The sequence below is a fragment of the Astyanax mexicanus genome, chromosome 17 (assembly GCF_023375975.1).
Source record: "Astyanax mexicanus isolate ESR-SI-001 chromosome 17, AstMex3_surface, whole genome shotgun sequence".
Lineage (NCBI taxonomy): Eukaryota > Metazoa > Chordata > Actinopteri > Characiformes > Acestrorhamphidae > Astyanax > Astyanax mexicanus.
Window position 1 is genome coordinate 23,894,567 of NC_064424.1, and position 133,944 is coordinate 24,028,510.

Genomic DNA, 133,944 nt, shown 5'->3' on the forward strand with positions numbered 1-133,944 from the left:
GGAAAATCCTGGGTTCATACTGTCTGCAATGTAATAAAAGTTAATATGTATATATATATATATATATAAATATATATATTTATATATATATATATATATATATATATATATATATATATATATATATATATAGAGAGAGAGAGAGAGAGAGAGAGAGAGAGAGAGAGAGAGAGAGAGAGAGAGAGATGCTTTAACTACAGTATTAGATGCTGACTGCATCTGTCCTCTATAAACATCATCCTGGAAGGCTGAACGTCCTCACGCAGGACCGGCTCTTCTGCTCTAAAGAACCCACTCGATTTAGCTGGTGACAACGACGTCCTAATTGTTTATGAAAGAAGCCTTAATGTAAAAAGCCAAACCAGCCGAGAGGCACAGATGGGAGTCCTCCGCTGAACGAGTGCTTTCACTTCCGAAGGAGGGAGGAGGGCTGAAGAGCTGAAATGAAGAGGGTGAGAGAGTGAGGGGGGTTCAGGCCAGCCTTTGAGACGGAGGTAGACGTGCAGGGGGGCTTTGTTCGGCTGGGCCTGAAGAGTTTGCTCTGTTTAATGTGGGCTTTTGTGCGGAGCGCACCGGCCACATTAGAGCTGAATAGACCAGTCAAGCCCATTACACACAAAACCACTCTTCACATTCAGCCCATTCACTTTATTAATCCACATTAACTCACTGATTCACTTCTTCAACCTGGACATGTTTCAACCTCCATAACACACACACATAGTTATGGACGAGCACACAGAGACATACAGTATAGAACTGTGGAAAAAAAGACAGAGAACACCATTTATTTATTGAAAATCCAGTCAGAACATCCAGCCTATAATCCGAAGTTCTCCATTCTTTAGGAAATGTTTCTGAGAAGACCATAGCTTGTACTTTTTAAAACAGGAGCTTAAAATGGATTTAAAGCTACAGAGAATCCAGATCAGACCACCAACAGGTTCCTTATGAGATAAACCATCCATCATTTAATGGTGAGAACTTAATGATGTGGTTCTAAAAAAAATGTGGAGAATGTTTAAGAAGATCTTAATAAAAAAAGAGACCTGGGACATTAAAGAAACTGAAGAGGTGAGAAATTTAAGATCTTTGGATGCAGGAAGTTTGTTGGTTGCTGAAGCAAAGAAATACTCCTAAATTATCTCTATAATCATCTATCAAGCATGGTGGAGGATGTATATGTAATTGCTAAGGAATGTTATACATGGTGAATGATGTATATGTGCAGATTTAGGGATGTTAAACATGGTGGAGGATGTATATGTGCAGATTTAGGGATGTTTAACATGGTGGAGGATGTATATGTGGAGATTTAGGGATGTTAAACATGGTGGAGGATGTATATGTGGAGATTTAGGGATGTTAAACATGGTGGAGGATGTATATGTGGAGATTTAGGGATGTTAAACATGGTGGAGGATGTATATGTGGAGATTTAGGGATGTTAAACATGGTTGAGGATGTATATGTGGAGGTTAAGGGATGTTAAACATAAACACTCAAATATTTGATAATACAGCTCTGCAAAAAATAAGGGACCACACCAGTTTCTGAATCAGTTTCTCTGATTTTGCTATTTATATGTGTATATTAAATATTGTTTTATTCTATAAACTACGGACAACATTTCTCCCAATTTCCAAATAAAAATATTGTCATTTCGAGCATTTATTTACAGAAAATGAGAAATGGCTGGAAAAAAAAAAAAAAACGATGCAGAGATTTTGGACCTCAAATAATGCAAAGAAAACAAGTTCATATTCATAAAGTTTTAAGAGTTTAGAAATCAATATTGTGTATCATAGTTTTTATGCATCATGGCATGTTCTCCTCCACCAGTCTTACACACTGCTTTTGGATAACTTTATGCCACTCCTGGTGCAAAAATTCAAGCAGTTCAGCTTGGCTTGATGGCTTGTAATCATCCATCTTCCTGTTGATTATATTCCAGGGGGTTTTAATTGGGTAAAATCAAAGAAACTCATAATTTTAGGTGGTCTCTTATTTTTTTCCAGAGCCGTAGATGCAGCAATTAAAACTGAGTCCGGTAATGTGAATTCTTCATAATTACAGCTGTGTTTTTAAGGAAATTACTCACATTGATTAGTACTGAACATGCCTACAAACATACACCTTAAAATATTACCCGCTTAACTTGAATTAAGCAGCAAATGCCTTTTTCTTCCAGCCACAGCTCTGATAATTCTGGTAATTAACACACTGTGAGCTGCTGCTTTACGCTGCTAACGCTAATTCAGCCACTTCAGGCCTTTCACAATGCAATCAGCACTAATGAAGACACCATAGAGTTTACACCAGCACCTACCATTACTGCACTTTCTGCTTTTACACACCTTGTGTCTTTATGTGTGTGTGTGTGTGTGTGTGTGTGTGTGTGTGTGTGTATGAACAGAAAAGCACCTGCCGAGAGGGCACTTAAACCCTCGCTCAGAGCCACTATGGCAAGGCCTGTCAACCTTAAATGGAGCTTTAATCTGAAAGGAAAACACCCTTAATTATGACAACATGTTCTATCAAACCCATTATCATGCAATTACACAGCAATCTCCAGTAACCGAGCGGAATGGTGTCGTGCTTTTAGGCGATGACCATCCATCTTTTTAATGGACGCATTAAAAAATAATTCATACCTCATGGAGGAGGAGCGGTGTGAATGCATTCTTTACTTTATTGCGAAATAATATGAAAAGCATTTGAGTGAGATTAATGTTTTTATACCCAATCAGCATTAAAAATCTCTGCTACAAATATTAATGGAAACTTTGTTTGCAGCACCAAATATGTACGAACAATTCAGCCTGGGATGCAAACATTAATCATTCATTTACAAATTAATGTAAATCCAATCCTGTGTGTGTTTTAACCAAACAAGCTTTTTCACCTGAAATAAATAAAATAATAAAAACAGAAAACAATTAAAACATCTAAAGTGTATTACCAGTAGTAGTGGTAGTAGTACGTTTAGAGCAGTAATAGTAGTAGTAACAATATTTAGTTGGTGTGGTGCAGTGGGTAACACCACTATCTGCCGTATAAATGCCGTAACTCTAATTATACCACAGTTAGATCCGACCCTGCAATTTGATTAGCTGAGAGTCATTTTATGAGTGACATTATCAGCCGGTAATGCACTGTAACCGAAGCTCTCCATGTATTACTCCACCACATACAAGTAACCTAGCAACAATGAAGCGCTTACAATCCAATTACAAACCAAATGTTATTTTACACCACTGGGGGGGTGCTAGATCCCATAGGCACAGTGCAGAAACACCATGTCTTTAACAGGCAGCGCAGGCAAAGTCACGGTCCCACAAATAAATAAGCCAGTTAATATAGGGTATTTTAAGCTAAATGTAAGGTGGACTTTTGTAATTCCTCAGGTCTGGCCGCTGGGGGGCGCCAAAGTAAACAAAAATGTAATTCTTAAAAAAAACTTTGCTTTCAGTAAAAGGAGCGCTGGACTTTAATTTACACACATTTCTCTTCTGAAAAACGTTTATTTGGGTAAGTAAAGCTCTTCTGTTTATTTACAGTACGCATAAATTTCCACAATTGTGACTGAAATGGTCGATAATGCAGAGTTAACAGTGCAGCTACAAACAGAGCAGCAATGGAACTATTTTAACTCCCAGAGTTTTTATAACCAAAGAGATCGTATTTTCTCATCCTTTTTAACTTTAAATCTTTCAATAAACAGCGATAAAGGAACTGTGGTATAATCGCAATAACACAGTGCCAATATTACACAAGCTAATCTAAGTAAATAAACTGTGATTATTAAAAAAAAATGTAAAAATAAAACAAGCACTGAATGCTAATCACAGATTTCTCTCTTGAAAACTATTCATTTGGGTGAGTAAAGTGCGTTTATTTATGGCTTAGATTTCCAGATGTCTCCAGCACTAAGGCTGGAACATTAGCATTAGCTGCTTGTGCTAGTGGTTAGCAGCTAATGCTGACTGACAGCATTACTCTGAGGAAGCCTGAGTGTTCCAGTAAGCCAGGGCGATATTAGCTAGTGTGTTGTCCACCATAGCTTGTTTTAACACAGTAAACACAGAGGCTACAGTCCAATATACTCACCTATGAATGGCGAAAGAGCTGATGCTTAGCACAGTTAGCAGATAAAGCTGCTCCAGCAGTGCTATCCAGGTTTAGCAGCAGGCTATAGGCTGATAAAACTTACCTCTGAGCGTCAAAAGAGCTAGTGCTTAGCAGCTAATGCTGCTCTAGCAGTGCTGGAGCCAGGGATGCAAACATAAATCATTAATTTAAAAATTAATGTAACTTAAATACAATCCTGTGTGGTTTTAAACAAACAGGATTTCACTTAAAACATCTAAAATTATGTATATTAACAGTAGTGTTGTTTCTAGTCATATTAGCAACAGTAATATTAGTAGAAACAGTAGTAGTAGCAGTAGTAGTAATGGTGTTTGTAGCAGTAGTAATAATGGCAGCAGCACTACTACTAGTAGTAGCAGTATTAAAAGTAGCATTAACAGTAGTAGTAGCAGTAATATTAATAACAGTAACAGTAGTAGTTATAGTATTAGCAGTAGAAATATATGCAGTAGCAGTTGTTTCAGTAGTAGTAGTAGTAGTAGCATTAATAGCACAATTATAGTAGTAATATTAGTAGTAATAATATTACTAATCATAGTAAATGTTATTTCTGAGTAAATATCCAGATGAGTATTGGTGAGTTGTGTGTTTGAGAGGAAGATGAGGAGTGATAAAGGTGTCTGATGAGTGAAGGGGACGTGTTAGTGCATGAGGTCAGCAGGTTACCTTTTATTGATAGATATAGAACAGCCTCTGACCTCTAGCATGAGGACAATGTATCATCTCCGGGAGACTCATCTCACACACAGGTCCACTGAGGACAGCTATGACACCACTCTGAAATCCTGCATCTCTTACACACACACACACACACACACACACACACACACACACACACACACACACACACACACATTAAAGCACACATAAGGACATATCAGTTGTGATGGATCTCCTTAAAGACCAATTGCACCAATACATGTCTGCATAGTTAACTGTTTACGATATAAATAGAGTCATTCACAGTGGGTTTGGTGTTAAATTAAGGATTATAGAAAATCATACCCTATCAGAATTATTCACCATGATGATGAAAGGAGCTGACTTCTGACCCTCTACAGCAGCACTGTCAAATGAAACCAGAACCAGTGATACTATAAGATATATAGTAACGTGCCAGCCATTGCCTTTGCTTTGGACTTCCAGGAACTGTGAGTAAATGCAGCCTGTGTGTGTGAGTGTGCAAGCAGGAGAGGCAGCAGGGCTTCCTATCCCATGGTGCACTGCTTTATTTATTTACATTTACAGCATTTAACTGATGCTCTGATTCAGAGCAACTTACAAGGTTGTTCCTATTACAGAGTTGGGCCAATGTAGTTGTAGTGTTAGGAGTCTTGCCCAAGGACTCTTACTGATGTATCACAGTATAGTCACCCAGAATGGGAATTGAATCTCAGCTCATTAACAGGCGGTGGTGTTATCCACTGTGCCAAACCACCAACTCTAGACTCTGACTGCTATGCCTTGTAGTTGCTGTTATGCCAGATTTGGGTGGTGTGTGAATTGTTTGTCTAACCTAGCAGGAACTGAGTTGGTATTGATTTCAGTTACCTCCCAGGGATTTATACAACATAACTGATGTTAGCTTAATTCACCAAGTTTATCTATATATATTTTATTTTAATATTTGTATATACTTAACCCTGATACTTACATCTATACTACATACTTCATAAACAAATCAATATTAGCCATGTATGCAGTTGATATACATCCCACAGTTCTCAGGAGCAAATATGTAATTAAATTGAGCTACTTATTTTATTAAATCTGTTGTCCGTAACCGCATAAACAGACATAACCAAACCAATCAGATTATCCATTTCAGATGGATATGGAAGTACAGAGTCAAATTTAGAGGCAGAATCAAAAATACTCATTCTTTAGCAGGACAGGTGGAAAAACATGGAGTCAAATAAAGCTAAAACTGGATGTTTCCTCACTGTGATAAATCCTATCATATTTCTCACAATGTAAGGTGCCCTTAAAATCCTTTAATTTATTATTATAACGCCTTATAATGTGATGCGCCTTATGTATGAATTTTACCAGTCAGGTTGTAAGGAGCAGTAAAGCCACTCTACTGAACTGCAGCGTTATAAAGGAGTTTCAGTGAGTTCCAGCATTAAGGCTGAAGCCATATTAGCATTAGCCGCTTACCCCAGTGCTAGCTTATTCGCCATTTAGAGGTCAGTATATCTGCAGACTGTAGCCGGACTATTTGTTAAAACCATAGACTGTATATAAAGATGGACGCCGTGTCGCCGTTCCCATTCATTCAATGAAAATGAAGCCAAAATCTTCTGCCATTTTGGCGATTCAGAGACCAGAGTCTGCGCAGTAGAGACCAGAGTAGGGAGAAAGGCTGTGGAGAGACGGCCTACTCATTTAAATAACCCTGCCCCTGAGGGCTGCCTCTCGGTCACAGACTGCAGAGCGGGGCGGAGCGGAGCTGACGCTCTGTTATTGGTCCCGCCCATAAGCAGCCCTTTTACCATAACCACACCTTTTTTGAATAGAGCCGAATAAAGTTTTAAAAACCGAATTCTGTGGGGATATAAAAATTTGACAATATAAGCAGAGGTTATACTAGCTGCTGCATTTAAATAATGGAGGTAGAATTAGAGTATATTAGAAAAAAATGTGATTGAAAGTTGTCTGCTTTGCCATTGAAACCTATGGGGATGGGTGGGGTTACACAGCTTTCTGCAGCCGAACAGCAGGGGGCGCCCAACCTGTGGTGGCTTCACTTTTAAGAGATGATGCTCTGTCCAGCTATATACAGTCTATGGTTAAAACAAGCTACCTGGGACTCTATATGGGACACTAGCTAACAGCACCCTAAGTCAGTGACCCAACAATCCCCCCCCCCCCCCCCCCCCCCCCCAAATGTAAAAGATGTAAGTGTATAATTGGGTTGGGGGGGGGGGGGGGGGTTTAGAAATGACAAATAAAAACTGACATTTACTATAGATGAATAAAATAAACACGTAAAAAAGGAAAAATTGATACATAAAACATAAGGAATTTTTATCTTATGAAGAAAAAAAATTAGATCAATAAAATAATACAACTATTTAAAATTAATAAAAAATAATTTATATAAAAAAAAAAAAAAAGAATAATATCAGTTTCAGTTTCAAATCAGTAAAACAGCTCACCAAAACCTCAACCTGTCCAAATATTGGACAATAATTGATTAACTTTACAGGCCCTCACTCATTTTCATTTATTTAACTAAACTGAGTTTTATATTCTTATATTATTATATTATTATATTCAGCCTCGCGCTGAATTCAGCTCTGCACTGCCGGAGAGAGCGCCCGCGCGCGCGCCAGAGAGAGAGAGAGAGCGCAGCGCAGCGCAGCGCGGCGAATTTTGCTTACCCTAGACTATATATAGTATTAAAATTAAACCCCTTAAAATCAAGAGGGCTTCGCGACCCATCGTGGATCTTTGGCGACCCATAGGTTGGGTCGCGACCCATAGGTTGGGAACCACTGCCCTAAGTCAGTGGTTCCCAACCTTTTTCTTCAGGGACCCATATTTTTACCATTGTAAGCTTTGGTGACCCAACATACCCCCCCAAATGTAAAAGATGTAAGTGTATAATTGGGTTGGGGTGGGGGGGGGGGGGGGGGGGGGGTTAGAAACGACAAATAAAAACTGACATTTACTATAGATGAATAAAATAAACACGTAAAAAAGGAAAAATTGATACATAAAACATAAGGAATTTTTATCTTATGAAGAAAAAAATAATTAGATCAATAAAATAATACAACTATTTAAAATTAATAAAAAATAATTTATATAAAAAAAAATAAAAAAAAAAGAATAATATCAGTTTCAGTTTCAAATCAGTAAAACAGCTCACCAAAACCTCAACCTGTCCAAATATTGGACAATAATTGATTAACTTTACAGGCCCTCACTCATTTTCATTTATTTAACTAAACTGAGTTTTATATTCTTATATTATTATATTATTATATTCAGCCTCGCGCTGAATTCAGCTCCGCACTGCCGGAGAGAGCGCCCGCGCGCGCGCCAGAGAGAGAGAGAGAGCGCAGCGCAGCGCGGCGAATTTTGCTTACCCTAGACTATATATAGTATTAAAATTAAACCCCTTAAAATCAAGAGGGCTTCGCGACCCATCGTGGATCTTTGGCGACCCATAGGTTGGGTCGCGACCCATAGGTTGGGAACCACTGCCCTAAGTTACCAAACATTCAGGATTCCTCAGTGTAGTGCTGTCGGACGGCATTTACTAGCACTGCTAACCATGGCTAGCCCTGTTTCTAACCACGCTGTAGAAAATACTGGAAATCTAAATGGAAGTGCTTTACTCACCCAAATATACAGGTCTCAGGAGAGAAATTTGTGTAGATTAAAAACACAGCGACACCATTGTTCCTTACTATTGTCGCTTAAAATGTGCCTTATAATCTGGTGTGCCTTATGTATGGAAATAGACCAGAAAATAGACATTCATTGATGGTGCACCTTATAATCCGTAAAATACAGTAATGTACTTCATCTAGCTAGCACATTTAGCACACTGTATGAGTCCTGCACAGCTAATCTATACACTGATCAAATATACTTTATGAACTGTGTTTTATAGAATATTATACTATAAATTATATTCTAGCTTAAAGTCTGAATGTAAAACATTGACTTTTCCACTAATAGTGTACAAAGGGCTTAACTTCACACTAATGAAATTAAATGACTAGTTTTTCACTTAGGAGCTATATAAGCTCTCTTCAGAGATTTTACCACTGTTTTTGGAAAATTTGGGTCTAAAATATGCTTTTTTTAAAATCTCATTGGAAAAAATGGAGAGATGCATCCACTTTTATTGTTCATGTTGGTCAATATTTTACTGTTCCACCATTCTGTATAAAACAGAAATCATGTGTTGGTATGCTGGTGGGTTTATGATAGTAAAGAATGGCAATATTTGTGTTTTAGACACAGAAGCACCTGATATCATTCAACACCACTGTAAGGAAATGAGAGTGCCATCAACGCCAAGTACGTTTTTCGAAAACGAAAATTAATCACAATTTGTTGCTTGTTTACCAAAGAAAGACTGAATTGTGCAAACAAGTATCACTGCCCCTGTTAGAGAAAATGAATAATATAACAGTGCTGTGTGTTTTTATATAATCATCAACAATATCTGTAACTCAGGTTTGTATCCAGGACCCAAATACCGCCCAGAATTAAATAAATCAGGTGCATTTAAACAATGAGAACAAAAAAAAATCTCTTGCTGGACTAGCCCATAATAACCTCATGACTGTGATTAACCCTCAGAGAGGAGTGACTTGCCTGCCGAGTACAATCATTACAGTGCTAATGCAACACTATTAAAAACTTAGCACATCATTTCCACCTATTTACAGCCTTCTTTATCTAAAGCAGCGCATATTAAAGAGTTTATTAAATAACGCTCAGTTATTATCTAAAGTACAGGTAAGAGCTATCTTGCATGCAACATTAATTAACAGACGTTGTTCTATTAATCTGACGTTCCATAAGAAATTACTGCGCAACAAAGTCTCAAATATCATTTTTCTCAACAGAAAAAGAACCCTCAGACAGCTATTATCATATTTACATATTTACATATGCAAGTTAATCTCTACATATTCAACATAATTTAAAATGACAAATGTTGCGTTACATTTAATTGACTAAATTTTGAACATTTACAGCTGCATGTTGTGTCAACTGGAGGAGAAGATTTACATCAGCACACATGCACACTGAGCATTAGCGTGGCATTACTAACATTAGCTTTGATACTGGAGACTAAAGCAGAACATTTTGTATATGAATGAATCAATAAAATGTGTCGATCTTACATTTATTCTTTTTATTTTCCATCTAAGAAAAATATTTATAAACTCTTAGTGTGATTAATGTGAAAAGTGTGATTAATTAGATAGATTTTTAAAAGAATTTACAGTCTTGTTTGTTCAGTTATGTAAGCTCCTACTCTCAATACTGTTTATTTTGTTTAATTTATCTTTAGCACTATTTTTAGCACTATAAATTGTATCTGGTTTTAAGGTGCACTATCAATAATTTCTATTTTCTGGTCTTTTTTCATACATAAGGTGCTCTGGATTATAATGCACATTATGAGACACTAGGAAGAAACAGGGTTGTTGGTATATTTTCCTTCTTATTAAACCTGTAAAGCTAAGTTAAGTTAAGTAAACAAAATTCCTAAAAAAAAAAAAAAAAAATTCTTTTAAAGACTAACGAGCACTGAATGTTAATCTACACAGATTAATCTCCTGAAAACTGTTTATTTGGGTAGACTGCTTCCATTTATTTACAGTAAGCTTAGAATTGCAGATTTCCACTAAGGCTAGCCGCGGTTAGCAGCTAATGCCACTCTACAGTGCTACACTGAGGAACCCTGGGTGTTCCTGTAAGCCAGGGCGATATTAGCTAGCGCTTTGTCCCACGTAGCTTGTTTTAACATGGCAAACGCGTAGGCTACAGTCCGATATATTCACATCTGACTGGCGAAAGAGTTAGCGCTGTGGTTAGCGGCTAATGCTAATGCTGCTCTAGCAGTACTAGCCAGGATTAGCAGCATTATGGTGCATAAATACGGTAGGCTCAAATGACCATATACAGTAGCAGTCGAAAATGTAGACATACCTTTTCATTTAATGTTTTTATTTGTTTAATTGTTTTCCTACATTGTAAATAAATACTAAAGTCATCCAGACTATGAAGAAACACACAGAATCCTGTAGTAACTTAAAATTGTTAAACAAACCAAAATTCTCTGTGAAGCATTTATGTGCTCTTATCTGGGGTTGTTGACTTGTGGTTTCTGAAGCTGGTATATTATATAGATGTGTTACACACAGAGTGATCTATTTTAAGCGTTTATTTCTTTTATTGTTGATGATTATGGCTTATAGCTTACAAGTACTTTTGGCAGTGTGCCAAGTCCTGTTGGAAAAGGAAATCTGCATCTCTATAAAAGTTCTCAGCAGAGGGAAGCATGAAGTGCTGTAAGATTTTGTGGGAAAACACTGCACTACCTTTGGACTTGATAAAACACAGTCTATCAACACCAGCAGATGACATGACTCTCCAAACCATCACTGACCATCAGTAAATTTTACATTTCATTTGTAAATCAAGGGATCAGGGTCTGGAGGAAGAGTGGAGAGACACACAATCCAAGCTGCTTGAAGTCTAGTGTGAAGTTTCCACCAATCAGTAAAAATCTTACAGCACTTCATGCTTCCCTCCACTGACAACTTTTATGGAGATGCAGATTTCATTTTTCAGCAGGACTTGGCTCACTGCCCACACTGCCAAAAGAAATAACTGGTTTTAAAAAATATTCAATTTTTTTGAGACACTGATTTTAGTTTTTTCTTTGGCTGTGGGCCGTAATCAACAACAATAAAATAAAGTTTAAATTAAAAATATGAGTTTCACATTTTGAACTGAATTACTGAAATAAAGTAACTTTTTAATTATATAAATTTTTTTGAGGTGACCTGTAAATAATACTCATGAGAAGGTGGCATTGCTGGGCAAGACTACACATTGCTGGTGAGTAAGGTTTATGCAAATAAGTGTTGCCAGGAGTCAATATGAAGTATGTAAATTGTGTGTAAAATACTAAGAAATTTTGAAATGTTAATAAAATAATTTTTCTGAAAAATTGCATCGGTTTGTTACAGTGTACTACTGTTCCTCAATTACTGTAGGTCTTTGTGGAGCTACCTGAACCGCTCTGGTTAAAGGCAGAGTCTGCAGGTATCATGAGAGGGAGACTGTAACAGCAAACAGATGTGGCAGAAAACAGAATAAACAACTAATGGAGGTCAAATTACACACTCCGGGCAAATCTGCCATTTTTCCATCAGCCTTTGATGGTGGAAAAATCACTTTTCTCCTCAGTGTAATGGAGTCGGGCTACAGAGGCCGGAGATGCGTGTCCATGTGCAACTGTGACTCATTCTCCAGTGGAGAACATGGACAAATGAGAGAGAGAGAGAGAGAGACAGAGAGAGAGAGAGAAAGAGAGGAAATTCTGAAAGAATGAATTTGTCTTTGGTCTGTAATGAGAGGCTGATTGAACACTTCAGAAGGAGAACATGCCATCATTAGAGCGTCGAGAAAAAAAATCTAATTACAATAAAAGAGACGTAAAATAGCTGTGAAGCCTCCATTTGTGCCTAATCATATCAATTACTGTAGCAACTAGCCCTCCTCAGAGAGAGAGAGAGAGAGAGAGAGAGAGAGAGAGAGAGAGATTGTTTTGCTGAATGGATGACACTCCCCAACAATACAGCCTCTCTCAGAAACACATTATTATATGAAGGGTTGTCTCGATTACCTGATTAAAACCTGGTTACTTCCTTTAAAAACTATTGATTAAAACGTATGTTCCTAATGAATCGGCTTAGTGATCAGTTTGCAGTTTGAATAATAAACAGTTTATAAAGCTGCAGCCAGAATTCTGAACATTCTCTACGACAGGGGGCGCTCTCATATTTACAAAACGTACAAACTGCTTATACACTGACATGTGATAGGTAACATGACATGGGATAGTTATCGTATTCCTGAATGGAGATGTGATTTCTTTTAGAGATGTTTGTTTGATCGCATGGACAATTTGAGCCAGATACCGCCGGTCACAATCATTGCATCCCACTTTTTAATGGAGCACCTTTGGAAGTTACTGACTCCTGCATACCAGAAACCCAACAAGACCTGCTTGATGTTTTGAAGTTTCTTTGACCTAGCTCTCTAACCATCACAATTCAGTTCATGTTAAAGTGCACTCAGATGCAGGCCAAAACATCCACATCAAGATCCTTGACATGAAGTGGTCTCGATCTAAAATCCCTGCTGGTGGGGTTACTTTGTAATAGAATTGTTATCCAACTTCAATCGGAGGTAATCTCTACAAGTTTGAGCTACACTGCATTCTGCAGATGCAGTATAAACTGATTAACTGCCCAGATAATTAATACAACTATGAACAAATGCAATCTTTGCCGTTGCTCAATGTTAAAATAAACAAAATATGCAGAAGTCCAGAACATAGGACCTTTTTCTTGTATTTACTTTCTTGCTCCTATTTCAGTCGGATCTGACCAGTACTTGATGAGATGCCACAAAGCATTGTAGTGGGCACATGAATTGTTTCCTGTCCTTAAATGAACCAAACCAAGTCATCCCACTACTCCTGTGACTCACGGGATTCGCCCACACATTGGTAGCTGCTCCCTGAAGCCTGCAAATCATTGGTCTGTGGAGCAATTCATTTGTTATAGGAATGTGTACCAACTGCAGGTAAACTACAGGTAAACTCTGCAAGTTTTAGATCCAACTGGTAAATTGTTCAGATAATTACTACAGCTAGGAACAAATGCTATCTCTGCTATTCTATACACAGACATATGCCAGAACTTCTTTTTGTATTTATTTTCTTGCTCCTGTGCCAAACAGATCTGACCAATAAGAGGCAGGAATATTTGCATAATCGGTTGTGATGCATTTTGCTGTGCGCTTAGATTGTTTCTTGTCCTTAAATGAACCAAACCATGGGAAAACAAACCCAACATCCCACCACTCCTGTGACTCACAGGATTCTCCTACATATTGATATTGATATTACTGCTCCCTGAAGCCTGTAAATCATTGGTCTCTGGAGGGGTTAATTTGTAATACCAACGTGATCCGAACTCAATCTGACCCAACTATCAGGTAATCTCTGTAAGTTTACACTACACAGCAATCGGTAGATACAGTATAACATGGTATATTGTCTAGATAATTAAATAGTTATAAATAAATGCAATCTCTGTTGTTGTTCCATGTTGAAATTCACAGAAATAGGCACTAGTCCAGAACACAGGACCTTTTTCTTGTATTTACTTTACAGACAGATCTAATGAGTTTTGAGAATATTCATATGGTTTGTTGTGATGCATTTTGGTGTGTAATTGGATTGTTTCTTATCCTTCAATGAACCAAACCAAAGGAGAAAAAATAGACATCCCACCACTCCTGTGACTCACGGGACTCTCGCACATATTGATAGCTGCTCCCTGATGCCCACAAATAATTGGTCTCTGGACTATTTCATTTGTGATTGGAATGTGATCCAAACTCAATCTAACCTCAAAACTATCAGGTAAACTCTGTAAGTTTGTGCTACGCAGCATTCCGTAGATACAGTATACCATGATAAATTATTCAGAGAATTACTACAGCAATTCCAGCAATGTTCCAATTTGAAATATGCAGAAATATGCAATAATCCAGAACACAGGACCCTTTTCTTGCATTTTTTTATGCTCTAGGGCAAGATACCATGATGCAGTTTGGTGTGCGCTTGGATTTTTTTCCTGTCCTTAAATGAACCAAACCAAGTGGGAAAAAAAAGAAAACAGACATCCCACTACTCCTGTGACTTTCGGGATTCTCCCACATATTGGTAGCTGCTCCACGAAGCCCACAAATCATTGGTGCTACCTGTGAGTAAACCAACTGTAGATGTAAACCAGAACACATGCTAAACACTAAGGTGAAAATTCCTGCTTATCTGATTCATGTCCTGTAATCTGACCATTTCTCTGGCTGTTTGACAGGGTATAATCTCACCCCTCCAGGCTAAATCCGGTTGGGTCACCTTTGGAAAACCTTCGGTGATGGGATTAGCCTATTTCACACCACCAAAGCGTGTAGTTGACAACAAAACCCTCACAGCTTTTGTGTTTACTTGTCTTTTGACTGCCTTTTGTGAGCTCCCAGCAGAACGTGTGTTTTCCCCTGCAGGCAGAACACATCTATCATTTATCCCAGCGACGCCTTTTTATGGCTTTTCAGCCACCGCGCAGTACTTAGTGTATTTCATGAGCGAAGGAGGGACAAAAAAAAAAAGCCTCGGCAGAATGGCCTGGAGGAAACAGCGGCGGCAACATTATTAGAGGAGTTAGATATAATTCAGCCCATCGCAACTGCACTTAAGGAAGAGTGCTGCTGTTGCCCTGAAGACTGTGTGAAAGCCACTGGGACAGATTTATGGAGCGTTAGTGCAGTCTGGTTAAGGGGGTTGTCTGGGGAAGGCCTTTAAAAGCCAGCGGGTGGCTATATATAAGCATTATAAGCAGTGTAAGCACTGAATACTGGCTAATGTTAAAACAAATATATTATATTGAAACAAACTGAAGCACAGCGACCACAAGAAAGCATCCATTACTCCGAAAATGATCTAATGAAGTGAGATATGAATGACTAATTCATTTACTGACATTGATTACACCTAAGAGCATCAGCTTCATTATTTGTAGAACTTCATTAGCTTATTGGGATGTTCAAAGTGGTGAAAAGGGGATAAACTGGATGATAGAACTTTCAATATCTTTTTTCTGGAACTGTAAGGTAAGGTATAATCAGTTACTATAGACAGTAAAAAAAAAAAAGGGCCACTTCAGTTTCTGAATCAGTTTCTCTGATTTTGCTATTAATAGGTATATGTTTAAAAAAAAAAAAAAAAAAAACATTGTTGTTTAAATCTTTAAAAACCACGGACAACATTTCTCCCAAATTCCAAATTAAAATATGGTCATTTAGGGCATTTATTTGCAGAAAATGAGAAATGGCTGAAATAACAAAAAAGATGCAGAGCTTTCAGACCTCAAATATATTCACAAATGAACTAGTTTTAAGTAGTTCAGAAATCAATATTTGGTGGAATAACCCTCTTTTTTGATCACAATTTTCATGCATCCTGGCATGTTCTTCTCCACCAGTCTTGCACACTGCTTTTGGATAACTATACCACTCCTGGTGCAAAAGTCAAAGCAGTTCAGCTTGGTTTGATGGCTTGTGATCATCCATCTTCCTCTTGATTATATTCCAGAGGTTTTCAATTTGGTGAAATCAAAGAAGTGCATCATTTTTTAGTGGTCTCTTATTTTTTTTTCCAGAACTGTACATCACAATAGACATTAGTGAGCCCATGCTGAAGCAATTACCTTTTACAATGTTATATATGAGAATTTTGAATCAACAGGTTTTCTGATCTTTTCTAAGTAACATAAAAAAAACATGCTGAAATGACTGTACGTGTTAATCATATACATACGAGAATATAACATAGAGCAATAGATCTGATATGAGTAACATAATGCAGTGTATGAGTTATATATATATATATATATTGCACTATACTGTATATAGTAACATCAGATTGGATGTATTATACATACATTAAAAAAAAAAAAACGTACGTTTTATTTTCATGGTACGTGTGTTCAATGGCCGTGTTGACGGTATATTTCCAAGAATTTACTCATGTACAGTCCTACAAATTGTAAATGAATATTGAAGTCATTCAGAGTATGAAGGAACACATAAGGAATCATGTAGTACATTTAAATGTGCTAAACAAACCAAAATACTCATTAAGTTGGTTCTTATCTGGGGTGCTGTTAACTTGTGGTTTCTGATGCTGGTAACTGATGAACTTATTCTGTGCAACAGAGGAAACTCTTGCTCTTCCTTTTCTGAGGCGGTCCTGATGAGAGCCAGTTTCATCATAATGTTTTTAATGGTCTTTGCGACTGCACTTGAGAATACTTTCAAACTTCTTGATTTATTATTTTTTCAGATGGACTGATCTGCATTACTTAAACTACTTTTTTCTTTACTTAGTTGAGTAGTTCTTGGCATAATATGGATTAGAACATTACTCAAATAGGGCTTTTCACTGTACACCAACTCTACCTCTTCACAATGAATTTATTGAATTAACTCTTGACAGGTTCAGCACAGCTGTTAACTGAAAGCCATTCCAGGTGAATGACAAGTACTTTTCTTGTCTTGATGTTCCGAAAAAACACCTAATTGCAGGATCCTCAGTTATAATAAAATCATAATCTGTGAACAGAACTCATGAAAAATCACAAATTGTCTTTAGATGATTTTGATGATTGTCTTGAGACTGTCAGACTAAGTGATTACAGTATCAGAGATAAAGGAATTGGGTTATTGGGAGAAAATAGTACAGTTAAAAGGAGGCTCTAGTACCCTGTAAGGACATGACTGACCTGGATACAAGATGAGATATGATTGGACATGGAGGAATGCAAGTTTGGTATGGAATCCTGCAGTAAATTTGTCCACAGTTGTTGTAGCTGGGCCTGTAGATCCTGCAAATCGTACGTTGCTGAAGCTGGTCCCATAAATGTTTGATCGATAGCTGATAAAGCTGGCTACTGGGCAAGCCAAGAATGTTTTGCAAACTGGTGGAGATATTTATAGAAGCCCTTGCTGTGTGGACAAGCACTTGTAAGCTATTAGTGTCCCTTGTATCACTACTAGGGGTGACCGACTGTCGAATGCGATGGCTCACAACAAGGTCCTCATATATTGGGTTTAAAATTATAGAAACATTTTTCTTGGCAACCATATTTTCTAAACTGTCTATGAAATCATTTAGCATGTGTAAAAGTGTGACAGGCTCGAAACCTCACATTGCCACCAAGAGCTGATTGCTCTTCATTGCAACGTTACATCCCAAACAACCGGAAAGCCGTCTGGAAGATTCTGTCACCAAACAAGACTCGGAGAACTTCAGAACGCAGATTAATTTTCTGAGCACTTTTCACAGCACGGCTAACACACCTACTGCCAGCAGCTCATTAGCGACCGCTGGTGTGTGTGGCAGTTGCCAGGGCAACATCGTCACAACAGTGTTGTGGGCCTAACCAGCAGCTCTATGTTTACACTGGGTTTGAGCAGAACAACATATTTTAAAAATAAATCTGTTGATGTCCTCATCTACGCCTCCCCTGCTTTACGTTGGGCTTCAAATCAAGTCAAGCTGCTGTCACAACACTTCGACAGCCTCACCATAACACAGCTTCCAATCGAGAACCACACTATAGGCTGTTTATCTAGTACATCCATTAAAGTGAGTGTGGGCGTTTTCTGAAAAAAAACAGGGGTTTTCTTTGAACTAAGCAGACCTAATGGTTATGAGTTCTCTAAGTTTCATAAAGTTATAGACTTCTTCTGCTGCTCCAAGTGCTTTTTAATCCTAGTCCTTTGAGGACCCCACTCCCAACACGCAACAGATGCACTGATGCCACCACTGATGCTGAAAAATGCCAGTTGAAAATCCTGTCAGGAAAGGCAACAGATGTGTGAATGTCGCTGAGCTCTTAGTGCCCCTCAGGGCACTTTCTAATGCTTCTTGATCCTAGCCCTTTGAGGTCCCCCACTCCCAACACCAAACATATGCACTGATGCAACCAATAAACCAACAACCAAGACCTTCACACTAATAAGACAAGGGCACACTAGCAGGGCTAACAGGAACTTCAAGCTACACCAGACTGCTCTTTTACTTTACTTTCACTTCAGCTACGCTGTAGCAGCAACAGCAAACGCGCTTTTTAGCGCGCTTTTCGGACAAGGTTGGGCGAGTTGCGTTAGAGCGGGGCGTGGCAAACCCCCTCATTCACACTTTCTCTGTCTGCGGACCTCGGGGGCGTTACTCACGGCTTTAAAAGACAGTCTGGTGGCGCTGATTTCCTATATCGCCCGCAGCTGTACGCAATCTAGAGTCCTATTACATCACTCGCCGAGGCGTCAGCCGAAGGCGTCAGCTGTTGTGTGAAGACCCTCTCGTGTGAAGACCAACGCGGGTAAAGACCTGCGAGTCTACCTGCGCGAGGCAACCGAGCAAGGCAAACCCACGGCTACTCCTACGATGGTCTCGTTCCGCCGAAATTTACGAGATATCTCAGCAGACCAGTTCTCCTCGCTGGTGACTGACAACATGCCCCCACCAGGCTCATTTTCATCACTCAATGTAAATGATGCCACCGATACACTCTGCTCCACACTAAGCTCCTGTTTGGACAACCTCTGTCCTCTTACATCTCGAGCCATTAGCTCTAGCAAACCGCAGCCATGGCTAAAAAATAACTCACTGAGGGAACTACGTTCCAAACTCCAAGCTGCCGAAAGAAAATGGCATTAAAACCAAAAACAAGCAGACCTAAAAAACTACCAACTGCTCCTGGCTTCCTTCTCAGCCAGCATCACGACTGCTAAAGCTGAATTTTATCACAATAAATTCAGCTCCCTCACAGACTCCCGGAAACTATTTGCTACTTTTAAATCACTAATGAACCCTCCTCCTCCTCCTCCGGCTACATGCCTTACTGCTGAAACACTTGCATCATTCTTTACTGGAAAAGTGGCAGCTATCAGCAACCAGTTTACTGATGTAACATGTAGCAGTCCTACTACATGCTCTGCAGCCCGATGTCCCTCCACCGAAGGCGTTGCGCTCTCCTCGTTCACTTCTCTCACTGAGAACGAGACACTGGCTCTCCTAACACGTAGCCGTCCTACTACGTGTCCGCTTGACCCAATTCTCTCAAACTTACTACAAACCATCGCACCTGCAATCATTCCGGCTATCACTCACACCATCAATGCCTCTTTAACTTCTGGTGTTTTCCCAACTGCTTTCAAACAAGCACATGTGACACCACTGCTTAAAAAGCCTTCTCTCAACCCCGCCCAGGTTGATAACTACAGACCGGTCTCACTACTACCTTTTCTCTCTAAAACACTCGAGAGAGCAGTTTTAAATCAGGTCTCTGGCTTCCTCTCCCAGAATGACCTCCTGGACCAGAACCAATCTGGATTCAAAAAAGGACACTCTACCTAGACGGCTCTGTTGTCTGTGACTGAAGCGTTGAAAACTGCTAGAGCTGCAGGCCAGTCCTCAGTGCTCATTCTGCTGGACCTCTCGGCCGCCTTCGACACGGTCAACCACGACTTCCTCCTAACTATACTTTCAAACATGGGGATCTCAGACAATGTGCTGTCATGGTTTAGATCATACCTCACTGGGCGCTCGTTCAAGGTGTCGTGGCAAGGACAGCTGTCCTCAGCCCACTCCCTATCCACTGGGGTTCCCCAGGGTTCGGTACTGGGGCCCCTTCTCTTCTCAATATACACTGCCTCTCTTGGTCAGGTTATCCACTCACATGGCTTTTCCTACCATTGCTTTGCTGATGACACCCAGCTATACCTGTCATTCTCACCTGAAGATAACTCAATCTCTGCACGGATATCGTCGTGTCTCTCTGACATATCCTCTTGGATGAAGGAGCATCACCTTCAATTAAATCTCTCAAAGACTGAACTTCTGGTTATACCAGCAAAACCATCTTTTCAACACAACCTCTCTATAAGCATCGACTCTCTCTCTCTCTCACCGACAAAGGTTGCTAGGAACCTGGGTGTTATGGTTGATGACCAGCTCTCTTTCACGCACCATGTGGCCTCGGTTGCTCGATCCTGCCGCTTCGCGCTTTATAACATCAGGAAAATTAGACAGTTTCTGACGCAACAGGCCACCCAACTCCTGGTACAAGCAGTCGTCATCTCACGTCTCGACTACTGCAATGCCCTGCTAACTGGCCTCCCGGCCTGCGTAGTAAAACCACTCCAAATGATCCAGAACGCAGCAGCACGTCTGGTCTTCAACCAACCAAAACGGGCACATGTCACCCCGCTGCTCATTGAGCTCCACTGGCTACCAGTTGATGCTCGCATCAAATTCAAAACTCTTACAATCGCCTACAAGGTGATGAGGGAACAGGCTCCTTCCTACCTGCACTCACTCCTGAAGGCTTACGCTACCTCCCGGCCGCTGCGCTCCTCCAATGAACGTCGCCTCGCTTTGCCAAACACTCACACAAAGCAATCCAGACTGTTCTCATACAGAGTTCCCCAATGGTGGAACAAACTACCTTCCACTACCAGATCAGGAGAATCTCTCGCTATCTTTAAGAGACTCCTGAAGACAGAGCTCTTCAAAGAGCACTTACTCTCCTAACACCTCTAACACACTAACTACTTCTAACCCCATTCCCTTCTTCCCCTCCTTCACTTCTCTATCCCTTTATTTCCCTTCGACCTCCTTTAAGCCCTATCTAAAAATGGGTTATCTAAATTCCTATTACTTTTGTACTTCGTTATTGTAAGTCGCTTTGGACAAAAGTGTCTGCCAAATGAACTGTAATGTAATGTAAGTTGGATGAATTAGACCACATATTCCCAACCCAAACCCTGAGGGACCCCCTGCCTAAAAGCCTGTAGATCCTGCACACTCATAGGTTGCTGAAGGCCAAGGAAGTGTTACAATCTCGCAGAGACATTCCTGGAAAACCCTTGCTGTTTGTGGGCGAGCATTATCCCAATGAAGAAATGCCATTCGGAAGTCAATCATGCCATTAGAGGCAACACATTTGGAGGCAGGATGTCCTTGCGAATATCGCCGAGCTGTTAGTTCCTTTGTGCAAGCAACCTGGGTAAGTTAGACCACAAGTTTCTAACCCTAAATCCTGAATAACTCCATGCCTATAGGTCTCAGTATACCTTATATCTTGCAGAGAGGAAGTTCGCTTGGCTTTGGCGAACAACGTTCGCGTAACTGCGGAGTAAACAAACAGCAACAATAAAACAAGTATAGTTTCCCAAACATGGATTAAGCCTAGTCTAGGACTACAAAGCATTTTGAATGAAAATGTCCTTTGATCTTTTATTTCAGTTTAATCCCTGTCTGGGAAACTGTTCTTGTAATCTGCAGGGCAGAAAGACTTCCAGGACCAGGGTTGGGAACTACCAAGTCAAACCACAGAAACCTGTACAACATGGACTTTCAAATTTAATCCTGGAAGGTCGGTGTGTATTAGGGTGTAGTCACAATAGGCAAGGTTACCTCTCAAACACACAGCTCAATAGTGTGATCGCTTCAAACGGATAGCGCTCACACTGCATGCATACCGTGCTCAAGTCTAAGTGAACCGTGCTCTGGCCCACCTCCTCAAGCGCAAGTGTGAGCACGATCTGTGTCCAAGCACAGAACAAGATGATGTCACTTATGCAAATTCAGCACTCCACAAGGAAAAGCACCCACTCTCGAGAATGCACACTATGTTGATATGTATGTAAGCGTGACTGAGATAATTGTGACTTTTGGTCCGTATTTCTAAGTCAGTATGCTGTACATTGCAGGTAGGGTTTGTGTTACAAGTAAGCTGTTAATAGTCTGTAACGAGGGCCATGAAGGATACCTCTGTTGAGTCCTTACAATTGCTACTGAAGTACTACAAAAGCTGACTACAATTCTTGGCTATATATGAAGGATCCCTCAGTTTGGAATGTGGTTAAAATCACTGTGCATGTGAATGGATAGCTTAAGTTGTGGGGCCACATTGTATCTGTATCCATCACAAATATAGTAAATACTATGATTGTCCATTCTTGTAAACCCTGGTCCTGCAGTAAGTGTGTAGTTTTAAAGATCTAGATCTAATAGATCCAACACAGATCTAACAAACGTTATATACACAAGACCCTAAAGGTCTACACTACTTGCACCTTCTTTGTTAAAGGCGCTGGGATCCTGTAGAGCTTCTTAGACTGGTTAAATCGTTAAACACCTCCCTGTTTAAAGTAAATCAGCGATCTTGACCAGAACCAATCCTGCAGATGGCGAAAAGTAAATGTGTGTGTGTGTGTGTGTGTGTGTTTTCTGCTGTAATGGCTGTGCAAACGTCTATGTCCTAATGGCGTGGTGGCGTCCTTACAGCCTGCAGTTAGAATGATTGAGAGAGATGCCTCCTCTAGCATCCTCTCTCGCTCTCTCGCTCATAAAACAGTCAGCAGAGAAGCTGTTTGATGATGGCACGAGTGTGAGTGTTGGTGTGTGTTGAGTTATGGCTGTAGTGTAAGAGAACGTGTATGTGCTTATGTGTCATAATGTTCAATAAAGAGCAGGGCGCCATAAAGGAGCACTCCACCACAGCATGGGGCTCCACAGTCCACTGTGATTAACTGATCACCTTCATTCAACAGCTTCCAAGATGAGGAACTGCTGGTGTTACAACTTTGTAAACTTAGTTGATAGTGTAGTGGTACAGCTATTAAAACACTCTCTTGGTTATTGGGAGCTCACAGGTTTGGTTTCAAGGTGATGCCCCAGCCATCTGTCAGTGTCAGCCAGGAATCCCAAATAGTTCACATTACAAGCCACATTGCTCAAATCCGATTTTTTGCTCATATCAGATTTGGGTATCTTGCCGGTTCACATTCACAAATGTAAGTGACCTGTATCTGTGTGTAATATGAACGAATCTGTCCCTGAAACACCTCAAATGCACAAATTGATACGTGTATAAACATCGCCTTCTTCACAAACAACAAAAAAACTCATATTTGAGAGCTGACTAGAAGCTTTATAAAGGGAAATGGATGTTAGCAGCTCATATGTGGAGCATCTTTTGCTGGAGTGGAGAGTAAACAGCTCATTTAAAGTACATGCTCAGGTCGAGGACAATAAAAAAGGCCAGAGGGTTTGCTTTTGCTGTTTTTGCAGCTATAGCTGCACAGCTGCACCAAGAGAAGTGTGGATACGAGGGAGAAGCACGTATGAATTGCAATTTGACCGTTCACATTTTTGTCGCAGGTCCATAGGTCGGATAAGTATCCGATTTAGGACCACATATGAAAGTGACTCAAATCTGATTTGGGAAAAAAAAAATGGTTTGGGACGTTCACACAGCCATGAAAAATCAGGAGGAAAAAAATCAGACATGAGTCACTTCAGACTGGTAATGTGAACGCAGCCTTAGTGTTCTCTTCCAAGCATGTCAACCTTCACCAGTGGGGTGGAGAGTGTTTGCACCATCATGATAGGGTGGGGCAGAGAGTTTTTGCACATCTTGGAGGAGGCTATGCTAGGCTTTACCCTCCATAATAAGTACTGGTAACATTAAGAAATATCGCGAGTTCTAAGCCCCTTTCACACATGGGTCTGTTACGGAAAATCTCCAGAGGAACCCTACATGTGTGAAAGGTCAGCGCCAGATAATGTCCACACCTTGGGCCTTCTTTGGACACCACTTTCCAGAGATCATATGTAAAAACTGCAAAAGTTAACTGCTCAGTGTTTTCCTTTAAGCATGTTGAGCTTCCGTTAATTTACAGTAAGCTTAGATTTCCAGATTTCCACTGAAGCTGGAGCATTAGCGGCTAACCGCTCCTCCATCCGTGTTAGCTGGGGTTAGCAGCTGGCTACAGGCCGATAATACTCACCTCTTAATCGCCAAGGAGCTAACGCTTAGTGCGGCTAGATGGTAACGCTACTGCTGCTCCAGCAGTGCTAGCCAGGGTTAACAGCAGGCTACAGACTGATAATATTCACCTCTGGACAGCCAAAGCGCTTAGCGCAGTTAGACAGATCTGACCAATAAAAAAGAAGACCATGTGCTCGCAAGGTTTGTTGGGGTGCATTTTGGTGCATTTAGGTTTGTGCCTGCGTGAAAACAAACCAAACAGAGGGGGAAAAAAACTCTCCAAGTAAACAAACTCAACTCAAGAAAACAACTGATTTGGACCAGAAAAATTTATTACAGGTGTGAAAACACCTAAGTAAGCCCATTTGTGAATAGAACAGGTACTTTTTCACAGAACTGAATTCATTTCTGGAGTCATGTGCTACGCAAATGTCACCCCTTATGTAGACCACATGCACCAGTTCCTATAGTAAGAATGTGTCTAAATTAGAAAATGTGTATAAAGGCAGCTTTCAACAATGTCAGAACCCGATTCTTCTGATATTTTCTTATCTTTAAATGTGAAATGAAGTGACTAAACAGGGACAAATCAAACATTTGAACTATTTTATCTAGGTACTGCACAATAAATGACCCCAAGAAAACAACATTGCTTTTTAAACCTTTTCCGACAGGTTTTGTTTATTGTATTCAGAAGAACACACATCTCAGAAGACATTTGGGCACTTGTGTTTTAACCGTACTTCTCAAAAGGCACTTTACACAAACAGGCCTTAAAGAAATTTACGAGAAACAATACAAGTGAAATCAGATCTGGAAAGGAATAAACACTGATTGATAAAGCACCGTGGCTTTTAAGGCCTTGACCTCTCTATCAACATTAGTAACAAAACTGCAGCATTGGCCTCTGCCTCCTCCTCCTCTAGTGGCAGTGTAGGAGTACTGAGCTCTATGCTAAATGAAAGAAATTTGTCGATTGGCGTAAAGGTGAGTTCTCACACTGATTGATCCACAGTGTGATGTTGGGGGGTGGCACTGTGAGGGTCTGTCATTAAAAGAACACCGGGTTGCATAGGGAGATCTTTGTCTAGGAGGCGCTGAGGGCTGTCTGGAGCTCGCGGAGCAGATTGGAGCCCACGATGGTTCGCTCTGTGTTGACGGTGATTTGAGCGCTGGATTCTTTCTGTACCACACACACCAACACCAGCGCACCAGAACTCACCAACTTGCCTGCGAACCTGCATAACAAAAAAAAAAAAGAAGAAAAAAAAGCATCTTAGTATGGTAACCAAACATAAAAAAAAAAATGCCACTACCATTTTAAAGAGAAATGGAATATTCTGGATTGCTGTAAGAATAATATACAGGAATGAGTGCTGTGGTATATACAGCTCTGAAAAAAAAGTTAAAAGAAAACTTCAGTTTTTGAATCAGTTTCTCTGATTTAGCTATTTATAGGTATATGTTTGAATAAAATGAACATTACTGTTTTATTCTATAAACTACAGACAACATTCCTTTTTTTTGCAAAAAATGAGAAAAGGCTGAAAAAAAATAAATAAAAAGATGCAGAGCTTTTAGACCTCAAATAATGCAAAGAAAACAAATTCATATTTATAAAGTTTTAAGAGTTCAGAAATCAATGTTTAAGGGAATAACCTAGTTAATCACATTTTCATGCATCTTGGCATGTTCTCGTCCACCAGTCTTACACACTGCTTTTAGATAACTTGATGCCTGCACTCCTGGTGCAAAAATTCAAGCAGTTCAGCTTGGTTTGATGGCTTGTGATCATCCATCCTACTCTTGATTCTATGAGGCATCAACAATGGACCATCCAAGTAAATTGTTGCTAAAAATTTCACCAGAAAAAAAAAGAACCAACATTTTATTATATTAATAATTCAATCTGTATATTTATTTATATTTGAGTACTTTGGACTTTGGAGTAAAAAATAATAAAATGATAAATATAACCTAGGAGGTAGGAGGTATATATGCCTCTAGAAAATGAGAACAGTGCAAATCTTACAACATTTTTGCAGGAAAAAAGTTGCAGCATGATTTCCCATTGCACATTTCCTGATTTAAAGTTTTTTAAAATATTTATTTTTTTAATGATTGTTTACGACTATTAGTAAAGATATTGTTATAGGTGAGTTTAGGTAAGTCGTTAAAAATAACAACAGCATACAACAAATATTTAGTGCTAAAAATTATAGCACTAAAATATTTGGAAATATTTAATCTCCCTACTAAATTTACATTACTATAATTACTATAACTCTTATTTCTCTGTAATGCTAATTCATTTCTGAAAATTAATTGTAATATCAATGTTTATACCAGAAAATATACATATTTTCTTTACGTTTTTTTTACGTTAATCCATTCATCCTAAAATTGTGACAGAACAGAACAGAACTACCAGACTCACATTATGTCAGAAATAAAAGTAATAAATGAGGGTCTATGCAAATTGTTTTTAAAACATTAACCTGGACAATAAATGTGGATATGCTTGTAAAGACAGAATTACAGCATTTTATCATTAGAATAAATGAAGTAAATGGGCAGCGGAACCCATCTGTAGGTGGAACATCTAGACGTTCTGGGAGATGATTGGAATATGCATGAAAAAGACCCACCTCAGTAGAAAATAGCAGACACAGCTGCCCATATGGTAGCGTAGGAGTGCAGTCAGAGTGAGCATGTGGTGTGTGTGTGTGTGGGGAGAGGAGACATGGCTAGTCTATTATGCCAGTTGATTAAAAAGCTATTAGGGACCGAGAGTCTCCCGCCTGTCAATCTCTCTCTCTCTCTCTTACACACACACCACACACACAGGTCAGAGGGAGCACTGCACCGGAGTGTGTGTGTGTGTGTGTGTGTATAAATGTCTGCACTATTGAAAAAGAGAAAAACTAGCCACATTGGACCTGTTATCGAATTTGAGACCGAACGAAAGAGATAGAGAGAAAGAGAGAGAGAGTGAGAGAGAGAAAGAGAGAGACTGGGCGAGAGACACTGAGCGTGTACGGGTGGTGATGGGTATCTGAGGACAGTTGTGGTGTTTGCAGGGCAGTGGGAGAATTCTCAGTGTCTCGTAACTTGGCAACGTCACGGCACAATGAGACACACACACACCAAATTAAACCGGAGCCAGGCTGTGCCATGACCCCGCACGTCCCCTTCGGCCCCGCCCCCTTTCTGTGTGTGTGTCACACACACTTGCACACACAGTAGGAGGCCCACGTGCCTCAAACGTTGCCATCTGCCTCCATTTACACACTCTATACTGCAACAATGGACCGTTTAGCACACACACACACACACACACACACACACACACCCACCCACACAGGTCCCCCTATTTAGCAGTGACAACCATACACACCTCCCAGCCACCTTCCCCACCCTGATTGCCCCTCTTGCTCTCTCTCGCTCGCTCTCTCTCTCTCACACACACACACACTGATGGGACAATGTTTAGCGGCTGACAACGAGACACAATGCTGTGCACCACCAGGGCCATCAGCACAGACCCTGCTAACCAACTGGACGGGGACCTCACATCAATTAGTATACACACACACACACACACACCCAGAGACACACACACACACAATGGTTTGGACATGTCCTGCTCTGCCCTCTGGTGGCCCTGTTAATAGGATTTACTCCTTCATAAACCCTTTAGTTACATACCTACTACTCATAATGCACCCCTCAGGCCGTGTGTGTGTGTGTGTGTATAAGTGTGTGTATATATATGTGTGTGTGTGTGTTCGAGTATCAGCGTATTTAATACCCCCAGCACTTGTTCTGCACCGCCTGCGACCTCCACGACGGCCCGCTTCACTGACAGCGATACACATGCCCTTCTAACACAAATGTGCATGCATACACATGCCAGGCTGCCGCGGCGTGCTGCGGCAGGGCGGGCACTAACCGGGTCATTGGTATTCTCCGCTGCGCTCCTTCTGAAACCATTAATGACAGGCTGTGGAAGGCAGTGAGCACACCAACACCACATACAAGCTCACACAATCATATACATGCATACACACAATATGGACTGTAGGACTAGTGATTTTTTTTTACTAAAAATGAGGAAAAACAAGGCATTGCATAATACTGTGTATGAAAAGGGTGGGGTTGGTAAAGCTAAAACACACCTACGCAACATTGCTGTCTGGTTAAAAAAATAATAATAATAAATAAAAAAACCTCGATTTTTGATATAATGTGAATCTGACAGGTATACTTTAAAATGCATCAATGTATCAGAAATCTATGATCAATGGACCAATAGAAATGCTCTAAAATTACTGAAACAAAAAGGAAATTACACTTCACAGCGAATTGAATAATATTTGATTGACATTTCTGAATTTCCATGAAATCACCAGGAGTGCGATAGTTACATAGTCCGTTATCCTAAATAATACTTAATCATTAAAAAAAAAAATCACACACATACAGCTCTGGAAAAAAAATAAGAGACCACTTCAGTTTCTGAATCAGTTTCTCTGATTTTGCTATTTATAGGTATATGAGTAAAATGAACATGTCATTTAGAGCCTTTATTTGTAGAAAATGAGAAATGGTCAAATTATGAATAGCAAGAATAATGCAAAGAAAACAACTTTACATGGAATAACCCCGGTTTTTAATCTCAGTTTTCATGCATCTTGGCATCATGTTCTCCTCCAGCAGGCTTACACACTGCTTTTGGGTAACTTTATGCCACTCCTGGTGCAAGAAATCAAGCAGTTCAGTTTGCTTTGATGGCTTGTGATCATCCATCTTCCTCTTGCTTATATTACAGGTTTTTCATTTGGTAAATTTCATCACTGTGAAGTGGTCTCTTATCATTCTGCGTTTTTCTTGACTTGACTTATTTTTTTCTTTCTTTCTCTGATTTCTGTTTTGGATCTAGGTGTGTGCCAGCGAGTCTCTCATTTATAGACACATTCCAACTGGCACCCATTGTCAAAAATAGTAATAGTAATAATAGAGTTTTTGTCAATTCAGATATCATTACTTCTCAGCTTAGTTTAAATAGCTTGTTGGAATAAGTAAATGTATGTATATAGGCTGATGTCTGTGGTTATGTACAACCATATATTAACTGTGTCTCACAGTAATAGAAAAAGTGGAAAGCATTTTGTCTGTAATTTGCGGCTACGGGCAAATTATGTATTTTGGGATGGAAGTATTTATCTGCATTTTAGTGAGTTTTAGCCTTACTCACTTCACTTCATTACCATTTTTACACACTTTATTGTGCAGTTTGTTTCAGTTGCAATTAACCTTATGTTCAGCACTATAAGGCAAACTTAAAATCCTTTAGTTTTCCCAAAAATCGTCAGCGCGCCTTATAATCGGGTACGTCTTAGGTATGAATTCTACCAGTCAGGTTGTAAGGAGCAGAAAATACACTTTGCTGAAGTCTAAAGTCAAAGTCAAAGTCAAAGTGGTTTTTATTGTCATTTCAGCTATATACAGAGTACACAGTGAAACGAAACAATGTTCTTCCAGGGACCATGGTGCACATAAACACAGTGTAGACAGAACAATAGTGCAACAGTACAAAAGTGCAGACAGACAATACAACACAATACAGACAAAGAATAATAAATAACAAGACAGTGTGCAAATTATGCAGTGTGCAAAAAGTGTGCAAAAAAGACCAGTGAGGTAGTAATTACCTCTATTACACAGTGTGCAATAGAGTCCAGTGAGGTAGTAGGGTTTTTAGTGCTTTCCATTTTCTGGGGTAAGTGGGGTAAGAGTGTGTGTGTGCATGTACAGAAAAACCATCAGTTCAGTCTCTGCAGTTGAGGAGTCTGATGGCTTGGGGGTAGAAACTGTTGCAGAATCTGGTCGTGCTGGACCGGATGCTGCGGTACCTTCTTCCCGAAGGCAGGAGGGAGAACAGTTTGTGTGAGGGATGGGTGGGGTCATTCACATTCTAGTGTTAAACAGGAGTTTTTAGCACCAATGCTGGAGCAGTATTAGCATTAGCCACTAACAGCGCTAAGTGCTAGCTAGAAATTTGTGTAGATTTATATCCAGCACTCGTTTGACTTTAATACATTATTTTTTTTTTTTTTAAGAATTACAGTTTTGTTTACTTATCTTTACTTAATTTAGTTACCCCCGCACCACTACCCAGCGTCAAGACCTGCTGGCGACACCCTTGTTCCTTACTAGTGCTACATAACTCGCCTTATATTCTGGCGCATTGTGTTTGAAAATAGACCTGAAAATAGATGCTAATTGATAGTGCGCCTTCTAATCCTGTGCACCTTATGGTGTGACAAATATGATATATAAAATATCTGTTGTATCTGTTGCATCATGTCAAATGTGCACCACACAAGTGCACATTCTGCAGTGTATGAGTGTGTAAGAGTGTGTGTCTGTGCTGCACGCTGTAAAGTATACTGTGATCTTCTTTACAATTAGAAATCTTCAACAGTAGTGGTGTAATTTCACTACATATTATGTGAGACCATATGTGCGTATGAAGAGTGAGGCAGTGTGTGAGAGTCCTCTGTCGTAATGGAGGTTAATTTGCCCAGATGACCAGCTGTCCTTCTGTCCCTCTAAAAATCAACTTAACACACTCGCACATACGACGTGCCGGGAATGTAGGACGGGACACGCGAATGCCAGGAAATGTCAGGAGCACAAATGAGGAATTATGATTCTGCTCTCGAGCAGCGAGCGATACGGAGAAATCAGCATTTCTTCAACACATAATCTGATCATTTCCATTAAAATCTGAACATACATTCACACTGTTTGAAACAGAGCTGCTGCTGTGATACTATTAACCCAGATAAAATGTGATAGATAACCTTCTGTATTATAGTACGTCACACTGTACAGTCATGCATATAACGCACCCACCCTCACGTTGAACACTTAAACGTTAAGTGTTAAATGAAAACCTGTATGTCCAAAACTGTAACCTTTATAAATGCTGTATACACAACAAATTATCACAAAATACACAAAATGTATCAAACACAAAAATACGGCCACTTTATGATCCAGGAGACAAAATTACACACAATCACATGCAATACTTCTGAGCATAATTCAGTGTAATTACAAGTCACTGCATGATGGTAGTGATGGATTAAAAACAAAAGAAACTAAAAATAAGAACAGATTTTTAAAGAGACAGTCTGTAACATTTGGAGATTTGGAGATTTAAATACTTCTCTGGTGAGAATGTATAATTGCACCAAGCGTATGGAAAAGTACTTACAAAACATGCATTGTGGTGCATTGTTCTTCGGAATGCATAAATCTGGTGATTTAAGCAGACTCTTTTACACTTTCCTTCATCTTGCCAGCTCTCTCGTTAGTTCAAATTCTGTGTTTGACAATGTATTAATAAGCAGATGCAGACTGACTTTGCTGGTTTTCATATCTCAATGTTTGCAGCTGCTCTTGTATCAGTGTCTACCAGACCACTCTGTTTTTAAAATGAATATATTGGGCTTTGCAGGGAAAAATTTTAGATTTCTCCCCTTTTCCCAGCCCACTACTGCTTTCAATGTAAAGGGAAACTAAGCGCATTCTCCTTCCTTTAGAAAGCTATGAAAACTTCTTTTCATACATGGGAGTGCACAGTCTGTAAATATGGCTAACATGGTACCTTTAAATAAATAAAAAAATAACGTTAGCCATTAAATGCTCATGCTGCTGCACCCAGCCTTAATAGAAATCTGGAAAACTAAGCTTACTATATATAAACTGAAGCACTTTACTCACTCAAATAAAAGTTTTTTTTTTCAGCAGAGATATCTGTGTAGAATAACACCCAGCGCTCATTTTTACTTTAAAAGAAAATGTGTTTTTTTTTTTTACACACAAATAACTGTTTTGTTTACTTAACTTAGCTTTACTTAACTTAAGTCACCCCCCTCACCACCACCCAGTGGCGAGACCTGCTGAATTAGGAGGAAAACATGGCGACAACCCTGTTCATTACTAGTGTCGCATAATGCGCCTTATAATCCAGTGCGCCTTATGTATTAATTTAGACCAGAAAATAGACGTTCAGTGATAGTGCGCCTTATAATCCTAATAATATAGTGAAAAATATTATTGAATACTACTGAGTCCAAGACAAGTCACAGTCCAAGTTAAAGTACTAACAAGTCCAAGAAGTCAGAGTACCTGCAATAATAAGACCATGAGGTTCAGTTATCAGTCTGAGTTATCAGAAAAACAAAATATCAAGTATGGACTTGAGAATTACAGCATGAGTTTCTAGCAGAACAACAAACCAGTCTTAACTTAAGTATCTGTAAACTGAAGGATGTTTCATTTTGATTTATTTGCATCTGTTCATTCGCCATTAATTATCATAATAGAAAAATTGCTGAAAATGGTGGAAATAGTGAAAAAAGAACAATACATAAAAGTGATGAGTTTGACAGAGAGAGACAGTCTGAAACACAAATCAACATGAAAACACAGGACTGAGATGAAGACACATGTGGGTAAAATGGACAGAGGATACAATGCTGTGAAAAAGCACATTCACAACAGCAGTAATTACAGCGGTGTCGGTGTGTTAGAGGGACTGTCAGTTTTGCTGTGTTTGGATTGTGTGTGTGTGTGTGGAAGAGAGTTGAGCTGCATTCTGTGTTGATTTATTACACACTCCCATTTCCACCATCAATCCCAGCTTTTTTAGCCAGACGCTGCTGACAGTTTTACCAGACGCAGCACTGCCCCCTGCTGCTGCACTCAGGCGCTGACACACCTGCATACACTGCTTAAGAGTGTGTGTTTTCCTGCTGATTTGAGAGAGATGGTAGCCCATTCACACTCTGCACACACACAGCCCACTCTACACAGACCTCTCACCCCCTTTTATCCTCACACTACAGAGACACTTACGGCTGAAAGGGGTGTGTGAAAGGTCTGTGTAGAGTGTGTGTGTTTAGCCCTCCATAATGATCTAAAAACGGTAAATCACAACAACTGATCTTCACCTGAGTGCTGTGTGGAATAGGGTCGGACTGATGTATCATTTAGTAAATTGCTAAGGACACACAGAGTACTGTAATTACTATCTGTACAGTACTATTACAAATACAAGTGAGTCCAAGTACAATTACTAATGAAGTTGAACTAAGTGAAGTTGAATTTTTCGCACTATGAGGCGCACTTAAATCCTTCAATTTTTCATGTAATTCATGTATGAATTTTACCAGTCAGCTAATAAGAAGCAGTAAAGCCACTCTGCTGAACTACAGCCTTATACAGGAGTTTCAGTTCAGTTTTCCAGCAAAGAGGCTGGAGCAGTGCTAGCATTAGCTGCTAACCACGCTAAGTGAATATATTAGACCGTAGCCTACAAGTTTACCGTGTTAAAACAAGCTACGTGGGACAAACTGCTAGCTAATATTGCCCTGTCTTACCAGAACACTCAGAGGTCCTCTGTGTAGCTATATTGGGTGGCATTTACTAGCACTAACCACAGCTAGCGGTTAGCTGCTAATGCTGCCTTAGTGAAAATCTGAAATTCTAAGGTTTCTGTAAATAAACAAAAGCACTTTACTCACCCAAATAAACAGTTTTCAGGTGAGAAATCTGTTTAGATTAACATCCAGCGCTCCTTTGACTTTAAAAGAAAATGTTTTTTTTTTTAGTTTTATTTTAGTTTCGTTTACTTAGCTTAGCTTTACTTAACTTATTTAACGCCACCACTTATCAGCCAGATCTGCTGAATTAGAAGGAAAACATGGTGACACTTTTTCCTTACTAGTGTTGCATAATGCACCTTATTGTGCTAAAACTTATTACAAATGAGCCCATTAAAAATGAAGGAAAAATACTAATTAAGCAATTAATTAGGTCAGAGTACTATAACAAGTACAAATACTACAGAGCACAATTCTTAATAAAAATACTTTTGTCCAAATCCAGTTGAAGTACAAATAATTTATAAATTTATAAAAGTCCAAGACAAGTCTGAGCAAAAAAATACTAAAAAGTTTGACTCTGAAAATACTGTAATACCACAGGTGAATCGATTCCTTAATTACCTCGATTACAAAAAATGATAGAGGAACTTTCTCTGCATCGAAAATTGTTTATTTAATTGTAGCTTAAAGCAATTTCATGTAGAATACTTTTAATTTGGCGTAAAAAACAACAAAAAACCTGCCTATAAGCGAATAACATAACCAGCTCTCATCCTGAATAAAGAAAATAAGTATCTGATTTGATTAGAAATTTGGAATTGGGCCACTTTTACCTGCAGTATAAACGTAGCCCTAAATTCCATCAGATGTCTTATAGAGGGAGCTGTTTTAGCACCACAAGGATTATCATCATCATCATCATCATTTGAGGCTGATGGTCATGTTTTGGCTCACTGGTTTGAATCATTTAATGATAGTGACAGTTACATTTAGTTAAAGATGGCTGAGGCAAAGACTAATCTAACACATTCTGGCTTCTTTAGAGCTAAATATCTGACCCAAATGACCCAAGATCATTTTAATTAATGGTAAGGGTGGGCTACAGAATTATGAAGCCCCTAGCATTGAACAGTGGAACAGTGTTCTCTGGCATGAAGGAGATCGGTCCAATGACTTTGGAATGAGCTGGAGCTGAAGAACTAGAATAAATCTAAGCAATCAATCCAGTATCTGTGCTAAATCCAACTAAACCTTCCTCAAAGCAAACTAAAAGAAAATATCTAAAAGGAAGTCTTTCCTAAAATTAGAGACAGTTACTGTCAAAAAGACAATACTGTGATATACATTTTAGGTCATACCGCCCAGCACTAGTGTGAAAACGGTGATGAAGATTAACATTATCATCATCACCTCCTTGTTTTAACACCCATTATCCTTTAATTTTTCAGCTCCACTGATCATACAGCTGCACGTTGTAGTTCTATAATTACAGACTGTAGTCCTGTATCTGTTGTTTTGCATACTTTATTATTTTTATTATCCTCCTTTCACTCTGTTATTCAATATTAAGGACTCATGATGACACGGTGGTGGTGTGTTAATGTGTATTTTGTTGGTATGAGTAGATCAGACACACCAGCAGAATTTGAAGGCCAAACAAGGAAGTGGTCATAATGTTATGCTCAGTCTGTGTATAATTGTATTATTCATAACATGCTAACTGATAAGTAAAACACAAGAATTTCTATTAAAACCATCTCAAACAGCTAGATGTGTCCAGACGTTTGACGGACACGTCGGCGTCCATCTCCACATTCCGACAGTCATCCCGGCGCTCTGGCTCGGTGGGACGCAGTCAGGGAATGTGAGCGGTGATTGATGGGACTTCTCATTTGTCCTATTGCTTATTCCAAATGAAATATGGGCGTTTTGCGGAGGGACTTTTCATGGGCGCGATTCGATTGATTTCCACTCTCCTGGCGAGCGCGAGAGAGAGAGAGTGAGAGCGCGCTACTCGCGCCCTTGTGACGGAGACGCTCGCTCGCTCAAGGTTGCCTCATATTTTAACTCATATTTTATAATCAAATTAGAGCATCGCTCACATCCCGCCCTGTCCCGTCCAACACATCCAGATACACATATCCAGAGAGAAAAACGAGAGTAAAACAAGAAAAAAACAGAAAAAGAAGAGGAAAAAAAGTGAGATTGAGAGCCAGATGGAACTAGAAAAAAAAGAGAAAAATTATAAAGAGAGGAAAAAGAGGTAGAAGACAGAGAGAGCCAGAAAGAAAGGAAAAGAGCAAGAGAGAAATGGAGAAAGAAATAAGAAAAAGAATGAAAAAAGAAGACAAAAAAGCAAAAACAGAAGAAAAAGATTAAGAAAGATTAAATAAGAGGAATACAAAAAAGAGAATGAATAAGGGCAAAAGAGAGAAAAATGCATATGGTACTAAAAAGAAAAACAAAAAGAACAATGAAGAAAGATTGAAGAAAAATAACAGAGAACAGGAAAGAGAGATAACAGAAAGAGGAACGTAAAAGAATAAGAAAATGTGAGAAAAAGAAAAAATGAGAAAAATAAGACAGAAAGAGTGAACAAAACAGAAAAGAACAAAAGAAAGTAAAGTAGAAGAGAGAGGACGGCAGAAGTAAAAGAGAAGGAAAAGGAAAGAAAAGTGTAAAAGAAGGCATAGGCGACAGAGAAGAGATAAAAAATGATATACAGATACAAAAAAAGAATATATGGAGAAAACAAGAGAAGAGAAGAGTCAAATGTGTAAGGATGAAATGGAGAGTAAAAGAGAAAGTGAAAAGACCTAAGAGTAAGAAAGAGGGAAGAGATAAAGAGAAAAAAATGAGTAAGAGCAAAAAAGTGAGAGGTGAAAAAAGAAGAAGCGAGAAAAGAAAAAAATAAAAGTAGGAAGACAAAATAATGACAAAGAAATATATACAGACGTAAATGAAGAAAAGGGAAAGTAAATGAGGGGAAAAAAGAAAGAAAAAACAAAAACGAGAAAAAGAAGAGTGAGAAAGAAAAATAGAAGAATAAGAAAAGGAGAGAACGGATAGAGAGTCTGAGAATCTGTTCTGAAGAGTGATTAAAGATTATAAAAAGAGATAAAAAGATGGTTGAGAAGATTAATATTGGAGGTAATTGTAGGGGGTCTACCTGTGTACACTGTCCTGTCCTGATGGAACCACACCCACATTGGCCACAGACACCACCTTCTTGCTGATTGGCTGGCTGGAGACGGTCTCGGGGGGCATGGTGATGGATGTGGAGGATTCATTCATGCCCTGCAGCTTTCCTGAGGATGAAAAAAACAAAACATAAATATAATCACAGGTATAGAAAACAAAGCACCTAGACATGCAGACTGCTTCTACAAACATTTGTACAACAATGGATCTTTACGTTCGCCTCCCAGCACCAGGGTCTTGGGTTCAAGTCCCTTTCTGGGTGGAGTTTCCATGTTCTCCCTGTGTCTGTGTGGGTTTTCCAGGGTTTTCCTCCCACAGTCCAATATATGGAGATCGGGTAAATTGGATATTTTCTTAATTGTCCAGAAAAATTGATACTCTAAACTGATCTGGTGTGTAAGTGTGTGGTACGTATGTAAGTTTGTGTGTGTGTGTGTGTGTGTGTAAATGTATGTATAACTGTGTGCCCAGATATGGATTGGCACTCTGTCGTGAGTAAATGCTGTAGTGCCCGATGCTTTCCGATACACAACAGCAAAACCATTGCATGCATGCACACACACACACAGACACACACACACCAACTTAATGCATTTGATGCATTTGAAAACCAAGTATTTCTCCTGCACAGGGATGGGGTGGGGGGGCTCCAGGGGGCTTTCTAGGCCTTAAAAAAAAAAAACCTCAGCAGCCACTTCAAGCTTTTACTCAACAATACTGAAGAGCACAAAGGATGCACTGCATAAAGCACTAAACATGCTACACACACACTTTAGTACACTACAAAGAAACACACACACACACACACACACTTCCACAGCACTGCACACAGAGGGTCTCGCAAGTGCTCATTTGGAGGTCCGAGCCCAGCACATTAGGCTCTATTGAGAAGCAAATAGAGACTAAATGAATGGAGCGGCCCTCGTGCTAAAAGCCTTCGCCACGGCGGCCAATTAACAGGAAATGATTGGACTATAAAAAGGGTCTCACTTCCTCTTCTACAAACAGAGGGCCCAGGCAGAACTCACTCTATCCCGCTCATTAGACAAAGAGTGTGTGTGTGCTGTGTGTGTGTGTGTGGGGTGTGTGTGTGATGGTATCGCTACGTTTCAAGCAAACAGGGCAGGAATCCATTGAGTTTAAATGAAAAATCAAACCTGTTTCTCTCGAAGAATGCTTGCTTTATTAGGAGCACACAAAGCAAAGAGCCACACTAACAAAGCAAAAAAAAAAAAAAGAGTGTGTGTGTATGTATGTGTGTAAGTGTGTAGCAGTCTAAGTGTGTGTGTGTGTATGCTTTAGCATCCTAACAAGTTAAACCAGCCCTTTCTTTTCTTTCTCCTCCGTGCTGGTTGTGTTTCGCCGCGCTCTGAAAGCTGTTGTTCGGTTAAAAGGGCGGCGGTGTAAACTCAATCAGCGCTCATTTAGGAACGCTCGCGGAGCTTCACATTAGCGCAGCGCTAAGTGCTCGCATAGTCTCGGTGTCCTCCACTTCAGCATGCTCTCAGGGAGCGTGCGCACACAACACTTTGCAGACTGCCTGCGTTTTAAAAGCACACTTGTCCATTAAACATTTGTTTGTGTTTGCAGAGCCGCTACTCGCTACTGGCGCTAGCGCTAATTTTAGCCGGTGTGAAAGGCGCCAAGTGTGGGCGAGGACGTTCAATTAGACAAACTCTTTTCACTCAGGATCTCAAAGAATTCTTGATTAATCTGGAGCGACGAGCAGCTGATGGCGTTGACAATCTTAATTGAATTTATTTTACACGCATGAAAATAAACGCGTACTATTGTGTGGCTACCGTATGAGCTATCGTTCTGTAGGTTAAATAGAAGTTCAGGGAATAAATGCGAGAGAACACTGGAGCGGCCTTATTGAATCAAACAATTAGGCACATTTAGTTGACAATTGGGAATGAAAAAAACTAGACATACCCAGGCCTGATTCTGCAAGTCCTGTTGAATCCAAACACTGGTTAAGCCAGGGATATACCCAGTAGTTTGGCTCTACTTTTAGCCCTGAATTTTAGTCTGTGCCAGTTGAACCGAAGTCTGAAGATCTGTCTTCAATCAAAGTGGACAGTTGGAGTACTAATGTGAAGGGTGCTCAATGGACAAGTCTGATTTTGACAGTTAACAGGAACAGTGTGACTGAATTGTTAAATTAGTAAAGTTTGGTAGAGGGGGGGATAATCTTGTGGAGTCGATTTTTCAGGAGTTGGGCTCACCCCCTTTGTTCAAGAGAAAGAAAATCTTAATGCTTCAACATGCCATACAGACTAGAGTTGACCCTAGTCTTCCAATTTGTCATCAATCGGAGTGGAAAGCTATAGTAGTGGTGTGAGGGGTTTAAACTCAAATTTGTTGCGTCTTGATTGCATTTCAACCACTTCTTAATCACGACTCTAAGTGTAATCAATAGTGACCACTGCATGATGACTCAATCTGAATGTGTACCGCTAACAGATAAGAAAAAGTGAGCACTAAAGTAGTTCTTATTACATAGTTTCAGGGGATTTTTTTGCAACCGAATCAACAATATGTTAATCATGTTGACAAATAGCGGCAAATTCTCTGTATTTCTGACTTTTTTTCTCAAGAAATAGATGCCCTGTGCTGCAAACCACAGTTGTCAAAGAGCATCCAGGCTGTTATCAGTCACAAGTCTAAAAGCTAGGATCTGTCTTGGTATGGGGTTGCGTCAGTACACTTCTAAGATGCTCTAAGAGCAACAAATACCGCCTTTAAAGACCTCATATTCAGTGACGTCCATGCAGTTTTCAACAAGACAACGCAAAATCACATGCTGCACACATTACAACGGCATCAAGTTAAAAAGGACAGGAAGGTAAGGCCTGCAGTAACTTTTGTGACTTTTGACTGAGTCATTGCTTTAAAAAAAGAACTTTTGTAGACCGTCCATTTCTAAGAGGATTCAGCACTTACGGACCAAAGGACCAATCAAAAGGGGCGTTCTCGGTCTGGATCAACTGAACCATATGAGTATTCTGTTATGCTTGATCTGCTGTGTTATGCATGTGTACACAAAAGGGACAGAATTTGCCAGAATTTGCCAACTGACAACATTCTATAAACCAAACAGTTTCAACTATAGAAGGAACCCATATACAGTGAGTCCAAGAAGTATTTGATCCCTTGCTGATTTTCTTCATTGGCCCACTAATAAAGACATGATCATTCTATACTTTTAATGGTAGATGTATTCTTACATGGAGAGACAGAATATTAAAAAGAAAATCCAGAAAATAAATCTAAGGAATATATATTAATTGATTTGTATTTCATGGAGTGAAATAAGTATTTGATCCCTTAGTATTCATTAGCAGTTCTGGCTTTTACAGACCAGTTAGACACTCCCAATCAACTTGTTACCTGACCTGAAGCCACCTGTTCTCACTAATCACTTGTGTGAAAAACACCTGTCCACAGAATCAGACAGATCACACAGATTTCAAGTCTCCAACATGGGTAAAACCAAAGAGCTGTCACAGGACCTCAGAGTCAGAATTGTTGACCTTCACAAAGCTGGAATGGGCTACAAAAAGATTAGTAAGGTGTTGGATGTGAAAGTAACAACTATTGGTGCAATTATCAGAAAGTTTAAAGAGTATAACATGACAATCAACAGACCTCGGCCCGGTGCTCCAAAGAAGATTTCGCCTCGTGGGGTGGCAATGATGCTGAGAACGGTCAGAAATCGTCCTGCAACCACTCGGCAGGAGTTAGCAAATGACCTGAAGGCAGCTGGGACCACAGTTTGCAAGGAAACAATTGGCAACACTTTGCGCAACAATGGATTCACATCCTGCAGTGCCCGAAAGGTACCCCTGCTGAAGAGAGCACATGTGGAGGCGCGCCTCAAGTATGCCAATGATCATTTGAAAGATGAACCAAGTTATTGGGAGAAGGTTTTGTGGTCAGACGAGACCAAAATTGAACTTTTTGGCCTCAACTCCACCCGCCATGTGTGGAGGAAGAAAAATGCTGCCTATGACCCCAAGAACACTGTGCCCACCGTCAAGCATGGAGGTGGAAGCATAATGTTTTGGGGGTGTTTCTCTGCCAAGGGTACAGGGCTACTTCACCGCATCACTGGGAAGATGGATGGAGCCATGTACCGCACAATCCTGAGGGACAACCTCCTCCCCTCTGCCAGGGATCTGAAAATGGGCTGTGGTTGGGTCTTCCAACATGATAACGACCCTAAACATACAGCAAAGGCAACAAAGGATTGGCTCAAGAAAAATCACATTAAGGTCATGGAGTGGCCCAGCCAGTCGCCAGACCTCAATCCGATCGAAAATCTATGGAGGGAGCTGAAGGTCAGAGTTGCCAAGCGACAGCCCACCAACCTTCATGATTTAGAGAGGATCTGCAAAGAAGAGTGGGCCAAAATTCCCCCTGGTGTGTGTGCTAAACTTGTGGTTAACTACAACAAACGTCTCACCGCTGTGCTTGCAAACAAAGGCTTTGCCACTAAGTATTGAGTGTGTTTGGCAAGAGGGATCAAATACTTATTTTCCTCATTGAAATACAAATTAATTAAATTATATTCTTTAAAATTATATTCTGGATTTTTGTCTTGATATTCTGTCTCTCCATGTTAGAATATATCTACCATTAAAAGTGCAGAAGGATAGTGTCTTTATAGTGGGCAAACAAAGAAAATCAGCAAGGGATCAAATACTTCTTGGACTCACTGTAGATAAGATAAGACATGCTAAGACTTAGGAGTAGTTCATTAGTGTGCACACTAAACTGCAGTATTAAACCAAAACTAACTGGACTAAAACAGATTTAATGTAACAAACCCTTGAACCTTCGTTTGAACTGTGGTCCAGACTTTCAAACGTAAAAACATTGTTAGAAATAACTTTGCAAACCTTACCAGACTACTTGTTGATACCTAATTTCTTTCCAATTTTATTCAAACAAATCGCTATTGTATGGGTGAAAAAAGACCTTTTAAGGTCATTTTAGTCAAAATATTAAAACTATGACTACTCTGCTGTTCAAGTGTTAATTTAGTTGAGAACTTATTTCCACAGTGTAAATGAGACAAAAACTAAAAATATATTATTTTTCAAGGATTCAAGGAGATTTTATTGTCATTCGCATCACATGTGGTACATGAGGTGGACCGAAATTGTTTTATTGTCATTTCGCACTATAAAGCGCACTTAAAACCATCTAATTTACCCAAATCGACAGTGCGCCTTATGTATGAATTCTACCAGTCAGGTTGTAAGGAGCAGTAAAGCCACTGAAGTCCAGCGTAATAAAATCAGTAAAGGTTGTCAGCACTAACGCTGGAGCAGCATTAGCATTAGCCGCTAACTGCAACTCTAGCTCTTTTGCCATTCAGAGGTGAGCATATCGGGCTGTAGTCTGCTTGTTTAGTGTGTTAAAACAAGCTACGGTTGGTTAACCACTAACTGATAGCACCCTGACTTACTGGTACTCTCAGGGTTCCTCAGTGTAGCGCTATCGGGCAGCATTAACTAGCGCTAAGTTTACTGTAAGTAAACGGAAGTGCTTTACTCACCCAAATAACCAGGTTTCAGGAGAGAAATCTGTTACTATTGCCGCTTAAAATGCACCTTGACCAGAAAATAGACGTTCATAGATAGTGCACCTTATAATGCGGTGCGCCTTATAGTCTGTAAAATATGGTAAGTAATATTTAACAACTGGAATCATGACAAAACACATGACAATACAAATGAACAAATAAAAGCTCAAAAATAATGTAAATGACTAAGAAATAGCTATTTTGCTCTTGTCGAAAAACAATTACTGCAATAAGAAGCCTTTGGGGATTTAAACCCCAACAATGTCAACAATGTTCTCTTTGACTTTAGCTCCTTTTGTTTCATAAACATTGTGCTGTACTCTTTAGTCATCGCTGTCTGATGGCCATCAGGCATAGGGAAGAAAGTTGTACATAACATCAGCAGACTCATCATGAGAAGAGACACGCTCCTCAAGCCGCCATCAGAACTCGTCCAAACTAAAAGGACGGTCATCATCGGACTCAACGGACATCTGTAAGCATGTTTGGGTTTGCGTCCGTATGTGTAAGAGGGAGATTCGCCTGTCTCTTTCCATCAGCAGGGCAGGGAGGGGTTGGATGGGGTGAAGGAGGCGGTGTGCCTCCATGTGATGCACATAAACAGAACAGATTTAAATATAAAACGGTTTATTTGACTGAGTCTGAACGCTCCACTTCACTCAGGCTCAGACCTGCCACTACTGCTAAACCCACTCATCAACCACACATACACACACACACACGCCAGGCACACCACATCCCCAAACACTCCTCTCCTGGCACAGAGTGTATGCATGCAAGTGTGCGTGTGTGTGTGTGCTCCAAGTTCTGTATGAATGGTTTAGAGTGTTGTATAGCGAAGCAAACAGACTGATCAGGACATGCAGAGTTTAGGGACCCACCACAGTTCCCTGAGGAAGTTTGTATGTGCATGTAAGGATGTGTTCCAAAATGTGTGTAAGATTTGTAGTGTAAAGTCATGTGAAAAAATTAGGACACTCCATGAAAACCTGATTTAAAACCATTCCCAGACTCATCTGCATCTACAATCGTCTTTCTAAAGGCTTCAAAGATGAGACCACTTCAGATCTGGTCATGCTGATCAACTTACCTCAACAATCGAGGTCAAGCCAAACTAATTCCACAGGTTTAAATAAGACAGGCTCCTCCAAAAACCTTTCTCACCCTGTTCCAATCATGTGCTGCAGCTAGTGTTGCTCAGTATACTATTACTAGAAAAGCATCTTAATACTTTATAATTAAAAATGGTACAATACCCCTTTTATTAGTACCTAATTGGCCCCAGGCACCGAAAATGGCAAAAAAAAAAAAAAAAAAAAAATGTCGTCTTCTTAGCTTAATAACTCAAAAATGCCTCAACACATCAGCATAAACCATATACAGCTCCGGAAAAAAATAAGAGACCACTTAAAATAATTAGTTTCTTTGATTTTACCATATTGAAAACCTCTGGAATATTATCAAGAGGAAGATGGTTGATCACAAGCCATCAAACCAAGCTTAAGAACTGCTTAAATTTTTGTACCAGGAGTGGCATAGAGTTATCCCAAAGCAGTGTGTAAGACTGGTGGAGGAGAACATGCCAAGATGCACAGAAACTGTGATAAAAAACAGAATTCTTCCACCAAATACTGATTTTTGAACTCTTAGAACTTTATGAATATGAACTTGTTTACTTTGCATTATTTCAGGTCTGAAAGCTCTGCATCTTTTTTGTTATTTCAGCCATTTCTCATTTTCTGCAAATATATGCTCTAAATTACAGTATTTTTATTTGGAATTTGGGATCAACGTTGTCTGTAGTTTATAGAATAAAACAATGATGTTCATTTTACGGATTCAGAAACTAAAGTGGTCTCTTAATGTTTTCCAGAGCTGTATATGGCTAGAAAGAGCTAGAAACAAATCCTACTGTTTCTAAAAACAGCAACGTCATCGCTCTACAGTGAGGGATCGGAGAATAATAAGCGCCCCTTTAAAGTTTCTTTCAAAGTAAGTTCCTGTGACTAATTTACTGCTTTATTTCTCAGACCAATATATGTTCTGAAGTATAATCCAGTGTCTGAGGTGAGCTCTGTGTCATCTTTGAGTTTCCCTGTGGCCACTTTTTTTTGGCTTCTACCAAATTTAAACTTATGTAAATTTATATGCATAACTGTATGTTGAACACAGAGCTACTTCTAGACAAACACTTTTCACCCTTCTTAGCAAATTCAACAACTACTGCACACCACAGTATTCTACCTATACTATGTACATCTAAGGGAAGTTAAGCATAAAACGGTCAGTCATTGATCCCAAAAGAATACACTTCTGGCAACAAGATGCCATGTTGCCAGAAGTGACTTTTGTTATGTTAGAAGCTGGATATATTATTTAATAGAGGAACAGATATGATGTCTGAAAAAAATTCAGTGAAAGTGCAGGTAGAATATTCCTGGGCTGTAGGATGGGTGTGGAAAGCAGCTGCTGGACACAGAAATAATCTAAAACATTTCACAGTGCTGAAAATTCCTTACCTTGCTCTTTGTTGAAATCTTGTTCGGTCATAGTGACGGGTAGCAGGAGCTCTCCCACAGTGGGCTGAAGAGACACGCTGAACTTCTCGGCTTTAGTACTGCAGAAAGAAAACACACACTTCATTAACACACACATGTAAACATGCATACATATCAAAATATTTACCTAAGCACTCATTTAACTGTGCAATATTTAAATCATAGCCCATTTTATGATCTAGAAATGAAATTCATAAAAGTGATTGGAATCTGCACCTGCTTACTGCTGTACCTGATCAATTTTGGAATGTATAACTAGATGGATGGATAGAAGTACAACCGAACAGATAAATGGAGGTACAATTGGATGAATGGATGGATGGACGAACAACTGGATGGATGGAGTTACAACTGGATAAATGGATGGATGGATGGATGGATGCATGGATGGAGGTGGTACAACTGTATGGACTGAGGTACAATAGGATGGATGGATGGATGAACGAACAACTGTATAGTTGGATGTACAACTGGATGGATGGATGGTTGGATGGAGGATTGGATGGACAAATGGATGATGGATAAATTGAAGTACAACTGCATGGATGGATGGATGGATGAAGGTACAATTGGATGGATGGATCAAGGTACAATTGGATAGATGGCTGGATGGATGGATGAACACCTGGATGAATGTATGTGTGACAGGATGGACAGATAAAGGTACAATCGGATAAAAGGATGGATGCATTGGTATAAAACTGGATGGATGGATGAAGGTACAACTGGATGGATGGATAGATGAATGAAGGATGGAAAGATGTACAAATGGATGAATGGACGTACAACAGGATGGATGGATGAATGGATGGAGGAAGGTACAATTGGATAGATGGATGGGTGTACAACTAGATAAATGGATGGACGGATGGATGATGGATAGAGCTACAACTGGATGGACAGATGGATGGATGGATGGATGAAGGTACAGTTGGATAGATGGATAAAGGTACAACTGGATGAATAAATGGAGCTACAAACTGGATGGACAGATGGATGGATGGAGGTACAACTAGATGGATAGATGGGACTACAACTTGATGGACGGACGTACAACTGGATGAAAGGATGGATGGAGGTACAACTGGATGGATAAATGGAGCTACAATTGGATGGACAAATGGATGGATGAAGGTACAACTAGAGAGATAGATGGGACTGCAACTGAATGGATGGATGGATGGATGGATGGAAGTACAACTGGAAGGATGGATGGATAGATCCCAAAGTACTTTTTTCAGCCAGTAGCAATTACACAATACAGTACAGTAATACAAAAAGTACAGTAATATATACAAGAAATTCTACAAGTATACACTATATTATACATTATAATTATACACATTTGAAAGCTCCCCTAATCATCATTGTTAGAGGTGGAGTTACAGACACTGCAGAATGAGTTTTCAACCATTGAAGGGTGCACTAGCCAGGTCTTATATCACAAAAATATAATTAGCCAGCCACACAGACACACCAGGAATCAATGACTGTGGCATTAGTGGGAATTGAACCGCTGAACTCCTGATAATAATGCCAACAATTACGACATTTGTGCCACCCAGGAGGCCATTCATTCTTACTGCCAATAATATCTTTTTATTACTGGTTATCACATCACATCATCTCTCAAACACAGTTTGAGCATTGGGGTTATCCTCTACGCTTTATCAGAATCAGAAACACATGTAAAAGAAAACAGTACAGATATTTAGTTTGTTCTGAAACTCACACTGATTTAGTGATGATTTGAAGAAACTAATCAGGAAAGTTCAAACTAAACCTAAACAACTCTTCAGTTTACTGTGCAAACACATACACACACACCTGGCTAGGTATGTTTGTGTGTATATGTGTGTGTATATGTGAGATTGGCACTTTTGGAGTGGATTGATCCCCTCCTCTCTCATTAGATCCATTTCTCCAACCCCAGATCAGCTTTCTGATAGGGTTATTGATCGCAACAATGCTGATCGCCTTCCCGCTCCGCTGTGGAACAAGCCAATTAACACTCAGACTAAGTGTTATTGCACAGTCAAAGGATCAATCACATCTCACACAGTACAGAGAGAGAGAGAGAGAGAGAAAGAAACAGTTCTCATTCATTCATACGGAATAGACATAATGCATTGATTACTGGTGAGAGAAGAGCGAAAGACATTAAGCCTCATTTATTAGGTCTTATTTATCTTTATGAATTAAATTCCACCGACACTGATATTAACCAGCTAAACATCCTGATATCTAATAATTAGACATTGTCTGATAACATTAGTAAATCAGTGCGGATGATAATAATTACATTACATGTGAAGTACCACTGGTTCTCATAGTCAGTGAGTTTTGGAATGAAGGAAAGGAATGACAATTATTTAAATTAAATTTAAATGTATTTCTACAGTGGTTTTTACAATAGATGTTATGAAATGTTATGAAGCAGCTGTCCAAATATCCAGGTTAAAGTCTCCTTTAAACAAAACAGTGTGTGGTGAAACTACCTCCACCATGTTTGGAAGCTGTACATTGGTCTGGCTAGCTCTCACTGTGAGCTGATGATCTGACTCGAGTAGTTAGAATAGTTACAATCTACACTAAGAATAGTGTGTGAGCGAGAGAGAGATCGAGAGAAAGAGAAAGAACACAAGAGGCAAACAGAGAGTGCGTGAGAGCTAGTGAGAGCTAGTGAGTGAGAAAAAAAGAAGCATAGAGAAAGAAAAAAGAGAACAAGAGAGAAAAAGAGAGCAAGAGAGAGACAACACAAGAGGAATAGTGAGAGGATGAGAGAGAGCAACAGAAAAAGAGAACCAGACAGTAGGGGAAAAAGAGGAGAGAGAAATAAAAGCGAAAAAAGAGCTAAAGAGTGAGGGAGAAAGAGACAAAGAGGAAGAGGAAGAAGAAAGAGGCAGAGAGAAAGAGATGCAGAGAGAAAGAGAGAGAACAAGAGATAGACAACACATGGAAAACTGTGTGAGAGCTATTGAGTGAGAAAGAGCAATAGCGAGAGTAGGCGAGAGCAAGAAAAAAAGATAACTACACAGTGAAGGAGAAAGAGGAGAGAAATAAAAGAGAGAGAGTTTGAGAGTGAGGGAGAGAGAGAGAGAGAAAGGAGGGAGGGGCAGAGAGAGAAAGAGAGAGAGAGAGAGAGATAGAGGGCAACAGAGAGAAAAAACACAAGGAAAACAGAGTGTGTGAGAGCTAGTGCATGAGAAAGAGGAATAGTGAGAGGATGAGAGAGAGCAAGAGAAAGAGAAAAACAGAGCTATAGATTGAGGGAGAGAGAGAAAAAAGGAAGACGAGAGAGGCCGAGAGAAAAAAGAAACAAAGACGAGATAAAGTGAGAATGAGATAAAGAACATTTGAGACAAAAGGAGAGAATGTGGGAGACAAACAATTAAAGGGGGTGAGAGATTAACAGAGAGAGAAATAAAGAGAGACAGAGCAAGAGACAAAGAAAGAGAGGTGAGAGAGAAACAAAAGAGAAAAATAACTAAATATAAAGAGAAAGAAAAGAAGCAGAGAGAAAAAAAAGACTAAGAGAATGAATGAGAGATATAGAAAGCGGGAGATTCAAATAGAGAGCGTGGAAGATAAACAGGTGAGAGCGACAGACAGATAAAGAGACATATAGAGAGAGAAAGAGAGAAAGAGCGAAAAGAGAGAGAAAAGAGAGAGAGAAAGGAAGGCTAAGAGTCACAGGATAAGGATCAGGGTGTAGGTAGCTGTAGGTCTCTGTGCACAATACAGCATAAGCTCTTTAAATCCTCAACCAAACAGCCCCCTAACTGAACACACACACACACACACACACTCACTCTCTCGCAGCAGTGTCATTGAACTCTCATTGGCGCGATCATTAGCAATAATCCACCTTAGCGCTGCAGTCTGACCTATTTATGGTGATGTTATTCACACCCCGCCATTGGCCGGTATCGATCACAGCCACCTCGCTCTAATCGAAAAAAGAAAACAATTACAAGCCTCCGCAAAAAACGAGGGAGAGAGAGAAAAGAGGGAGAAGAAAGCAATCATTCCAAATTAGATTATTAAAAAAATTAAATGCGGATTAGCCGCAGGAGCGCCGCAGAGGTAATAATTTATATATATATTAAAAAAAAAAAAAATTAAAAAAAAAAATCACACAAGGAGAGCGCTTCATTCTGGCCTGCGAGAGTGAGAGCATAATCACTCGCAGTAATTCAATCTGTTAATGACACGCTTTCATTATCATAACCAACTGAGTGTGGGAGAGAACCAGGCGGAGTGTGTGTGCGCGCGCGTGTGTGTGTGTGTGCGGAGATTTGCCATTGCTGAATATTGCTGAGGCTGCTGGAGACAAACTACAAACTACAGCAAAACCATCTCAACCATACTTCCACACTTTAATACACACTATACAAAAGTTGGACACAAGTCTTCTTGTTTTGCATAAAAATTCCTGCTATCCAGGAGACAAAATTCTCATGAGAGCAGCCAACAACTCAACTTCTGAACCACATCCAAGACTTTTCTTCTCTTCTCTTTTTCTTTCCTTCTTCTATATTTGCACATGGTTGGAACACTACATTGGCAAAGGTATTTGGACACATGCTCATTCTTTGTCTCTTTTTAAATCTAGAGTATTAAAAGTCATCTAAAAAATACTAAAATCAATGCTGAGAGATTTATACCCCTCCAGTAGCCTACACATCTGGCATTTGGCATGGTGAAAATAGACTCATATCTTCTCCAGAGAGTTCTATTCTATTGGTGATGCTTCTCTACAGGGACTAAACCAGCTGTATGTGTGTGTATTGCCATCGTCAGCCAGAAATGAACTGAAAGTAGCTAAATACATTTATTAGAAGACGTGTTAGTGAACATTTGTATATATAGGGCCATGTATTTTATGCCTTGCCACTGCATTGAGCAAAGACTCTTAAAACTTAACTTACACTGATTGGCGTGGTGGTTTGGAAGTGAGGTGTGTTCAGGTTAGTGCTGGACGATATGGCCAAAATTTATATCACGATATATTCCATAATTTCGGTATATAATTTCGATATCGACATAAATATTTTGAAGGCCTAAGAAAAACTTAAGTCTTTAAAGCCTCCTTTCACAAAAACTATATAATACTTTAGAAATAAAAAATGGTCAAAATAAACCAATGATCACTTTTAATCACTTATAGCAAAATAAAAACATGACATCTCTGTCAAACACAAGCCTATAACCTATATACAGTACAAGCCAAAGGTTTGGACACACCTTCTTATTCAATGCGTCATGAAATGAAAGAGTCATTAAAATAAAGAAAACGCATTGAATAAGAAGGTATGTCCAAACTTTTGGCCTGTACTGTACATATTACCAATATAAATAACTTTACATTTACAACAGAGGCAAAGCTTCTTATTGTTCCGTAAACAAATTTAACAGATCAAAACAAAAGTGCTTCAACCAGGATAAGGAAAAAAAGCCTTTATATACATAAAAGGAGTTTCAGCGCTAGAGATTTTCAGCGCGAGAGATTTTAGATGCTGACCGGAGCGCGGCCGAGTTTCAGCGTGAGAGATTTCAGTTCGAGTTTCAGCGCGAGAGGTTTTAGATGCTGACCTGAGCGCGGCCGAGTTTCAGCGCGAGAGATTTTAGATGCTGACCGGACCGCGGCCGAGCTTCAGCGCGAGTTTCAGCGCGAGAGGTTTTAGATGCTGACCGGACCGCGGCCGAGCTTCAGCGCGAGTTTCAGCGCGAGAGGTTTTAGATGCTGACCGGACCGCGGCCGAGCTTCAGCGCGAGAGATTTCAGCGCGAGAGGTTTTAGATGCTGACCGGAGCGCTGACCGGAGCGCGGCCGAGTTTCAGCGCGAGAGATTTTAGATGCTGACCGGAGCGCGGCCGAGCTTCAGCGCGAGAGATTTTCAGCGCGAGAGATTTTAGGGGCCGAACGGAGCGCAGCTGAGCCGTGTTTCTGTAAATAATACATATCGATATGACACAAAAATTATATCACCGTTATTGAAACATTTCTTATCGCGATAAATACCGTTATCGAATTATTGTCCAGGCCTAGTTCAGGTACATTTCTGGTGTATGGCTATCTTGGCAATGGAAAACATAGGTGCACCATTGACTGATCAGAACCTAGACAACAGTCAGTCAATCATCAGACGTTCACTGCTACCTTGGCAACACAGGAGCACATTTTAGCAAAATAAAAAGGGGACACTCTTACCACAGCTGGAAACTGGCTCCCTGGGTGGAGTCATTAAAGTCCACGCCCATAGACACTGTCGCCGATGCCTCAGGCTCCAAACGCTCTGAGAGTGAGAGAGAAATAAAGGGTGAGAGAGGGGGAGATGGGCAGAAAAAGGACATGTTTTTGTGAGTGAGAGGACAAGGACACCCTGAACGAACAATCCATCAATCACTCTTACTATCACTCCGGGAGAAAAAGGGAACACATCATAGTCTGCAAAACGAACAGGAACATCAGAGAGAAAGAGAGCGAGGGAGAAAGAGAGCGAGAGGAAGAGAGAGAAAGAGGGAGAGAGAGAGTGAGAGCGAGAGAGATCAAGACAAATTAAAAAGCACATGAAAAAGAAAAGTAAGACAAGCTAGAATAAACATGAAACTGAGAGAAAGAGAACAAGAACGAGTTCCAATATGTCAAACTCATGGATGAAACCACAGTAATATTAAGCTTGCTTTTGGGATCGCAGCCCTTTAGGATCTGGTATAATAGTAAACTCACCGGTATAATCGTATCCTTTTGGATTCTGAGGTAATATTAGGCTTGCTGTTAAGATCGCAGCCCTTGGAGATAGGCTTGCTTTTGGGATCATAGCCCCTTGGGTTCTGATATAATTTTAGGCTTAATCAGAAAAAACTGCCAGTTTGGGTTCTAATATCATGTAAGCCTCACTGTTGGGATCACAGCTTTTTGGGCGTTTATATTATGTCAAACTTGCTGATAGGATCACAGCCCCTTGTCTTCTGAAATGGTAAACTCATTAACGGCATTGCAGCCTTTCGGTTATAATGTGTTTGATTTGCTGATTGGATTGTATCCCATCGGATTTTCATTAAATGTATTAAACTTACCAATGGGATTGTAACCTTTGGGGTCTGATATGTTAAACTCACAGATGAGATCATAGCTCTTTCTATTCTAATATATCAATAATGGTATATCAGGCCTTTGGTTTCTAATATGTTGAACTCACTGATGGGATTGCAACACTTTGGGTTCTAATATCATGTTAAACTTACTGATGGGATCGCAGCCCTTCGGGCTCTGATATCGTGTTAGATTCACTGATGGGATTGCAGCATTTTGGGATCTGAAATTATGTAGACTAACAAATTAACAACAAGCCTTTGGGGTTTTAGATCATATCAGATTCACTGCTGGGATTGCAGCCCTTTATGCTGTAATATCACGTTAAGACTCACTGATGGGTATTGCAGCCCTTTGGGATCTGATATCATGCTAAACTCACTGATGGGATTTCAGCCCTTTAGGCTCTAATATCATGCTAAACCTATTGATGGATTGCAGCCCTTTGGGCTCAGAAATTATGTTAGACTCACTGATGGGATCGCAGCCCTTTGGGCTCTGAAATCATGCTAAACACACTGATGGAATTGCAACATTTTGGGCTAAAAAAATATGTTAGACTCACTGATGGGATCGTAACAGTTTGGGCTCTAAAATCATGTTAGATTCACTGCTGGGATCTCAGCCCATTTTGGCTCTAATATGATGTTAGACTCACTGATGGGTTTGCAGCCCATATGGGCTCTGAAATCATGTTAGTCTCACTGAAGGGATCGCAGCACTTGGGGTCTGATATCATGCTAAGCTCAGTGATGGGATTGTTACACTTTGGGCCCTGAAATCATGTTAAGACTCACTGATGGGATCGTAGCCCTTTGGGCTCTGAAATCATGTTAGATTCACTAATGGGATCGTAGCCCTTTGGGCTCTGAAATCATGTTAGATTCACTGATGGGACCGTAACACTTTGAGCTCTGATATAATGCTAAACTCACTAATGGATTTGCAGCCCTTTGGGCTTTGATATCATGCGAAACTTAATAATGGGATCGCAGCCATTTGGGCTCTGAAATCATGCAAACTCACTGATGGGATCGCAGACCTTTGGGCTCTAATATCCTGCTAAACTTACTGATAGGATCGCAACACTTTGGGCTCTGATATCATGCTAAAATTACTGATGTGATCACAGCCCCATTGGGCTCTGAAATCATCTTTGGCTCATATATGGGATCGTAGCATTTTTGGCTCCAAAATCATTTTAGATTTACTAAAAATCTAATCGCATCCCTTTGGCCTCTGAAATCATGTTACTCACTAATGGGATCGTAACTCTTTGGACCTTAAAATCATGTTAGACTCACCGCTGGGATTGCAGCCCATTTGGCTCTGAAATCATTTTAGATTTACTAATTGGATCGCATCCCTTTGGCCTCCGAAATCATGTTACTCACTAATGGGATCGTAACTCTTTGGACCTTAAAATCATGTTAGACTCACCGCTTGGATTGCAGCCCATTTGGCTCTGATATCATGTTAGATTCACTGATGGGATCGCAGCCATTTCGGCTCTGATCTCTCAGTGATGGTATCACAGACCTTCGGCTTCTGATATCATGCTTAACTTACGAATTGGATCGCAGATCTTTGAGTTCTGAGGATATGCTTAACTCACTGATGGGATTACAGCCCTTTTAGTTTTGCCATCATGTTAAACTTACTGATAGGATTAAGATTGCAGACTTTAGGACCTTTGGGATCTTCATGTAAAACCCAAAGATGATCTCTCAACAGCTTTATTTCTCATATCATAAACTCACCGATGGGCCTGAAGCAGTGGATGTTCTGTCCTGTTGAAGTCTTCTCTGAGATGTGGAGGTCCTCAAGGGCGTGGTCACCATGGTTGTTGAACGTCAGCTGAACGGACACCATGCTGTTGCCGTAGATGCATGGTTGCCGGGGGAAATGGTACTGTGCTGCCAGGCCTTTCCCAGTCATGTGGTGAAGCAGCGCATGGGTGCGTACAGGAACGAATACGGGACTGCTGACCTGCAGGGACATGCAAAAAACGGGGAATATGAACCAATGACCATTCATGAACATCATGGCCACAATGTAAGCAAACATAAATATTTGAAACATTATTTGGGAACTGGTTGGTCCAGCGGACTAAGGCGCTGCCACTATTATCGGGAGATCGCCGGTTCGAATCCCGGTCATGCAGCTTACCATCAGCTTTGTATGGCCCACCTTTCTTTACAGTTACAATCAAAAACATTCAACCCCCCCTTATCTTTGAAAATAAATGACAAAAAAGATTAAAAAAGAGCACTCTTTTGCTTTTATAACTTCTAAAATGGAAAATGGAATCTGGAAGCTTTGTCCATTTTTCATGTGTAAATGCCTCTTGCCCAGTGATGTTTCATGGCTTCAGTGCTGCAACTGCTTTCTTTAAATCTCACCCAAGATTTAATTTAATGAGAGTTACATCTGGTAAATGAGAAGGCCACTCCACAATGTTTCAGGACCTTTTTTCAACCAGGCTTTTGTTGACTTGGGGTTTTTTTGGACCAATGTCTTGCTGGAAAGTCCAGTGATCACCAAGGTTTGTCAACAGAAGGCATCACATCCCTCTTTAAACGGGGTCTTAATTTCAGTAATTCAACTTAAAATGTGAAACTCATATATTATATAGATTTATTACACACAGAGTGATCTATCTATATATCTAAGTGTTTATTTATTTTATTGTTGATGATTTGGGCTTACAGCCAATGAAAACCCAAAAATCAGTGTCTCAGAAAATGTAAATATTATAATAAAAGACTAATTGGTTCTTTTGGCAGTGTGGGCAGTGTGCCAAGTCCTGCTGGAAATGAAATCTGCATCTCCTTAAATGTTAGACTTGATAATAAAACACAGTGGATCAACACCAGCAGATGACATGTCTCTCCAAACCATCACTGATTGTGGAAACTTCACACTAGAACTCAAGCAGCTTGGACTGTGTGTCTCTCCACTCTTCCTCCAGACTCTGCTCCCTTGATTTACAAATGAAATGTAAACTTTTCTGATGGTCAGTGATGGTTTGGAGAGACATGTCATCTGCTGGTGTTGATCCACTGTGTTATATCAAGTCCAAAGTCCAGAAGATTTTTGCTTATCTCAGCTGATAACTTTTATGAAGATGCAGATTTCATTTTTCAGCAGGACTGCCCACACTGCCAAAAGTACCAATTGGTCTTATATAATATTCTAATTTTCTGAGAAACTGATTTTTTATAGGTTGTAAGCCATAATCATCAACAATAAAATAAATATAAATGCTTAGAAATTTACGATTTGAACGGCATTACTGAAATAAAGTAACTTTTCAATGTTATTGTATTTTTTTAAAGATTTTTTAACACTGTATCAGCACAAGATAAAGCAACAGAAACCCAGAGAACCTCTTAAGAGACGACGTCAATCTCTGACAAAAGCCTAATCTATCCCACCTCTTTGTCCATCAGTCAAATGAAAGAGCAAAAACATGCAAGACTTCTTTCCCTTCAAACATATTAGGAACCCTTAAAAAAAAAAAAAAAGACTATGAATATGGCCTTAAAAACACATATAGACAAATCCTCCATTCACCTATTCAACAGTTCATTAAGTCACCTTTCCCCTTCTCCTGGTCCCTAATTTTCAGAAGCTGCCGGAAGAAGAAGCCCACGCGCCTCAGAGCGCCAGCAGAGTGGACTCCCATTATCTGAACATTAGCGTCCAGTAGAGGACAGCACACAATCCCACACAGCCACAAAAGACTTGATGATGAATGATGTCTGTACCACACACACACACACACACACACACACACCGTCATCCAGAATACATTAATCCATTCATTTGACTGCAGATGTGTTCATTTGGACTGAGTGTGAGTGAGTTAGAACAGCTTAATATCAGGCTCTGTAGATCTTTATTGCTACTCCAAAGTCCCATCCGAATAGCATTAGCTTTACTTGGTGAAGTGGGGTAATGTATTTTTCCTACAAGACATCAGAAAAATAGATAATATTTGAATATTTGCTCAGAATATGATTTTTTTTCATGGTAAATGACTGAGATGGGAACCACTACTCCATTTTCGCCCTTCCTTTACCTCCAAAAACATTGTCACTATAATCACAATTATAACCCACTTCTTATATAAATAATAAAAGCTCATGTGAAAAATTAGCAGCTTCATGTTCATACCATATACATTATGCATGCTATGTAGGCTATATACTATATATGAATTAACAAAGTTACTATATAAAGCCTTTCTAGAAATGCTATATCACATTCACATTTTACACACAAGCATTTACACTTATCCATACACATATTCAGCAGGGAGAAATGGCAACATGGGAAAATGAGGACTTGAACCCAAGACTGGGAATCCAGCGCTGGGAGGCAAACATGCTAACCACTAAGCAACTGTGTCATCCAATCATACACCTCTGAACCAAAGATATGAATAGTTTAGGCTTTCATTACTCAGGTAGAAGTACGATACTATGATTTTAAAATACTTCTGTAGAAGTTGAAGCATCAACTCAAGCGTTTTACTCAAGTAAATGCGTAAAAGTACTGTTTTAAAACTACTTAAAGTATAAACGTAAAATTAATTTAAAGGCAACAAAATGCCATTAGGGACAAAAGCTTAGACTGCGTCCTAATGGGTCTATAGTGTTATTAAGGATGTTTGGTAATAATCTCTTCTCTTCATCATCTCCCCAGATAACTCGAATGCCATCTATCAATCAACCTTTACTTTGACTCGGATGTACATTGAGGGCAACCCTCACTTTTAATGTAGCCGAGCATTTACAAAAACAGGGATTGACATGACAGAGAAAATAATAGCTAAATTTAATTATTGTAAAATAGCAGTAAATAAAATATAAAAATAGATAAAAAATAAAAATAGAATTAGATTAAAATAGAAAATAATAAAATTAATGATTATAATAAAGTACGGTTTAATTGATAAAAATTAAGATCAAAAGAAAATTAGACTAATACAACAAAAATTAGTTTAAATTAGCTAAAACTAACTTTTACATAATACAATAAAAATCCAAATAAATAAATGACCTAAAAAAAATAAAAGCAATAATAATAATAAAAATAATAGTAATAATAATAAAAGAAAATCAAAAGTTAAAAAGCAATAGTATAAAACTATTAAAAATATAATAATAATAATAATAATAATAATAATAATAATAATAAGGAAACAAATAAAAAAGGAAATAAAAAACTAAAAGAATAACTAAAATAAAAAAAATAAAAGTTAGGAATAAATAAGATTAAGTAAAACAGGTACAGGCTGTCCGAAGGTGGTTAGATAAGAAATGTTTTAAATGATTTTGATGATCTAAATAGCCCTTTAGAGTGGTAGATCAAGTGTCACTGTGTGCACATATGCGGTAGTATAGTTTTAAGGAAACAGTATGTGCAGTCATGTGGACACGTGATGGGTCACGTGTGTAGTCACTTCTGTGACATCAAAGCAACATGGAGGAGAACATCACTTTGGCCAACAGACGCAACAACTCAAACAGCGTATATAAAAAAAAATCATTCATTAGAAATAATGGTTCATTAATATTGAGTTAATCTGTTCAAATAATCGGCCCTTTGCTAGCTTGATTAGTAGTCTTTAAATTATATAGTCTTTAAATTATTGGCTATCGGTTTTTATTATTAATTATTATTTTATTATATTTTTTTTGCACAAAAATGTAGAAAAAAAAAAGTCTTTGTTTGCCAGCTAAGACGTCCATTCATTCATCCATCTATTCATATGTGCATTTAATTGTTTGTCTCTCTGTCCATTTGTTCAATCATCTGTTCATCTGTTATCTGTTCAATCATCTGTTCATCTGTTCATTCCTCCATCCATCATTTGTCCACACAGCCATGCCAGCGCATTCCCAAGCTGGAAAAGTGGTCTCCAGCACCACCTGCCATAGTATAGAACAAAAAGCCCAATTCCCACATTTCTCACAGCTTCACTGCTTCTGTTGTACTTATTCCTCACAGAGATGCCAATCAAGCATGCTCATTAGCATATTAGGGCCATACCCACTCATCTCCCAGACAGGCCTAATCAGTGTTTTTTTTTTTTTTAAGGTGGGCTATATCCATTATGTCAATACACTTGGTCTTTCTAGGAATGCACCAAATTTATTTATTTATTTTTTTGTTTTTTTAAAGGTGGGTTATATCCATTATGTCAATACACTTGGACTTTCTAGGAATGCACCAAATTTACTTTTTTAAGGTGGGCTATATCCATTATGTCAATACACTTGGTCTTTCTAGGAATGCACCAATTTTATTTTTATATTTTTTTTATATATTTTTTTTTTCGACTGGAACAAAAACACAACAAACAAAACGCAACATTAAGCCGAAGAATAACAAACACTTTTTTATACCACAGCTTAATTTACAAAGAGCACCTCACTCCCCTGCTGGTTGCAATTTGATCACGCCATGAAAAAATTACTTTGGTTGCCGATTATTTGTTGCATCCAATGGTTCTTCAAAGCCCTGCAGCATTATTTGCAATAGATTATTCAGCCTTTTCATTTTTTTGTTCTATTGTAGGACAAAATTTCGTTTACTAAATATTCGTTGCATCCACACTGCATTCTCTGGCCTTTTACAACTGCTTCTACAAAACCCTCACGCTGAGCACGCTCATTTGAATATTAAGACCACGCCCACTCAGTTCTAAGATAAGGTAAAAAAAAGCTGTGCTACTTCACTGGGTGTTCAGTATAATACTGCATTCTAGGAATTTACTCAATCTAATTGTTTTGCCTGGAACTGAAAACAAAAAACAAAAAAAAAAGTTAATCAAATGCTTCTTTGGTGAGCTTTTGTTTACACCCCTCCCCTGTCTCTCTGTTGCGTTCAACGTGACTTTAGTTTCCGCCTGTTCTCATTTTTTTTTGCCCGTTCTTGGGCTCCCTATCTTCTTATGAGGGTTTTTTTTCCCCAGACGTGTCTTAATTCACTAACCGGGGCAGCGGTAGTGTTTTGGACCACAACCCTGATGAACTGGGTTCGATCCAGCGTGAGGAGAAATGTGTTTATTTATTTGTTAATTTTTTCCCTTTCTTCTTAAGTTTACCTGCTTTGAGATCAGCTGTTCTGTAATTGGGTTCAACAACCATCTGGGCTGGAGAGCTACTAGTCTGTAGCACTTCATCCCATTACACATTCTTTTTCCAAAACAGTTTTTTTTTCGTGGCCCGCCACATAACGGCTTGGAAAATATCTGGCCTGGGGCCAAACTTAATTGCATACCCCTGCCATACTGGTTGGCATTTGATCAACATAATCAAAAATGGCATTTTTTTAGTATTTCTGGGTTGTTGTTTTTTTTTTTTTTGATGATTTTTAGACTATTTCTGTTGCCGAATATTAAGCGCATCCCTACTGCATTCCGTAGACCTCTACACTTGGTTCTCTAAAGCCCTGCAACTCAGAATGCACGCGCGCACACACACACACATACACACACTCTGCAGTAGCAGCGCTAAGCGTGAATTTATGGCAGGACATTTGGAAGTGTCAGGGCAGTCTTTGTTGATAAAGTCAGCCGTAATGTTAACACCACCTCCACTGCGCTGATTTACCTCAGTCTGTTACACACACACACACACTCATACTCACACACACACTCATACACACACACACAAACGCGCCGGGCCAGTTTATCTCAGCATGACGACCACACCTGTCACTCTCCTCAAGGACCAAACATCCCAATGAACAACAATGCACTTATCACCACCGATACAACACACACACACACACACTCACACACCCACGCCCACCCGCCCTCACGTCCTACAAAGTGATCGCCTCCTCTGGCCTGTAAGAGTAAATAACAGGAGAGCGCGAGAGTAACCTTGACCATCCTGTCAAACATGCACACGCGCACATGCTCGGACATGAGCGAGAGTGTACGTGCGCGAGTGTGTGTGTGTGTGTGTGTGTGTGTGGGGTGGGGGAGTGTGATTGAGCGCCTCCATTATGGATGAGCCTGAAGGAAGTGGCGTGATGGATGGCCAGTCGCTGTAGTCACCTTCACATTCCAGCATCCTCTCCGCTCTCCACTGGAAACCTGCTGACGAACACAAAAGCTCACGCCAGAGAGAGACAGAGCACGCACGCGAGAGCGCACAAAAGAGAGAGAGTGAGAGAGAGGAGATACTGGGGTTTATGAAGAGAGGTGTATTAAAAATCTATTTCTATATCTGCTTAAAATGTAATTCATTTGTATATGTGACACTTTTGTTCCGTCCGTGAGCGGAATTGAGAAGGCGTTGAGAGTGGCTTTCGCAGACTTAGCAGGCGCGAGAGCATCGATTTCAACATGCGAAAAAAAGTCAATGTGACCCGCAGCTGAAGACAAAACAAGGAATGCCAATCACTTTAGGCTATTCGTTTAGCAAACAACTCCTAAAAGTACACATTTCACAAGCACTTCGTTCGTTTTTTTTTAAGGGACAGAAAACAGAATTCGGAAAATAACAGATTTTCGTTCAGAACCAAAAACACTACATTAATAATCTGACCCTTCATATTTCTTAGAGGGATGACATCTGATAATCCGATTATCTGGACTTGATTGTCCCTCTATGTTACACAAAAACAAGATGCGGAATGAACTGTAAATAGTTGACATTATATTATAATGTTGGTAACATTGTAGCTTCAAAGCTTATGAGTGGCGCAAAAGTCTAAGTTTACATTCACACAGCAGGGGAACGTGGCTCAAGTCTCAAAACTTAACCCTTGTCTGACATTCCTCAGCACAGCAACGCTTCACGCTTCCCCACAAGTTTCAGTTTCATCCTCGTCAAAATCACTGAAGCTATGAATGAATTTAGGCTGACATACAGACTTACCACAGAAAATTAGCACGAGCTTGCTTAAAAAGGTTGTTATTTGGCCAGCATATTCTATAAACTTTATTTACTCTTTTGTGGACATATTGGACTATTTTATTGGATGGATATTTTATGGATATGTATCGGATTTTAATATCTCACATTGAACTTGCACAACTTCAAGGTGTTTCTTGATGTTCACACTGCAAAACAATTTACTAGGTTGTAACAAGATCTCATGGCTAACTAAATTAAGTAACGCTAAGCTAAGTAAACAAAACTGTAATAAAAAGGCTTTCTTTTAAAGTCAAATGAATGCTGGATGTAAATTTTTTACAAATTTCTCTCCTGAAAACTGTTTATTTGGGTGAGTAAAGCTTAGATGAGTAAAGCAGTAAGGCAGTAAGATTAAATTACCGAATTTCTCCAGCAGTAGACTGGAGCATTAACATTAGCGGCTAACCACTTCAGCAGTGCTAAACAGGGATAGGAGCAAGCTACAGGTACAGATAGAGATCATGGTTAGCGGGCAATGCTACTCCAGCCCTGGTGCCAAACTAAAACTCTTTTATAACACAGCAGATTGGTTCATACATAAATCATACATAAGACACACTAAATTAAAAAGCTGCCGATTTTGAGAAAATTAAAGTGCGCCTTAGAGTGCAAAAAACAGTGCAGTGAATACCAGGAAAACATTACAGAAGGCATTACCACCCAAAGTGGACAGAGCAGTGTGTGGTAATGATTCTGATTCGACAGAGTCTGGTTAAAACTGTCCAGCGATTGTGGCAGAAATCACGTCCACATCAAACGCAGTCCCACAGCTCTACAGCTCAATGCTGCGGGGGCTTTATACGCCTCTAGCACATGCTTGGCATTAGGCATGGTGCCAATAGCTTCACCAGGTTTATCTGTTCCAGAAAGTTCTATTCTATTGACAATACTTTTCTACTACAGCGACTAGAAATGCTGTGTGTGTGTGAGAATTTCCACATTTGCGTCAGCAATGTTTACAAATATTTTAACATACAGTATAGTGTAAGTTTTGGACTATGAACAAAAGTTATTAAGTCTAATTTTACTTATAATAGCTAAATAATCCAGATAAATTTGGATAAATTAGAGAAAATGTGAAAAAATACATTAATAAAGACTTGGACATGCTCATTTCAACGCTATCTATCTCCATTTTTGTCAATTCTTAGATTACTACATTATTTCAACAAACCTCTCTTTTACTGTGTTAAAATCTTTTAATGTATCGACCAATAGAATTTCTCCAAAAATGCCTGAATAAAACATCGATATTGTTATGACATTGACTGTCATTGAAAGTTAAGGGTTTTTTTTCTCTCCTGTAAAGTTGCTCTTTTGGATATACTTTTTTTCATGGATCATTATTATTGGACGATATTCTCTTGGTTAGAAAAAAAAAAAAAAGGTAAAAAAGGTGCTCAGTGCCTGTTGGGTGTGAGTTTTGGGTGTGTGTAAGGTATGCATGTGTGTCTCTGACAGGTTTTCGAATGAGGGTGAGTGTGTGTGTGTGTGTGAGTGTGTGTGTGTGCTTGGTTTATATTTCTTCCATGCTGCTGAGTCATAATGAGGCCTGCACCGAGCGCGCTCCAAGCGGAGTGGGGTCACCGTGGCAACGCTGGCTGGCTGATGGGCACCAAATGAACAAATTATGACGCGCCCCCCTCAGCGTGATGGGGTCAAACGCCCCGCGGACCCCGCCGAACCCGCTCCCGGCCCGCTCTGACAGTTCAATTTCCCCCAGCCAACCCCGATCGCCCCCCGCTAATTATGAATGAAAAGTTATCAGGCGGCGCCCGGCCGGACCACCGCACTGTATTTCTGAACAGATCCTAATGTCAAAATGTTATTAGAGAGAAAAGAGCCGGACCATACAGCTGACCCAACCACCCCCCCCACACACACCCATCACCACCACCATCACCACCACCTCAATCCGCTCAGAGAGCAATTAAACACTGCTGATAACCACTCTCACACACACACACAGTCTAAAACACACACAAAATAATTAAACACCTATCTCTGATTAAAAATGTGTGAGAAAAATGTGTAAGCTCTGCCACTATAATCAGGAGTTCGCCAGTTCGAATCCTGTTCATGTAGCTTGCTATCGGCTACCGGAGCCCTGAGAGAGCACAATTTGCCTTGCTCTCTCTGGGTGGGTGAATTGTAGATGGCACTCTCTCCCCACATCACTCACACTACAAAGGGTGATGTCGATCAGCACAAGGCATCTGTGAGCTGATGTATCAAAACAGCGCTGTGATACAACTCAGCAATGCTACACATCAGCAGCAGTTCTAAAAGAGGCGGAGGCTGACTTCACATGTGTCGGAGGAGGCATGTGCTAGTCTTCACCCTCCTGGTGTTGGAGCATCACTAGTGATAGACAGGGGGAGTCCTAATGAGGGGGTATTGTAACTGGCCTTGTAAATTGGGGAGAAAATGGGATAAAAATTTGAAATAAAATGATAATAAATTGAAAATGTGTGGAGTGCTACTGGATGCACCATTAACACTCTACATCTCTACTAGGAAATCTGCACAAACTGCATGAGGAAATTCAAGTGTAGTACAACTTTTACCCCAAGTCTGATTGTTTTTTTGCATCTGGTGCTCTGCAAATGAAGCTAAAAACTCCATACATTTCCACTCTTTCTTTTTCTCTGCACCTTGTCCACTTTTTTTTTTACAGAGCAAGGTGTACTAGCACTGAGATCTCATGTTCAAGTGCCTATCTGGGTGGAATTTCTATGTACTCCCTGTGTCTACAAGGGTTCCTTCCAGGGAGTCAAGTTATCTCCTAGAGTCCAAAAAACATGGAGATCAGGCAGATATTTTTTTTATTTGTGACTGAAAGAGTATTACAGAGCAAGGTGTTTTGGTGGATAGCATGTTCAACTGCTAGCATTGGGAGTCTCGGGTTCAAGTCCCTATCTGGGTGGAATTGCCATGTACTCCCTGTGTCTACAAGGGTTTCTTCCATACACTTCAGTGGGTTCCTCCCACAGTCCAAAAACAATGAGATTAGGCAAATTGAATTGAATTTTTTGGTTAAGGAGTATGCTGCGCTTGATTGGCTGCCACTTTTTGCTTAGTGTGTGTTGATTAAATGCACAGTGTGTTGCATTGTTTAGGGAAGCTATAGCATGCGCTTGAAATAAAAAGAAAATATGCAGCATTGCTGTTTTTATCTTTTTTTTCTTTTTTAAACTTGATGTACATCGTTTTCACTGTAGAAAAAGGCTTAAAGCTGTGAAATGTAGTTTTCCAGTTTTCCAGTCAGAATGGGGTCCTACTTTTCCAGTTTTCCAGCCAGAATAATGATCGTCTGCAGCTGAAGGGATCATGTGTAAGTATGATGTAGTAAGAAGCTGATTACACATGGCTGTTTCAGGCATAGGCCTACCTTTAAGCGTGAGTGTGTGTGTGCATATTTGTAAGTATGCCTGTGTCTGTCTATTTCTGGGAATGTGTGATATGTATGTGTGTGTGTGTGTGTATGTGTGTGTGTGTGTGTGCACGCCTGTGTGAGTGAGCGAGATGAGGTTTATCCACTGTGACCGAGATTATAAAGGCCTGTAATGTATTTATGCATAGCATTGACTTTAAATCAGCGCGCACTCTCTCTCCTCAATCTCACCCCCTATTTCAGCTCTGATTACCCCGCCGCCGAGCCTCGTGGGTAGTATTCTAATGATCTGTGGCTAACAGCCTATAGCAGCATGGCAGCCCGGTCCTGACGAGCCTGTCAATCAAGCGGCGGCGTGGACAACCGTGCATCCCCGTGCATCTCCACCACCAACCCCTCCTTCTCCTCCCAGCGAACCAACAGCAACCCAGGCAACCCTGCTAACCCCAAGATGACGGACAGGCACGGGATGGACGTCCGGAGAGCGGGAGCAGGAATTATGGAGGGATTACTGGATAAATTGATGTTAAAGGTTTGGCCGTTGTGAGAAGGGTAAGGAAATAAGGGCTGTTGAAGGAATATGCCAGCATTTTCAACTTAACCTGCACCTGATTTCAACCTTAAAGTAGATTTAAGTAGCATATTAACTTAAAGATGAACATACAGGTGTTGGACAATGAAACTGAAACACCTGTCATTTTAGTGTGGGAGGTTTCATGGCTAAATTGAACACTGCCTGGTGGCCAATCTTCATTGATTGCACATTGCACCAGTAAGAGCAGAGTGTGAAAGTTCAATTAGCAGGGTAAGAGCACAGTTTTGCTCAAAATACTACATTTCACACAACATAATGACTGATAAAGCAGAGCTCAAAAGAAGAAAAAAGAAAATTGTTGGTGCACGTCTTGCTGGCGCATCTGTGACAAAGACATCAAGTCTTTGCGATGTATCAAGAGCCAAAGTATTCAGGGTAATGTCAGCATACCACCAAGAAAGACCAACCACATCCAACAGGATTAACTGTGGATGCAAGAAGAAGCTGTCTGAAAGGGATATTTGGGTGCTAACCCGGATTGTATCCAAAAAAAAAAATTTAAAACACGGCCCAAATCACGGCAGAATTCAATGTGCACCTCAAGTCTCCTGTTTCACCAGAACTGTCCGACGGGACAATAAATTATTGTGGTCTAAAACCAGGACTTTCAGTTTTATTGTCCAACCCCTGTGTGTCCAAATGTTCTAATGAATGCATTTGGCTACTTTACCTATTTAGCAAACCTATTGCTGACCTAAATGAAAAAATGGTATAGAAAAAAAAGTATAAAAAGTTCTGCTAATAAAATAAGACCCTCTGGAGAAGACCACATGGAGTCTAATGCCAAGCACAGGCTTAAGTAATACAAAGCCCCACTCTAGAAATTGTATAACTGTGCTGTCTAGATTGATGGTGCTCCATCCATTTAGGGATGAGTTGAGGAGCTTTAAACATTACTTTAAACATTATTTTATGTAATGCCCTGACACCAGGAGGGTGAAGACTAGCACATACCTTCTTTGATACATGTGAAGTCAGCCACCACTCTTTTCGAGCTGCTGTTGATGCAGCATTGCCAAGTAGCATCACATCACGCTTGGGGGGAAAGTGCAGCGACATGGTTTCGATACATCAGCTCACAGACGCCTTGTGCTGATCGACATCACCCTAGGAGTGATGAGGGGAAAGAGCGCCATCTACCCAACAAAAGAGAGCAAGGCCAATTGTGCTCTCTCTGGTGACAATAGCCGATAGCAAGCTACATAAACAGGATTCGAACCGGTGATCTCCTGATTATAGTGGCAGTGCTTAGCCTGCTGGATTCGTAGCCCCCTAAATTCAGTGAATACTTTTGGTAATATAGTGTACAGTACGTCTGCAACAGCTTAATCAACAGCTGATATTCAGTAAAAAGTGAAAACATATTTTTTCCCAATGCAGTTGATGATAAATATAGTTTTCCATCAAAAGAAACAATGGTAAACAGAGTAGTTTTAAATATCTACTGTTGAGTAAAATCAAGTCCATACTGGTCAGGCCCCTGTGTGCAGCAGTAGGTCTGACTGTGGGCTTTGTGAGAAGATTCCTGAACTTCAATTCCTGTTTTTCCATCAACAAGCAGGATAGAAGATAAACAGAGACAACACTGCTGGAGAAATGAGCACAGCGTCTCCATTCCTCCACCAGACACACACTCCCTTCTTTCTGCTGCTCTCGCTCTCTCTCTCTTTAACACGGTGAAGCTCTCTCTATCTCTCTCTGACATGTTTCTCATGGGAGTAGAAGAAGCAGTCACACTGGAAAAGGTCAACAATCACACACACTGACAACTAACACACACACACACACACACACAATATACACTATATAGAACTCAGGGGAAGGACATCATGAGAAAGAGAGATGCATTCAGCCTAAATGTCAAACACACACAAACACACACAAACACACACCCACACTCTCTCTTACCTGTATGGCAGGGGTGGAAGAGGAGGAGAGCGAGAGGCCCTGCAGGTCAGACAGAAGACTAGGAGATAGAATGGAGCTTTTGGGCGTGGTCACTGTAGCTGGAGAAACTACACACAAACACACACAAATATACATAGATACACAAGTTAAATGTGTCAAATACACACTACGCAAATACTGAACTTACACTACCTTCATTAACAACTCAACACTTACAGTCATCCAGATCCAACAGAGACACCTCATGCGACTTCTTAACCTCCACCTGAGAAAGAGAGACAAAGAAATTAAGTAATAAGACGACATAAGATGATGAGACAAAAGAGACAAAGAGAGAAAGAAGAAGAAGAATATAAAAAAAGTTACAACTGAACGACTGATTGATGGTGGTTAGCTATTGGCTTTAAAACTGCCAATTGGCAGGGGTTATTTACACAGTATAAACAGCTCCTTGATGGGGGTTAGTTACAGAGTCTGAACAGCCTCTTAATAGGGATTAGTTACAGGGTCTAAGCAGCCTCTGGATGGGGGTTAGTTACAGGGTCTAAACAGCCAATCGACAGGGTTAGCTATTGGCTTTAAAACTGCCAATTGGCAGGGGTTATTTAAAGAGTATAAACAGCTGCTTGATGGGAGTTAGTTACAGGGTCTGAACAGCCTCTTGATGGGGGTTAGTTACAGGGTCTTAGTCTTAAGATCTGAACAGTCTCTTGATTGTGGTTATTTACAGCGGCTGAACAACCTCGTGATGGGGTCATTTACAGGGTCTGAACAGCCTCTTGATTGGGGTTAGTTACAGGGTCTAAGCAGACTCTTGATGGGGGTTAGTTACAGGGTCTAAGCAGACTCTTGATGGGGGTTAGTTACAGGGTCTAAGCAGACTCTTGGTGGGGGTTAGTTACAGGGTCTAAGCAGCCTCTTGGTGGGGGTTATTTACAGGGTCTGAACAGCTGCTTGATGAGGGTTAGTTAAAGGGTCTGAATGACTGCTTGATGGGGGTTAGTTACAGGGTCTAATGATTGCTTAAATGGGGTTAGTTACAGGGTCTGAGCAGCCTCTTGATGGGGGTTAGTTACAGGGACAACTACAGGCAGTAAACAACCAATATGCAGGGGTCAGTTGCAGGGTCTAAATGGCAGCTTGTTGGGGGGGGGGGGATTAGTCTTAAGTTCAGAACATCCTCTTGATGGGAGTTAATTACCAGCTCTAAACAGCCAATTGACAGGGTTGGCTACAGGCTCTAAACTGAGTATATCCAGCTGCTTGATGGGGGTTAGTTACAGGGTCTAATAATTGCTTGAATTGGGTTAGTTACAGTGTCTAAGTAGCCTCTTGATGGGGGTTAGTTACAGGGTCTGAACAGCAGCTTGATGGTTAGTTACAGGGTCTAAACAGTCACTTGATGGGGGTTAGTTACAGGGTCAAAACCGCCACTAGATGGGGGTTAGTTACAGAGTCTGAATAACCACATGACAGGGTTTAGTTTTATGGTATGAATGATTGCTTGGGTTGAATTGCCAGGGTTGGGTACGAATTGCCAGGGTTGACTACAGGTTCTAAACTGCCACTTGTCAGAGGTTAGTTGGGGGTTAGTTTCAGGGTGTTAATGATTGATTGATGGGGGTAACTTACAGGGTCTGAACAGCCAATTGACAGGGACAACTACTGGCAGTAAACAACCAATATTCAGGGGTTAGTTACAGGGTCTAAATGGCAGCTTGTTGGGGATTAGTCTTAAGTTCTGAACATCCTCTTGATGGGAGTTAATTACTGGCTCTAAACTTTTTTTTGCCAGGGGTTAGTTACAGGGTCTTAATGACTGCTTGTTGGAGGTAAGCCTAAAGCCTGAACAACATCTTGATAGGGGCATATTTAAAGGCTCTGAACAGTCTCTTGTTTGGGATTAGTTACAGGGTCTGAACAGCCAATTTCCAGGGTTGGCTACAGGGTATTAACTGCCATTGGTTTACAGCAACAAGATATCAAAGTGCCATGAGTCTCTAACCTTTTTGACCGCTCTGGGCTTGGTTTTTCTCTTCTGTTCTGTGCCCGAGTCTGAATCTGAACCAGAATCAGAGCTGGACTCTTCAGATGAGCTCTCCTCTGAGGAAGCTGAAGCACTTCCTGACCCAGATCCTCTTTTGTGCCCATTCTTTTGGCCCACATCTGAGTCACTGCAATGACACAAAAACACACATTTAGGGGTTTCACAAAACTGAATTTGGAGGTGTGGAAAAAAGTCTCGGCAGATTTCTCAAAATCCCCACCACCATGTTTAACAGATGAGGCGAGAACATTTGAGGTAAGAACTCGAATATTAATACGCGCACACTCATACACGCTCACAGCCACGCTTTGCTGTTTGTTACTGTGCGACCTCCCTGGCTGACTCCATTAGTAACTAAAAATAAACAAAGCACTTTCACACTTTCACAACCTCACTTAACTCACACATACACACACCCACACTCAGAGATCCCGCTCTGTTGTTAGATGTAATTAATAGCACTTACTCCACCATTTCCACAACACACACGGCAGAATGCTCTTATTAACACTCTCTTTCACACACACACACATCAAACACAGCATAATGCCCTCATTAACTGCTGTTCATTTCACTCTTAATGTAATCAGTGTGCGAGGGATCGTCGTGTCTGCGTGTAACACACACTAATAGTGCATGAGCACAGGTGGATTACGGTCATTCAGACTCTCAAAGCAATGGGACACTGCCCTGTGAGAGGAAATCATCTCTCAGACCCACAGTCATCCACTTGTAAGACATAAAGGTCAAGGTTTTGGATTTGATACCGGGGTCTTGGACCCAATGATTGCCACTGGTAATGTACATTGAAGAAAAGTGTGAAGCTTTTATAGTAACAGTTATGACATAAATTAAGGTTAACATGTGTGAACCACTTTAAAATAAGACTAACTTCATAAAGGGTTCATAAATGGTTTACAATAAGTTTATTAATGGTTACTAATTAGGTTGTAAACGCCTTAAAAATCAGTAATAATCAGTTATAACACATACATAGAAAGGGCAACAATAAAAAATTCTGTGGGTTTACTATTTGGCAAACAACAGGTCATTGTTGACCTTTCTACGTATGTGATGCGTTATAACTGATTATTAATGGCAATACATTTTTAAGGCATTTACAACCCAATTAGTAACCATTAAAAAACTTATTGTAAACCATTTATAAACACTTTATAAAGGTAGTCTTAGTTTAAAGTGGAGCCAAAATATGATACACTTTGCTTTAAACATTTATAAGTAATTTTTCATTTTAATTGGCATTCATTTCTATTGCATTTTTTTACTTGTTTTAATTGTTCAATTCTCTAAGCTTTTCTGAATATTTTCTGGAGGTCACACTACAAAATAAAAATACAAAAAGTAAGACCATCTTGTCACAAAGAAGGGGGATGTGTGAAACAGCTACACACACTTCCCACACACATTTTGTCCTGGCATTCAAAAATACAAAAAAGGTCACCTGAAGCACGCTAAAAAACCCGGAACAACACATTCACTGCACACAGTACAGTCAAAAACAAAGCCTTCTTTGAGATCACTGTTCTGATTGACAGTATGAAGGTGTGGTCACAGATAAGCTTTCTTCCTCATTTACAGAAAGAGAAAATGTAATATTTCCCAATAGGTATCAAATGTGTTGCTTTTCTTTTAAATGGATGAAGTTAACTAAAAGTATTGACATTCTGGCGCTTGTAACAAAAACATTTGAAGAAGAAGCCGACACATAAAAAGCTATCTTTACTTAATATTGAGTTAATATTTCCAGAAGCACTTAAAAAAAAACACCAAAAATACAAACAAGCAAATATAAGTAGATTAAACTCGATAATTGAAAGAGTTCAGCATGATTTTGCTGCATTTTTAGGATGCACTATATGTTGTGGAAACCGGAATCAACAGACAGATTTGAGTCATAAACAAATTTTGTATCATTTGGACACCAATGTTCACATATGTGCACACACAAAACAATGAGTAAAGACAATTTCAAGCCAGTGGTATCCTAAACGTCAACCTGTATAAGTTGTGAGGTGCTATCTTGTGAGATAACATGCCACATGAGTGGCATGGTGGCTTAGTGGTTAGCACCTTCGCCTCCCAGCACTAGGGTCTTGGGTTCAAGTCTCTATCTAGGTGGAGTTTCCATGTGCGTGGGTTGTTAAACGTGATTGTAAAGCATCTTTGGGATTCATAAAAGGTGCTATATACAGTGACTTGCAAAACTATTCATACCCCTTGAACTGTTCCACATTTTTGTCACCTTACAACCACAAACCTAAATGTATTTTATTGAGATTTTAAGTGATAGACCAACATAAACAATTGCAAAGTTTTCAAAATCTGAAAAAAGTGTCATAAAAAAGGGCATCTATAGACTGAGATTTTTGCCCTTTCTTCTTTATAAAACAGCTCAAGCTCAGCTAAGTTGGATGGACAGTGTCTGTGAACAGAAAATTTCACGTCATACCACTGAAGCTAAATGCGATTTAAGACTGGGTCATGTTTCACAGTGGGGATGGTGTGTTCAGGGTGATGAGCAGTGTTACTTTTCCTCCCCATATAGCGCTTTGCACTTAGGCCAGAAAGTTCAACTTTGGTCTCATCTGACTACAGCACCTTCTTTCACATGTTTGCTGCAACTGCAAACAGCAATTCATATGTTTCTTTTAACAAAGGATTTTTGCCGCTCTTCCATAAAGATCATATTTGTGGAGCACATGACTTCTGACAGTTGTCCTGTATACAGACTCTCCCCACTAAGTTGTGCATTTCTGCAGCTCCTCCAGAGTGACCATGGGCCTCTTGGTTGCTTCTTTGACCAGTGCTCTCCTTGCATGATCTGTCAGTTTGGGTGAATAGCCATGTCTTGGTAGGTTTGCAGGTGTAGAATACTTTTTCTTTTTTTGGATAATGGATTTAACAGTGCTTCTTAGGATGCTTAAAGCTTGGGATTTGTTTTTTTTTATAACCTAAACCTGCTTTAAACATCTCCACGACTTTATTTCTGAACTGTCTGGCGAGTTCCTTGGTCTTCATGATGCTGTTTGTTCACTAGTGTTCTCTCTAACAAACCACTGAGGTCTTCACAGAACAGCTGTATTTATACTGAGACTCAATTACTAAACACACGGCTGGACTTTATTGACTTATTCTGTGATTTTTGAAGGCGATTGATTGCACTGGATTTTATTTAGGGGTTTTAGAGTAAAGGGGCTGAATACGTTTGAACTAAAAACTTCTCACGTCACACTTTTCAGATTTTTATTTGATTAAAATGATGAAAACCATGCATCATTTTTCTTCCACTTCACACTTATGCAATACTTTGTGTTTGCCTATCACTTAAAATCTCAATAAAATACAATTAAGCTTGTGGGTGTAAGGTGACAAAACATGGACAAGTTCAAAGGGGTAGTAGACAGCACAGTGGGTGGTAATGATGACCCACAGTATCTGGCTAGAATTGCTTCTGCAATGAGCTAAGCAACAGAAATGATGGAGGTTATATCTATATATTGTAAGATAAGGCAATAATGTGATTATTGTGACAGGCCTGTTGGTGCATCTGTGGAAATACTATTAATGCATTAGTCACATTATGTCCTTGACTGTGATTGGTCACTCAAGTTTTTCAACCAGGATGTAAGAGAACGTGACTGCTACCTGTCTTTGCTGGCTTTCTGGCCCTGCTGGAGTTTCTTGTTTTTCAGAGTTTTCTTCTTCTTCTTATCAGAGCCCGAGTCACTGCTCTTCTCTGATTGGCTGGAACTCTTGTCTGAGTCCTCGTTACTGTCGCTCTTCTCCTCGCTGTCCTCCTCACTGCCTGACTCTACATTAAAAGACAGACAGACGTTATATATTAGAAACAGTTTCCAGACCAAAATCTGCCTCTTTCACAAACAAACAAACAGCCAGCCACTTTACCATCACTGCTGCTGCTGCTGCTGCTGCTATCCTCACTGCTGCTGCTGTCGCTGCCGCTGTCCGAGCCTTCGGCCTCCTCTTCCTCTCCGGAGTCGGAGTAGAATTTATCATCATCTGATTTGGCAGCTTTGGTTTTGCTGACGGCAGGAGCCCATTCTTTCGCCTGTAATGGGCACAAACACGCACTCGTATTTACTAAATCCTGCAGATGCGCTCAGGAAACGACAGCAGTGAGCGCGCTCACAGCAAAGATAAATCACTTACTCTCTGAGTTTGCTCAAAAGCATCTGATTCAACTGGAACAGCAACTGAAGTGACGTAAGGGGAAAAAAACCACAAAACAAAAAAACAAAAAAGAGAAGAACGCTTGTTCTTACCACTTCTACCACCTCCACGTTTCTCACAGACTGATCAGGAGCCACGTCCGGCCAATCTGAGAGCTCCAGGTAACCGGTGGCCTTAGAGTTCAGAGTGTGAGACAGTGTGCCCAGCTGAAAGCGATCCCGATCTAAAAGACACAAAAAAAAATGTTTTTTTTTTATTTTGAAACAACAGAAAAAGAAAAAATAGTTTTACATGGTCAAAAGAGAGAGAGAGACAGAGAGAGAGAGAGAGAGAGAGAGAGAGAGAGAGAGAGAGAGACAGAGACAGAGAGAGAGACAGAACGAGAGAAAAAGTGTTTGGGAGTTGGACTCCTGTAGCCTTTTTTTACACACTTGTTCTCTGTATTACTGATTGTTCCTTTAAAAGTGTTGGAAAGTAATCAAAATCTTTTTATTTTATTTTATTTATTTATTTTTCTAATTCTTTTCATTTTCTCCCCAATTTACGTGGCCAATTACCCAACCCACTCATTAGGACACCCCTTTCACTAGTGACGCCCCAACACACCAGGAGGGTGAAGACTAGCACATGCTTCCTTCGATACATGTCAGGTCAGCCACCGCTTCTTTTCGAGCTGCTGCTGATGCAGCATTGCAGAGTAGCATCACCGCACACTCAGAGAAAAGCGCAGTGACTCGGTTCTGATACATCAGCTCACAGACGCCCTGTGTTGTGGACATCACCCTAGGAGTGATGTGGGGAGAGAGCGCCATCTACCCACCCGGAGGGAGCAGGGACAATTTTGCTTCCTCTGAGTGCCAGAAGCTTGATGGCAAAGCTGCATGAGCAGGGGTTCGAACCTGCGACCTCCCACTGAAAGTGGCAGCAGTTTAGACTGCTGGACCACTTGGCGCCCCCTAAAGTAATCAAAATCTAAGGCACAAGTTGTTCATTCTGGTCCGAAAAAATATTTTACACGGGCAAACAGTAACATGAGCATCTATATCATCTTAGCTTACAAAGTACTCATGGTCAAATCAATGACTGAAGTCAAAAACAAAAATGGTTGGGGCTCTGAGTGGACCAGTGGGCTAAGAGCTGCCACTATGATCGGGAGATTGCTGGGTTAAATCCTGGTCATGTTGTTTGCCATCAGCTGCCGGAACCCCGAGAGAGCACAATTGGCGCTCTTTTTCCCCTTTAGACAAGGGGGTTGTAAACTGATGTATCGCAACCGGGTCGCTGCGCTTTTTAAAAAAGAGGCGGTGGCTGACTTCACTTGTGTTGGAGAAGGAACGTGCTAGTCTTCACCCTCCTCATATTGTGGCATCACTAGTGATGGGGAACGGTGGGACAATCGGCCTAGCTAAATTAGGGAGAAAAATAAGACAAATTTAAGACAAAAAACTGGGCCAAGCACAGAGCCTTGAGGAACCCCTTAAAAGTGTACAGTTTAAAAATGAAGCTTCCTGAACCTTCCGTCCTCTACCAAACACCACCAACGATTAGAAACTGTAACCGGCCGAAATGCCACGACATTCCACGCTGCATAATAGTGCATTATACTGCCTTAAAGCCCATTAGCCCCTACAGCAGCAGGTCATTAGTCAGCGTTAGGGTGAGCTGTGCCTGAATAATGGAACTTCACTATACAAACACCTGAGAAAAACAGGAATATTAGAAATGACAGCAGCAGGTAAATATCCACCGCAAACACTGCGGTATGAATTTATGCAGCATTAATGCAATATGGATTAATACAGCAACTCGCATTCGCTGGCTCTCGCGCTCTATATCTCTCCGTCCGTCTGTCTGAAAGGTCTGTATTAGCGCAGTAATTTATGTGTTTAATCACAGGGAAGCGAGAGGCTGCCGACCTCGCCGACCTTCAGAAATAGGCAGTCACACCAGAGAAAATGAGATGCTCTGACTACCGGACGGGGGTTAGAGACTGAGGGAGGGGAAAAAGAAAAAGAAAAAGGAAAGAAAGAAGTGTGTGTGAGAGAGAGAGAGAGAGAGAGAGAGAGAGGCTGATACTGGTTTTCTGTGCGTGAAACTTGAAAACTGCAGCTTGATAAATATACTGTTTGTTTAACTGGTAAGATCAATATAAGTTGATAATGAGGTTCCACTGATTTATTGGTATCAGCAGAAATCAAACTGCTACATCCCGCTGGTCCAAATACTGAAGTGCAGAAAGTGTGGAAGACATGCACCGAATATTCAGACACTGTAATTAATTAATAAAAAATAAATAAAATAAAATAAATCATAAAAATAAATAAATTATATCAGAATAAGTGAACAAACAATGACTAATTTAATTTAAAAATGCAGTTTCTAATTTAATAAAAAAGTGATGGGAGCGGAGTCTGAGAAAATACTATTGAAACCATATAGTAGCCTGATTTTCAGGTAAATTACCTGATAGCAATTTTCAGGTAAAATTGACTCTATTCAACTCAATGTTATACTGAACATTATACTGATGCTGGGTTCTACAGCACAATAAAACCCTGTTAGGCTAGATCTACAGTGAAGAAGGACATTAGTGCAAAGATTAACATTTGACAGACACAAGACAAGACACGACAAGCAAAAAAAAAAAACCTTACAAAACCTGACTGTAATCTAAAATCTTCTGTCTAAACATAATGGGAGCCCCACAAAATAGTTATCTAGCTATCTTTTAGCTAGCTAAACATAGTTAATTTTTTATGAACATATGCTAAAGCTAAGCTTTAATATATGTTAAATATAAAAATATAAAATATAAATATTTTCTGTAATATTCTTTGATCGATAGTCTAAACCATATTGTAGCCTGACAAAATTTAGTTTAAATCTAAATGAAGGGAGATAAAAATGAATTCTATATAAAACCAAAATTGACCAAATATGTCGAAAAAAACAAAACAAAATGACTTCTTGAACAAAAAAGATTGGAGCTCAAAAAATTTGCATTACATCCAAAATAGAAGCAAATACCCCACACAAATCAGACATTGGCTCAAGTAGACATAGAGAGAGAGAGACAGTCAGAAAGAGAGAGAGAGAGAAAGAGAAAGCCAGAGAGAGAGAGAGAGACAGTCAGAAAGAGAGATAGAGATAGAGACAGAGAAAGAGAGAGAGAGACAGAGAGAGAAAGAGAAAGCCAGAGAGAGAGACAGTCACAAAGAGAGATAGAGACAGAGAAAGAGAGAGACAGAGACATCGAGGGAGAGAGACAGTCAAAGAGAGAGAGAGACAGTCAGAAAGAGAGAGATAGAGACAGAGACAGAGAGAGAAAGAGAGATAGAGAGAGAGAGAGAGAGAGAGAGAGAGATATAGACAGACACAGAGAGAGACCGTCAGAAAAAGAGAGAGAGAGAGACAGTCAGAAAAAGAGAGAGAGACAGTCGGAAAGAAAGAGAGAGAGAGGGAGAGAGACGTAGACAGAGACATAGAGTGAGACAGTCAGAAAAAGAGAGTGAAAAAGAGACGGCTGCTTGATTAAAAGCTTACATTTTACTTAAATCTATGATTAAATATTTTCAGCAATATTCTTTGATTGATAGTCTAAACCATATTGTAGCCTTACGAAATTGAGTTTAAATCTAAATGAAGGCAGATAAAAATAAATTCTGAATCAAACTGACCAAATCTGTACAAACTATAAAGTTCCTGTAGAATTTTTTTTGAGCTAACCAGATTGGAACAAAAAAAAAAAAAAAAAAAAAAAGAATTACATCCAAAATGGAAGCCAGCACCCCACACACAAAGACATTGACTCCACATTTTCTTTCCTCTAACATCTGAACTGGAATGTTTTCTGCCTTTCTTTCTGAACAACAAACACACTGTGGCAATGAGTTGCTCCAGCATCCATAGAAAATTAAATCAAATTAAATTCTTAAAGCCTTAAGAAATCAGCACTATAAGCAATCATCAATGCTGTTTTCTAAAGAACACCTCTGGGTGATGCCTGTGTGCAATTTTGTAGAAACACATCCCTAGTCATGTTCCTTTACCTCCCTTTTAAGAGCTAGTCCTGCAAACACAGAAAAACATCACGCCGAATGACAGTAAGCATCAATCATGCAGAGAGTGGCGCATCCTCTACAGTTAACCCCAAATCCCACAATCCCTCTGTCTATGCTTCCATTCATTCATTCATTCATTCATCCCTCCATCCACCCGACCATCCACCCGCGAGGGACCCAAATCAACAGTAATGTCCCGCCGCTAATGTCTCCATCTGAGTGAGTAATTACATTATCCAGCAGCAAATAAAGAGTGTGAAGTAGGAGGAGGACAGGAGTGGAATGAGGGAGGGGAAGCTTCTCAGAAAGAGCAGAAGAATTCTCAATCAGACACCTCTATCAAATTATATCAAATTACAGCTGATCCAACAATTCAATCAGAGCTTCTGAGGAATAGAAGAGACTAGAACCAAAGCAGAACCATGATAAAGACCAATCATTTGTTCAAATACCAATATAGAACAAGAAATTTGAAACTACCTCAACCAAGTACACTGCCTGCCCCCCCCCCCCAAAAAGGTGATACACTCTAATATACATTAATATACACTTTTAGCTTTGATTTTGCTATTTTAATCCAGTGTTGCATTAATTTTTCACCAAGATCTTGCAGCAGCATTGATGATGGTAGAGGCTGACCGCTGCTCAAAGCCTTCTCCAGCACATTCTAAAGATTCACAATGAGGTTGACTGAAAATCTGGACTCTGTGGTGAACAATCCATGTGTGAAAATGATGATCTCATGCTCCCTGAATCACTCTTTCACAATTCCAGCACCCTGAATCCTGATATTGTTATCTTGGAATATTCCTGTGTCATCAGGGGAAAAAAAATCCATTGATGGAATAACCTGGACTATATTCAGTATTTTCAGCTGACCTCATTCTTTCAGCACATACCGTTGCTGAACCTAGAATGTACCTGACTATACTAAGATAAAATGTTCAAAATAAAACAAATGTGATTTTATTGCACTTCCCAATTTGGTTCCAACCTGACTCTATCCCACCCAAACTTGTAAAACCTGATCAAGACAGTAAAAGAAAGGGGAAGATGGTGTGCAGCCTGTGGATGAAGGTAAAGGGTAGAAAGTCATACCTTTGAAAGCAGACTGCAGCACGGGGGCAGGTTTGGGCGCTAGCAGGATGCGGCGGGCGTATTTGCTAAGAGCTCCACTCTTTTCATTTGGGACGATCAGCTGCCGGATAAAACGCGTCCGGTCTCTGATGTCGTAGCTCTGATCATATTTTCCCAGGTTTAGAATATACTGCGTCAACAGCTTAGTCTGGTGGTGGAGGGAAGGAGAAAAGAGAACATATTAAGAAGAATATTAATATCATGCAAAAATTACATCAATAAAACAATACTAAAATGGACAATTAAACAACATTTTTGAGAAGTACATGAATATACAGGGTTGGACAAGGAAACTGAAACACCTGGTTTTAGACCACAATAATTTATTGTCTCGACGGAAAGTTCTGGTGGAAACAAGAGAGTTGAGGTGCACATTGAATTCTGCCGTGATTTGGGCAGCAGGTTTTATGTTTTTTGGATACAATTCGGGTTAGCACCCAAACATCCCTTTCAGACAGCTTCCTCTTGCGTCCACAGTTAATCCTGTTGGATGCGGTTCGTCCTTCTTGGTGGTATGCTGACATTACCCCGGATACCGTGGCTCTTGATGCATCACAAAGACTTGCTGTCTTGGCCACAGATGCACCAGCAAGACGTGCACCAACAATTTGTCCTCTTTGGAACTCTGGTATCTCACCCATAATCATGTGTGCTCTTAACCTGCTAATTGAACCTTCACACTCTGCTCTTACTGGTGCAATGTGCAATTAATGAAGATTGACTTCCAGACTGGTCCAATTTAGCCATGAAACCTCCCACACTAAAATGACAGGTGTTTTAGTTTCATTGTCCAACGCCTGTAGGTGTCCTAGTTAAGCGGCTGTGAAAAGTAGGTGTGGCATTGGTTAGAGAACATTGAGCACTACAAACCAAATGGTCATAAAAAAGGTTTTAAGCTACTTTTAAGGTATATGACGCTAATTTGAAGTAGATTTGCAACAAGACAAGCCTAGACAACGATGTCCTGCAAAACAGCATTAGTAAGAAGCAGATTTGTAATGAAACATATTATAGGGAGGCCAACAATCACTTTGAAGAAGCTTCAGAGTTTACTGGAGGCATCCTGTGGGGATTAGGTTCTTCAAAGTGCACTGAGCGACAGATGGTGGCGACAGAAACAGGATCATGTTAAGGAGATGCTGTCCCTTATTGAGGATTATGTGAAGCATGGTGGCGGCAGCATCAACATCTTGTTGTAAAGATAATGTTTCTGTTTTTCGATTGACTAGTGTGATCGCTCTGAACCGTGCCCGGGCACGATACGCTAAACCGTTAACTCACTGAACAAGATGACGTCAGTGACGCGACCATGACTGAGATGACCGAGAGAGGGTGTTTTTTATGGCAGGGGTGCTGAATTCAACACAACACCGGCTAGCCCACTGAGCAGTGATTGAGTTAGGGGTGCTCGGGCACGAATTGTTTAAACATAGTGTGAGTGCAGGCCAGCGAGGAAGTGGAGAGGGGGCAGAACCGCGCTCCAGCATGATTTAACCAAACCAAGCCTTGTGTGAATACACCATTCTTTATGTTTTATACCTTTCACAGAACCCTGAATTGTGAATGGTGAATGTCCTACAGTGGATGTTCCATTCAACCGGGAGCAGAATTGCAGAAAAACGGGGGCTGAATACTACATGTATGCAAGCCTCGTTTTTGTGCAGGGTTGGCAGGGTTCTCATAGGGCCACACCTGTTTTAAGGTGAAAGATGGAGGTCTCCTCTTGCACAACATCTAGTGTGTGTGTGTGTGTGTGTGTGTGTGTGCACGCCTGAGTGTGTGTGTGTAGATTATTAAACCACCAGGGCGTAAAGAAAAGCAACATTAAAAAATAATCATGTGGCAAAGCTGCTGACGGATCTACGCTGCAGTAATGAAAACACAAAAACGGTCACACACTCACTCACCATGATGGAGAACACATATCCAAAAGGCGAGAACACACACACTCAGGAACTATCATCAAAATGTGCTTAGCCCTAGATAAATATTGCTACTGTTAAATTTTAATCTCTGCTGCTCACAAATACAAAAATATGTAGAGATTTTTTTTGCATTAAAATGTTTTATTCATATGAACCTGAGATCTATCTTTAAAAACAGCCTTTATTCCCGTGTGTCAACGTCATCTATCTGCAGGGCTGAGGAGCCAGCTACAGCTAGCAAATTTAGACCAGCAGTTTCAGATAAGCTGTAGGACTTGCTGAAGTCATGGCAGGTTAACGCTACATGATTTTAATCCAGTTTTTTAGTCGCTGACAGTTTTTCCATAGTTTTTCCATCGATGAGGGCAAATCGGGGATCTCTCAGTGCTCGCTCAGTTATATAACGGGAAGTACTGAAAGGCGCTCGCCGAGCCGTCGCCTAGTGAATGCCAACCAGTCGCAGAAGGCCAGCAAATACCTGGTATGCTAAATATCTGATCCAGTCAGTGACTGGGAGTCAAGAGCAGCAACTGCCCACAATGGGTCAATAGGATCAAGCAGAAAGAGAGAAACACAGGTCCAAAACGCATCTTCTGCATCACCAGAGCTATTTACAAAGAGTCTGACCACTTTTTGCTTCCCTGTTATTTTACTGTTAAACTCGAGAGGGAGCCTGTAAGTTGGTCCTGTATAAATGGAGGTGAATAGAGATAAAAGCTAAAAACTTTAAATTAAATGTAGTAATTATTTACTTGTTCTAAGCATTCCTAGCGCTGTTAGCTCCTATCTGATAAGATGTGCCTGCCTAGCTTCAGCTCTGCCTGTGGGCGGTCGCAAGCCAAGGTGGGCGAGGCCATGAATACTAACTCACTGGTTGACGTAGACAGGGGTGCTTTTCCTTTTTTTTTTTCTTTTTTTTTTTTTTACTAGAAAGAGGTTGAGAAAGAGTTTCATGTGCAGCATCATATACAGAGCAACTGTATATCACAAAGAAATAGAAAAAGTGGATTTTAGCGAAAGGACACATTTAAAGTACCCAGTATATTACAGTTAGTGAGCTAGGTTACCTGTTTGGAGTTGGTGAGATATAGTTTGGCTGCCAGGTTCACAGTCTGGAGCTTGACTATGTCCTCCTCACTAGTGAAGCTTTTGGCCATTTTCCTCAGAACATCAGGAGCGATCTTTGGCACGTGCTCGCAGTACTCGCCAATCAACCACAGAATACTGGCTCTCGCCATGGGAACCTGCACACAGAGCCACACACACATCAGACCATATATATATATATATACAGATTAATTATAGCACACAGAATCAGTCTCAGTAAGAGTACAGTACTTTAGAGTTTTACAATGTGCTGAAAACTGTTATGGACAAACTTCAATCCAGTATGAATAAAAAATAAATATATATGACTCTTTAAAAATAAAATAAACTGTGTGTGTGTGTGCGTTTCTGATGTCTTACTGTAATGTTGTCGAACAGCTTGGCCATGTGTTTGATGATGTCACTGTGTTGGGAAGGTTGAGTCTGCAGCAGCTTCTTAATGACCACCACACTCTCCGCCACCACCGTCTCTGAACAAACAATAATAAAAAAAGAAGGCATTTAATAAGATTTTTATTGTTTTGTTTATCTGTCTGTACTTTTATTAGCTCCCAAACAACTATCTGAAGCAGCATCACACTATAATACCCTATAATACACTATAAACCCCATCCGTTTATACAGATGTTTTACTGTTGATGATTATGGTGTCTCAGAAATTGTTTATATGGTGCTTTTGTCAGTGTGGGCAGTGTGCCAAGTCCTGCTGGAAAATGAAATCCGTATCTCCGTAAAAGTTATCAGCAGAGAGAAAGCATGAAGTGCTGTCACATTTTCTGGCTTTCCAAACCATCACTGATCATCAGTAAATTTTGCATTTCATTTGTAAATCAAGGGACCAGAGTTTGGAGGGAGAGTGGAGAGCTTCTACAATTAGTGATGGTTTGGAGATGCACCTGTATGTGTGTGAATATGTGTAAAGCTGTATGCCCATGCAGTCCTCCAGGTGGACAGTCATTTCCGGTTAAGAGTAAGCTGTGTGCTGCTGATTGGTTGCAGATAAATGGTTTAAAGTGTCTTCACAAAGACAAAAAAGAATTATTGTGTGTGTTTGTGTGTGTGTGTGTGTATGTTTTACCGTCTCTGTTGGAGAGCAGCAGCACCAGACCATTGAGGCATGTGTCTGTGATCTCTGAGATATTGGTGGCACATCTGCCGATGGCCTGGATAGTGGCAGCAGCAAACGCTTTATCCTGGCTCTTCACGTAGGTCTGAAACACATAAACACACTCTTCACATGCATCTCAAACATGATGCAACAGATAATACAGTCCTAAAATAATCTTAAAATCACGTTGACTAGGCCACTCCAAAGCTTTCATTATGGTTGGTGGATTTGCTGGTGTGCTTCAGATCACTATCATTCAGTACGATGTTCTTTTTCTAAAATTAATTCGGATAAAATGAAAGGGGACAAACACCTTCCAAAAAGTTCCACTTGACAGTCTCGTCAGTCCACAGAATATTTTCTTTTTGTGTTCTTTTTGGTCAGCAGTGATTTTTTTTTGTCTTGGAACTCTCCCATGAATATCATTTTTGACCAGTCTTGAATCATTAACACTGACCGTAACTGTGGCAAGTAAGACCTGCAGTTCTTTAAATGTTGTTCTGGGGGTTTTAAGACCTCCTGGATGATTTGTTCATGCCCTTTTAGAGTCATTTTGGTAGGCTGGTCACTTCTGGGAAGCTTCATCAGTGTTTCATGTTTTCTCCATTTGTGAATTTGAAATCGGCTTTCACTGCGGTCCACTGGAGTCCCAAAGCCTTAGAAACCTTTCCCAGACTTTGTAATCTTTTCCAGACGGATAGATGTCTCAGATTTCCTCAGATCGAGGCACAATGGGTTGCTTTTTGTGATCTTTTATGCTGCTTCATGTTATCAGACATGTTCTATTTAAGTAATTTCTTGATTCTATAGGTCTGGTAGTAGTTGATCCCAGTTAATTCATGGGGGGTTAATTCACTTTTTCAAATAGAGCCAGATTTTTTCCTTAATAAATAAATTAATCATTTAAAAACTGCTTTTTATATTTACTGAATTTACTATTTTACTATTGTCTGATTAAATTTTTTGTAAGTATTTGTCACGCAAGTATGACAAAAAAAAACAAAAAAAAACTAACAAAATCTGTAAGGGGCAAACACTTTTTCAATTAATGTTTGTAAGTGATTACAATATTAGAGTAAAGCATAGGTTTATTAGGGGGGGGGGGGGACTGTACAATTTAAAGGGGGCTCCAGGAACCTGTTGGGCCACAGTAAAGGCTATGAACTGAGCAGACTGTCTTCAAATAAGCTGTAGAGGCATGTCTAACAGTCATCAATCTCTCACCAAGAGGTACACTACCCAAAAGCAGCCTCTGAGAGCTTTTTATAGGCATCTGTGGAAGCAACTTTACTCCCTCTGGTGGAAAGACCCAGTATCTAATCAACTTTTAAAGTATACAGTGTATAAAAAAAGAAGACACAAAGACAGTACCTGGAACTCTCTGAGAATGGTGGAGATGTTGGCCTCGTTTGCCAGGTTAGTCAGTATCTCTAGCTGTGGAAACACAACCCAGAGCACGACAGTGAAACATCAGCAAGAACAAGCTCAGTAAAAACTCATACATAATGACTGAGCTCAGATGTAAACACTGAAAAAAACACTGTAAACAAGTTTTTGTTTGGTTTTATTACCTTAAGTGTTTTGAGGTGTGTAGCATCTGTCGACCTCACATAGAAGCTCTTCATAAACGGCTCAAACATGCCCTGAAATAATCAATTATCACATAATAATCTCATTAATACTTTCAATATTTGACAGAGCATTATGGTATGGTTGGTTCAATTATTTACAAGCAGGGCTTGATGATCAATTTTGGGGATGATGGTCTGGGTAGTAGTGGCCTTATGAGTAGATCTGTACTGGTATTAATGAGCAATATGGTCTGGAATGCTTCTGGTCATTATAAGCTGGAAGGATCTGGCTTTTATGAGCATTATGGTCTGGAAGGATCTGAACTGGTCATTTTGGTGATAGTAGTATAAAGCCCTATCTGGAAGGGATTGGTTTCTCAGTGGGTCCTGGGGTAATTTTCTCTTTTATGGGGGGGTCCTCTGTAATTTTATTTCCGACCAGAACGACCATGTACGTGTTTTTTTTTTTTTAACTCATGTTTAATAAAATAGCTTTTTGTCCATTGCCACACACCGTAATTACACTTTGGGTGCACGTTTCCATGGTTAGTTGGTTGGTTGTTGGGGTTTTATATATCCATACAGAGTAAAGTTGTTCAAAGGTTCTAGCATGATAAGAGAAATATATCTATATCTAAATATGTTAATATAATATTAAATTAGGTGTTTGAGGTTAAGATGTGATAAGAAATTAAAAATCTTTCCTGGTGGGTTTTTTATGGTCTTTTATGTTCTTTTCTTGCGTTTCCATGGAAATCCAAAACACAAAAAAAAACACAACAGCAGTGGAAATGGAGAAGCTACTGAACGCAATGTCACGTGACCGAAAAAAAAAAGAAAGAAAAAAAAAAAACTCACTGGTCCTCCTGTTTTTTTTTTTTTTATTGCAGTCCTGATGCAAGAGTTTTATCACCGAGTAGAAGTGTGAAATATTTTTCACAGACGTCCACCTGAGAAACTAATCCCGTCTGGATAGGGCTCAATAGTAGTAACTAGTCCTATACTAGTCATTTCCTGCAGCTCAGTACGACTCTGGTCATCATGAATGTTTTGGGCTGGCTGGCTCTGGTCATTATGTGTATTATGGTCTAAATGGTACTATTCATAATGAGTATTATGGTCTGGATTGATATGGTCGTCATCAGTCGGTCAGGAGGATACTGTTGATAATGAGTATTAGCTGGTACTTGGTAGTTTTGATACAGAGCGAACAAAGTCAGTAATTAAACAGTAGGTGTTGAACTCTACCTTTCTCTGGATCGACATAGTGGCGATGTTCTGCAGCACAACAAACTGAACCTCTCTAAGGATGACAAAGAATACTGCGTGAGTATTTACAGCACAACTTGTAATAGAAACAGTGTGTATATAAACACACACACACACACACACACACACTGTTACCTGTGGCTCCTCAGGAGGCGAACCAAAGATTTAGTGACTACGCTCACTTCATGCCTAGGGGCCAGGTGCCAGTACAGCTGTGCCACACACATCACCACCTGAGAGAGAGAAAAAGAGAGTGAGAGAGAGAGAGAGAGACGCGTAGACAAGTTAGATGGTGATAGATTAGGAAGACTTCAATGGATGTAATGATTTTATCTCCCTCAAATGACTCTGACCCCAATATCAGACTGGGACAAAAGGTTACAACACTTCAACTGTTCCACTGGAACGAGAGGAAAGAGAGAGAGAGAGAGAGAGAGAGAGAGAGTGTATGAGAGAGCGAGAAAGAGAGAGTGAGTAAGTGTGTGTGTGAGAGAGAGAGAGAAAAAAAGAGAGAGATGACGGAACAGAGCAAAGGATTTGCCATTACAGAAGTCACAGTGTGGCTCCCAATGAGATGTCATGGTTGATGGAAAATTCTTCACACAGACACACACACACACACAGAGACACAGACACATAGAGACACAGACACAGAGACACAGACACATAGAGACACAGATACAGAGACACAGACACATAGAGACACAGACACATAGAGACACAGACACATAGAGACACAGAGACACAGACACAGAGACACAGAGACACAGAGACACAGACACAGAGAGACACACAATGAGATAGACAGATACACACACAAACAGACAGATAGAGACAGATACACAGAAAGACAAACAGCCACACGGACACACATACATACACACACATATACATACATACACAGACATACACACAGACATACACACACAGACAGAAAGATACACAGACAGAGAGACACACAGACAAAGATACATACAGACACACAAAGAGAGACAGACACACAGACAGAGAGACACAGAGTCAGTCCTTGAGCTATATGGCTGATGAAAATCCAGAGTTGCTGAGAATCTGTCAGAAGGAATGAGTTTTCGGCGCTCATCTACAGTTCTTACAACAAACGTGTGTGTGTGTGTGTGTGTGTGTGTTTGAGTGTGTAAGTGTATGATGTGTTTTACATGATGGAGTTGTGTCAGGCATGGCCGTGGCTTGTCACAAATCATTCTGACGCACTGAAACCCTGCTACAAGAGCCAGAACACCTCTTTAAGTGTATACACAAACAGATATAATAATAAATATAGCCGCAAGCGGCAATCTGCGGGTTCAAGCACCAACTGGCACAATAGTGCCTACTAGAGCATAGGATGGTGATGTGGCTAATCTGATCGGAGATGCCCTGTCACATTTAGAGATTATCAAAAGTTTTTCACCTGTTATTAATTTTGAGCAGAGGCCTTTCAACATGATCAGTGCTTAAATTCACATGCAAATCTATTGAAGTTTGTAGGATAGTCATCAAGTGAGTTAGAACTAGTCAAAAGGTGTCTACATGTTATGGGTATTGATCAGGTGGCTTCAACCAGAATGTTCCCAAAGTGGTGTTGAGATTGACCTTTTAACCTTTGCAAAACAAGCTGAAATGTTTGCCCAAACAAGTTTAAATTAACACAAAGGAGTGCATTGACTGACATGACATGTAATCACAAAGTTTTTCTAAATCTAGTTCTGAATTAAATGGCACTTCATCGAGCACCAACTGGCACAATGGTGCCTACTAGAGCATAGGATGGTGATGTGTAAGAAGGTCTAACATAATTGGAGACACTCTGTCACATTTAGAAATTAGCAAAAGTCTTTCACCTGTTATTAATGTTGAGCAGAGGCACAAGGGAGTGCATGTTCTGATATGACATGTAATTACAAAGTTATTCTAAATCTAGTTCTGAATTAAATGGCACTTCATCAGAGTGATATTGTACAGAGGTCTTTAACATTGTGAGATTACGGCAAATTTACAGCAATTTAGGTTAAAAATTCCAAGGACGCACAGATTGCTTGATGCCTGGAGAGTATTGTATGTGAAATTTTCACAAATGTTTTTAATGAACATTTACCTAGAGACTCTACAGTGTGCAGCAAGACTGAAATGGAGCTGATAGGCCAAATATCCAGAGACTAGTTTCAATATAGCTATTTTCAAACAATTAGCAATTATGAATAAACAAAGCACTTTTTAAACATAGTTGTATTGACAAATTTGTCAGAGCCACTGTACTGAATATGGCAAAAAACAATTAGATGTCAAAATAGTACAGTATGATTGACATATACTATTTTTTTTGGAACAGCGCCCCCCCAGTGGCCGGATTGTTTCACCATTTTGCAGGTCACTACAGTGTCTCCACCTGAACATAACTGCCAAGTTTCATCCAGATTGGGCAATATTTAGCCTGCCAAAATGTCTGCTGAATGCTGATTGGCTGATGGTGTTCAGCCATGTTGATTGATTCAGTTGCCCTTTGAACATCCTTTAGAGGCTGTATGATAGATTCTGTATGCAAATTTTCAGCTTGCTAAGTTGCACGGTTGCTGAGAAACAGTGTTCCAAATTTAACTGTTGGAGTGAATGGGGCATATATCCGGAAGGACTAATTTGCATATGACGGCCATATTGTTTACAAATTTCAACATTTTTTTGATGAATATTGAAGGTCATGCTCTCCTGAGTATTTTGATACCAAACATGCCAGAATTGATCAAAATTCCTAGGACTAGTTTGCAAAAGTATGTTTTGCATATTATGCAAATTAGAAAAAATCTATACAGACGGAAGTGCATGGTCCAAATTGGAAAGTTGTTGGTATTGACCCAAGGAATCCATCAAAAAAGAACTTTGAATGTAGGTCTTATGGTTTTTGAGTTATTGAGAAAAATGTGAAAAATGAATTTCCTTGTTTATAGCGCCATTTTTGTTGACTTACGGTTTAGGCTGCACAACTGCTTTTTCAGAGGAAAAAGAATAATAATAATAATAAGAAGAAGAAGAAGAAGAAGAAAAATCTTAGCAAAAACAATAGGGTTCTACGCACCTTCGGTGCTTGAACCCTAATAAATATTATCTAAAAAATATATTTAAAAAAAAACGATTATAATAAACTCTTACTACCATAACTTTACCCTGACACGGTGATTTAGGCTATCCAAAAATAGTACACAAACTTCTTACTGGAAAGATGTTCTAATATTGTGCTTCTGTTGTATTTAAATATACACAAAAGTGTAGCACGGTTTGACAGGGTAGCACAACTTGACAGAACACCGGATCTCCGGATGTACTTACAGCAGTGTTTCTACTCTGCAGCAGGGGTTTGGTGCTGCGGAGCAGTAGCCTGTGATCCGGATCCATCACGTAGGGCTTCTTCTGGCCTGCACCCTCTTTCTTCTCCTCATCAGAGTCATAGAACGCTTTTTCACTGTTCTCATCAAACTCACCGTCCTATAAAACACACACAAAGTAGTGACGGAAGGAGTGTGTTTCTATGAGTGTGTGTGTGTGCATGTGTGTGTGTTCAGCTGTGTCTCTTAACATTCCATTAGTATGGAAATGTGTATTGTTAGTTTTGCTGGCAGAAAAGGCAAACCCTTCAATGCATTAAATATATTCAATTAAGGTCAATGAGAAAATTATTTTATGTTAAACTGACAGATTAAGGTCCTGTTGCAGCACCTTAATGGTTTTTAAGTCTGAACTTTGACTTGTCCGCTCTAAAATCTTCGTTTTTATTCATTTGATTTTGTGCTTGTGTAAATGTTCCATTTTGGAATATCAGTATAAGTCAAGTCCAGTTTTATAGGGGGCAATGCTTTTCCTTTCCTTTTAAAAAAAATTGGTAATTTAAAAATTATGTTTTTTGTGTTTTGTTTATTTGAGCTGCACTAAGTCAAATATATGACTAACATTACACTACTGAGATAAACTTGTCAGCAAAAAAGCTCCACTGAGGTAAATGTAGGACTAATATTACACTACTGAGATAAATTTAAGACTAAAATTGCACCGCTGAGGTAAAATTATGATTAAACTAGCTCCACTGAGGTAAGACTAGGATTTGCTGTAACTGGGTAAATTAAGACTAAAACAACACTGCTGAGGTAAAGAATATGATTAGAATAGCTGTACTGAGGTAGGTGTTGCACTAAAATCTCACTACTAAGATAACTGTATGATTTGATTAGCTCTACTGAGGTAAATTTACAACTACACTTGTACTGATATGGTATGGTATTTATTTGGAAGTAGAAAAAGTTTGTGTGTGTTTTGTTTATTTGTTGGGATGAACTAAGTACTTGCCATATTATTTGGACTAAAACAGCACTGCTGAGGCAGAACTTATGAGTCAAATAGCTCTATATGTAGGACTATAATTACACTACTGAGATAAATTTAAGATGAAAAAATATGATTAAACCTGCTCCATCTGAGGTGAAAGCAAGATTAGCTGTAATTGGGTAAAAATAAGACTAAAATTGCACTACTGAGGTAAAACTATGACTAAAAGTGCACAATGAAGGTAAATTACGGTACAAACATAATTAGAATAACTGTACTGAGGTAGAATTTTGTCTAAAATTCCACAACTAAGGAAAGTATATTACTTAAATAGCTCTTCAGGGGTAAATTTACTACTACATGTGTACTGCTATGGTATTTGTTAAATGCATTTAGCCAATTTAATTGATTTAGTGTTAGAAAAGGTGCTAAATTAATACAAATCCTGCATTTGGTCAAATGTTTAATTGTGTTTGGTTGTGGCCAATTTTAGTGCATTCCTATTTATTTGTATTACATTTGGTTGAAGGTCTGAAACAATTCTTTGTGGAAAAACATGCAAAAACAGAAGAAAACAGATGGAGGGCGCCAAATACAGTTTCACGGAACTTTATATCAAAACATTTATACAAATATCATCACTTTTTTCTTATTCCTCCCCCTCACCTCTTTCCACGGGCTGACGAACTGCGTCCTGGCGTAGCGGGTGAGCATGTTAATGATGACCACCTGTCCCCATTCCTCCACATCCATCAGCAGGTTGCACAGCTTACGGTAGTTCTTATGGATCAGATCGATCCGCTCCGGACACACCTCCTCAAACGCCATCACCACGCTGCCAGCCACCAACTACACACACACACACACAGTAAGACACACACACACTTCAGCAAGTATACGATTATTCAGATCAGTCTTATGGAACAGAAAGAAATAGAGGAGAATCTGCAGCAAATTGAAAGCTTATTAAAGGCGTCTGTGATGCGCTTCAAATGCTACACTAGTAAGTAGACAAGCATGCACAAAAAAAAACAAAGCCAAATCAAAAACGCATCACGAGGATTCCTCCTCCATCTCTCTTCACAGATACAACTGGGATACAAACAAGCTCTTTATGAAAAATCACAGCATAACAGCACACATTTCAGCCTGTAGAATTCCAGCAAATGAAAAGAACAAACACCCTGGTCAGCTCAAGCTGGTCAAACTGGCTGGGTACCAACCAATCTGACCAGGCCAGTCTAGATCCAACTAGTGCTGGACGGTTTGATCAAAAATGCATATCATGGTAGATTTGAACAGTTTCACTGTACATTGCAGTTTTTTTTTTTTTGTATGACTGGGTTTGTGACTTACTCTACTGTTAGGAGTACACTGCAATTAAAACTGTAAGTCTTTTTGGGTTTGTCTTTACCAGCTTTGCACATTTACAAACTAAGATTTCTGCCCATTCCTCTTTATAAAACAGCTTAAGCTCAGCCAAGTTGGATGGAAAGCATTTGTAAACAGCAACTTTCATGTCTTATCACATATACTCAATGCAAATTAAGACAGGGCCGTTCAAACACATGAACATTATTTGATCTAAAACATTCCACTGTAGCTCTGGCTGTATGTTTAGGGTCATTGTCTTCCTAGAAGGTGAATCCTTCCCAGTCTCAAGTCTTTTGTTGCCTTTAACAGGTTTTTTCCAGGATTGTCCTGTATTTATCTCCCACCATCTTCCCATTAACTCTGACCACCTTCTCAGTCCCTGCTGAAGAAAAAAAGCAGCTCTACAGCATGATGCTGCCACCACTATGTTTCACAGTGGTGATGGTGTGTTCAGGGTGATGAACAGTGTTGCTTTTGTTCCCTGTATAATACTTTGCATTTAGGCCAAAAGTTCAACACTGGTCTCATCTGACTACAGCACCTTTTTTACATGTTTGCTGCAACTGCAAACAGCAATTCATATATTTTTTTAACAATGGATTTCTTCTTGACACTCTTCCATATAAGCCATATTTGCTGAGCGCATGACTTATGATAGTTGTCCAGATTCTCCCACCTGAGTTGTGGATTTCTGCAGCTTCTTCAGAGTTACCATGGGCCTTTTGGCTGCTTCTCTGACTTATGCAGTACTTTGTGTTTGTCTAGCGGTTAAAATACAATAAAACAGACTTAAGTTTGTGGTTGTAAGGTGACAAAATGGGAAAAAGTTCAAGGGCTATGAATACTTTTGCAAGCCACTGCCCGAGCTCTGGCTCGATTGCGCAATTTCATTTGTCTCTTTTCTGAGTGAATAATTGTTGTTTGCTGTTGTTTTCTATTTTACTGGGATAAAAACACTCATACAGTGAGGAACAGCAGCAGGAGCTCCTCAGTTAAAGTGATGTTCTCATTCTTCACTAAAAAGGATGGAGCGTTTGACTCCACATAGCTGAGCTACCATTACCACAGTGTGTTAGCTTGTTATGCTAAGTGGCTCGCGTTATCTAGCGAGCTGTCCGTGCACTTCTTTGGCAGCGCTGTTCTACATGGCACACTGCAGCGCCTCTAGCGTTATATGAAAACTGCATACTGGCTTTAATAGACGCCAAGCACTACATCCAACATAACCAAGCCTGATCATGCTGGCTAAAGGGAATGACAATGTGGATGGCCTAGCAAGGTCCAGCTAGTTCATCAGCATGCCCAGCAAGACCAAAATCAAATGTAATAGAAACTATGCTCGGCACAACCTTGTTAACTAGCTATCCAACCAGCCCAGCGACCAACATTGCAACCACCATAAACATTAAAAACCGCCTATAATCACCTAAAACCAGTTACCAACAACCTAACATGTTGTAGACCTGCAGTTGTTTAAATGTTGTTCTGGGATCTTTTGTGACCTCCTGGATGAGTTGTCCATACCCTTTTGGAGTAGTTTTGGTAGGCCACTCACTTCTGGAATGGTTCACTAGTATTCAATGTTGTCTTCATCTGTGAATAATAGCTGTCATTGTGGTTTACTGAGGTTCCAAAGCTTTAGAAATGATTTTAGACCTTTTTCCAGACTAATTGAGGTCATGACTTTGTTTACTAATCTGTTCTTCAATTTCTTCAGATTGGGGAATAATGTTTTGCTTTTTGAAATCTTTTATCCTACTTCATGTTATCAGACATGTTCTGTTGAAGTGATTTCTTGATTCTACAGGTCTGGCAGTAATTGGGCCAGGTTGTGGTTAGCAACATTGAACTGAATTGATGCTATATAATGCACTCTGAATACAGGATTTATAAGAAGCTTTATGGAAGCACCTTTCAGAAAACACTTTCTCTCTTTCTTATATTCATGTAAGACGCGGCCTGAACAGAAGGAACACGGAATCATTTTGGTCATTCTGTGGTAGAGAGAGAGAGAGAGAGAGATGGAGAGAAAGAGCAAGAGAGATGGAAATTTGCCATAGCAGGAGATGCTGTGCGATTTGAGAGGAGATTGTCATGGTTACCCATCGTCACGGAAACGTGTGCCTGCATTCGTTGGCTGAGCAAGCCACAGCCTTCAGCCCAGTGCAGAACACACTTCCCAAACACACACACATACAAAAAGTATTAGCTTAAAGATTTAAAAAAAACTACTGTATTTGGGTAACCGTCAAATCATCAGATCATTACATTGTTTTTGGCAAATGTGAGATGGGCTGTTGTGTTCTTTTTGCTCAGCCGTGTTTTTTTTTTTGCCTTGGAGCTCTCTCATAGATACCATATTCAACCAGTCTCTTTCTTATTATTGAATCAAGAACACAGACCTTAACTGATACAAGTGAGACCTGCCATTGTTTAAATGTTGTTCCGTGTTTTTTGAGACCTCCTGGATGAGTTGTCCATGCCCTTCTGGAGTAATTTTGATAGGCAGGTCACCCCTGGGCAAGTTCACCAGTGTTCCATTTTTTCTCTATTTGTGAATAATAGCTCTCATTGTGGTTCACTGGAGTCCCAGATACTTAAAAATTACGTTGTAACCTTTTCCAGACTGATAGATGATCAATGGACTTTGGTTTCCTCATCTGTTTTTGATTTTCTTCAAATCAGGGCTGTGTTGCTTTTTGAGATATTTTATCCTACTTCATGTTGTCAGCAATGTCAGGTTTTATTTAAGTGATTTCTTGATTCTACAGGTCTGGCAGTAATCAGGCCTGGTTGTGCTTAGCAAAATTTAACTCCTCTTTAAAATTTAAGTATGACAAAAAAGCAAAACTGGTCAAAATGTCAATCAAAATGTGTTTTTGATATTTCTAGTGGCCTGATCAATTCATGTTATGGTAATGATTTTGAAATTAGCTATATTATATCCAGTTCCACCGGCTCAATAACATCAATCAGTGCTTGGGCCCGATGGTTGTCATTGGCACTTTATATTGAAGGCTTACGACAGTCCATAAAATCAAAGAGGTTCTATATCAACTTCAATTGAAAGTTTAATTATTTTTTGATTGGTTCTTGGTTACTAATATGCTTAGTCCAAACATGCTTTTATCTAGTGATGACCTGTTGGCCTGGTGACCTTGCCCAGGGGTGACCTGCATCAGAATTACTCCAAAAGGGCATGGAGAACTCATCCAGGAGGTCACAAAAGAACCCAGAACAACATGACATGTATCAGTTAAGGTCAGTGTTCTTGATATAATAATGCTTTTCATAGTTTCATAGTTTCATTTTTTGATTGGTTCTTGGTTACTAAGAGTCATTTGCACACTTTAACCCGTTCTCTCACACCATTAGATCCATCTCTACGCAATCTTTTTCCTGCACTATAGTAGATAATCCTTTAACACCACCAACCTGCAGAACTGAGGCATGAATTTCCTCCACACTGCTATTTAGCACCTCCCTCCCAAAACCATTTCACCTGATACCACCAGTGCTGGCAAGGTAAAGGCTAACACGATCCAACACTAACCCCCAACCATCCCTCCTCCCTCCCCCTCAAATCGCTCGCACCAAACTTTAGCTCAGTGTTAATGAATGAGTATGAAGCTCATCTGGCCGTGCAGGCAGTTCAATTATAAAAGCACCAAATGGAATCAAAACAAACAGATGTTATGAATCTGGCAACCTGTGCAGCTAATCTACAGCACACTACTCACTTAGGGTAATGAGAGCGAGCGAGCGTGTGAGAGAGAGAGAGAGCGTGAGAGAGAGAGAGAGAGAGAGATTTAAAGTAAGTAAACAAGTGAAAGAGGTTGAGGCATTGATATGCTATGTATCACCTACACCTTTGCTGGTATCACACAATACAGTATATAATGGGTTGGTTTTTCTAGCACTGGACTATACAGCAGTATGAATAGAGATTCTACATGTACAGAGATATGTACTCTAGAACTATGCTTTAATTCCAGTCTGGGAAACTGTTCCTTTAATTAGATACTCCTAAATAGCCATTTCACCTCGTAGATGAGTTTTTGTTGGTCATCCTATTGTCCTTCATTATTGCTCACAGAATGCTACCCACGGCATGCTGTCGACTGTATTTTTCTGTTTGGTGGAATATGCTCAGTCCAGCAGTGACACTGGGATGTTTAAAAACTGTGCCTGATCATCTTGAACCAACGAAACACACATTAAAGCTGTCCTTCCACTAAAATTCAAAGAACATTTTTCTTGTTCTTTGTGAAATACAATAGGTCTCTCTGAGTTGTATATGGAGGCTGAATATGAAACTGTTCTTCAATTCTCATTGTCTGCAGCAGCTAGTTAAAGGAAATGTACAGAAAAACGAGTTGATCAGGAAAAGCTCTGTCGACTATATCAACTCGTGAGATCATAATCTTGCCCACCTTGGCTCAGGACCACCCACCGGCAGCACTAAAGTCGGGCTTCAGCCAACACGGTCATCTTACAGCTCTGTTTACACCAGATAGTTAGTGTTAATTATATTGTGTAAGTAACTAAGGTTTAAATCGGATCTCCGGTTGATTCCAGAGGTTGTCCGCTCGGCCGCGGGGAGAGTGGCGCTTGGGTGGTCATCCTTCACTCACACCGCAGCACTGATAAGGTTTCGGCACCAAGAGTTTAAGAGTTAAATTTACCTAGCACTCCGTGATATATTTTTACAACTAAGGCTGTATCTTGGAAAACAGGTATGCATTCTCTGCTGCAGTGCTGTTAGCCAATCAGAGGCGACATGTTTGCATGTATGAATATTCATGAGCAAGAGCCGAAATCCTGTCTTTCTTCAGATAACTCTAATTCAGGTGATCTAAAGCAGAGTTATACAGAAACATCAGAGCACTTTTTTTTTCCACAATAAACATCTCACATGGCATTTATTCATACTAGAGACCACAATTAGACATTTTAAAATGAATGGAAAAAACTAAGGAATGAGACACCTCAGGTCAATAAACCACCACTATCCACTATGCCAGCGTCACTGCAGTGCTGAGTAGGTGAACCACCACCTAAATAATACCCTGTCGATCTGTTGATCCAAACATGCTTTTATCTAGTGATGGTCCAATGCCTATCAAAATTACTCCAAACGGGCATGGACAACTGAGAGGTCAGAAAAGAACCTAGAGCAATAGTTAAAGAACTGCAGGTCTCACCTGCCTCAGTTAAGGTCAGTGTTCTTGATTCAATTATAAGAATGGGAGTGGGCAAAAATGGAATTAATAGAAGATTGAGCCAATGTACTGGAATCAAGACTGATCCATGTATGTGTATATATGTGTATGTGTATTTTAATATATTAGCTCTATTTTGCCAAATACACCCAACCAGTGCTTGGGCCTGATGACTACCACTGGCACTGAATTTTGAAGGCTTGTGTCAGTCCGAAGAAATCAATGTGTTCTGTACATCAATTTCAGATGAACGTTTATTATTTCCTAATTGTCTTGGATTACATTTGAACCCTTGATTTCCCACTACAAATAAAAACTACAAAGAAAAAGGAAAATAGTAAAGTACGGAGAGAAACATAAGGACTATATCTATAGACTACGTATAGAAAACATCTATGTATTTACCAACCTGGCTAAAAAATTATTTATCTACCTATCTTTTCACTCTCACAGCTACTAACCGATCTACGTTCCTATTTATCTATCCATCTATCCTGATGATATTAATGTGTAATGGGTAAAATGCATCAAAAAAGTTGTGATAATTGTGGGATTTATGATATTAAACTGCAAATAAAGGAAAAAAAGAATGAGGGAGAGAGGAAGATGAGGCCTTAGCCTCAGGACTTTCCATGTGTTTCATTGTTTCTGTTGTTTTTCTTTTTCCACTTCCCTTTCAATTAGTCAATACTGAATGAAATAGGTCTTTCCTCGATCGCCCATCAGAGCGACCTGCTCTCCTTTTTTCTTTCTTTCTCTCTCTCTCTCTCTACCATCAACATCACCACCCCCACCCCCTCTCACAACACTCTCCTCACCCCCCTCCAATCCACCCAAAACCCCTATAGCCTATAGCCATCTCCACAGCCTGACAACACCTTAATGGAAAGCCACACTAAGCAAATGGCTCCTCTAATAACAATAAATTTCCTATAAAATTATAAAGGGGGGGGGGGGGGGGGGGGATCTGCTTTCCCTCCACCGGGCAGTCATGAATTCTAATTAAGGAACAGGGAATGCTGGGTCATCAGAGACATCGTAGACATTGCCACGGCAACAGCGCCAAGATTGATGCTACGCCTGCTGGTCGGACAATGCTAAGCCAACACACACACACACACACACACACTTATTTCCTTAAAGGGATGAGTGCATTGCATTCACCTGTCTCCCTATAAGAGGAGAGGCGGGTCTGAATGAAGGCGAACGTGGACGGGGACATTTATCTTTTAGCAAAGAAATAATAGATTCATCACACTGAAGAAGGACACACACACACACACACACACACACACCATTACCTTAAACACTGAACGCACACTTCAGTTCTCAGTCATTTGTAAAGCCTGTGCACCCGTCAGAGCGTCCCGATCGTAAACAGCGCAGCAGCTCTTACACACTTATAGAAAACACACACACCTACACACACTTACACACACACACACCTTAAACAAGCAGATAAGCTGAGGGCAATAAGAGCAGCAGAGAGCAGCAGAAAGCTGCAATAAATGTGAATAAGGGATTAAGGGCACAAGGTATAGAGAAAAAGGCCACAGGACACAAAAAAATAAACATTAATGTGTAAACAGGGAAAACTGTATATAGCAGAGTATAATGTAAACAGAATTAGAGCAAAGACATAGAAGAGTTTATAAGGAATTAGATAATTAGGGTAGAGGGAAAAGTGAATTAACAGAAACACAGCATAGGGAATAAACACTGAAAAGTTGCCTTTCCCTTAATTTTGCCACTTTTTTCACCAGTGTATAAATAAAATAGCCTAAAATAATGTTGTCTTGTTTTAATACATAAAAGCAAATCACAAAACTATAATTAATTTTTTTTTTCCTCCCAAATGATTAATAAATATGGTCATATTACTTTCATCATTCAATATTTTTATTTGCCCCAAAAACTGATGGTCATCAAAAATGTCATTGCTCTGTATTAATTACTCAGTCATTTTATTTATTTGGCCGAACACAGAAACAGTTTTGCCATTTTGGATGATTTTTTTTTTGTTTGTTTCAAATAAATAAAGAATACAGAACTAGGGCAAAAAGCATAGGTAGTCATGTAAAATATATTATGGTAGAGGACACAGGAAAACTAGCAAAGAAAGTAAGAAAATAGAAGAAAATAGCATAGAAAATATGAAAAACGTTCAGTGAAAATCAGTGAAGACAGAAGATAAAGTAGGCTAACTGCCCAGAAAATTAGGGTATATGGCATAGGGAATAAAGGCATAATTTATTAGAAATTATCCAAGAGATCAGAGGAAGTAGCTGCCCAGTGTTTTAGAGTATTGGGTAGTGCTGGGTGGTAACTGGTCGTATGGATGCTGGTCTAGTGCTGTCCTGCCTGGAGAGAAATGAGAACAGTATCTGAGGAGCTCCTGCTGCTGCTCCTCACTTTACGCATGTTTTATCCGAGTAAAATAGAAAAACAGCAGCAAACGGCAATTGTTCACTCAGAAAAGAGAGGAATGGAACTGCACTTTCATTTTGTTTTATTCAGCACAAAAGATAAAACTCCATAAAACTCTGGATATGAGGAGCAAAAAAAGCTTCAATAGCAATGCAATCCAATGAATTTAGGCATAACATTATAAATTGATATTAATCTTGTGTTTTACTTGTGCAATAGAGCATTTGAGCAATATTTCTTTTGAATTTTTAAACAATAAGTTTTTTAGGCCTGTTTATAGTGTTTATGGAACAATATGGAACTATTATATTATATCTACTCCTAACAGTAAAGTAAGTCGCAAACCTATCTAAAAGCCCAGTCATGAAAAAACAAAAAAAAACTAAAAATATTGTGATATACCTTGAAACCGTCAAAATGTTAAAAAATACAATGATATACATTTTTGGTCATATCACCCAGGACAAGTATTAAGAGAATTAAGAATTAAGAGAATTAACCCAGAGATCAGAAGGAGTAACCACCCGGCGAATTACGGAAAAGGCATATGGAGTAGCCCACAGATCCAGGCCAGAAAGATAAACTGCTGGTTTAGTAATAATGCATTATGGAAGAGAGGAAATAAAAAGCTTATTTTAAGTATTATCTTCTCATTCAGGCAGAGGAGAACTGGGGAAAAGGTGACCAGGCCAAAACACACTACCTCATTACATGTTTATGGTACAGGTACAGCGCTTTCCTGTTCTGAACTGATGCAAATGTGAGCAGTCCAGAAAAGACAGAGGTTAGGAAAAACATTTAGCTACAGTGCCCTCTGGTGGTCTTGCTGTGTAATCACACAATTGATGATTTTATATCCTGAAAAGTTGATTTATTTTTAAAAAAGTATTCATTTTTATAGTATTTACACTTTACCATCTTCACCATATACACGCGATTCATTCGAAATGAATGAGTGGAAAAGCTGAACTCACTGTGCTTTTGTCCTTCAGCAGTTTCTCAATCACTTCTATGAGGTGCTCCTTCTGATCTGCATCCAGACTGAGAGAGAGAGAGAGAGAGAGAGAGAGAGAGAGAGAGAAAGAGAGAGAAAGAGAGAGAAAGAGAGAGAGAGAGAGAGAGAGAGAGAGAGAGAGAGAGAGAGAGTTTATGAAGTTACACAAAAACTAAGCAAACATTTGGTGTGTGTTTGGTGGTGTGTCTACCTGTAGAGTTTCTGTATGGCGTGTGCAGATGTTTTCCTGACGTAAGGTGAAAGGTCAGAGGCGGCTTCTTTGATGGCCAGCATCATGATGGGGACGATGATGGGCACTCGGATGCTGGACAGCACCCTAAGAGCACTCGCCCTAATCAGCTGATTTGGGTCCTAAACACAAACATACAATCAGAGAGAGCAAGAGAGAGAGTGAAAGAGAGCGAAAGAGAGAGAGAGAGAGAGAGAAAAACATACAATAAAAGATGATCAAAATCTTTCACATGACCCCATCAGTAAAGTTCAGAAATTTCAGTCATTGTGTGGTTGTATAAAATTTTAAAGGCATAATAAAAAAGGACACAAGGAATAAGGATAGGGGTATAGGGCAGGGGTCGGAAATTGGCGGCCTACGGGCCTGTAACATCTGGCCCGTGAGGTTGTTTGAACTACTATGAATGATAATGAGAAAAATAAATAAATAAAATGCTTCTCTGGTGAACTTTTGTTTACATCCCTCCCCTGTTTCTCTGTTGTGCTCGGCGTGACTTTAGTTTCCGCCCGTTCTCTTTTTTTCCACCCGTTCTTTGGCTCCCTATCTACTTATTAAGGCGTTTTTTTCCCGGCCATGTCCCAATTCATTCACTAGCTGGGGCAGCGGTAGTGTATTGGATTGTGACCCTGGCGACACAGGTTCAGGTTTTTTTTCTTGGGTTTACCTGCTTCGAGATCAACTGGGGTCAACAACCCTCTGGGCTGAAGAGCTACTAGTCTGTAGCACTCCATCCCATTACACTTCATTTTCCAAAACAGATCTTTTTTTTTGTGGCCAGCCGTGTAATGGCTTGGAAACTAACTTAATTGCCGACCCCTGGTAAAGGGCATATGGGACTATGGGTAGAGGGTACATAGGAATAAGGACGCAGGGTTTACAGGAGAGGGTACAGGGCATGCGGAACAAAAGCACAGGGTATATAACGCACAATACATAAGGGGCAGGAGACCAATGCTTAAGGGTCAAACATAAAGGCATAAAGGGCAAGGGCACATGATGTGGGACAAGAACATAGAATATATAGGACCAAGAGCCAAGAGCACAGGCATACAGGGTAGGGAAAGAAGACATATGGTGTAAGAGTACAGGGCATACATGGTAAGGAGTACAGAACACGTGCACAGAATATATGGGGAAAATGCTCAAGGGCACAGGGCATACAGGACAAAGGCAGAGTATATACAGAACAGTGCACAGGGTTTATACACTTTTTAACCAATAAATGTCCCTGATTTTTATGACTTTTCATGACCATACACTTTTTAAAACAGTGCAGACATGGACAATAAAACCAAAAATCGCTATTTTCCAGGTTTTTCATGAGTGCATACAGGAAAGTGCACAACAAGACAAGGCCAGGAGGCAAAAGAGGCAAACACACAAAATGCACAGAACAAGGGTAAATAAAGGGTAAATAAGACAAGGGGCACAGGCACACAGGATATAAGGGGCAAGAGAACAAGGGCACAGGACAAGGGGCATAAGTGGAAGGGGACTAGGCCTAGGCCTTATGGAACAAGGGTACACAGGACACAGGACAAGCTCATAGGACAAAAATAAACAGTATATATCAGGGCTCAGGGCACAGTTCACAAAGGGAAATGCCACATGGAACACTGCAAAAGGACACAAGGGTATATGGGCATATGAGACAAGAACCAATGGCATAGGGGACAAAGGCACATGGTAAATGAAACAAACAAAAAAACTAAGCATAAGTGATAAAGGGCAGAGAGCACAGGGTTAATGGATGGGAAAGAAGAGGGCGGGGCAGAAGATGGCACTTACCTTCAGGGCACGCTGAAAGGTGCTAATTGACAGCAGGGCAAGATCCTGCTGTTCTTCCGCATACCTGACCAGGTACACATACACCAGTTTCTTCAGCTGCAATATACAAACACACAATGAAAACACATATGTAGATGAAAATCAGCTCAGAAAGGAGCATTCCACTGTGTTCATACTGCAACTAATGAATATTTTGTTAGTCGACTAATCAGCCGATTATCTCTCTGTTCAGTCAATTAGTCAACGATTATTTCTACCATTTTCTTCATATTTGCTTGCTGTGAGAATGGCTCACTTCAAAATGATAGAAACAGATAACGTAATTTAAATGCCGTAGAAATGTCCAGAACATTTAAACGCCATTTAACACTTCAGACCCTGCATCCATTTCAATGAACATATTTTTTTTTCTTTATTTTTAAATGTTTTGTTGCACATAACACTGTTTACGAGCTGTTGGCCATCAGAATAGACCATGAAACAGCCAATAAACAACTTTATAAACCAATGAAACAGTAACTTGGCCCCAAGGAGCCCACTGCACTGGAAAAACAGTCAGTTAGTACTCAAATTACCAGCTTTTTTTTTTTTTTTTTTACAAATTTAATGTGATTTAGAACACTTTTTTATTATATTACTGTTTAGGGATGATTAATGAAATAAAAATATGAAATATACTGGCTTTCTATGCAATTTCTCCCACTGTGTTTCTGTTCACAGTAATTTGTGTAGTGCTTTAAATGAACAATTAAATTTGAAGCAAAATAAACACTTGAAGACGACACATTTTTATAATAGACATAGCCGATTATATCAACTAATCGTTACTGCTCTACTTTTCATATAACAAAGTTCAGCTATGATGTTTTAAAACTAACAGGGCCCTATAAACAAAGTGGAGGACACACTACGAGCCGAGCCGCTCACACTCCTCCACAGGCTGGGTTTCGGGGGTCAAAGATAAGCCCCTTGATAATTGCGTCCAGCTCTCGGGGTGACGGGGGGCCGCCGGCGGGCAGAAAGTTACGGCCAGGCGTTCCATCATCATCACCACGCCGATTAACGGCAAAACGAAACACATCAGTCACTTCATAAAGAGAGACATTACCCATCTGCCCCACTGTTAATTACATTTACATACTGCCGTCTTCTGAGCCGGGATTGGAGCGCTCAAACGCATCTTAATGAGCCGGCAGCTAATGAACACAAGCAGATGCAGAACAGCCCAGAGAAACAAACACACCGCGGCTAATGCTAACACACAGACTGCTCTAACCTGAGAGAGAGAGAGAGAGAGAGAGAGAGAGAAAGAACAGAGAGAGTTCCCTATAAGGGCAAAAATATTGGGACACCTGCTCACTCATTGTTCATCCAAAATGAAGGCGATTCCAAAAAGTTTGCCCAGTGTCTTCTGTTCAGGAAAAGCTTTCTACTACATTTTGATGCACTGCTGTGAGGATTTGATTGCATTCAGCCACAAGAGCATCAGTGAGGTCAGGTTACCAGAAAATCACCACCCCATCTCAGTTCTAAAGTATTGGATAAAGCACTAGGGCTGCACTATATTGGACAAATTTTATATTGCAAATGTTCTTTTGTCGTAGTTCCATGACATCACCAGCCCAATCAAGAGCTTATTCAGCGCTGAGCTCTCAACACCTGAGGAAAACAGCAAAACAACAGTAATTGCACCTTTAATCAGGCATTTAAATGGCTTTTTAAAAGGTAAATTAGAGTGTTTTTCTGGGATTAAAAGCATGAATTCAGCTGTAACTGGAAATATCTGTGCAAAACTAAGCCAGACTAAGGTGCACAGCTTTCCACATGTGCGTTTACAAGCACGTGCCCAACCATGTGGATGGAGGCCATGTGGTTACCTCGTGTTTACTCCTGCACCCCCCTTACGCTCCCCCTCACGCTTCTCAGGCAGCAGCAGCCTGTCACTCACACAGACACAGAGACAACGCTGTGTATCTACTTCTTGTGTCAAGAATCAAAACTTTGCAACGTGCTGCGTTTGATTTAAATGCCTTAAGTGACTTTGCACATCTTGCGATGTGACTATTGCGCATGTGCACATCACGATGACAATATACAAAGGATATATAGTGCAGCACTACAATAAGGGCACAAGTATTGAGGCACCTGCTCACTCATTGTTCATTGAAAATCAAGGTGATTACAAAAAGTTTGCCAGTGTCTACCATCCAGGAAGAGCTTTCTACTACGTTCTGAAGCATTGCTGGTAGAATTTGATTGCATTCAGCCACAAGAGCATCAGTGAGGTCAGGTTGCCAGAGAATCACCACCCTAGCTCATCTCCAGAGTATTGGATGGAGCACCATCATTCCAGATAACAGTTTTTCCACTGCTCAACAGCTCAACGCCAAGGGGTTTATACTTCTTGTACCAATACATTCATGTTTATCTACTCCAGCAAGTCCTATTCTATTGGCAATACTTTTATAAAGCTACCAGATAAGCTATATATGTGTCTACATGAGCAATGGGTGCAACATCAAAGGTGTCTACAAACATCTGGACACATAGTGGATCAGTATTATGAGTCTCATGGATTTGGGTTCTCTTATAACATCTGTCAGTGGATAGAAATAAAGGAGGCTAGAGTGTGTGTGTATGTGTGTGTGTGTGTGTGTGTATACATGGATCAATGCCAGTGTGTGTGCTGATCCAAGTTCCAGAGAGACCTCCGGGGCTTGGTACACAGCTGCCCAGCACAAAGTGAGGGGAGGTGGGCAAGAGAACGTGCTCAGCTCTCTCAGTCTCCAATTATCCAGCAAAACCCTCCCAACACCCCTCACTACTCACTACTACTGCCCCTTCCTCAGATCACCCTCCGTACCCACCCCCTACTGCAGTGCTCCACACGGAGCATGAGCTATGTGGGGGAAAATATGACAATGTGTGAAGATTGTGGCCACCTTTTTGTGTTGGTAGCATCCTTACAAGCAAAGTTTGGAGGGCTTGTTGGATGCTTTAATGAACCTATTCTGGCACATACCGATCACGCAGATACTACCATAGCAAGCATGTGGTGGCATTGGATACAAGAAGGCACGCACCAGCAACGTAAATGATCTGGGAGGCCTTCCGTGAACCAAGAAGAGGGAGAACGTAAGTATTGTCCGAGAACCAATGCTCTCTGTGAGTGCCAGAACCATTGGCAGACGGCTGCACAACACAGGATTACATGCATGCACAATAGGTATTAACATTGTAGTCAAAGACTACAACAGTGTCATGCCAGAATGTTGTGGAAAGACTTTTAGAAGAAGCTTTTAGCACCAGCAATGCCAGTGACTGAGCCCATCCAACAATGCTAACGCCCCTTTAGCAATGCTGGTGACCTGGCTCAACCAATGTAGCTATAGTGGCGGCCCAGCCAGTCTAGCCATTAGACAGATTCCTATAAGCCATCTCACTAAACAGTTATGTGGCCCAAGAACAGTTAGAATGAATAATGAATGGATGACTCCGGAGCAGCATTAGCATGGTTGGATGAGCCCAATCATCAGCATGGCTAAAGCAGCATCCATGACAATCTGACATGACACCATTGTAGTCTTCGGCAATGTTAATATTTATGTGCATGTAATTTTGTGTTGTACAGCCGTCTGCCAACAGTGCTGGCACTAACAGGATGGCTCACAGAAAGCATAACTGTTTTGCTAAATGTTCGTAATCATGGCTGTTCTCATGACAATCCATTTGTTCTCAGTCTCCAAAGGTTCTTGTATAGGTCTAGCAGATAATTCATGTTGCTGATATCACCTGCATCATTGGTATGGCCTGCAAAATGTTGATTAGAGCATCCAGTTCCCAGAGCCCTATAAAGAGACACAATGGACAATTTGCTGTCCTACACACATTCAGATGTTCCAAAAAATCTTTAGGATTTGTGGGAGAATATTCAAGATGCATTTAATGGATTATCACAGGACTCCATTAGGAACCTCTGCATGTTTACACCAGAGATCCTGTATCTTCAAAAACCATGAAGCTGTGGATGGCACAATAAGATGCTGTACTTTGATGGACTAGAGTAGGTCCTACACAATATTAGTATTAAAAGTAACAAATCACACAGTGCCAAGCAAATACGTGTCACACGCTGTAAGCTAATCAACAAATGTATACATTTGCAATGATTTTACTGTTTTCAGATTAAAAACAATCATGTAGATATTATATAGCTCTGTTAGCTTTATTAGCAAACCTTACTATAGCTCAGGGATTAGCTGTTAGGAAGAAAAATAGCCAGCATTCCCATTTCCATGGTTGCAGCTCACTGTTTGTGTGTTGTTGTGTTCTTTACCTGGCAAACCCGAGTGTGGAAATGGGACTGGGTGAATGGTGATGTGCAGGTTCGGAAGCCACACAGATGCCCCACACAGTTCAAATAAGAAAATACTGGCTGAAGCTCTGCTTATTTCTTAATAATATGTGAAGATGAATCCTGGTCATGATGTGTGTTCTTATAGAAAATATAATCCTTAAATGTTCCTTAAACATATGGAAAATGCTTTGTACTTTATATGCATACATTGGTCATATATTTCAGATTTCTGTGTGTTCCTGGAACTTCTTCCAGGTGTGCAGTAATTTTAAACCTAATTTAAAACTGGCTAACTTCATTCATGTATGTAAGTACACCTCACTTACCTCAATGTTTTTGCTTGCAACGTTCTTCACCACAGCAGGGAACAGTTCTGAGGCGTTTTTCCCTCTCGCAATCAGCTGAGTAAAAACAAGCAGAAAGTCAGAGCTGAAATTGGACGGGAACGTCTGGAAATGCTTACAAATCACCCCGTTCTCCAGCAGCACGAGCCGATCAAAGCCCAGCAGCCTAACGAGCTCAAATTGACTGCAAGAGCTTAATAAATTAATAGTTTAAGTTCACTGTGGGTTATGGCTTGTTGCTTGCCATGCCAATGAATCACTTAGTCAGGCAGGCTGTCATTCATCAACCACTGTGTGTGTGTGTATATGTGTGTGTATATATATGTGTGTGTGTGTGTGTGTGTGTGTATACATACACACAACAATTACCATTGTTAAACATACACACACTATTACTCCATTACACACATTCACTAAAAGTTCCTTCACACAGCATCCTGGTTTGAATATACATTGATTAACGCAAACCTCATAGCCCAACTCTTTTGATGGCATTTCTGTTTTGAGCAAAGCACAGTACCATACAACTAGAGGTGTTAAACAATGTAGAAAATAGAAGCTTTGATGAAAGACCATCTCATTTTTTAGGAGAGCAAAACTATTGTAAGAAAAACTAATTTGAAGCAAATGAAAGGCTTTCATGGCTCACATGGCCATGAACTTTACCCCTGTTCTAGATGCAGTCATACAAGCCCAAGCCATACAAGCTCAGGCCATGACACTACCACCACCATGTTTAACAACAGGAGTTGTATGTTGCAGATCATTTAAGCAGATTATACGAAAAAGGGGGTGTCTCCCACTCGGCCGTAAGTCCAGCTGTCTGTGGTCAGGGCAACAGAACTTACAGTACCAGTTTGGACACACCTTCTGATAATGTGGCACATTGTATGTTTGACATAAAAAGGTCCTCCGGTCTTGTTTGATTTGATTTGACCACTGCATCAAGACTTAGATCCGTGGTTTACATTAGTACCAAACCACAACAACTGATCTTTGTGGATCACGGATTATCCATGGTCTGTTAAACCCTTGGTACCAATTTTTTTGCACTTTAAGGTGCACTATCAATAAACATCTATTTTCTGGTCTATTTTTATACAGAGGCGCACTGGATTATAAGGCGCATTATACGACACTAGTAAGGAACAGGGGTGTCACCATGTTTTCTTTCTAATTCAGCAGGTCTCTCATTTGGAAACTAAGTTAAGAAAAGCTAAGCTAAAGCAAGCAAAACTCTAATTCTTAAAAAAAAACCCAAAAAAACCCTTAAAGTTAAACGAGCACTGGTTGTTAATCTACAGAGATTTCTCTTCTCAAAACTGTTTATTTGGGTGAATAAAGCACTTCTGTTTATTTACAGTAAGCTAAGAGGTCTAGATTTCCACTAAAGCTGGGTGCAAAAGCATTAGCATTAGCGGCTAACCGCTTGCTCTAGCCGCAGTTAGCGCTAGTAAATGTCGCCCGACAGCGTTCCAGTAAGTCAGGGCGATATTAGCTAGTGGTTCGTTCCATGTACCTTGTTTTAACATGGTAACAATGCAGGCTACAGTCCGCTATAATCGCCTCTAAATGGCAAAAGAGCTAACGCTTAGTGCGGTTAACGGCTAATGCTAATTCTGTTTCAGCAGTGCGAGCCGAGAATAGCAGCAGGCTACAGGTCGATAACGCTAACGCTTAATGTCTTAGTGGTTAGTGACTAATGCTAATATGGCTCAAGCCTTGGTGCTGGAGAACTAAACTGAAACTCCTGTATAACTCTGTACTTCAGCAGAGTGGCTTTACTGCTCCTTAATACCAGACTGGTAAAATTCATACATAAGGCGCACTGATGATTTTTGGGAAAATTCAAGTATTTTAAGTGTGCCTTATAGTGTGAAAAATATGGTAGTTAACATTGTGTGCAAATTACGAAGTAATACATTTACACTTTACTTACAAATTAATTCATTCACCTATTTATTTTCCTAACTGATCTGTGGTACAGGATAATACCAAACCATGACAACTAATGTAAACTATGTTACACCCCTAGAACATACAGTATGCATGTACAAATACATGCACAGCCATCCATACATGTAGAGGAGTAAACATAATCCATATGGTGTGCCTGGAATAAATTCAGTCAGTAGCAGTCTGCACTCCCCTAAAGAATAAAAAGGCTAAAGCAATAGAAAATGTGAAAAAAAAAGATTCAAGCATCTGCACATGAGCCAAAACATACAAGCTCATCTGTCAAACATGGTGGAGGTAGTGTCATGGCTTGAACAGGGAAATGTTTATGGCCATGTAAAACACCAAAGCCTTTAATTTGCTTCAAAACAGTCTCTCTTAAAATTCTTTTGCTGATCTAAAAGAAAATAGGTGATCTTAAATCGAAGCTTCAATGATGTACATTGTTTAACTTTGCACGGATATGTAAATATCCATAAATATAAGCTAAAATTCATATCAATCATCTTATATTTTTCTTAAATATCTTTAGTGTATAGGAAAAATGTGAATTTAAGGAAGAAAAAAAAAATTAAAACAAGACTGTTGTGCTAAATCCACTTCTATTAACAATGGCATTGTTACAGTAACATAACACACACAAACACACACACAAACACACACACACACAAACACACACACACACAAACACACACACACACAAACACACACACACAAACACACACACACACACACACACACAAACACACACACACACAAACACACACACACACAAACACACACACACAAACACACACACACACACAAACACACACACACACAAACACACACACACACACACAAACACACACACACACACAAACACACACACAAACACACACACAAACACACACACAAACTAAAACAAACAAACACAAACACACACTTACCCCCACCACCCTCTTCATGGCCTCCAGCTTGAGGGACTCCTTGGTGCTCTCCAACATCTCCTTCAGATCCTCGTTCCTGAAAAAGATTCAATTCAGCCTGATTCATTTCACACTCAAACCCATCTGACACACACTCCTGAGTGCGCACACACACACCTACACACTTCCCCTGGCAGACAGATTCATTTCACACCGATTCACCCCAACTTTGATTCATTGACACGCTCGATTCGCTTCAGGGCCAGATTTAATCAAGTGGGTTGCTTAGGTACTGTACTTCCAACACACAAACACACACACACCGACACACACCTCTGCTTGGGGCTGCTAAGCCGATATACCCCACACGGTCCGTAGCCCCACACACTGACCATGTCCAACGATTACGACTAACAGCCTCAAAAGGAGCCGCTCCAAACACAATGAACTACAGTTAACGAAAAAAAAAAAAAGAACTACAGGATCCAGAGTTCCAGAAGGAAGATGTATGATAGAGGCGAAACACTCCACACTACACACTCCAATCGGCAACAGAGGGAGAGAGATAGAGAGAAAGCTCGGTCAGAGTACATGCCGTTCGCCCTGTGCTGGTGTTCATATGTTTAAAGTGTGACTGTCTGCTAAGCGAAAGGTTCAGAAGAACAGGGCCTTTGTTTCAGGCTTGATCAGCTGCCACGAGACGGCCTGTGCAGCCCCTCGCCTGATGTGCAGTGACCTGGGGCTGAGTGTGAGACGCTGAGGGAGGGGTGGTGGTGCGAGACCTTCGTGCATGACTACAGTCATATGAAAAAGTTTGGGCACCCCTATTAATCTTAATCATTTTTAGTTCTAAATATTTGGGTGTTTGCAACAGCCATTTCAGTTTGATATATCTAATAACTGATGGACACAGTAATATTTCAGGATTGAAATGAGGTTTATTGTACTAACAAAAAATGTGCAATATGCATTAAACCAAAACTTGACCGGTGCAAAAGTATGTGCACACTTATAATTTTATTGATTTGAATACTCCTAACTACTTTTTACTGACTTACTGAAGCACAAAATTGGTTTAGTAACCTCATTGAGCTTTGAACTTCATAGCCAGGTGTATCCAATCATGAGAAAAGGTATTTAAGGTGGCCAATTGCAAGTTGTTCTCCTATTTGAATCTCCTCTGAAGAGTGGCATTATGGGCTCATCAAAACAACTCTCAAATGATCTAAAAACAAAGATTTTTCAACATAGTTGTTCAGGGGACGGATACAGAGATTTCTCAGAGATTTAACCTGTCAGTTTCCACTGTGAGAAACATAGTAAGGAAATGGAAGACCACAGGGACAGTTCTTGTTAAGCCCAGAAGTGGCAGGCCAAGAAAAACATCAGAAAGGCAGAGAAGAAGAATGGTGAGAACAGTCAAGGACAATCCACAGACCACCTCCAAAGAGCTGCAGCATCTCACTTGCTGCAGATGGTGTCACTGTGCATCGGTCAACAAAACAGCACACTTTGCACAAGGAGAAGCTGTATGGGAGAGTGATGCGAAAGAAGCCATTTCTGCAAGCACGCCACAAACAGAGTCGCCTGAGGTGTGCTTTGAACTTCATGCATAACTTGTTTGTAACTTTGTTTGTGGCGTGCTTGCAGAAATTGCTTCTTTCGCATCACTCTCCCATACCCTTATATATAAGTGTTTCTTTTGGTCAGTAACACTCTTGTGTTTATTTACTAGCAGCGTAAATTACCAGTGTTTGCTTAGGCATGGATGTAATTAGAGGAATCTGTACCAGGTTTGCCTGGCACCTGTGTGGCATTAATGTGGCATTTGGTTCCACCCAATATCGATATCGGCAATCTGCCAATCGTGGTGAAAGGCAATCGGCGATCGGAATCGGCCCCAAAAACACTGATCGGTCCATCTCTAGTTAAAACAGACTCTGGTTCGTTTCAGCATGTGTGAAAACAGTAATCGCACTGAAACAAGACCAAAACAAACTGCACAAAGAAGAGGTGTGTCGGACCTTAACAAACTTCAAAGGGTTATTTTGAGGTGAAAAATGAAAAATCTGACCCAACTATTAAATATTTCTCATGTCTAAGCAAAAAGGCTGTTCAGGTTCAGTATAACCTGATTTATTACCTAGATAATTACTACAGCTATGATCAAAACAGCTCAGAGGAGACAGCTTACTTTACTTTACTTTTGTGCCTGTGTAAAAACAAACCAAACAGACAGAAAATTCTCCACAAGTAAACAAACTCAACAGATTCAGATCAGAGAAACAAACTACAGTTGTGAAAATACCCTTAGAAAATCATAGCATTATATTAGATGAATTTCAAAAATCCTGCACTATATCCTGCCACTATATAAAACAGGAGAAAATTTTAACCTGAAATGTGGTTTCAAGCTTTTGAATAGTGGTATATACTGTAGACCTTCCATGTAAGTATTGGTGGATACCAGTGCTGGATCAATATCAGTAGCAGATCTTATATTAAATACACCCTTATTGTTAAAAGTAACAGCCCAAACACAAAACACTTATTTGCAACTTATTTCCCCCAATGATTGCTTAATCATTACAATGGACTACAACCCAAAAATGGACTGTAGAACCTAGCATCCAGAACTTGACAAGTGTGTAGTCAATAGTACCCTTTGCTTTTGGTCTCCTCAGAGTCTCCATAGTGCTGGTGGTTGCTGAAGGCTTGTTCCTCCTGGCTGATGTCTGACCTCAAGGTGAGCTGGAGATTCTCCGCGGAAACCAGCACTGTCCGGACGACTCCTGCGGCCTCAGAGCGCAGGCTGAACAAACCCCCGTTCATCACGACTCAAAAAGAAAGCTTGCTTTCAGAGAATCCCTTGGAAACTACTGGTCCAACTTGAGCTTCAACTGAACCATTCAGGATCAGGACTACCACCCAAGACCTTTCCTGCGGTCACCAGTGAAGGTGACAACCTGACAATCCACCAGTTCCAACAAGAACAGGGAACAGAAATGTAGTCCACCCAAGGTCACGAATGATCGACAGCAGTGGAGGCCAGGGATTCCCAAGAAACCTAATTTTCACAGTAAATCCCAGAGCTAAAATCCAAGCTATGGCATGGAACTTTGGATAAAATCCCAGCTGAAGCTTCACCAATGAAGTTCTTCTCCAAGTTGTACCGTGTCCACTGCTGGCCTCCTAAATCCTGATAAGTACCAAGACAGCAGAGATGCCCACTCACTCACTCACTTAGTCACTCACTCGCACTCACTTATTTAATCTCTCATAAGCTTAGGAACCACGTGAAACAGTTCCAGCCCAGTGCTGTCCCATCACTCCTTATCAATTACACACCACGAGTGCAACAGAGGTCCTTTTCAAACTTTTAAACCTCCTGTTCAAGCTCCAATCCTCTCCACAGTGAAGCTGACCTTCAGGTTCCTTCTGCAGGGGTGACAGGAATGGTCCCTTGCTTCCGAAACAAAGTGACCACCAAGCCGTTACTCCCTACGGATCGCTCGACAAAGCTCGCAATAAGCCCGGCACTCCTTGCACATAAACTTCACTTTGGCTGGTTTCCTGTTAAGCATTAACTCTGTAAACTCTTTCTTTAATCGTTGTCCTCAAGAGCGACAGTATCCACAGAACAAACAAACACACACAGGCGACAGTCCTGTTCCACTGGAACCAAGATCCTTCCCCCAAGGCAGGGCTTTCTTCTTAATAGATCCAAGGGAAGCGTGGAAGCTCTAATCTACAGTGAATAAACACTGCCAGTCTTTCATCACCTTCACAGCGCAAACCTCCAGCTCTTCCTGTGGCAAGCCCGTCCCAGAAGCCCTGTAGGTGCTTGATAAGGGCCAAACCCAGCAAGCAACACTTTCCTCTCCAACACTTTCCTCTTCAACACAATGGCCAACAACCCACTGTACCACTCGCTAAATTCAATACTTGAAGCCAGTACTTTCCAGTTGTTGACCATTTCTCAAAAATGGTCAACAAAATCTGGGATGTCTCATTTCAATCAGAGATGGCAGATATTTGCTCTAGAAACAAAATAGATTTCCATACTTCTTAATGTTTGTAGCCATTCTAGTGGTTCTAATGAATGCATTCCGCTTAGGGATGTATGGAAAATATTGTGAATAAGGAAAAGGCTAGAATAATTTATACAAAACAATGATAAGGAAAGAAAAAGAAAAAAGTTATTTTAGTTCATACTACAGTGTTGTCTCTACAATTCTTTTCAGTAGCCAGAAGTGCTTCTTATAACCACAGGTGTAAAGGCTGAGCTCACACTGGGACTCCAGTAGGTCATCAATTCAGGGAGTAATCCAGCTCAGAGAAACAGACATGATCGCAGCTAAATCGCTCTAACCCAGCCAAGGCTGACTGCTGTCTTGTTATCAGAAGTATAGACTTTTTTGAAACTTAATAAAAACATAAAGCAGCTGCCGAAATAATTTTGTGGCCACTACTCACTTTTTCTTTAAAGTTGCTTATAATTTGATATAATATCTCTTTTTGACTACAGTAAAAAATGTGTGTGTAATATGTGTAATGTGTGTATGTTGGCTGTACTCAAATGGCACTTCTAAATACTGGCTTCAGTCCTCAGTCATGTGAACGAAAGCCTGCTGATTCGCTTAGAGCCAAATAACATTAATACTACACACACACACACACACACAAACCCTAATCACATAACCATACACACACATAAACACACACACTCAGTACATCTCACTCACACTTTAGCACCAGCCCCCCCCTTCGACCCCCTCTCCAAATTCCTGCTAACACATACCACTAATACCACAGAACATAACATACCAACACTCACACAGTCACCATTTACTATATGTCTACTACACACTAGCAACTATACCACATTTATACTGGCCAACTTCAAAGGAATCTATAATCTATGTTGTTTTTTTTCTTAAGTAATCTGTACAAAGCTACTGAAATTCTTAAATGTTGTTCCTGAATGCTTTGCCCCGTGTAATATGTCTTCTATGATACGAAAGCTTTAAAACACAATGCTTAATACGTTCTACATCTAATCACAAGTCTTAAAAGCTCGGGACATCGGGAGATTGCTGGTTCAAATCCCGGTCACGCAGCTTGCCATTAGCTGCAGGAGCCCTAAAAGAGCATAATGGGCATTGCTCTCTCTGGGTGGGTAGATGGTGCTCATTGCCCTCATCACTCCTAGGGTGATGTCAATCAGCACAAGGCATCTGTGAGCTGATGTATCGGAACAGAGTCGCTGCGCTTTCCTCCGAGTGCACTGTGATGCTACTCAGAAATGCTGCATCAGCAGCAGTTTAAAAAAAGAGGCGATGGCTGACTTCACGTGTCAGAGAAGGCATGTTATAGTCCTCACCCTCCTTGTGTTGTGGAATCACTAGCGATGGGGGATATGCAGCTCTTTAGCAGCTAAACGGATTAGACAATCTGCCTAGCTATACTGGGGGAAAAAAATAGAGAAAATAAAAAAAAATAATAATAAAATAAAGTTCATAGGGTTAATACACTGCCACTATATTGCAGATATAACTAAATTTTAACAGATTAAAACTAACCAGTGTATCCTTCCTGCAATACCGACAAAGTCTGGCCTACAAACCATTCATGCAGAACTGTAAGCGATTACTATTCTCATATTACTGACTCAGTCAGAGACTGCCTGACTGTGTTCCAGATCACATTCCAGTGTTAGAAAGGAAAGGTAAACTGTAGCTCAGTGCCAGCAGGGTGCGAGTGAGTGAAAATAAGCCTGCATCAGCAATACTGAGCACTGATGATGTGACCTCAGTCTGGCCTTTATCCACTATAGCGGCTAGGCAGTTCCCCCTGCTGGTCAGTTAAAGCTTGAAACAGTATATTATGGAAGTGTGTGTGCACAGGTAAAATTTCTCCATTTTGAAAATAATTAAATAAATAAATAAATAAATAAATAAATAAAGCTGCACATGAGGTGAAGCTCTTTTTAACCATTTTATAGTAACACTGCCTATAAATGTCATGTCCATTAGGCTCCATAAACATGTTATTAACAATCATGGCTATAAGTATGTATAAAAATGCATAACAATTTATAAACATGTTTACTATGCATTATGAAATATTTACATGGTGTTATATGTCAATACCAAAACCTTACACAAAGCTGCCTTAATAAAACATGCTATAATAATAAAATAAAAACAAAACTAGGGATGCAATAAAAAAATCTGTTTTGGGTCAAAAACCCAATTACTATTTGCCACTTTTTTACCACTGCAGAAATGAAATAGCTTTTGTATACATGCCTTTTCAAAGAAATTACAAAATAAGCACAAAATAACCAATTAAAAATATTTATTGAACGTCAAACATATTTAACATCCCAGTTGGTTGTGATTTGATTTTATCTTAAAAAAAAATCACTGTTTGGAATAAATCTAAATAATCAAAACTTTTTCACCCGTTTTTTTGCCATTTTTCGACCAAATTGTTTGGAATTCTGAATAATTTGGGTTGCCGAATATCTGATGCACCCTGACTGAAACAGTAACAAATTGGTGGGACTGAGTTATTTTTAAACCTAAAAATGATCAAATACAAAAGTTCAGTTTGTTTACAGACTAAATAAACACTTAAGTCAGTCATACAGTAAATGTTCAACCCTCAGTCTGAAGATTAAAACATGTTTAGCACACATAATTAGAGGATTTATTTAGCTAGCATGGTCGCTAACATTCTGTTTACCACAGAACTCACTCAAGTCTGACTGAAACTCCACTTATATAAACGTTTAGACAAGAAAGATAGAGCGACTGAGCAGACAGAACACAGAAATGAGTGTTAGTTTGTTTGTTTTTGGTTGTTTTGGTTTGGTTCTGAAGCTATCTAGCTAAACTAGCCTCCAGTACAGATACACAGAGTATCAGAGTCAGAGTCCAGTACAGCTGTTTTTGACTAACTAACCTAAGAACTGATTATAAGAACTTAACTGTCTGAGAGAGTGAAGTCTTAGTTAGTTAGCTACATAACAAGTAACATGCTAACAGTTAATACCACAGTACAGACCATGTTCTAGGATCAAAACACAAAAGTGTAGAAGATAAAGCTTAAAACACGTGCACACAGTCAAGTAAATTACCTTAGGAGTGTTTTGAGGCTCACATTGCAGACTGCTAATTCCATTTAGTGGCTTTGCCTTTGCCTGATTTGTACAGAGCACATTGCTAAACTTACAACTATGGTGGGCCTGTGTTTTTCCCCCACCTGTTTTCAGATAGCAATGTCAAATTTATCAGAGGCCATATTAAATGCATTTTTCCAATACCAGTATTAAACAAATGTACACATGATAACAATACATTTTTACACCATTTCCTCTACACTGGGAGAACATTAGCAAGAAGAAGATAAAGTCAGAAAAGCTAATGATAGCACAGGGTCAATACCAATAACAGCCCTGATAGACAAATCCAGTGTGAATAGTGCTTTTGACAAGCAGCGTGAATACACAAGCAAAAATGTAACTGCAGCCCAACAATACCAATCTGATTAAACCCCTTATAACTCTCCAGTATAATAAAACACTCAAGCATTCAGCCACACATTAGCCTAAGGCCAACCATGGCTGTTGGGTTCTCTGGAGTGACGATGAAGATGAAGCTCCAAACAGTACTTTTGGGATGAGCTGGAGCATCAGAACTAATTGTCTAAATTTCTGAATCAGTTTCTCTGATTTTGCTATTTAAAAGGTATTTGTGTGAGTAAAAGGAACACTGCTGTTTTCTTCTATAAACTACGGCAACATTTCTCCCAAATTCCAAATAAAAATATGGTCATTTAGAGCATTTATTTGCAGAAAATGAGAAATGGCTAAAATAACAAAAAAGATGCAGAGGTTTCAGACTTCAAATAATGCAAAGAAAATAAGTTCATATTCATAAAGTTTTAAGAGTTCAGAAATCAATATTTGGTGGAACAACCTTGGTTTTTAATTACAGTTTTCATGCATCTTGGGATGTTCTTGAGTCCAGGATATTACTCTACACACATATCTCTTTCGAAAAAACTGTTAATTTGGGTGTTTAATTAAACTAAGCTTAGCTTTCAATTGTTTTAATTAAAACATATGGCTAACTTTAGAAATAAATACAATATTAAGCTTGTATTTTAGGTTTAAACCAACTGTATGCAAGCAATACATTGAAAGGTTTAAATTAATGTTTTATTAAGCCTGTTGAGAGTTTTGTTCTGCTAAAAAAAACTGACCAACTTTTATATTTTAATGTAAAGAAAAAAAAGTTCAGAATTGTTTCTGGGAGAACAGACCCGCCCACCTGTAATAGGAACAACAACACCACGTACCTCAGCAGCATCAGCTTTAACGCAGCGCAGAATCGCTGATCTACAAATCATCCTCTCTCATCCACTCTCACTACAGTTCGCGCACATGATTTATACATCGAATAAAGCCGATGTGTAGCGAACTAAATCACTGAAAGCGCTGGAAACTGTAAAATTAACACTTTATTTAATTTGATCAAATAGTGACAAAATAAAAAAGCTATAACAAGACAGAAGCAAAGAAAATATACAACTAAAACTAAGTTAACCTAGTTTACTAATAGATAAGCTAACCACACATACACAGACAGACACTGCGCATGTCAGCAGCAACAGGCAGCAGAAAAAACACACACGCACACATCCTCCATTCACGTTATCATCAGCTCATTTAACTACACAGAACTCTACATGCACCCACTTCTTAAAGTCCGCGCTGAACAGGCTGAAGGCGGCTCCCCCGGTGGAGGTGGTCGGGGTGTTCTCCTGCCCCGCTTCCACAGCTGCCTCCGCGCCTCCCTGATCATTGTAAGACAGGCTGTTGGCCGACATGTCCGCTGATATTCTCCAGCTGTGATAAAGCGAGCTGTGCACTGAGAAGGAGCACAGGGTCTGATGAAGCCGCTCTCAATTAAACTATAATTAAAGTCGATTTTATAAAATAATCAAACCGAAAGAAGAACTTTTCCTGTGGAAGTTTTTTTTCCTCCTTCTTCCACACGCAACCGGAAGTATGAGTTGGAGAAGTTTAAGTCACATGACAGCAGTGTGACGCCCCAGCCCGAGTCACCTGACTAGTTTTAGTACCGACAAACCTCTAAAATCCGCTGTTTTTTTACTATTCGTGTTTTATAAAACATGCTGTCAGTGGCTGAAAGAAATATATTTTTCTTTATAATATTACTTTTATTAAAAAGTTATGTCTCCTGAATCAAAATATATTGAAAAAGTGCCAGCGCAAAACTGTATTACCCAGCAACACTAGTTTTAGTACAGGTATTACAGTTAAACCTCAGAAATCTCCTGATTTTTACTATTCACCTAGTAAAAAACATGCTGTCAGTGGCTGAAATAAATATATGTTTCTTTATAATGTTACTTTTATTAAAGAGTTATTAAAGAGTCAGAATGTTATCATAAAGTGTCAGCTCAAAACTGTGAAACTCAACAATTTCTTACTTTTTCTTTTTTTATCTACATTATTTTATGTGTTTATAAGTCTCAAAAAATGTATTAGTTTTTTTTACTCTATATATAATCAGACTAGTTCATAGTATTTCATTTACAGACTAAAACAGAATTGTATTTTATATTAGGGGGACTTTTATTTTGACAGAAAATCGTTTTGTTGTGTTGTGTTGAATCACAATGCTTCACATTCCTCTCTCACTTTACCGCTTAATATGTGAGTAGCTACCTAATACACAGCCCTGTTATCTGACTTGTTGTTATTATTTAAGCACTCATAAATATATAATATCAACACACATTTTATTTCTGACTGTGTTAAAAAAATAAGGCTGTGTCCCAAATTACTCCCCACCTCTTACAAAGTGCACAATAACGTCACACACATTTCTTAAATATTTGAATGTTTAAATATAGTTGATATATTGTGCTCTGACTGACTGTTTTACACACATGCAGTGCACTATGTAGTGAGCTAGGAAACATTTGGGATTGAACACATAAAAAAATATATGACTGGTCCAGCAGATGGAGCTATAGCTTTATATGTAACAGCACCACCTTAGGCCGTATTGTAAATCACAGCTGATCCAGGGTCTTGAGAAATGCCTTCCACCCGGTGTCCACTTCATCAGAAACACACAGTACAGTTATCTGATTTTTCTCCAGATCTACATTAAGATCTTAATAGTATATGTTTTTATGTTACGTGCATTTGATATCTGAGTGTTTATAATGCTGCTTTTCATTGACCTCAGATATCAGCTATTACTGTTAGCACTGTCCAGATTAGCATTGTTAGTATTGTAAATGGTAAAAAATCCAGTGTGCACAATTTTGCAGTAAAAAAAAAAACAAACATATAATGTTTAAAAAAGAGGAGATGCTTTTTGGCAAATAATTCATTGGTTAAAAGCTTACAACTGGTAAGTAGCAATTAAAATAAACTTAGCTTTGGAATTTAATTAAAAAAATGTCAGTTGTCCTTAAAATGTAAAACAGTACACTAAGCACATTCACACTTTTACACAAAAACACAAATAGCTCTGCAACTATGAAATGTATAAACGGAAAAAGGTCTGGCTGACCCATATGGCAACACATTTAGCTAAGCTTTAAAACTTTAAAACGTCTGAGAGGTCGGACAGGTAAAGTGCAGTTGTAAAGTCATTGCAAAGATGAAAAATGAAAAAAGCAGATTGTTTGGGCCACACGGCACTGCTACTGAACAGCTAAACACTGGGGGTGTTCTAAAACATGGCTGGTAGTGTTACTGTTTGTTGTTACTCTTCTTTAAATATTGCTGAAAAATGAAAAAGAAATAAGTAATTTACAGTTTTAACCACCAGAGGGCCACAAAGAGCTGTTACGGAGATGACGGTGATAAAAGAGAGAGAGAGAGAGAGAGAGAGAGAGAGAGAGAGAGAGAGAGATAGGGTTCCCTAACCTACCCCTGGTCTCTTGGTGTTGACATGTTTGACTGACCTCAGGATGACTTTTCTGCTTTAAAGCTTTAGAGAGGTGAAGAGTCACTCTTTAAACTTTTAACACACTGCTCTGGCCTTTAAACTGCTCCAGTGTTTGTACGTGTGTGTGTGTGTGTGTGTGTGTGTGTGTGTGTGTGTGTGTGTGTGTGTGTGTGTGTGTGTGTGTGTGTGTGTGTGTGTGTGCAGATGTCTGTCTGCAGTGCCGGGGGGGTTATAAAGTTCTGTGTGTATGTGGAATCAGGGGTATCGGGTCAGTTTTAGTAACTGTTTACATTTCAGTAGGGTCAGAAAACACAGCGGTCAGGCTGACCCTGGGTCAGAGCTTTGGATGCTTTGGCCTGAGGCCTAGTGTCTCCACAGCAAACCACAGGGTATTTGCCACAAACACACTCACACACATGCACCTTCATTGAAACACATTTTGGCTGTGTATGAGTTAGCATATAAAGGTCTTGGGACTACGTACCTGTAGACCAGCAAAGTGCCCATACTGACCCCATTTACTGTGGCCAGCAGGGGACATGCAAGCATTAAAACTGGACCTTGAATAGATGGAAGATGGTGGCCTGGTCCTCATCTGTGCTACATTTTCCTGTGGGGGTGCCGGAATAACGTATTAGACCCATGGCTGCTCCACTTTACAAATAAAGGGTGCTTTCAAACCAGCAATATTTGACTCTGGTTCACTTACCCTATAGTGCAACTCATGAAAACAGGAGCGAGTCTCGATCAAACCCAGCTATCAAATATAGTTATTTTATTTGAGCAAAATAGGTGTTGCTGATAGGGTGCAGTTTAATCTGATATAATAGACAGATAAAACAAATTACCACAGCTATGAACAATCGCTGCTGCTACTTCATGCTGTTTACACGCATGGTCTATGCTGCGTTGACTGCTCGCAAATGTTCAGCTTTCTATATTAAAGCAGCATTACACTGCACAAATATACATGCTGGAACACAACATTTTTTCGCTATATTTTCTTTCTTGCTCCCGAGCCAGACAGCTCTGACCAATCAAGATGCTTGCGTGGTTTATTGATGAGTATTTTGGTGCGTTTAGGTTTAGCACTGTGTGAAGGTTGCACACATGTGTTTTTCTAAATGTATATTGAATTGTAATGTGCATAGAATAACGCAATTATACATGACCTGTCTTTTGGGTTTTTTTTTGTTTGTTTGTTTTACTTACCCTATACTTTGCTGTTTTAATAATTTTAGATGGCTGGACAGAAATCTAACTTCTTCAGTTTGCTACTGTCTTCACTAAGAGTGTTATTCTTTTTTTATTCATTCTCAAAAACATAGTGATGCTACTATCTGGTTGTGTATGTTAAGTATGTTTTTATTTTGCTTTGTGCTTTTTATTTTAATTGAACTGCAGAAAGAGCAAAGAAACTGTTAAATAACTGTTTAACTGCCATCGGCCATTCTTCTGTCTAAATATCGGCATCAGCATCGGCCATCAAAAAACCCATATCGGTCGTTCACTAATATATAATAGATAGTAAGAAATAAAACAAATGCACCATATGCATTATAGATATGTATGTGTTTGTGTGTAATGTCTGTAGGTTGTAAAATATTATCAGTAATAAATATAAAAAAAAGTGGAAAATCAGCAGAACTGCCTGATCTTCCCTCTGAAACTGAGATGCCATTACCGGATTCATGTTTCGCAATGTCAGCAGCAGTTTCATGTTAATCAAACACACACATACATACACACGCACACACATATATACACACATGTACACACATAGACACACTCTGCGTGTCTGTAACCCAGAGAACAGGAGGAAAATACAGAGAGACGTGATTTCCCATTGAGAAACAAACCCAGATATGTTTCTGCTAGTCTTGGCAGACGACGTTGAGAGTGTTTGGCTCAGAGATGGAGACTGGAAATCATGCCCGGTCACACACACACACACACACACACACACACATGTTCAGTGTACCACAAGTAGTGTTTTCTTGAAAAACAAGACAGCCATATCCCATTAGCCGATAGAGTTGGTTGTTTATGTGATGCAGTAAGTGACACTACCATCAGCCGGGCTGTGTGTGGATGGATGGAGGTATGGGTGGAGGTATTATTGGAGGTATGGGGGTCAAGCTTTTAACTCTCTCTTTCTCTCTGTGTAATTCATGCTGGTTTTAAAGTAAATCTTGTCTATCAATGCTTACGGAACAGAGAGTAGGCTAAAACTTAATGAATTTAGACTGCATAATATTGTAAACCTTGTATACAGTTAAATGTAGACCCCCCCCCCCCCCCCCATTGTCTTTTGAACCTATTTAAAGGACCATTAAATATTTTATGCTCTGTGTTGGATGTAGGCTCCTACCCTGCCCACCACAATCCCCTCATTCCCATTTCCACACTCAGGATACATACAGAAGACAAAACAGGTGAGCTTAACAGGTAATCACTGAGCTTCAGTAAGGTGGTTAACCGTAGCTAGGTAATTTACCACCACCACTAGCATAGCAAAAATGGCCAATTTGGATTTTAAAACGTATATATTCACTGATCGGTTACAAAATAAGACTCATCGTCGCTTGTCTCTGTGTGTCAATCTGGCAACCCGCAAGTGCTTCGTGTCTGGGGCGGGAGAGGGTGGAGCAAAAAAAAAATCTCTCTTGTGTTTGGAAATTGGACCACTGTAGCCATTTCACAAACTCTCTCGCATTTATTACTGATTGCTTCTTTAACCAAATGGCTGTTTAAGCTTCATTTGAACAGTTTAAAAAACTGAAAAAGGGTGATTATATAACCAAACAAATAAAACTGAAGAAATTGCTTTTAAACATAATGTAAGTTAAAAATGGAAAAATGTTCTAAAAATGGAAATTTCTTGTGAGGAAAAGGTTGGGACACCCCTTCCTTAGAGGCTATAGCAGTCTACAGTTTATTACCAAGAACTGCAACAGCTTTATTCACCTGGCAATCAGACTCCTCAACCCCCATCACTCCTCACACACACTGAAACCCCCCCTGCAGGCACGTAACTGTATTAGAAATTTTGCCATCTGATGTCATGACCAACATTAAATCTGAAATGAACGTCTATTGACCTTGGTGGCCACTTAACCCTCCTTAGGTTACAGGTCAAATTAATCCGTTTTAAAATGTAAAGATCTAGGGAAAATAGTTAAAAGTATTTTTTCATTATGAAACTTCTTCTGCTTGCCATAATTAGTTCAATCAACATATAATATAAAAGTAATAAATCTCACATATTTGCAACCATCCCCTTCAAAAACTAATACTAAAACAAAATTACAATGCTATGTTTCAATGTAAAACTATCACGTTTAATATGTTGGTCTTTCAAAAGTAATAAAGTAGTGAAACATTGTAAAAAGTTATTTTTGAAAAATTATATTTGAATATTTTCTTTTATGAAAAACAAGTGAATTATCCTATTTGAAGCATAACCTGTTAGAGGTAAGGAACACCATTGTACTAAATATTGATAAAATAATTATTAATGAAGTTAGTAATGAAATATTTACACTGCTTGTTAGGATTATTTTATGTTGTTTTAAACGTCTTTTGGATAATTCAACATGCACAAATTGACCCAGAAACACCATTGCTGTTTCCGACAAATGAACATACCAGGAGGGTTAAAATCTTAATGAAATACATTTTAGTTTTGCAAGCCACTGTAATATCTTGGAACACTGTAATCTGCAATAAAAAAAAAATCTGGTATTGGGTACTTTTTAGATCCCTTTTTTTTTCAAAGTGTGTGTGTATGTGTGTTCTATATCAGTTCTCTTACACATTTAAACCAGACTGCAGCTCTGCTCCACCTCTAGAATGGGCTGCTTTAGAGGAGCTGGACTATGAGAGAATGGCTCGAGAATAGTGTGAAGAAGGTTTGGGGTCATGAAGTCAGTGACCTCACCTCCCTCTCTCCCTCTTTCTCTCTCTCTCTCTCTCTCTCTCTCTATCTCTATCTCTCTCTATAGCTCTCTCTCTCTCTCCTTTTCCTTTCTTATCCTTTGATATTAGTTTTCTTTTGATCCGTAAGTCTTTCTGGTGTCACTCAGGAATTCTGAGCTCCCACGGGAATGAGGATTTCCTTCAGTTCCATCAGCTGCACCTGCCCTCCCACACACACACACACACACACACACACACACACTGACAGTGATGTATAGCGGGTGGATGGTTGGGTGTATTTGTAAACAAAGTGCAGGTCAAACACTCTGATTAAGCTGATTAAGTTCCTACAATCACACACACACTAGCTCCTGTATCAGCACCATTAGCAGCACCATTGCTAATGTAAACTTCTAAGAAGACCTACCAGACCATTCTGAACCACTTTTAGACCATGTTTGAAATAAATATATTTGACTTAGATGTTCCCAGAAGAATATGATATCATTTATATCAGGAGTTGTCAGATCAGATCATTGTGCTGTTCACAGTACACGACTGGCTGTGCTGTAACCGTAAGCATTTCAGTTGTGACTTTCACACTGCATGACTGATAAATGGCACAAAGTGAAGAATTGTACAATTTTTCACATGTGGGAACAATATCAAATGATTCAGCACTGCAGACATTTTAATGGTTTAAACTCCAGTTGGACATGTAGTTCTCTTTATAGGCAATCCGATTGGCTGTAGGTAGTTGCTGCTCTTGACTCACAGTCGCTACTGGTCCAGATATTAAATCTGCTAGATGTTTGCTGGCCATCTGTGACTGGTTGGCCATCACTTACTGAGTGTTCTTCAGCAGTTTACATTACACAACTGAGAAACACTGAGCTATTGAGTCGATTTGTCTCTGAACAGAGGTTTTACAAAAAAGTTGGCAACTGGAAAACCAGGTTAAAATCGTACAGTTTTAGATTAGATTAGGTTACATTATAGCAGAATATGGCTACTTTCCATGTAAAAGAAAACACTTGAAGGACTGCTGCTTTAAGTTGTTTTGAACAAATAAATGCTATTAGTTTGTTGGTTCCTGTACTTCCCTCGTTCTCTGTATTCTCACTCTCTCAGCACTATGAAAGGAAACTTAGAGACATTCGGAAGACAGAATTAGACACAGATAACCTTAAACACCTGTTGAACACACACACACACACATACATTTACACACTCCTCTTAAACAGCTGGCCAAGATACAGCTCGTACATCTGGGGCCTAAGAGGAAGCACATGACATAAAGCAGAAAGCACAAAGCATAGAATGCAAACATAGATCAGATCAGAGACTTATGCTCTCTATAAAACAAAAGATTTAACTGAATAATGCTGTATAAGAATTAGCCTCAGACTAGAACATAGAAGAATCTCATATAACATCAGAACCAGCTTTGAAATGTGTTGAGGTGAGTTTCTACCAGCTTGATTCTCTGTTTGAGAGAATCTTTACCCATTGTTCTTGCTGATCAGACGATGAGACTGGTAACTCCAAGAAATGTATCCTGGGCAACAGAGTTAACTCTTGGTCTTCCTTTCCTGGGGAAGTCCTGATGAGAGTCAGTTTCATCATAATGTTTTTGATGGTCTTTGTTACCGGCAGTTGAGGAAAATTTTAAATGTTTTTGAGATTTTTCGAATCATCTGACCCGATTTCTTATTTTTTTTTACTTAGTTAGTAATTCTTGCCTTAATATGGATTAAACCATTACTTAAATAGGGCTATTTACTGGATATCAACTCTACCTCTTCACAACTTTACAACTGATGCTCTCAAACACATTAAGAGGACAAGAAATTCAAGTAATTAACTCTGGACGAGTTCAGCACAGCTGTTAACTGAAAGCCATTCCAGGTGACTCTACACCATAAAACTGCCAAGATATGTAAGCAAGAGGTTCTACTTTAAATAGTCAAAAATATAAAATATATTCTGGTTTGTTTAACACTTTTTGTTTACTAAATAATTCCAAATTTTTACAGACATTTTTACATTTTTTACATTTTTACAGTTTTTATAGTGTATTTTTATTAAAAAGTGTATTTCTCTGCTTATTTTATTGGCCATGTTTGACTGAGAGAATAACCTAAACTAATATCACGGCCTCATTAGGTGAAACCTTATGGGTTTATTGCCCATAAACTGCATCCAGTCTGGCAGATGTTCCAGACTAGAATTCCCAATTTGGGAATGAATGCAGACACCTGACTGGAAGAGAATAAATGTAAAGTGATTATGTCACAGGAAGTGATCCAACCGTGAACAACAACAGCCACTGTTTCCACATACAACTGACCTGTAATTAGACATGCACACACATACACACACATTATACCAGTGTGTGTGTGTGTGTGTGTTTTACAGGCAGGACATGCCAAGGATGTGACCGACTGTAGGGAGAAGCTACAATGAGTAGCAACAGGAAACAGAGAGAGAAAGAACAGACCGTATTTCAAGGCCATGCCCATTGTCTCATGAGCCGCCAAACATTACACACACTCTTACACACCCACTACAACACACACATACACACACATATATACACACCCACCCTAACACACAATCGTACCCCCTTGTGGGCTGTGTCCCACCCTGCTGTGCTCTTCCTCTCTCAGGACCGGAAGGAACCATGCTAGACACATGACCTACTACTTGCTCTAGCCAATCAGATGCAAGAAGCGAGATGGAGTGGCGGTACCTGCCTACCACACATCCTGACCTGATGACCTCAGGGTCAGCAGCATTACGAGTGTGTGTGTGTGTCAGTGGAGTGTGAGGAGGGGGTTGGTTACAAGTTGGATTTTACCCAAGAGAAAATTAGCATCCTGTTTAATTTAGCCATCTGGGCAAATTGTGTATTTTTTTTTATTTTTATGACGTTTACAACCTGTTCTCTCAAAGTCACTGTTTTAATTATTCTTTTTTAAACTTTATTTCTTGTTTTTAACATTTATCGAAACTTGGCACATTGTACAAACCTTGGTGTATCACATGTGCCTTCTCTGATACATGTCAGCTACCACCAATTGTGCAAGGCCAATTGTGCTCTCCTAAGACAGCTGATGGCAAGCTGCATGACCAGGATTTGAACCAGCAATCTCCTGATCACAGTGGCAATCCTCAGCCCGCTGAACCCCTTAGCTCTCCTCTGTTTCAATGATTCTGATCTGTAATGAAGCTGAAACTCATTTATTGATGTTTATTGTGTTTTAATGTTTTTATCCATGTCTTTATTTTATAATGCCTTGCTTTGTGCTCTGGTGTGTAGTCTTCTTGGAACAGTAAGGGGGCATCCAAAAACTTTAACCGCAAAGTTGAGAGCATGAAATTGTCCAGAATCTCTTGGTTGAATCTCAACATGAATGTTCTGTGCATCAGATTAAACAGCCTATTTGGCAACACAACCCTCATAAAAACATACACTACACTACTGGATGCCAGATTAATATAATACCAACCACATTAATTCACACAATAAAAAAAAATTCAACCCAGCAGGCCAAACCATGTTCCACAGAAAGAAGGGTGCAAATGACATTTAGAAGAACAGAGAAAGAGATAACTATTGGGGGTCTTGGCATTGGTTCAACATTCTCCTCAATTTCAGGCTTCATTTGAAATGTGCTCTTAAAAATAATAAACCATGTAAAAATCATTCTACAGTCAATCCCTATAAAAGTGGGTGGAAAAGCATAAATCTCTCCTCAGACACAAGTCAGGAGTAAGCACCACGGTCTGTGTGTGTGTGTGTGTGTGTGTGTGTGTGATCTGTTAATCATCAGGGTGATGTATTTCTGAAAGGCTGTTTGGGAACAGTATTGAAGCAGAACTGAACTGAAGTGAACTGAACTCAGTCTGAACTCAGTAAACACAGCTCTAAAAGGGATTTGAAACTGGGCTTACAGATCCAGCTCACATGCTGAGGAGCATCACACACTGACAAATGGCTGTGGCATCGCTGTGCAAGTGCAGGTTCTCAGTACAGATCTGGGTTTGACTATTGCCATCATGTATAAATGGGTTGGTCCCTTATTGGGTTTGAAGGCCGGTGTTAGTGTTTTAAATTTAATAAAGGCAAATATATGGAGTAAACACAGCCAAAGTTATCATGTTAGCTGTTAGCATGTTATTACTATTGTGTTAATACATTGTTATTGCTAATGTGATATTACAATATTATTACAATTGTATGATTATTGTGTCTTTACTATGTTATTACTACTGTGTTATTGTCATGTCATTGTAATGTTGTTACATTTGTGATACAACTGTGTTATTACACTGTTATTACTATTGTGATATTACTATGTCATTACACTGTTATTACTATTGTAGTATTACATCATTATTTTCATTAAGTTAATGTTAATCTTATTGCTGCTGTATAATTACAATGTTACTAACAACTTTATTACTCTTGCTATTGCATGTCATTACAATATTATTACAATTGTGTTATTGCAATTTATTACTATTATATCATTAGAATGATTGAAAGAGGTAGGGAAAGGGAGGCTGATCATTAGCACCTTGACATGAAGAACCTGTTCGGGTCAATTACAGCCAGTTTAAATCAATTTAAAATTAAACTAATTAATTTCAGTTTTTTAATTTCATAAAAAATTAAATTAATTAGTTTAATTTTAAATCCATGTACAAGGAAAGAAGAAATAAGCTATTTTGCATTTTTCAGAAATAAGACAAAATGTAAAATTGAAACATACAGCTCTGGAAAAAAATAAGTGACCACTTAAAAATGATGAGTTTCTTTGATTTTACCAAATTGAAATTTGAATTACCAAATTAATGTCCAAAAAGTACACTTTTAACAGGCGGTTTTCCATTTTTCAAACTACTATTTAGTAACCAAAATTGCATAGTTAGTTCTAAAATGGAAATGAATGGCCAAATTGCGAATTAAATACAATTATTACCTTGAAATGTGTAAATAAATATACATGTCCACTAATTTATTTTATATGTTTAAGCTGAAGACTGTGTGTTTTAGGACCCTCAGAGCACAGAGTAGTGAGTGAGAGAACAACAGGCGGGAAGAAGGAAGGATGAGGTGATGCTCTGAAAACAAACTGGAGAAAGGAGGATCAGCAGGAGGTGCGAAACACAAACACAGGGAGCACAGGTGCTGCTGGGACCAGCAGCTAGAAACAACACCTGATCTCACATAAACACACACACACACACACACACACACACACATTTAAAAATGATACTATAGATTAACCCATTTATTTTTATTCTACACAGAATAAAATTAATATTGTCCCAGATAACATATGGTCCCACTGGCTACAGTGTAAAAATAACTTCAGTAACACAAGAGTTAGTATTTACACAGCAAATTATGTTTTTTTGGAATAAACTCCCTGAGAGTTAATATCAGCATACAGTTATTTAAACGTTGTATGATATATGATATATGTAACACTCATCAGCTCTGGAAGGTCTTTAATTAAAAACATTTCATCAGCTCTAGACAGTGTTCATTTTAATTAACTTTTGTATATTATTATTCGCTATTAATTGTTTAACTCACACACTGTTGTTTTCTCAAAACTGGGGAACAGGCCATATTAAAATTAATACGTTAGATATACCAAAGAAAAAATATACATTTATCGTAAACAAAATTTATTAAAATCAAGAGAGCATTAAATCCGCAAAACAAGCAGATGTAATGTACTCTCTTAGTTCTTTCTGTTTAGTGCCAGCTCTTCAGTGGAGACCCTTATCCAACCTCCAACCCAACACCAAAGGAGTAAATAACTCTCAAAGTAAAGAAACACATGTAACACACACAACATAACACCCCTAATAACACCAAACTAATTACCTAATACATAAGACATAATAATATGTGGTGTAACGTATGAAATCTGACTCAAAAGAAAATTAAGGCAGGCACTAAACACATCACATCTTCAATCATCTTTTATTCCTTTAAATTAATATTGTGTCTAATAGTATCACAATACTTCTATATCTTGAAATTAGAACTCTTGTTGTCAATTCACTGTTTATATGATGTCACTTCATCATATTAAAGTGAGAGAGGGATGTAGAGAGAGAAAGAGAGAGAAAAGACAGAGAGGTGCATGGTTGACTCTGTCTCGTGGTTTACGTGGTACTTGTAAAACTCGTAAAAGACAATTAGTTAAGTAAACAGATCCTGATCACCAAAGTGTGTTTACACACCAGTGGGGGGATTTTTACAACACACACACACACACACACACACACAGGCTGGTTAGTATTTTTCACACGTGTTTTCACAAGAGTTGTAGCTTGGTGTTGGTGGGCAGGAGGTACAGCTGGGAGATGGAGGACAGGAGACAGAGCCAGAAGACTAAGAGCAGGAGGCAGAGCTGAAAGATTGAGGGCATGAGGTGGAGCTGGAAGATGGAGCTGGTAGATGGAGGGCAGGAGACAGAGCTGGGAGATGGATGACAGAAGGTGGAGCTAGGAGATTGAGGGCAGGAGGCAGAACTGGAAGATGGGGGCAGAGATGGAGCCAGAAGATCAAGATGAGGGGCAGGAGGTAGAGCTTGGAGGTGAAGAAGAGGAGGAATATTTGGGAGATGGAGAGCAGGAGGTGGAGTTGGGAGATGGAGCTGGTAGATGGAGGGCAGGAGACAGACCTGGGAGATGGATGACGGAAGGTGGAGCTAGGAGATTGAGGGCAGGAGGCAGAACTGGAAGATGGGGGCAGAGATGGAGCCAGAAGATCAAGATGAGGGGCAGGAGGTAGAGCTTGGAGGTGAAGAAGAGGAGGAATATTTGGGAGATGGAGAGCAGGAGGTGGAGTTGGGAGATGGAGAGCAGTAGGCAGAGCTGGGAGATGGAGGGCAAGATGCAGAGCTGGGAGATGGAGGGCAGGATGCAGAGCTGGGAGATGGAGAGCAGGAGGCAAAGCTGGGAGATGGAGGGTAGGAGGTGGAGTTGGGAGATGGAGAGCAGGAGGCAAAGCTGGGAGATGGAGGGTAGGAGGTGGAGTTGGGAGATGGAGGGCAGGAGGTGGAATTGGGAGATGGAGGGCAGGAGGCAAAGCTAGGAAATGGAGGGCAGGAGGCAGAGCTAGAAGATTGATGGCATGAGGTGGAGCTGGAAGATGGAGCTGGGACATGGAGGGCAGGAGATAGAGCTGGGAGATGGATGACAGGAGGCAGAACTGGGAGATGGATGGCAGGATGCAGATCTTAGAGATGGATGGCAGAATGCAGATATTATGGAGGGCAGAAAGCAGATCTTAGAGATGGATGGCAGGAGGCAGAACTGGAAGATGGAGTGTAGGATGCAGAACTGGGAGATGGAGGGCAGGAGGTGAAGCTGGGAGGTGGTGGGAGTAGGTGTAGCTTGGAACTTGGAACAAAGTACTGTAGATCTTTATCTGTTCTTAGATTGTGCAGTTTGTGATTGTGCTTCATAAGAAAGTTTGTATGTGTGAGTGTGTGTGTGTGTGTGTGTGCGTGTGTGTGTGTGTGTGTGTGTGTGTGTGTGTGTGTGTTGGCTGTTGTTCCAGTGTTTCCCTCAGCGTAGAGGAATCTGATTGCTACAGTAATAAACAAACACACACACAAACACACACTCTTTTATTGTTGCTATGAAGGGAATAATAATTGGAAGCCTCTCTCTCTCTCTCTTTATCTCTTGCTCTCTCTATCTCTCTCTCTCTCCTTCTCTCTCTCTCTCTCTTCAGAATTTGAAACGGATCTGCTGCGGTTCTACACAAGTGTTTGGCGAGAGAGAAACCTGACCAGCAGATGACCTTCAGTCTGACCTCTTCGGGTGCAGTTTGTTTGAGAGGGAACAGAGAGGAAATCCTGTTAGAACCAAGTGATCCTGTTTAGAAAGAGAGAGAGAGAGAGAGAGAGAGAGAGAGGAAGAGGGAGAGAGAGAGATTCCCAACTTAAAAGTTGGAACCTTCATGCTGGAATTTCATTCCATTCAGATGTAAGATTAAGTCAAGCAATGATCTTAAGCAATTTGGTTTTGATCCCAAACAGCATTCCAATTCAGCCCAAACATTTTAAATGGAGCTTTTCACGCCAACTCACCCCAACACGTTTATCTCAAATGTGTTTTTGCTGAGCTTGATCACTTTAGGTCCTCTCAGATGTATTCAGTGAAACTCTATCACTCAAACTCATTCCAAATGTGATTGATGGTGCTTTATCCCTTTAACTAATCCCAAGTGTGTTTAATGAAGTTTTAATGAACCACTTAAGCCCACCCCAAATCGCCTCAACTCTTCCCCTAAGGTATTCAATGAACCTGCTTTCTCTGACTCCGGCTGCTGATGGCAAGCAGCATGACACGGGATTCAGAACAGCGATCTTCGGATAATAGTTAAGATCCTTTGTTTTTGAAGAGCATAAAACAAAGCTTTATCACGTCAGTCTGTCTCCATATACTTCATATACACTCTAAAAAACAGAGGTACGATATGAGTACTTTTTTGTACTTGAAGGTACATTCTTTATAATTGTACCCTCAAAGGTACAATATTGGTCTTTACAGGGTCAGATTTGTTCCCTCTGAAGTACAAAGTCATTTCTAACAGCAATAAGTACAGATTTGTACCATTTAACCAGCCAAAAGGTACATTCAGTATTCTGCATCACTGTACTAATGAAAAGTATATATTTAAATTGCACATTTTTTATTTGAAAGCCAGACAATTTTGGATCATCAAGTTTTTGAGCCATTTTTAGTTGATGATTATAATCTTTATAATCTATACTGGCACAAAAACCATGGGTACAAAAAAGTACTTTCACTGAAAGGTACTTTTTTGAACCTCAATATAAGGTACAGCCCCAGCGACAAGCTTTGTACTCTTTTAGGTACAAATCTGTACTTATATTTCTTAGAGTGTACTAATCATTCCAACTGCAATACAACAACTGATAATATATATTATTTTATTAAAACACTGACATGATAATCGATATATTGATGTATTGCTTAGGTCTTCTTTTACCTTTGAACACCTCTTCCTCCATTCAAATCTGTCTTTCAACTTCATCATTTTTCTCTTTGATGTATTGAACCTTCATATACCTCCCCCCACCCCTCATATGACCTTTTTGAACTGTAATCATGTGCCTTCCAGAAAATGTGTTGACTGCCACACACACACACACACACACAACACACACACACACACACACACACACACACGACCCTGTACTCAATTCTCTCAGAAGGAAGAGGTGTGTTTCTCTAAATTTCTCAGACTATATGAAGTTGATGTCACTCTTCCCTCTTTTCCTCTCTCTCTCCTTAATTATTTCTTTCTATGTTGTTATCTCTCTGTCTCTCTCTCACACACACACACACACACACACACACACATATGAAAAATTTTTTTACCCCTCTGATTCTCATTGTTCGGTGTGACCCCCCAATCACAATCTCTCCACTCCAGCTACCTCCGCTTTCCTGCATCACAGGAAGTTCTGTTTAGTGGCCTTTCCGCCT

General features: G+C 39.8%; 1 protein-coding gene across 2 annotated transcripts; it reads right to left on the reverse strand.

Moving 5' to 3' along the window:
- Positions 1-24,981: 24,981 nt before the first annotated feature.
- Positions 24,982-118,546, reverse strand: ap3b1a (adaptor related protein complex 3 subunit beta 1a). Of its 2 annotated transcripts, none has more exons than XM_022676194.2 (27): positions 118,239-118,546; positions 109,493-109,568; positions 106,590-106,664; positions 101,907-102,002; positions 100,077-100,237; positions 99,846-99,912; positions 90,515-90,697; positions 88,859-89,014; positions 85,655-85,752; positions 85,499-85,553; positions 84,251-84,322; positions 84,051-84,113; positions 82,650-82,782; positions 81,932-82,041; positions 81,532-81,708; positions 78,501-78,687; positions 73,434-73,564; positions 73,057-73,219; positions 72,796-72,961; positions 69,088-69,256; positions 67,299-67,347; positions 67,083-67,189; positions 54,004-54,232; positions 51,359-51,443; positions 45,107-45,204; positions 36,963-37,101; positions 24,982-25,570 (listed from the first exon to the last, which is right to left on the reverse strand). In XM_022676194.2, the coding sequence occupies exons 1-27, from the start codon at positions 118,367-118,369 to the stop codon at positions 25,420-25,422; spliced, it is 3,327 nt and encodes a 1,108-aa protein (XP_022531915.2). In that variant the 5' UTR covers positions 118,370-118,546; the 3' UTR covers positions 24,982-25,419. The 2 variants fall into 2 exon arrangements, with proteins under 2 accessions (XP_022531915.2, XP_049322347.1); XM_049466390.1 differs by lacking the exon at positions 118,239-118,546 and adding an exon at positions 112,134-113,241.
- Between the last annotated feature and the right edge of the window lie 15,398 nt (positions 118,547-133,944).

Excerpts from the sequence above, each read along its gene's own strand:
- ap3b1a (XM_049466390.1), bottom strand. The coding sequence starts at position 112,303 with ATGAACGGGGGTTTGTTCAGCCTGCGCTCTGAGGCCGCAGGAGTCGTC. Across the intron at positions 109,569-112,133 it reads GAGGAGACCAAAAGCAAAGG|GAACGAGGATCTGAAGGAGA; the intron begins GTACTATTGACT and ends AATCTTTTTCAG. Across the intron at positions 54,233-67,082 it reads CTTCCACCCCTGCCATACAG|GTCAGCAGTCCCGTATTCGT; the intron begins GTAAGAGAGAGT and ends ATGTCCCTGCAG.